General features: G+C 37.9%; 7 protein-coding genes across 19 annotated transcripts; 3 read left to right on the top strand and 4 right to left on the bottom strand.

The window, feature by feature from the left end:
- Positions 1-1676: 1676 nt before the first annotated feature.
- LOC143846984 (uncharacterized) lies at positions 1677-5791 on the bottom strand. 3 transcript variants are annotated; one of them, XM_077355624.1, is made up of 5 exons: positions 5651-5791; positions 5353-5492; positions 3966-4124; positions 3625-3772; positions 1677-1862 (listed from the first exon to the last, which is right to left on the bottom strand). In XM_077355624.1, exons 1-5 carry the CDS (start codon positions 5655-5657, stop codon positions 1840-1842), a joined length of 477 nt encoding a protein of 158 aa, XP_077211739.1. In that variant the 5' UTR covers positions 5658-5791; the 3' UTR covers positions 1677-1839. The 3 variants fall into 3 exon arrangements, with proteins under 3 accessions (XP_077211739.1, XP_077211740.1, XP_077211738.1); XM_077355625.1 differs by having other exon boundaries at positions 5655-5782; XM_077355623.1 differs by lacking the exon at positions 5651-5791 and having other exon boundaries at positions 5353-5617.
- Positions 5792-12514: 6723 nt separating this feature from the next.
- Positions 12515-30133, bottom strand: LOC143846332 (casein kinase 1-like protein 3). 7 transcript variants are annotated; one of them, XR_013234749.1, is made up of 17 exons: positions 29884-30131; positions 29769-29809; positions 29174-29380; positions 28602-28671; positions 28347-28495; positions 27870-27965; positions 27703-27773; positions 26557-26618; positions 26411-26474; positions 24323-24407; positions 24091-24217; positions 23360-23442; positions 23199-23256; positions 21473-21588; positions 14208-14408; positions 13346-13406; positions 12515-12905 (listed from the first exon to the last, which is right to left on the bottom strand). XR_013234749.1 is itself a non-coding variant. In XM_077354760.1 (16 exons), the coding sequence occupies exons 1-15, from the start codon at positions 29957-29959 to the stop codon at positions 14211-14213; spliced, it is 1503 nt and encodes a 500-aa protein (XP_077210875.1). In that variant the 5' UTR covers positions 29960-30131; the 3' UTR covers positions 12515-12905; positions 14208-14210. The 7 variants fall into 7 exon arrangements, 4 of the variants coding, with proteins under 4 accessions (XP_077210875.1, XP_077210876.1, XP_077210874.1 ...); XR_013234750.1 differs by having other exon boundaries at positions 12515-12993; XR_013234751.1 differs by having other exon boundaries at positions 12515-12993; positions 13260-13406.
- A 2752-nt stretch (positions 30134-32885) lies between these two features.
- On the top strand, positions 32886-43985 carry LOC143846335 (polyprotein of EF-Ts, chloroplastic-like). Of its 2 annotated transcripts, none has more exons than XM_077354765.1 (4): positions 32886-32980; positions 36901-38677; positions 39872-40583; positions 43022-43985. In XM_077354765.1, exons 2-4 carry the CDS (start codon positions 36958-36960, stop codon positions 43656-43658), a joined length of 3069 nt encoding a protein of 1022 aa, XP_077210880.1. In that variant the 5' UTR covers positions 32886-32980; positions 36901-36957; the 3' UTR covers positions 43659-43985. The 2 variants fall into 2 exon arrangements, with proteins under 2 accessions (XP_077210880.1, XP_077210881.1); XM_077354766.1 differs by having other exon boundaries at positions 36901-38665.
- Positions 43986-44274: 289 nt separating this feature from the next.
- On the bottom strand, positions 44275-45909 carry LOC143845669 (ARM repeat superfamily protein). Its single transcript, XM_077354067.1, has one exon. The coding sequence runs from the start codon at positions 45757-45759 to the stop codon at positions 44791-44793; it is 969 nt and encodes a 322-aa protein (XP_077210182.1). The 5' UTR covers positions 45760-45909; the 3' UTR covers positions 44275-44790.
- A 2254-nt stretch (positions 45910-48163) lies between these two features.
- LOC143846345 (catalytics) lies at positions 48164-84400 on the bottom strand. The gene is made up of 12 exons (XM_077354776.1): positions 84166-84400; positions 72542-72669; positions 71697-71759; positions 69522-69643; positions 69253-69368; positions 68069-68876; positions 66254-66985; positions 55935-56156; positions 55449-55544; positions 55156-55350; positions 54617-54730; positions 48164-48663 (listed from the first exon to the last, which is right to left on the bottom strand). Exons 1-12 carry the CDS (start codon positions 84264-84266, stop codon positions 48403-48405), a joined length of 2958 nt encoding a protein of 985 aa, XP_077210891.1. The 5' UTR covers positions 84267-84400; the 3' UTR covers positions 48164-48402.
- Positions 84401-88355: 3955 nt separating this feature from the next.
- LOC143846351 (putative beta-1,4-xylosyltransferase IRX9H) lies at positions 88356-109480 on the top strand. 2 transcript variants are annotated; one of them, XM_077354780.1, is made up of 4 exons: positions 88356-90532; positions 107207-107456; positions 107587-107850; positions 109063-109480. In XM_077354780.1, the coding sequence occupies exons 1-3, from the start codon at positions 89649-89651 to the stop codon at positions 107812-107814; spliced, it is 1362 nt and encodes a 453-aa protein (XP_077210895.1). In that variant the 5' UTR covers positions 88356-89648; the 3' UTR covers positions 107815-107850; positions 109063-109480. The 2 variants fall into 2 exon arrangements, with proteins under 2 accessions (XP_077210895.1, XP_077210896.1); XM_077354781.1 differs by having other exon boundaries at positions 88358-90532; positions 107649-107850.
- An 11642-nt stretch (positions 109481-121122) lies between these two features.
- LOC143846352 (eukaryotic translation initiation factor 2 subunit alpha homolog) lies at positions 121123-126455 on the top strand. Of its 3 annotated transcripts, none has more exons than XM_077354783.1 (7): positions 121123-121727; positions 121988-122327; positions 124891-124947; positions 125030-125116; positions 125214-125360; positions 125482-125586; positions 125934-126455. In XM_077354783.1, the coding sequence occupies exons 1-7, from the start codon at positions 121621-121623 to the stop codon at positions 126213-126215; spliced, it is 1125 nt and encodes a 374-aa protein (XP_077210898.1). In that variant the 5' UTR covers positions 121123-121620; the 3' UTR covers positions 126216-126455. The 3 variants fall into 3 exon arrangements, with proteins under 3 accessions (XP_077210898.1, XP_077210897.1, XP_077210899.1); XM_077354782.1 differs by having other exon boundaries at positions 121131-121727; positions 125928-126455; XM_077354784.1 differs by having other exon boundaries at positions 121134-122327; positions 125928-126455.
- Positions 126456-128475: the final 2020 nt, after the last annotated feature.

Genomic DNA, 128475 nt, shown 5'->3' on the forward strand with positions numbered 1-128475 from the left:
ATGGTTATAATATTTCTGGGCTTCTTTGGGGTACCCTTAAAAAAGTTATTTGCATATAATCTTATATGCAGATAGCATATAATGGTTGAGGATAGTTTTATTTTATTATTATTATTATTTATTTTTATCTGGCGGCTTCCAAAGTGCCCTTATTCGCCCATTTGAAACTAAGTTTAACTTAAAATAAATTTATTTACAAATAAGGACTGATTTGGGGTCTCCAAAATAGACCTATTTAATTAACAGTTTCTAAATAGACCTTAAACTCCTATTCACAAATAAGAGAAAACTAAAAATAATCTTATATCTGAATAACAAATTCTAGTAACCATCTAAAGCAAAATCACCCCATCCTGACACAAACACGTTTCATGAAAAACAAAATTTCAGTGTTCATGTTCTCATAAAATTAGTAACTTTTATTGAAAGCAAAATCAGCCCCCATCCAAATGGCCTCTTTATATCTTGTCTGCAAATAAGAGCAAATTAAAATAATCTTAAATGCAAGGACTAATTTTGGTGGCATCAAAACACACGCTGATTAGACGGTGCATTAGTGATGCATTAGAACGTAATGTGATTGACTACCCTAACTATCATTGTTTGGATTTGATCTTAGTTATTGAGGTTTTGTCTTATTTTCATAGCCATTAGGTTTCTAACAGGTTGAGGGACCCGCTTGTTATCCTATTTTAACTAGGAGTTTAGTTAGTTTTAGCCTTTTAGGATACAACTCTTTGAGAGAGAGTTGCTCTCTTTACAACAGGAAATAGAGGGAAAAGGGACTAGGGGTGCAACTCAGAGAGAGAGAGAGAGAGAGAGAGAGAGAGAGAGAGAGAGAGAGAGAGAGAGAGAGATGATCTCTTTACAACAAAAAATAGAGGGAAAAGAGACTAGGGGTGCAACTCAAATTTTTGGGAATTTCGGTTTAGTGCTTACCGCCCGACCCGACCCCTTCCCCCGGGGAAAAAAAAACCCAAAAAACTATAGAAGTACATATGTAACAAACGTTGCCATTAGGGCAGTGATAAATCGACTCCCCATGTTTCTATCTCTCTCCTCTTTCTCTCTCTAACCCAGAGGAGAGGAGAGAGAAAGACACATGGGGAGTCGATTTATCACTCCCCTGACATTAAGGAGAAATTATATGGTAGCCGCCATTCATGTATAAAGGGCGGAGAGAGAAAATATCAGCTCCCTTAATTTTTGATTACCGGATCAAAAAACAAGAGAGAGTTATGTCAGACGGTCGGCCACCATATAAAAACTCAGACATAAGATGTGACAACTCATGTTAGGGCACACCTGTAAAGATACTATAAAGCATTTTTTTTGTTGCTCACCGCTAATTAGTGTCCAAAAAATCTTACCCGTGGGATTATTTTGCCACTATCAGTTTTTGGAGCTTTCAAAAGGGAAATGACATCCTCCCCCCTCACGTATTTTGTTAGGCTCCATTTCTTTCGAAAGATTCCTATGCCCAGATATGAAAGTTCACAGGAATCATTTGAAAATAACATAATATATAGTATGTGGACCAGATATGAAACATATTGTCATCATCAGCCATGTAACCATTATCGTTCTATCATCATTATCATCGATGGAATCACCCACTTTTTTCTAAGTAGTAACTGATGAAACTGATACGACAAACAAACTTAAAAAGAGCCAAAGCCAGAAAAAGTTTACTGAAATTTTATACACTGCTTGAAAGTAACATAATAGAAGATATGAAACTTTGCGTCTTCAATGAAATAAACAGCTTTTATAAGGTTAAGGTAATAACTCAGAGCTCCTAGCTGCATCCTTGATAAGTTCATGGGACCTCCTCTTCACTCATGCTGATTTTTTTTCCTCACCTGCCCAACCAGTTGAAGTAGAAAAATAAAACTCCAGTTACTTTTGCAAAATATTAATTTAATGACCATAAATTATGGAAAGTGCTCCAATGAGATGTAAGGTAAAGAGTTTGAATTGAATGAGATAATCAGGTATTGATAAATGTCACCTGGGGGAGTGACAATATTTTATTGTTAATCCTTTACTATTGGAAAGAGACTGGGAGTTTATTGAGGGATGTGAATCCATTCATAACTCACTATTAAAGAGAAGAAGGAAACCAAATGGCTCACTCATTACCTAATTTTGCCTGCTTAATTTCATGAGGACAATGGGTTGTTTTATTCTTGGTATCAGCCTCCTAGGGGTGCTGATAGTTATGATGCTTAGGGCATTGATGTATTTGTTTTTGGGATTTGCTAGGGACCATAGCAGAAGGTATTTCGTCCCGTGGGCTATTGCATGAGAGAGCAGCCACCTCAGATGAATTAAATGAATAAGACAAAATATGTTTAAAAGTGAGCATGAAAAAAGTTAAATCTCAAATTTTCCTTCTAACACCCGATCCGATCTTCATAGATTTCTCGAGACACTCGCATAGGAAGTTTCGTTATAGCATCTATAACGGTCTCTGGTTTGCGTGGGAAAAGATGGATGCCCTCGTGTTCTGCATTTCCTGCTCCTTTTGCATGAAAATTTTCCTTTAGCTCAGATGAATTAAATGAATAAGACTATATCTGTTGAAACGTGAGCCTACGAGGCTGCTCTCTCTTGCAACAGCCAGCTTGTAAAATGCCTTCTGCAATGGTCACTAGCAAATCCCTTGTTTTTTATTTGGGTTTGGAGGTAAGCTTGGATACCTCTCTTTTCTATACTGTTCTTGATTAATAGAACTTAAGGTGCCAGCTAGGGTTTGTAGAGAAAATCTGTAATTTGGCATAAAGCCATTTCGCTGCTCACTTTTGCAGGAGAGAACAGCCACACAGAATCACTCTTTAGCAAATTTTGTCTTATCCATTCAATTCATCTGGGGTGGCTGTTTTATCCAGCAAAAGTGAGCAGCAAAATTGCCTAGAAAATTAATCCCTAATAATAATAGGGTGATGATATATTCACACCCCCTGTAGGATGATTCACACCCCTTATAGCGTGATTCGACGTCTAAAGGCGTTGAAAGCATGCCACTTTAGACATTATTTTTTGGGACGAAATTCGGGATTTCAAATTTTGGTAATTTCGTTTGAAATTATTTAACAGAATAAAAAATTATTATTTTAATACAAATTTCAACGTAATTTCGAACGAAATTTGGTAGGTAAATTTCGATAGTTTCGGTTTCGGTACGTTTCCGTTTGGGTACTCACCGAAATCCGAAATTTCGGATTTTGGTTGAAATTTAAAACCATGGTTAGGGTTGAGGCCTTGGCAACCTGAGTGGACCCGAACCCAGCCTCCATCCTCTTATTTTATCAATTTTTTTAGGGTTGTGTTTATTCTTGTATTTTTCTAATTTGCCCTCAGTGAACCCGAACCCAACCAGACTCAATCAGACCCGAATTGGAAAAAATATTGGGTCGGGTTAGGGTTGAGAGATTTAGAGGTGGGTTGGGTTAGGATTGACCATGTCGGATTAGGTTTGAGGGAATGCTATCTCGGGTTAGGCTAGGGTTGTCCTCAACTGGATCCAACCCAGGGAATCCAAAGTTGTTACTGTAATAATCGTCGAATCCATTTATGGAAGGGGGTGCAGAGAATAAAAAAGAAGGTTAGTTTTTTACGTACTTGAACGAAGGTTGTGCTTATCAACAAATCCGGATTCTTTTTGTGGACTAGAGAAGAGGTCATTGTCAAACCCACCATCACGTCCCTTCCCTTCTTTCCAGCTCATCTTTATTACGAACGTACGCTCCGTCGCCTTCTCCGTCTCCACCTATTCAAATCACACGTGCCAATATTAACCGAAACTTTGCACGTGCGAAACACATGATTGGTAAATTCAATCTTCAATTTCTTTGTAACTTCAAAAATTTACCCCTTATACAATCTTCAATTTCAATTAAATTAAAAAATTTACCCCTGATACAATCTCTGATAACAATTTCATGGTAAATTAAAAATTTTACCCCTAATACACGTGATTGTGTGCTCGACTCGCCATCAAATTTTGCAGATGAAATTGGATCTTCTGATCGTTGAGATAATTCCTTCTCAATTTGCTCTGTCTCTTCCTTAATTCTCTGCAAATAATTTCGGGTTTCTTCGAGGATTGATATCTCATCCATCTGAAACAGGAGAGAAAGAAAATGAGAAAAAAAATTCAATGCTTTTGTAACATTATTATAATTATGAGGAAACTGTTCCTGAGCTATAGCTCAGATATAGCTCAGGAACACATGTGGCCCCACATTTTTTGGGGGATCAAAAGCATTCATTTGGAAGGCCATTCCATTGATAGGGTATGTATCAAAAATCAGCCATACAAGCCCGGCCATTTGTGGAGGGAAAAAATGGGCAGAAACATGAACACACATTGTCTGTCCATTTCCCCCTCTAGTTAAGATGATTATACATGGCTGCTTTTTGGTACACACCCTATATGTGGAAAGGCCTTTCAAATGAATGCTTTGGATCCCCAAAAATGTAATGCCACATGTGTTTTTGAGCTAGGAACACTTTCCTCATATGAATTTTTAATGGAAAACAAAACCCCTAAAAGGAAAACAAATAGATACTCATGAAATTCAAGACAAAATATAGTAATAAATCCAACTTTAAAGCTAACAATAAACCAAAAATTTAAACTTAAGATGAACAAGACGAAGAAAATGTTGTATGCTTCATATATTTACAATAAAAGCATTTTATATATTAATGAAAAATAAACTGATATCAATTTAAGAAATCTTTGGATGCAAACAAGATTTTTCCTTATTTGTAAATAGGATTATTTTACTTTAGTGTTAGTCTGTAAATGGATCATGAAGGCCTAGTAATTTGGAAGCCATAACTATTTATTTCAAAAGTATCATAATCATTAATTTCAAGGAACAATATTTAATGTCAAAATAATTTATGATTATAATTTAGAGGGAATTCAAAGAGGATTTAAGACTGCACACATAAATCTACCCTCCCATTCAGAACATAAAATTTTCCTAAGATTTCAATGCAAGAAAAGGTTGTAATTGGACAAACCGTCCGGAAACTAAGGGCATGTTTGGCTACCATAATTTTCTTTTCATGATAAACAAAATCCTGGAAACAAAAATAGGGAAACTAGTGTCTCCAAGTGTTTAAAAATCAAGATTTTAAATTTCCGTCGAGACCTTTTTCCTGATTTTTAGCTATTTCTCACCCCGGTCTCAATGGTACCCCTTAAATCTCCCAACCCTCTCTCACCACTTGGAGATACTAATTTATCATGAAAAAAGTTTCCTGGCTATGAGACATGGCCTAAAAGAAAAAAAAAAAGGGCTAAATCCATGAACTTACACAGCACAGAGTTTCTACCTGCTTAATGTTTGGAACAAGAGACTGGAGAATTTGAAGTTGTTGGATCAGCTTTGTTGTGGCAATCTTATCATCGTCGGAAGAACTATCCGTATCACTTGACTCCATGTTTTCAAAGGGTCTCCGGCCGATGCAATCACCTAAATTTTCACCAGAAAATTTACAATAACAGTCGGTTGTTAGAGATGTGAAGAAGAAATGAGAGGAAAGATATATAGAGACAAGAATAAATGTAGATTTCTTCATTTCTATAACTCTGTATTTATTTGTTTTTTTTTTTAAAGGTTGTCATACATACCTACCATTCTTTATTTTGGATCTTCCTATTTATTTGCTTTGATACGAAAGGGAGTCTCTCTCTCTCGCACGGACTTCTTGCTAAATAGAATGAACTCGGCACGGACTTCTTGCTAGTTGAGGCACTTATACGTAGGAATGTAGATGACTTTTTTAAAGTCACTTTCGAGTTTCGAGTTATTGGATCTTGACGTTGCATGTCTTTGATACCTTTTACGGGGGTTTATACGTTGGTGGACGGCCGTTCGTGCACGTGCAGCTCCAAAAAACAGTGGGGTCCACATTGTTTGGGTGATCGATCTAAACCATTCATTTGTTGGGCCCTGACTTAGATATGCTGCGAACTTAGGTTTAAAAGGACGGCACAGTAAAGAAACCTACACAAATTGAAGGGTTATGATGATCCTATGGGGGGGATTTTCTGGACACACCCTATCTATGTCTCACCCAAACAATGTGGGCCCCGCTGTTTTTCGGGGCTGCACGTGCAACCAGGCCCTCCACCATATAAATTCTCTATCTTTTATTATTTATTTGTAGCTTTTTTTTTTTGCAGAAGCAACACTTTTGCCTGCTTGTTTAAAACTATAAAACTGCAAAAATTGAAAGAGGAAGGTGAAACAAACAACAACTCCAAAAGCTTAAGCTGTTGGAGATTGGGTTATTTAATCATTTATACTTCAATGTGGTGCTCTTGCGCTTGGGTTATTTATAGAGTTGCCTTCAGTTTAGCATTCCTCTTATTATATAGGTAAGAAATATTAGAGTTCCAATCTTTAAAACAGTATGTCAATTTGAGATTTTATATGGTGTAAGCTCTTATAGTCCCGTATTTTTCCGAAAGTACTAAACGGACCACACTATAGGATGATCCAAACCGTCCATGTGATGATGGGCCATATGGAAATGATTTTTTGGGCACAACCTATTTACGTTATGGCCCATCACATGGACAGTTTGGATCATCCTATAGTGTGGTCCGTTCAGTACGTTCAGTACTTGCGGAAAAATACTGGGCTATAAGGGCTGACAACATATTAAATCTCGTCATAATATGTGCCTCTAACTGGGTCAAAATTACCAAGGTGCTTCTCTAGTTTCATGGGTTTTGCCCTGAGGGCACCCGTTATGCTCTGTTTGGTTGCCGGGTTTTTTTTGTTCCTGGGAGTTTTGTGGGAGAGTAAGTTAAATTTTGGCCCCATCCCATGTTTGGTTGCCTTTTAGCACTAGGTTTATTTTAATCCCACTCTTGTAATGATTACTTGTAGGGTGAATTTTTCAATCCCACTTTTGTAATGATTGCCTTTTCATCCTATCCCAAGATAACCCCAGGAACAAAAATAAACTCAGGAACAAAAAATAAGCTTGAGAAGAATTTTTTTTTACCCAACAGTTCAAGCAACCAAACAAAGGTTTTTTTTTTCCCACCATATCTCCCAGGCTATTTTTTTCTCCCACATAACCAAACATGGGATTTTTATTTTACCAGGATACTTCCAGGACTTTTTTTTTACCACCTATCTCCTAGGGTATTTTTTTCTCCCACATAACTCCCGGGAACAAAAAAATCTTGGCAACCATACAGAGCATTAAGGTGCATTGGGAAAGAGATTTTACACATATGTGTAAGAAGAAATCTCAAAATTGGTGTAAAAGTATGGAAGCATGTGTAAAATGATTGGAAAATCTCTTTTCCAATGCACCTTAGGGGGTGCCCTTTAGAGCACTGGTTAGCAAAACCCTACAATATGTCTCAATTTTTTGTTTTATTTACACAACAAAAACGTGACAACTCATGTTAGGGAATCCCTTCCAATGCAGTATGTCAAACAGTATGTCAATTTGAGACTTTATAGCATCCCTTCTGGATACTAGGGGTGGACATGGTTCGGTTCGGTTCGGTTTTGGGCTAAACCCAGAACCGAACCATGTATAATCGGTTCCCTGGAATTGGAACCAGAACCGAACCATATATGTGTGGAACCGAACCGAACCAGAACCATATATAATCGGTTCAGTTCGGTTCGGTTCTGGGTTTACCCAACCAAACTACAAACAGCCAAACAGGTATATATCCCTATCAAACATGCCCTATCAAATTATATGTGAACAATATATATGGACTACAAACAGGTATATACCATTCGTATCAAAGTTTTGGGCAATTCCTAATATACAATACATATCAAAGTTGGGATAACATTTATATATGTGGACTACAAATAGGCCCTATCAAATTATATATGAAGTTATGAACTACAAATCGGTAAAAGGGGGGTGAGTTAAAATTTTAAAGGCAAAGGAAAACGTTACAGAGGAGTGAATTAAATGGGGGAGGACTGATTTTATCAAATCCCTAAGTAAGTAGTGTCGGTTCTCGGTTCCGGGATCCCAAACCCAAAACCGAACCGAATATCCACCGATTCCAAATTTTTAGAACCGGAACCGAACCATATATAGCTGGAACCGAACCGAACCGAACCATATGTGCCGGTTCGGTTCGGTTCCCCGGTTGGAACTGGAACCATGTCCACCCCTACTGGATACTATAAAGCATCTACAAACATTAACATTAAGATGTGACAACTTATTTTAGGGCGCACCTCTCTAGATACTAAGTATAAAGAGAAACGTACGGAATGAGGGGTAATGTTTCGAGAAATTATGGATTTCGGCAGCTTTTAAAACAAGAATGAAACACAGGCCAATCTTCAAAATTGGGTGGTGAAAAAACCCTGATACTCTTCTGACATCGACAGAGTCCTCCTTTTTCATTACTGCCTATTAAATTGGCACGCTTCACGAGGCTTCTTTTGGTTCGTTTGAATGTGTATTTGAACCGACAGAACCTTGAGTTCGTTTCTATCTTGGCCGTCGGAAATAACTAGAGACAGATAGATTCTTGACACGTTTTGAAAAAGTTTTTGGAACGCTGACGTTATTGAATACTTTTTGGAACGCTGCCGTTATCTTTTCTCACTTCTCTTAGTAACGTTATTGAATACGTCTCTTTTGGCTTAGAATCTTTTCCCTTCTCTTTTGCTCCTCATTATTTACGCCGCCGGCGTACCCACTTTTGGCTTAGAATCTTTTCTTTTCTCTTTTGTTCCTCATTATTTCCGCCGGCGTACCCACTTTTTGCTTATACTATTTTCCCTTCTCTTTTGGTCCTCATTATTTACGCCGTCGGCATATCCATTATTTCCACCGCCGTACCCACTTTTGGCTTAGAATCTTTTTCCTTATCTTTTGGTTCTCATTATTTACACCGCCGGCATACCCAAAAGTGAGTACGCCGGCGTACCCACTTTTGGCTTAGAATCTTTTCCCTTCTCTTTTGATCCTCATTATTTACACCGCCGGCGGCGTTCCCACTTTTGGCTTAGAATATTTTCCCTTCTCTTTTGGTCCTCATTATTTACGCTGCCGGCATACCCACTTTTGGCTTAGAATCTTTTCTTGGTCCTCATAATTTACGCCGCCGGCATACTCATTATTTCCGCCAGCGTACCCACTTTTGGCTTAGAATCTTTTTCCTTATCTTTTGGTCCTCATTATTTACGCTGGCATACCTATTATTTCCGCCGGCGTACACCCTATTTCCGTCGGCGCACCTCATTATTTACGCCATCATACCTATTATTTCTGCCGGCATACCCCTTAATATTCCAGCAGCGTTATCAGTCAAAAGAGACGTGAGAAATAATAAAATATTCAATAGCGTCGCCGTTCTAAACCAAAAGAGACGTATTCAATAACGTTACCATTATAACCCAAAAGAGAAGTGAGGGCCAAAAGAGAAGTGAAAAGTTTCTAAGCCAAAAGAGAAGTATTCAATAACCTTACTGAGTTACCGTTCTAAGCCAAAAGAGAAGTGAGAAAAGATAATGATTGACTTTGAGTTGTCAGCGTTCCAAAAAGTTTTCCTGTCAAGCATCCATCCATCTTTAGTTATTTCCGACGGCCAAGATAGAAATGAACCCAAGGTTCTGTCGGTTCAAATACACGTTCAGACGAACCAAAAGAAGCCTCGTGTAACGTGCCAATTTAATGGGCAGTAATGAAAAAGGAAGCTGAATGACGTTTCTGTTGATGTCAGAAGGGTATTAGGGTCTTTTTCCCACCCGATTTTGAAGATTAGCCCATTTTTTGTTCTTGTTTTAAAAGGTGCACGCAATCCATAATTTCTCCAAACATCAGCCTACATTCCGTACTTTTCTCAAGTATAAACCATTTATGTGATGAAAAGGGGCCCATTTATCATTTCCCTTATTTCTTGCTCTCCACTAACAAGTGTCCCAAAAATCTTGGGAAATGATACCCCAAAACAGTTTCTGTGAGAATGGTTCACTTTTGAGGATAATTCACCCCCTGTAACGTTTTTCTTTTACCATTTCATCCGGAGGGGGTATCATTTCCAAAAATCTTTCTCATAGGATTATTTTGACCATTTCATTTTGGGCGATATTTTTTCACCTCCTGTAGTAGGGATGCGCCCCCCTCTTAGCATGATTTGACATCAAAAAACGTTAAAGTTGCCCACAAGTCACGTTCAAGGGGGGTGAAAAAATCATCTCTATTCAGTTTTTGGAGCTTCCAAATTTGAAGTTTTTGAGCCCTCCATTTCACACCCAAATATATAGGGGGTTCCAATCCAGAAGATTTATTGGCCCCAACCCATCTACAATATGTACCAACGAAAAAATGTTATACTCAACTCAACTCAACTAAGCCTTTGTCCCAAACTAGTTGGGGTCGGCAACGAAAAAATGATTTAGATCTCCAAAATTCGTCCTCTACACTAGGGCTGTGCATTATTCGGTTCGGTTTGTAAGTGTTTCGGTTCGGTTTTTATTATCAAAATGACAAAATTTCGGGTATCGGTTTCGGCTTCGGTTAGTGTTATAAAAAATTCGGTTTATCCGAAAAAACCGAAGTGGCGAGTTGAATTGTATGAGATTTGGGTTCCACATTTGGTGGGTCCCTTTGCTGATAAAAAACAAGACACATCTTTTGAGGACTGGAAAGAAAAGTCCAAAAAATGCCTCATGCTTTCTGCTTGTGGGTCAGAAATCATGTGAAGTGCCTTACACGTTACACCCACCAACAAAAAGGTGATAAAGACTACCTCCTAATTCTCGATTCCACCGCCAATTCATGGGAATTCTTGTATTGTTCAAGGCTGAAGTCTCTTCCCCTTCTCTTGTATTGGATTCCACGTTGAATTCCTCTCTTCTAAAGAAGCTGAAATCTCTCTCCTCCTCTCCACTCTCTTCTATTTATACTTTTTTATCCTTTAGTTTTTTGGTATGGCTTTTAGCCTTTCAGAGCAAAGAACCAAAGAGGGTTTTAATGTATTTATACTTTTTTATCATAAATGCTGACAGGAAACTCCACTAAAGAAAATAAATAAGAACCTCACCATGGTTCACACCATTCATAAATTTCTGAGATTTGTGAGGGATTTGCTCTCATATTATGGATGTGGAAAAATTATGTTTATGAACGAAGAAAAAAGAGAAACCTATATCAACTACCAATAAACCCAAATTACAAATCAAAATTACAGAAACATTGACTGTTGGTTACAAAAGGGACAGAAAGAGGATGTGATATAAGAACAAGAGCAGCAACATGAAGAAAAATAAGATATTGTATGACCACAGATGCCAAGGAATCATGAGATTTTAAGGCAGGAGCCTAGGTAGAAAAGTTGTACAAACAAGAAAGACTTGATTATGCAGTGACATATTAAGGACATGGTAATTTATTTATTTTTTGAACTAAGGAAAAGTCAGAAAAAGGGCTTTCTCTTGGATTAAAAATCAAGGGAGAGATGGTTGTCTCTCTCCGCCATTTATAATCTCACGGTCGGGCATCATATAAGTTCTCATTTAAGAATAGGTTATAAACTATTTGTAAAATGTTTATAAATCCTAATTTACCTTCAAGATCACTTACGATCAATTATTTTATAGTACAATACCTACTACGGACTAGAAGTATGCTATATGCCAGCGTAGAACACCCCAAGACACACACTGTTTCAACATGAAACTTCCACGTAATTGAGACCAAACAGGATATTTCTTGTTGGCATCGTGATTTTTATGGGGGTAATGTGTCTGAACATATCTCCTTCTATGAAATAATATTGTATCATGATTTATGAAACTGCATGGGCCTGTTGGTGACTATGGATTTTGAGGGATTCTATGAGTGCCACTCGTGTCCTTGTCCAAGTAACATAGATGCAATGTGCACTGTTTTCTAAGTCATTACCATTATTATTCTTATGATAGGAAAGCTGCTTTATCCCACAACCACCTATTTTTATAGTTCTACTGACCCTTTTCCTAAACACGCAGATTTTTCTACTTAACCTCCTTCCTACATAAGCTAGGTCAAAATGTCGAATAAAAATGCAACAACAACGTAGTTGAATGATAATAGCTATAGTTCTACTATACAAGATTCATATGGTAAACTAAAATTTGCATTAGATGTCCCCATTTATAACTTTCACGGATGCAGTTTTGAAGCAATGGAAACATAGATTATCAGTATTGCTAAACTAGTAAATCTACATAAGATATCTAAATCTTAAACTCAAATTAGACAAAGCTGCAGCTTAAACTCTGAATGAACAACCAATAAATGGCAAAATTGAGAAACTAGTATTCTTAAAGTCATATGTTACCAAGATGGCTAAGTTAGCACAATCAGAGAAAAAGACAGTAACCAAGAAAAGTAACAGAGAGTTTTTTGTAACCGATGAGTACCATTGATCTCATTGCTACTACAGAGATAGTTATGTCAAATTGTGGAGCATATATAAAAAGTAAAGCACTTAATGATAGCTTGGTTGAAAACATAACTCAGAACCCTTTTCTTTTTAATCTTACTTTTTCTTAAAATTACAAACCTTTACAACTGTGAGATGAGATTGGAAGAAAAGAATGAGTCTAAAGGCAAGGAATAACTGCCATTGTCATTTTGTAGTTTCCAATATAATGAAACAAGAACAAAATTTCATGAAAGATGTTTTAGCAGCAATCCCCACTCTCCTATCTCGATCTAAACATCAAAAACATGAACTTCTTTATGCACACGTAACCTTGGATGACTGATCAGAGGAGGCAACATGCCAACATCCATTAAACAGGCAACTTCCATACCCCATGCCACAACATGCACCAAGGCCTACATTTGTGTGAAAAACTTTGATATGGAATGCTTTCTGCCTTTGAACCGACCTGAGCATCCATCATGTATGGAGAGTAAGAATCATGCACAGATCAAGGTTTTAAATGCCAGTTTCTGTGGTGGCCAAAACCGAAATATCTGTGGAAATTTCAACCGAAAACATGTAAAAATTGATAATAAAAAAAATTCGTTTTTTTTTTTTCTAAAAATCCACCAAAATGTATCAAACTTCCGTGGAAATTTTGGTCGAAATTTTAGATTTCGGAAATTTTGGGGAAAACATGTCCGATTCAATGTAATTTCGGTTTCGGTCCAAACCGAAACCGAAATATTTTGGCCAAAATCCAAAATTTTGGCCGAAATTTAAAACTATGGCGCAGATGAGATACATGGTGAAATATTACCTCGCAAATGATATCAGTAAGATAAAATGAACAACCATAACCTCCATCAAAATAATAGTAACTTCTCGGAAATGATGTATCGGTACCTTCAGGAAGTCTGAAACACTAGATTAACTGTCTTTAATTCAGATCCTAGAGTTTGAGTACCTAAGGTTAAAAAAAAATGCTTGAGGGGAATATATATGGGTTTGATCCAAAGAATATAACAACAAATAAATCATTTAAAATAAATTTTGCATCATGGAATACACAAAAATGGACTGTAACAACAAATAAATCATTTAAAATAAATTTTGCATCATGGAATACACAAAAGTGGACTGTTAAGAAACAACCATATAGCACAATGGAAACCATATGATATATTAACAGAAGAATGGAATAAAACACTTGGCATATAATTCATGTTACACGGAACCACGAAACAGGAAAATGGTGAGTTATTTACAGCAACTATGAATGCAACAGCAACCAAGCTCTGAATACATTGAGTTTTAGCGTCATCCAATGTGCCCAGAGTCACCAAAATAGAATTACAGTGCAGGCTAATATCCAGGAAGTGACTCCATCAATGATAATTGTACACTTCCACAGCATTGGAGAGTCTTCACAGTACTTGTCCAGACTCATTCCTGAGGAAACAATTTTTTTTTTAACTAAAACGAAACACTTAAAAAGAACGTACTAACATGCTACATATCATGGATTTAAATTTTGGTTTCGGTTTCGGTTGAATTTTTTATTTTTATTTTGAAATTTCAGTCAAAATGACCAAATTTCGGCCGAAATCCGAAATTTTCAGATTTCGGTCCCAAATTTCGGATTTCGGCCTAAATTTAAAACCATGTTATATATCATATTCTTAAAGCCTACATATGTGCAGATATATGTAAGGGAAATTTTTTTGGAATGGAGAATAAAAATGCAATGGAAACCCATCAAACATACCCATTATTTGGCAGACGAATTGCGTTGTAATGATGAAATCCAACTTTTTGAAGGACCAACGCTTCTTCCATGGCCATGACTAAATTGTGCAGCTTCAGTTGCCAACGCTGGTTTTGTGCTTACAGTATTTCTTTTTGATGCACCCGCAAGAGCAGATGAAGTAGATGGAATGGGTACTTTATCCACAAGAGTCCCGACTTTCTGTAACAATCAAAATCCAATCAGCTAGGATTCTATGTACTAAACTTAAAAACAAATCCATCTAGTCATACTTGAGTAACATAACGGAACTATGAATTTATTAGTTGAAGCATCTTTTTATTTATATAACATCCAAAGAGAATAAACGTCGTCTGAATCATCATGTAAGAAAATTGAATTTTTCAAATAAAAAATAATAATCATTTCATAGGCAAAAAATCAAGGGCTGCATAGCCCAATGGAGATAAAGACATGGACTTTATTCACTGTATGGCCAATGCTAGATGGAGGCATAAGATGGGTGAGACATTGAAGATAAGGATAAGGTAAAGGAGATATTATAAGCTAGGTTGGGAAACTTACTCCAAGAAGGAATGGAGACCAAATCTAGATAGATTGAAAATTTAAGCAATTACAAATGAGAGAACAAGATGGTTGGAAAGAAGACTCAAAGAAGAAGAGATTCATTAAGTCATGAAGAAATTTACCGAAATACCTTTTAGAGGAAATCCAAAAATTAAATTTTCCTTCTGGGGCGCTGCCCCAGAAACCCGGCCGGGGCGCACTGCCCCCGATACCCTAGTGAGCTAACCACATGGCTTGACCGGTGTGTGCGCCGCGCACATTAGTCCTTCAAGCTCCTCTATAATGCCAGAATACAAGACATTTGCACAACATAATTGGGACAGCAAATAGGAACCTTTGGAGAAGCCCTAAGATCACAATGGTTAGAGGTTTCTTGATTACGTGATGAGGATGGGCTTTTAGCACTTCATGGAGAAGATGGGGATGGGTTTTTAGCACTTCATGGAGAAGATGGGGATGCATTTCAATCACATGCTTTTATATTCATATTAATAGCATCTCAGTTAGTTTTCTTGGAGATCGAGCAAATCTATCCACTCTCTCTGTTCCTTTTCATCTTGGTATTAGAAGAATTAAGCCTTGTCCCTAGGTGAGCAAAGGGGGCGGGCTAATAGAAGGGTTTATAGCAAGTATAAACATATCTTAAGTCACATCATCAAATAAATAAATAAACATATCTTAAGTCACATACCTTCTATTTGCAAATGACCTACTAGCTTTTTGGCAATGATAATGAGTAGGAAATCTGGAATCTTCAACTTAAATTGACATAGTTTGATGCAATAGCAAGACTTACAATGTATTTGAGGAAGAGACCAATATTGGGAATAAATATTAACGAGATATACATCTTTTCTTGCAGGAATATTGCAGTGCAAAGCTGACTGCCATTAAGTTATCTGTTTAATATTATGAAAATGGCCAAATCCAACAACCTATGGACAGATTAGGAAATAACAAAGGAATTGCAAGCAGATTAGGAAATAACAAAGGAATTTTAGAAAGAAATGGATAGAGAAAGAAAAAGGCTAAAATAATTCATTGATTGAGAGGTTATACGTAAACTAAATAGGAACGAGTTGCTAAGAAGCGGTAATGTAAAACTAATGCACAAGGCATTTTAGGTGAATGGTAGTGGAGGTTTCGTGATGATAAAGAAACCCTTTCGCATAAAATTACTAGGAGCAAATATGAAATGGAATAAGGGTATAGGCTCAGGGTCTAGTTTGGGGAACCAAGGGCCGGCGGGAGTTGGAAGTGTCCTTAGAGACAAAAAGGGTGTGACCTTTTATGGGTGTTCTCAGGACCCATCGGGATCTTTGATTCCAATGAGACGGAGGTTAAAGCAGCTTTGCAGGGTATCAGACTTTTGGAGAGGAACCTTATGTTGTGGTGGTGGAGGGCGATTCCCTGGATGTCAGGACGTGACTCAAGGGATCTATAGCCCCTCCTTGGAGATTTGAGTCCTTGGACGAGATTCAGGATCGTGTTGTGGGTTCCTCTATCTCTTTTAGTCATGTGAGGACGTCGGCAAATATTGTCGCCGATGGGTTGGCAAGGGATGAAGCCTCTAGGGAAAGTCTAGAGTTCTTTGATTATCTCCCCAGTGACCTTGTTGTAGCTTCAGGATCTGTCGGGTTTCTCCTTGTCAGATTAGTGTGATTTGTTTGTCCTTCTCTCTCGGTTATGTATTAACCTTCTCGGTCGCGGTCTCCTGCTTTTTTCTTAATAAAATCGCCAGCCATTCAAAAAAATAAAAGAGGGTAGAGGCTCAGGATGTGGCGGTTCATTTGTACTTCTTGAACCAATTTAAATTCAAGGACCACATATAGCAAGGGCAAGGAGAAAAGGATTAGATTATGTGAAGATTTATAGGTGGGGGGGTTCTCCTTTTTTACATGCTTTCCTGAGCTTGTATAAATTAAAATTGATATAAGCTAAGTATTAAAAAGTGTTTTTAAGGAGGACAAGATGACATGGCAGTTAAAAGGAGATCTTCAATAGTGATATTTAGAAGAAGATCTTGAGCGCTACCTTGTTCTTCTTAGATTGTCAAAGAGTGTTTATGTGTCTTATAAACTCGAGAGGGATTTGAGCCTTGAACCTTGAAGGACACTTCACCGTAAAAGCAAACTTATTTTCTCTTGCCCTGACCTCACCGTCTAGTTGCGTTTGTAGCATGGCTTAAAATCCCCACTGAAACTGACACGAAACGACCGAAATGTATGTGTTTCCATCCCCGCCGAAACGAAATGTCAATGGATTCATTTCACTTCATTATTTCAGTCGAAATTTCTACCAAAATTTGACCGAAATGGTCGAAACAACAAAAAAAATGGAAAAATTTTCTGATTTACAACGCGTAAAAATGTTTTTTCTCAAAACAAAAAAAAACCATGTCCTAATATGATGCAAATCGAAAAAACCCTGCAAATCGATGAAACACATTTCTTTCTTGCTTTTCCATGGATTTTTCTGGAAAACCTTGTTTTGGTAAATACTAAAATGTTTGAATTTTTTTCTAGAAAACTCTGTTTTGGAAAACCCTAAAAAAGTTTCCAATTAATTTCTTAAAACGTGTTTGTTTGATTGGTTTTAACTAAAGCCATGTTTTTCAAGTTGAAACTTTTCCAGCTTTTACTAAGGCCCTGTTGAATCCTAGTTTAATATTTGCACTATTTACATCCCAATGACAATTTATCTATAAATGCTACAAATTAAAGGTTAAGCTGGAAAAGTGACGTTAATACCAATTGCAAAGGTAGAAAAACATTTAAGATATTTTTTATTGTTGTCAACATGCTTTGTAGACCCATCCTAGTTGAATTGAAGATGAGCTCACTTTTCATTTAACTGTGAAGAGTCACATGAATTTCAAATTTCAAAACCTAAGCATCATACAAATGATGACTCTCTAACTAAGCACGGAAAGGGAAATGTTTTTTTAGACATTGTACTTCGCATTTCATTTCATTTCATTAATATAAAGAATGATATTTGATAGGCAACACCATCGGACTACACATCAAAGTAATTGTATCTTATGCAAGGGGTGTCTGATCGACATGGGACGGGACCAATACCACCTCGTAACTCTATGTGGTATTAACATAGAGTTTGGGGTCCTTAGAGGGATGACTGGTTATTGTAATTACTTATACTTCATTACACTATACTTCTTTACTGACTTTATTGTTCTAGACATGTGCGGCAATGCACATCACTATGTGTTCGATGTGATTAAGCCATTATGCATGGCTTTCTTGCTTATGTGATTATTTCTAAGTATGTATTTGTGCTTATTCTAACATTTCCTGAAGTTTCCTCTTAAGATTTCATCATTTGCATATGTTTCCATACGTTTTCATGATTTTCCAAAATTTCTACTAAAATTCCTAGCCAATACAGAAATGTTTCTGTTTCCGTTTCCGTGTCGACCGAAACCAAAACCGAAATTTAGAACCTTGGTTTGTAGTGCATTGATACCCCATCATTAGTTAAGGCGTTTTGCCTAATGATAGTCTACACGATCAACAGTCTTGATTGCACTTGCATGTCCTCATGTGGGACCATTAAAAATAATCACCACCATTGATACTGACGGTCTTCTCTACCTATTCGCCTGCATCTTTAAAGTGGGTCACATTTATTGAATTCATGGGAAGAATATAAACGGTCCCATTAATTAGCACATCGGTTGAAGTTTCTTCATGTAAGTTTGAGCACAAGCCTATTTACGAATGGTCATAAACCTTGCATTGGCTTCAAAGTGGGCTCATCGGCATGCTTGATCTATAAACCATATAAAAATTCAATCATATCCGTCCATCTTACCACAAAATTAAAACAAGTTCTTTTGTGGGCACATTATCTTTATTTAAATATGATATGGCCCACTAAGAGGAATTTAATCAAATTTCGAGGTCAACATGCGTAGATGGGCATACAATATTAATGATCATCCAGACGGTACAATTGAGTGATTTAAGGCTTGTCTAGTAGCTGGATGTGCAGACTTTTTTTTTGAACAGTCACTTGATGTAGACTATTTTGAGACATTCCCTCTAATAGCTCACCTAAACTCTTTTTGAGTGATTATCTCCATTGTTGGATGGAAAATATTGGCCCCTTTTAACTTGATATCAAGAATAATTTTCTCCACGATTATTTGTATAGAGGCATATGGAGCAACCTCCATCATTGCTTTAGATTGGGGGTGGGGACACTGTTTGAGAAAATCAGTAAGGTGGTTTTCATGTATGGATTTAAACAAGCTTACTCAGAACTTTCAGTTTTTTTTTTAATGGTTTTCATGCAATGGCAACGACAGGGCACAATTATTTTGGCACAATTATTTTGGCTGTATAAATAGATGACAAAATTGTAATTGAAAGTGATAGAAATGGGGTTCTTGATGTAAAGATGCACTTGCACAATTATTTTCTAAACAAAGACCATGGCTATGAGGTACTTTCTAGGCATTGACGTAGAGCACGTTCTAAGAGTGGAATTAGTTACTTTCTACGCAAGGAAGCACGGGTACTCTCCAGAGGCCCACGCACCCATATCGGGTGCGTATTGGGTGCGGGTGCGCCCAGGTAGTCCCTGGGTGCGTACCGGGTACGCACCCAAACAACAAACAGTTCAAAACTATTTGGGGCTCACAATTGGGCTCAAAATTACATTTAGGTCATGTTCATTTGAGATTTTGACAGCTGATTGAGAGCCCAAAACTGATAACTAATCTGTTTGGGGCTCACATTTGGGCTCAAAATTACATTTAGGCCCTGTTCATGAGATTGTGACACTGACAGCCGATTGAGAGCCCAAAACTGATTATTGGAGTCGAAATTATGTTTAATTTTGGGTCCAATAGTCTGTTTGGGGCTCACATTCGGTTGGGAGTTGGGACAATCCCAAACGAACAGGGCCTTTAATTTTTTAATTTTTATAAATATATAATAAAAGGGCGGCTCAGTGCACGAGGCTCCCACCATTGCGGGGTCTGGGGAGGGGTAGATGTACGCAGCCTTACCCCTGCTTTGCAGAGAGGCTGTTTCCATGACTTGAACCCGTGTGTTGAGTTTCGACATGTGTACGAAGTGTCTGTATGGCAAACCCTAAAAATCTAGAAATGGTGACATACCCATACTGCTGGGTCAAGAACCCGCCGCTAGAAATCCGATCACAGCTAATCACTCAAAGAAAACAATAACAAATGGCCATCGGAAACCCACAAAATTAGCCCAAACGAGTGTGCGCATCAAATCAAGAGTGTAGTGAAATAAAGAAAGAAAACAAGAAATCAGGAGCCACAAGAGATTTACGTGGTTTAGCACTTGGCCTACTCCATGGGCAATCCGGCAAGTAGAAATTTACTAACAATGATGGGAAATTACAAACAAGGATGAAAACCCCCTACCTCTCCAACAATGGTGAAAAAAACCCCACCAACACCCTCAATTTTCAACCCAAGCAAAAAACCCAATACCTTCTTCCCAATGTCTTCACAACTCAGAAAACACCATAAAAGAAGCCCAATAGCCTTGGATCAAAGCCCTTGCAAGAGGAGAAGAAGAAGAAACCCTTGGAGAGAGAAAACCCCTTTTCTTGTAGAGAAAAGCTCTTAACCTCACCAAAGAAACAAGTCACACCAACCAAAGATAAAAGCCCACTTTAGTTAACTTATAAAAAACACATTCCAAGAATGCCCCTACTTAAGGAAGTTAATCCAAGTGATTTTATATCACAAATCCAACACATTCACTCAACAAACTACTAAATCTTAGGATTAATCAAATAGGTAGGGGCAAACCAAAAACAACTTGGGTAGAAACAGTGAGGAAAGACTTGATAGCTAGGAACATAACAGAGAATATGACCTTGGATAGGATAGAATGGAAGAAAATGATCCACATAGACAAACCCAACTAAAGCTAGGATTAGAGTCGGGTAGATTCCTTTCACCTTCTTCATGAATTTTTTCTAAGGGATTCATTTAGCCGACCCCAACTAGTTTGGGAAAAAAGCTTTGTTGAGTTGAGTTGAGTTGAGTTGAGAATCAAATATAATCTAAAACAAACATAAGATTATCAAATAACAACGCATTTTAATCTAGTTCTCTTAAGTCACCAATATGCAGCGAGAAAGGGAGACCAATAAGATACAATGAATATAACATTATAATAAGAGTTTGTTTACGGTTTTAGGTTTAGGGGAGGGATATAACAATAAATATTAGTTAATAATGAGCTAAAAGAAGAGTTTATAATAAAATAAGAGTTAATAATAAAGAGATAAAATGATAAATACAATATTCAATAGTAAAACATAGTGTACATCTGACATGGTACAAAAACGTGTAGACATGCCCACGTTAAGTCTGACACTTCTAGCAGTACATTTAAAAGTGTTGAAAGGAGTGTCTATACGTGTTGACACACGTGTCGTGTCGGGTCGTGTCGGACACGGCACGACATGTGTGTCATCAATAAATTCGAAGTGTCGGCTAAATCATAGGTTGGATCAAACAAAATATTTGAAATTTGATGTTCGGTAAAATCATTAGATGCGCTATTGTACAGCTACTGGTACGATGAGAAACATACAAGAAGCTCAGTGACATGCAAGAACATGTTCACTTGTCAAATACGCAAAATTATAAGTGGGATACTACATGACATCATTAAAACACTTACAGCCTTCTCGCCATGAGGATTGTCAGCACTCAAATTCTTATCAGCAGCTGATTTAAATTGCATGCGAACTCCTGGGCGGACATCATTACTCAATACTATACGATCTGTGGTCTCAGCTGAAAGGGAAAAATCAATTCCATGATATGGGAGGGGGTAATAACAGCAAGTTGTTAGAAAGAAGTGAATATTAATGAAGCGACAACCAATAAAGTGAATGTGATGCAGTCCAACCTAATACATAAGTAAGAAAAGGGAAAGAGGAAGGGTTGAGAGTGATCTTATTGTTGTTATGAAGATGCCAGCACAGCACCTTGCTGATGTCAGCATGAAAGAGGTTGATTCTTATTTTATTTGAATTTTTGGATGGATTTTATACGGGTTATAGAAAGTCAGTTTGACTTCTTTAAGTGATGTTATCGATTAAGTGTAGTTAGAATCCGAGTTAAAATAGAAGTCTTTTGGGACTGTTTTATAATTGGGAAGTGTGTCTAGGATTAGGAGTCTTTACTTTGGCAAGGTTTTGAAGTCATAATAGGGTAAGTAAGTGGTCTGTACAAGGGTCTTTGGAGTGGCTTATGGAGGATGCCGAAATATTTAAGTTCATGAAAAGAGTTTACCCTTTTCTCTCCCATTTTCTCTTTGAGGCAGCAGAATGTTTTACTCTCGTTAATAATGCTCTCCTTGTCCTTAATTGATGTATGCATTTGATTTTATTTTGGGTTTGGATTTAAGTTTGAACTTGTTATTCTATTTCTGCTGCAACATAATTGGTATCATAGCAAGTTAGATCTCACAAATTGTATTTTTGTAAATTGATTATGAGCATCCATAGTCATGCAAAGTTTGTCGGCTATTGAAGGAATATCAATAAACAAAGGGCGGCCCAATGCACGAGGCTCCCGCCGTTGTGGGGTCTGGGGAGGGCTAGATGTACGCAGCCTTAACCCCGCTTTGCAGAGAGGCTGTTTCCGTGACTCGAACCCGTGACCACCTGGTGGTCACAATGGAGCAACCTTACCGTTGCGCCAAGGCTCGCCCTCCCCGGACAAGATAAAATTGTCAATACCCTAACAAGATAAATAAATACTTTGACGAGATAAAATGAACCAAGTTATGAGTGATATTCAACTATTGTAACAAAGCTTAGTTGGGGCTACACCGAGGGAGTAAAAGTGGAAACTGGAAACAGGGTTCAATTTAGTGGAAATCAGCATGGAGAAATTTTGGAAAACCAAACCCATAATGTTTAAGAAGAAGAAAAAGCCTTTGATAAAGAACTCGAACTCAACCAAAATATTACCCATGTTACACGGATTCTTCCGAACGAGATAAGTATCCGTATGGAATCCAATACTTAAGGATTCATTGTGATACTTAAGGATTAATATCAGACTCCAATAATTTTAAATAGTTATTTCTTTATACCGTAAACAATAAAGACGCCTGTTCAGTAAGATATTGGAACTAAAATAATTTAGTTGATAATGATCATATGGCTGTCGGAATCTAAATTTTAAAGAATTCCACAATTTTCTTTATAAAATTCCATCTTCAACTAAGAGTTTTAGCAGTAAACATATAAGGGCTTGGCCCGACACAGGGCGCTTCCATCTGCCTTTGTGGTAAATGCTAGCATGCTAAAAAAGGATCCCTTTTTCACTTCGAAACCAGAATTGAACATTCAGAGTAATATTTAGCACACGGTATGCAAGCAATTAGATGTTACCTTTATGCTTGTCAAAATCCCCTGCCATTGCTCGGCTGCTTGTCCCTCCAGATATTGGCTACAAATTTAGACACAAGTCTCGTCAGTAAATATGAAAATAAAACTGTATCTATTAATACAAACAAAAATGTAATTGAGTAAGTTTTCGGTAGAATACAAACAGAATATTGAGGCTGAGTCTTTGTCCTTTGGGCTTGCTGGTATTTTAAGATGGTCCAGTCAAATATATAGTCAAACTCATATCCTGTAATTCATGGTAAAGACAATGTAAGGACTAAGAATACAATTTCGTAACAGATTTAGGGCAGAGAATGCTCTTCAGGGGAATACAATGATGTAACAGATTTAAGGCAGAGAACGCTATTCAGGTTGGGTCACAGATTTCACTTTGAGACAATCCTGACAATAACCGATAATATGGATAACAAATTCTACAGAGAAATCTATAGTAATTCAACAATATCAAAAAAAAATATAAAATAAAAATTTGTTATCCATGTTATCATTTTTATCAGAAAATATCGCGATAATATACCGATATTTTTACGATATTTTTATTTTCTATTTTTTCTTAAAATTTATTTTTATCGTTTTTTCCCGATATAAACCCAAGAAAAAAAATATAAAATAAAAATATCGTAAAAATATCGGGATAATATCGTGATATTATCGCGATATTTTCTGATAAAAATGAAAATATCGCTATATTGTTTAAATCTGGGGATTATTTCGGGATTTTGTCATTTTATCAAAATGTCGCGATAAAAACACGATATTTTGAAAATATGGGAGATATTTGTGACAAAGTTATCAACAACAAATATACAGGGGACAAGAATTGGTGTTTCAATAAACAAAAACATAACTTAAAGAATCAAAACTCTGTCCAAACCTTCACGGGTAAACAAGTCACGAAACAGACGCTTCAAGAATCCATAATCGGGACGCTGATCAAATGTCAAAGAGTGGCAGTAATGGAAGTATGATGCAAACTCCACCGGATGAGACTTGCATAAAACCTTTTAAAAAGGATCGCATCATTAGAGTCAGCCCAGCCATTATAATTTAGAAATTCATGATTTAGAGGATTAGGAAGACATGTATCCCCAGTCAAAGTTACATACTTCAATAGGAGTTGACAACTTCTTCTCACATATCTTGTCATATTTTTGCTTCTTTGTAGCAGCTTTTAAACCCTGCCATGGAAGGCTACATGCAGTACCATCCATATAAGTTAAATGGACATAGCAGTGAATGCAAGCAACAAATGTTTAACATGTACGCAGAACTATCTGTTAGAGAGCTATCATTATTTTTCAAGCCTAACAGTACACAGATACATCATGCACCCGTAAAAATATATGACAACATTGAAAATCATGACAACAAATTTTGTAGGTTTACTTAACTGGGCAGATCGTCCCATTTTGATACTCAATACTCTATACGGTAGAAACAAAAACCATCCAACAGCGGTGATTAGATTATAAACATGGTTTTAAAATTCTCTGAAACAACCAAAATGTTTTTGTTTCCATCCTCACTGAAACAAATCTCAATGAATTCCTTCCACGTCATTATTTCCAACAAAAATTCCCGAAATTCGACCGAAATAGTCGGAACGACAAAAAAACGAAAAGGTATTTACTTCGTATAAAGCTATCAGCATGTATTGACATGGAGTTGGGGTCCTTGGAGGGGAGACGGGTCATTGTACATTTTTATACTACATTACATTGTACTTCTTTATTGACTTTACTATTCCAGACATATGTGACAACGCATATCACTAGGAATTCAATGTGATTAAGCCATTATGGATGGCTTTATGTGACGGTTTCTAAGTATGCATTTGTTCTTATTCTAGCATTTCCCATAGTTTCATCATAAAATGATATCATTTGCATACGTTTCCGTAATTTTACAAGATTTTCACCAAAACTGAACAGGTTTCGTTTCGGTGCCGACCGAAACCGAAACTGAAATTTAAAACCTTGATTGTAAATAGTCAGTAGTCACTAAATAGTCTAACTCCCATGCTACAATCTTCACATTGCTTGCATAGATAGACTGAGTAGAGAGTCAGACTTGTTAGGAATTTCAAATCGCTGAGCTCTAGCTCACAAACCATATATATATATATGTGAGAAAACGGTTCCTACACACATGTGTAGATAAGTTATCCACACACTAGCTTAAAATACAGTGGGGGCCACATTATTTGGGTGATCCAAACCATTCATTTTTAAGGCCCTCACATATATAGGGTGTCCACAAAAAATCAGATCCAGAGGATCATCCTAACCATTCGAACTGTGGAGGCAAAAATTGGACTAATTTATGAAGGTTTAAAGACATCCATTTTACCTCCACAAATCGTAGGGTTGGGATGATCCTATGGATCTGTTTTTTTGTAGACACCCTATCTATGTGAGGGCCTTTAAAATGGATGGCTTGGATCACCCAAACAATGTGGGCCCCCACTGTATTTTAAGCTAGTGTGTAGAGAACTCTCTACACATATGTGTAGGAACCGTTTTCTCTCTATATATATATATGAGGAAAATGATTGTGAGCTTGAAGCTCATATGAGCTTGAGGGCCCAAACACATGTGGGCCCACATTATTAGGATGATCCAAAGCATTCATTTGAAAGGCCCTTACATAGATAGGGTGTGTACAAAAAAATCAGCTCCATAGGATCATCCTAACCCATCCAAAAGTGGAGGGCAAAATGGACAGACATTGTTTGCCACAAATCTGCCCATTTTTTCCCTCCGCTTTTGAAGGGGTTAGGATGATCCAATGGAGCTGATCTTTGTTACACACTCTATCTATGATGGGGCCTTGCAAATGAATGGTTTGGATCACCACAAAAAATGTGGGACCCATGTGTTTGGGCCCTCAAGCTCATATAAGCTATATGAGCTTCAAGCTCACAATCATTTTCCTCTATCTATATATATATATATATATATATATATATATATATATATATATAACGTGAATTTTAATCGACCATTTGAGAACATAGAGAACATGCAGATGCAAGAAGCAGATTCCTAGGGAGTATTGAAAACAAAAAAAGAGCAAGCTTTTAATCAACCTATTGAGAAATAAAAGAACATTGGATAAAACAACCATGTTCCTAGGGATCAGAGTTAAAAAAAAAAAAAAAAAAAAGAATAAAAAATTGAAGGGGGAACGCATACCTTCCTCTCAAAAAATACAAGAGAACATAGCCAAGAGATTCCAAGTCATCCCGCCGGCTTTGCTCTAAAGATTTGTAACCAGAATGAGCTACAATGTATTGGATAACTTCATCTTTAAATAATTACACAAATCACTTTTTACTCACCAATGCCCAGATGAGTGTTGCAACTCGCATAACGTGCAGTACCGGTTAAATTTTTGTTCTCCCTGCATGAAAGAAATATAAAAGTGAAATAAGAAAAATAAGAGATCAGAGTAGTCACTTTATTACCTTATATAAGACCCCAAGCACGATAATGAATCTTATTTTGTCAATAATATATAACATACTAAATTTTTAATTTATACACGAGGAACGAATGCATAAGAACCGATTAATTTAACATTCAATTCATAGGTGGAAGGAGATTTTAACACTAGCAAAATATAAATGATTGTGAGACTGAGATTCAAAGTTATAAAAGAAGTACATTCGTAAACAAACAACTGATTAACTAGGCACATATTGAAAACAAAGCATTACGTCAAAATTTATACATGGCCATTCTTAAACAAAGAATTGATTAACTAGGCACATTGGCCGTGTATAAATGTCTAAAGTCTAAACATTGCTTGAAAGCACCATACATCTTCTCAATGACATAAAAAAAATCCAATCAAAATAAAAGTCCTATATATCTATACTCGGGCAGATAAGAGCATGTCAAATAATGAACTTCCAAGCATGAGCCGAATTGACCCACTAATCATGACGATACGATGTTTTATTTTAGACCACAACTAGATATATCAGATTGCCAAATATAAAAAGGCCTGGCTGTCACAAAGCTTACCATGAGAGTAGGGGTGTAAACGAGACGAGCCGAGCTTGGCCAAGCTCGGCTCGGGCTCGGCTCGAACCAGGCTCGAGCTCGGTCAGGCTCGCGAGCCTTATCGAGCTCGGGTTATATTAAGTTCACACCCCTCATCTTCCCTGGACAGCCCTATCTAGTGTAATTTGACTACTCTTTTTACACTACGGGGGGTGGTCCAAGTAACAAATGGGGTTCCAAAAAAGAAGTGACATATTTTGCCTCCGCCTTTCACTCCCTGGACAACCCTTTTAGTGTATATATTAATATATAATATATATATTTAAATATATTAAATTCTTAACGATCCTTAACGAGCCCGGCCAGCCGGCTCGGCTCGGCTCGTTAAGGATTCGAGCCTAGCTTTTTCCGAGCCGGGCTCGAGCGAGCTTCCGAGCCCGAGCCAAAATTGACATCATTACATGAGAGAGAAACAATACCTGTAAGGAATGTGGCGATTGGTCGTAGAATCCCGATATCTTTTTGCAAGTCCAAAGTCGATGATATAGACCTGGAGAAGTTCATAAATATAAGACAATGGAAGGATCAAATATAGTATCAATATAGTCAACCCACAATAAAATAAGGACCTTGTGATTACCATTACCTGGTTTGCTTTCCGGCCAAGACCCATTAGAAAGTTGTCTGGTTTGATATCTCTGTGCAAGAACCCTTTCGAATGAACATACTCTATTCTTGCAATCTGGAAGCATAATGAAACAACGACAAGACAGTCATTCTTTATGCAGGTCATTGGCGTGTATGAGTGGAGTAAAGAGATACCCTCTAAATCAATGCAGAAACAGAGAACGTTTTCTTATACAAAGATACACAAAATTGTAATCCCACAAGCATCAACAGAAAAAGTCGCAGTAATTTGTTGGTTTCTATGTGGAAAGGTAACTGAGTTCTGTTGTTATAAACATAAAGTGCTAATTCCTAAACATTAATGAACACCTATCATTAAATGGTAAATTCTCAATACATGGCATAATAGCATTCTTCTGAAGGAATAATCATAATTACACTGACAGAGACATGGGATACAAAGTAAAATAAAATAAAGGAATATTAATCTGTTTACCATCTGATCAGCCAACATTAACACAGTCTTCAATGAAAACTTCCTCCCACAGTAGACAAAAAGATCTTCAAGGCTAGGTCCCAGCAAGTCAAGAACAAGAACATTGTCCTCCCCATCTACCCCACACCATTTGGTGTTGGGAATACCACCTATAAGCAAAGTGAGTTTTAAAAATGCTATTAGACAAGAACATGAACAGAAAAAAAGAAAAGAGAAAAGAGAGAAACAAAATAAGGCGTGTCACTTTATACATACTTCCTCCTTGAAGATTATTATATAGCTTGGCCTCATAGAGCAATTGTGGATGTTTCGTCTTCCTGTTTTCCTGTAAACCAACAACGTAAGATGACCCATTGTCATGTTAACTGTGTGATACCTTGTTTTCTTCTATCAGTGTTGCAACTGAACTTCCCAGCGTCCTTACAGTAATATGGAAGAATGAGAACAGTGTCATAAAGCAATAATCAAGTTCAGATTTTTTTTCGTAATACCCATTTGACATGTGTCCACTAAGCAACATAACCATATTTGCTCCATAACAAGTCACACTGCGCAGAACGAAACATTAGAAATCGATTTGATCTAAATTTAAAGTTTTTATTCTCTAAGGCTCTTTTCACTTGTACGTAATTTACCTTGTAGATTAGTGGTGTAAGCATACAATACGGAACAGACAAGCATTAGATTTATCTGGAACTTACTTCGTAGAATAGTGGTAATTAGTGTTTGGCTGTCAACCTCATATAGTGGTAGAGGTTCTCAATACCAATATAGAGAAAGAAAGAGAGAAAAAACATCATTCACAAGAAATTCAAGCAAAATTCCACCTTTTTTGTGGCTTTTGGCTTGGATTTCATAGGCAGGGGACAAGGATGACACATCAGCAGGCATGCAATGATTAACCATGAGACATCCTTAGTAGTCTCCAGGGATTTCAATCCTGTATTGGCAACCAAACAAGGAGTGTTGCTGAAGTGGCACCCAAATGCCAAGCAAAAGAAACATGGAGATAGAACCCATGTGCTGTTTTTCAACTACAAAGACATTAATTCGACATCAGAACAGATTTATTCATAAACCCTAATTGGAAAAGTGAAGGTTCTGCAGCAAATGCAAGGTTAAAATGATTCAACCAGAATCAACAAAAGAGAGAGAAAAAAAAAAGTACGTTTTTTTTCGTACTCCATTTTGCGAAACAACCAATTACTCTAAAAGCTTAAGCTGTTAGAGTTGGTGTTATTTAATCATTTACAAGTCAACACATTTTTCCACGATTTTTTAAAGAGTTACATAAGAAGAAAAAGAGAAACAGGATAAAGAACTCAAGATCATTTCGTTTCCAATTCAAACAAGTCACAGATAAACGAATTATAAGAACATGCAAATGCCATAAAAAAGATTGGGATGATCAAATCAACTTACAATCTTCACTGCAACGATCTCATACGTGTCAACATGTGTAGCTACATGGACACAAATTGGCGTGAATCAGACACACGATCTAGAACTGAATTTCAAAAAAAAAAAAAAAACTTACCGAGATAGATTTCTCCGAAGGATCCACTGCCGATCTTGCGACCTAGCCTGTATTTCTCTCCGATAATCCGTTCCATGCCCAAGATCTCACTCTAAGTTCTCAAAATCATTAAGAGCTAGGGTTTTCTCAAATTTTGTTTTTGGACGAGAAAAGGGGAAAAACAGATTTTTTTTTCCCCTTTTCTGGCAGATTAAGTTTACAGGGAATCTTGAAAGAGATGAAAATGTGGAAAAGTCGTATCTTGATGGCGGTAGTTTCGGATTTTTTGTATTTTCGTGCAGTGTTCAATGACGGGATTATCCCTGAGCTGAAAGCTAGTTATATAAGTTCGGCCGAAGCTGAGTTAGTCGTTTTTAAGGCGTGGGAAGTTTGGGAAAGAAGTGTGGGTAATTTAGTAAATATAAGTCAGTGTGGGCCCACCCCCGGCTAATGCTGTTTTTCCTAAAGTAGCCTATCCGGTCTGTGACTGTGATTTCTGATTTGGGCAAACGCGTGAAGCTTAGCTGAAATTGCACCGTCATCATTGTCGTGATGCACGTGCCATTGGACAGGTGTAAAGCGTATTTTAGTTCATCCGTTGCATAGACCGGTAGGATTTGCGTGTTTGCTAGGGAATTTCGCGGAGAGGCATTTTACGGCTGACTTTTGCATGACAGAACAGCCAACTCAGATGAATTAAATGAATAAGACAAAATTTGCTGAGAAGCGAGCCTGTGTGATGCAAAAGTCAGCTGGGAAATGCATTTTCATGAATTTTCCTAGCAAATTGAAAAAAAACTTTTGCTCGAATAGTGGATTTCTTGATGTTAGATGAAATATTCACGGGAGATGATATTTTTACTCCCCCTGCATTACGTGCACGCTCCTCTTATAGCGTAATTTGACGTGAAAAGTTGGCAACTTTAACGCTTTTTGACGTCAAATCAAGTTGTAAGAGGGGTGCATGCTTAATTGGGGTGGGGGGTGAAAATATCATTGCCCTTTCTGGATTCATGGATTTTCAAATTGTTCAAAGGCAGGTGATGATATGATGGATTATAGGTGATGGATATCTTTGGTTTTGTGCCCACAAAGACCTTTATTCTATACGTTCAGAAGTTCCATAGGAGTCATCGTGGTGGCAAACTATCTATAGTCCTGGCTAAGAATATTAAGGTGTCTAAACAAGTGTAGGAGCTAATCAGATGATGGAGACAAGTGTCGCGTGGGAGGATACATCTGCAATTAAGTGTAAGGACAGATGAGCAAAGCTCTAATGATGGGTTGCTGTGTAAGCCGATAATTGCAGGCAATGGTTGCACCCACGTTGCCACAAGATGCATAACGCTACAGACTAGAAAACTGCCCACGGAGTCTGAAGAGTAGTAATGGAATGTTGCGTGTTCCATTAGAAAGTCTATGAATACCAGGACTTTCTACAGGCTTTGGATCCTTAGATCAACACCCAAATCTTTTTAATTTTTTCTTGTACCTCAGCAACCCCAGGATTTAGTTTATCATTTACATTTACTCGCACTTTTTATTTACTTTCCGGCTGCCCGCTTGTTTGTTGTCTACATTTTCTCGCACATTAATTTACTTTCAATGCAATTTACATTTCTAGCATTCATTTAGTTTTCAACCATCGAGTGTTATTTAGACTTCCTTGCAATTTACTATCTAGTAATCTCTATATTTTCGTTGCAATTTACATTTTTTTGTACTCGTTACCTTTTTATAGTATCTTCCTCGTACCCGATCATCTGTCGAGTATATCTATCTCAGCTGCCCAAACTTACATACCCCTTCGGCAACCATACTCCAAAAGGGAGCTCGTAGGAAAGGAAAACCCAGACCTCCGTAATCACTTGATTTGAACAAGTGATGAACCGACAACTAACGAACCTCAACTGTAAGCAATTACATGGCTAGGTTGGTGATTCAAATTGAAATTGGCCAAAGACATTAAACTCTGACTGGTTTTTGCACCTGCACACGCACACACACCATCGACCAATGCAAGATATTTTGCCTGTATGCGGTCGATTGTTGGTTTTTTTTTTCTTTTGGGAATAGATACCACTATTAAGGGAAATGATATTTACGCCCTTTTTATCAACAGGGACACCCATTTGCCGCAATCAAAGCCTCTGGATTTTTCTGACATAAAGTACATGAGCCCCCTTTTTGCCATTGATACACTGACGCTGGGTGTCCCTGGTGATGAAAAGGGGCGTAAATATCACTTCCCCACTATTAAATATCATTATTAAAAATGAGGAATCAACACTATTGATCTTATAGAATATGAGGCAACCCGCCCATCCCATCTATAGTATGAGGGACTACAAAATATCAACCATTTAGCTTTTCCTTGGTTGAACCCTAAACGAGACTTGATCTATCAAGGGCTTAGGACCCACCGTGTTCTCCATGATATTTTGCAGGACCCATGATTTCCTTTTTTTAATCGGCAAGCTGGGGTTAGGCGGACCCTTACCAATATATTAATTAAAGAAAGATATTACAATAAAATAACCAAGACCCATGATTTCCATTGGGAGCAATGGGATAATCACGTATACGAGGCAGAAGTGGGGCTCTACAAGCGTCGTTTAGTAACGAGCGTAATAACACTTTCTTTTTTATCATTTCCCTTGAGACATAACCTCGCGTGGAACATGGAAAATCAACCTTCTATGAAAACTATACATTTGCAATGGAACACATTTCATTTCAATGATTTCATCGCTGAGAGTAAGTCACAAAACCAGTGGAGCATCAAAGGGAAGTGATATATTTGTCCCCTTTTTTACTTGGGACAGCCCCTCTAGTGTATTTATGACTGCTCATTTACACTAGTGGGGCTATCCTAACTCTAAGTTTTTAAAAAGAAAAAAAAGAGCGAATATATCGTTTCCCGGCATGGAATTGATTTGTCTGACGCGGGACCCGCCACAACACTCGAATAAATCGTAGAAAACTCTGGGCACGGATAAGGGTTTAAAGCCCCCCCCCCCCCCCCCCCCCCCAATCTTTTCTTAAAGCTGTTTGAAAAAACCCATCTCGAACAAAGAGGAGTGAGTCTTGAATTTCAAATCCCACTGAAACTAGGCAGGTGTGGTTTCTCTTACCAAATTCTCAACTGGGTCTGTTGGGTTTTGGATATTGCTGCTTGAATACTGTTCTCCTCTCTTTGGTTTTACTAAATTGTTGTTATTTTCGTCAATTAGTTATTTAAATACCATTTCCCGATTTCTGTGGTTCTCTATTTCTGTGTTCTGGTGCTTGGGAGTAGTGTTGTGATGGGCATTTATTAGTTTTCTTTTGCGTTGGGAGGTCCTAGTCGACTATTTTTTTTTTTGGTTAGTCAAAGCTGGGAAATGCTTGTTAATGGAATTTCCTTAAGTACCCAGATAAAAAATCCATGTAAATGAACAGTAGAAACAGAGAATAGGGAACGACTGCTAGCTGTTTCTGCATCTTTTCTGTTATTTAGGATAGAATTTGTGCAGTGGCATTAGATGGAAAACACCAAGCAAGTCTAGAAGCACTCTGATAAAATTTTCGCAAATAGGGAGGCTGTTTTCTGTTAAAGAGTAAAAGATAAATAATGCCTTTCTCCAACAGCTAAAGCTTTTGGGAAAAGTTGGTAAGTTAACATAGTATCAGAGCCAAAGGTCTCGAGTTCAAACCTCCCGGATAGCAAAAATCCACATGCGATGTCGGCCCAAAGCGGGGAGCACATGTGCCACGTGTTTGCCAAGTGGGCCACACATGTGGGAGAGTGTTAAAGTACAAAAGATAAATAACGCCTTTCTCCAACTGCTTAAGCTTTTGGAGAAGTTGGTAACTTAACATACAAAGAATTGGAATTAATTACTATCTGTTGGGGTTCCACTCAAAAAGCAAAGATCCCACATCGGAAAAGTGTATGGATATGGAAGGGCTTATAAGGACTTGGGCACCCTCCCCTTAATGACTATCTTATAAGGGTGAGTTCTACCTGGGTCCCTACAACTGGTTCAGACCGAGGCTAGCTTTTAAGGGTGAGTTCTACTCAAGTAACAAAAATTGTAATGATTGATTAAATATTCAATATGCTTGCGTATTTATTCTCTTGTTTAAAATCAAGTTTCATGTACCTATAATCATATCATTTCACAATTATTAAAATGCTCAGATCGAGAAGTTCATGTAGACAGCAACAGAGAATTGGTGAATTGGTGATAATTAGAAGTTGTGTTCATATGTTTCCTCCCCTGCGGTCAAATGCAGTGCCCTAGCTTTTAGGACCAAAGGGTTGGAATTTCATGGTCAACAGTTGATCCCACCTTAAGTCTCCTCTGTGCACAAATTTCTTGCTACTCTGCACCCACATTTCAAACTTTTCCATATTCCTGATAAAGTTCAACTTTTGGCACTTTCTGTTGTGCCATTTGCCAATAATAGATTCCCAGAAGTGTGAATTTAATGCTTATTAGAATTCACAGAACACCTGATATCTATTATCATTTTTATTCAATGATTATTTTTTCTATTGATAGAGATTCAAGCATTCCAGCTCTTGTGGGTCAGAAGATGGAATTAGTTTTAACTGTTTCAATTATTCAATTTTATGATGGCGTTAGTATTCCAGAGGTTCGGTGCCATTAAGAATTCTCGCTAGGAAAGCATTTGGTAGATCTATATATCATGCTTTAGTTTTTTCTATGTTGGAGATAAAAAACTGTTTTTTGTGTGGCTCCAAATGAAGGTGGTCTAGCACTAATAGAAGCGAAAACACAATATGCATTTGTTAAACAGAAGATTTCTAGCTGAAGATGCAAGCTCTGCAGACGCATTCCAAATAGGCCAACACATCGTCACCATTTTTAGCTGTAGTTCTTGGTTATATGATGTCCATCTGCTACTCTTATCTAGGTCAGTGATGTTGTGTTTAAGTGACCTATGCCAACTTTTTTTTTTAATGGCCTATGCCAAGCTTAAGACAATTTTTTCATAGAAAATGTTGGACTAAGTTTCACGTAAGGCAGCAAGTTGTGCTACGAATATAATGTTAATGTACAATCATACTTTCACACCTCTAAGCCCGACACTCGAAAAAAAAATCTTATTATCGTCAAAAGAACCTGAAAAAAAATAACCTTTGCTTTTCTTGTCCTGCGTGGTGCTCCCATCCCCTCTCTGACCAAATTTTATCAGTCTTTCTTCTCCTAATCATTCTTGTTTCCTATTTTTTCTCACCCTTTTCTTTTATTTTCGATTTTTTATTTTTCATCAATTCGGCCAAGTCATTCCTCAATCTGGTCATGGAAAATTGGAACTTGAAAAAGAAAAAAAAACAATTTTATTTATCTGTTGAACATTTGAAAGTAAGTTTTATGTCCAAAATGAGTCAACTCACGCTCCTGCTGCAATCATATCAGCAACCAAATATTTTGAGAAATTGGTGGAAAATCATTTGGGAAAAAGAATATAAGATCAAAGCTATATGCCAAAATGGATGATTCGTCCTGTCGGATGGATAAAACTAAATTTTGATTGGAGTGCTATGGGCAAGTTGGGGCTGGCACTAGGTTCATGATTCTAGTGGAAGAATTATCAATGCTTATTTGCAGGGGCGGAGCCACATATAGTGTGGGGGTAGCCAAGGCCCCTCCACCACCCACTCCCACACCACCCAAATGACCAATGCAGGCAAAGTGTAGATTATTATTTGGGGCCAGTGGTGATATGTGATTCGAATGAGGTGAAACCAAAGGCACTGCTTTGGGTCCTGCAAAGTTAACCATTGTGTCTCAATGGCAGTAGTGGACCATGCTCTGGGAGGGTTAATCCATCTTTATTACTCACTATTCCACCAAAGGGACTGTGTTGAAGTGATCCTTCTTGACCATATAGGTTGAGCGTAACTGGACTGCCTAAGAAAGGATTTAGTGGAGGAGCATAGTTCCTACATGCATTAATCCAATCCTGAATGAGCTAGTCCCTTTAAACCACCCATAATAAATTGGGTATCTGGGGGACACCAAGAATAATTTCACTGATCGTCATCCCTCCAACTGGGATGATAAATGCCATGGAACACTTTCATTCATCTCTTGCTAAATGCTCCAAATTGTTGATGGGAAGAAGGTACACCAAATTTATTCCATTCTGTTTTTTCTCACAAGATAACACCAGCTTCTCCAAAACTTGGTCAAAGGGTTATAAATAGCTTAAAAGAATTCATGGAAATTAACTGAAATACAGAAGCAATATCTCGTGTCAACTACCATGGGATCTGCATGGAATCATCAGAGAGATATCACATTTGACGTATTTGTCTCCAATTAAATCTTATCATCTAGTTGGCTGCATAAGGTCATTGCTCCTATTGAGGGTTTCAATTTCCAAAATGGTACATCGAATGGGACTCTTATTATTTAAATACATGCTAATGAAGTAATTGAAGGAATTCACTAAGACTTGTCCACTAGGCTCCAAAGCTCATGTCCTATATTTTTAATACTAGATTGCCGCACAGATGAGTCCATATCATAATGGAGTTAGAATTTTGGAGTTCTATTTTCATAGAAAACGGTTAGTACTTTTGCACTCAAAATAGGTTGCTTTTGGGCATGAGAAAGAAAAGATATGAGAGTACTGTTGAGCAAATTATGTTATTATATTTTCACCTAGAAAATCGATTATTCTCATATTCATCTGTTTGTTAGTTCATGTATTTCTGTTACCTTCTTGTCTTCTTGTTTTTTCCATATTTATTTCTACTGAGTTCAGAATTTTTTCTGGTGTTATACTGTATATTAATAAATTGTGCCCTGGGTGGTTGTATTGTGCTTTGTGTTCCATATCGATGTTTATAATTTGCAAGTCTGGTTGTGAAATGTAGCTCACTTCATTTTTTAGGGTTTCGGCACTTATTCAAATGCATACATGGTTGATGCATCTTTTGTTTATAAAAATCATTTATAGCATCACCCCCCTAAAGAAAATCTGTAATATAATGTGGCTAATAAACTCTCTTTTGCGCAGGTAAAAGGAGGAGGAACGTTTAGCTGCAGGTTAGACCTACTGAGCACTTAGTTCATCATGACACCCGTAACTCCTTGTTCTATAGACAATATCCATCTATTCCACATAACAAACTTCACCTCAACGAAAGAGAATCGACTAACAAAATGCAATTTTCCTACAACCACAAAACCAAAATTACACTCACAAATGTTTCTACTACCTCAGTCAATATCTGTGAGATTGTTCTCAAAATACAGAAGTGGCAGTGTTATACATCGTGGATCAACAAGCCAAATCTTAGCATCTATAAGGACCAATGTAGCCGTAGAGGAGCCAAATTCTTCCATTGAAGATATAGATACTGAAAAAACTTCGAAAGTCCCAACCTCCACAGCTGAAACAAGTGAAGCATCCTCAGCAGGAGATGACAATGTTAATACTATTGCTAAATCCAAGCGCACAAGACCTGTCAGGAAGAGTGACATGCCACCAGTGCAGACCGAGGAACTTCTCCCAGGTGCTACTTTTACGGGGAAAGTGAGATCTGTCCAACCATTTGGAGCTTTTGTTGACTTTGGGGCTTTCACGGACGGCTTAGTACATGTTTCAAGGATGAGTGATAGCTTTGTCAAGGATGTGAATGACGTAGTTTCTGTTGGGCAAGAAGTGAAAGTAAGGCTAGTGGAAGCAAATATTGAAACCCGAAGGATTTCACTAACAATGCGTGAAAGTGATGATATCAGTGGTACTGGGGATAAGCCAAGACCAGCCCGAAAAAATGCTACAAAGCCCGATCAAAAGCGAGATGAAATACAGAAAGCCTCGAAGTTCGTCCAGGGCCAGGTTCTGGATGGAACTGTAAAGAACACAATGAGATCGGGTGCTTTTATATCACTTCCCGATGGTGAGGAAGGATTTCTTCCCACATCTGAGGAATCCGAGGGGTTTGGTGGTATTATGGGAAGCTCTGCATTACAGATTGGTCAAGAAGTTAATGTCCGAGTGTTGCGTGTAACAAGAGGAAAGGCAACTTTGACTATGAAAAAGGAAGAAGATGTTGACAAGTTGAACTCGAGACTCAACCAGGGGGTAGTTCATGTAGCAACTAACCCATTTATGTTGGCTTTCTGTCAGAACGAGGCTATTTCTTCATTTTTGGAAGAGAGGGAGAAATCGCAGGAATCGGCCGAAACTTTGAGCGCATCCAAAACTTCAGAGAAGATGAGTTCTCAAACTTTGATATCAGAGGACAATGTATCCTCTACAAATATGCTAATAGATGAGGCTCATGTGAAAGATGGAATAAAGGAAGGTATGAATAAAAATGCCTCAGTTAGTGAAACAGGTGATCAGATCTCATCAGAAAGGATGGTCGCTGAGGAATTTGTAGTGAGTCAAGCTGATGATACTTTAGTAATTGATAAAGTGGAGGCAGAAGTGTCTACACATACAGAGGAAAAAGTATCATCCACTGGTGTAACTACTATAGATGAGTCTCCTATAAGTGATGGAATGGAGGGAGATAGAAAAGGATCTGACTCGCTCAGTGAAATGGGCGATCAAATCTCAACTTCAGAAAGTGTGACGAGTGAGGGAGTTATGGTCAGTCAAGTCGATGATACTTTAATTAATGATAAAGTGGAGATAGAAGTGCCACTAGTTGTAGAGAATGAAATATCTTCCAATGTGTCAAAAGATGATGCAAGGGCAACACCTTCTATCCCTAAACAAAATGGGAGTGTTGCCTCCAATGGACAAACAGAAATTCCAATACTCCAGGAAGGTATAGTTAAAGGTTCTCTACTTTCCTATACATTCATTTTTCTTGTCGCTCGTCTTATCACAAAAATCAGATCTACTGATTTATAACTGCTTTGCACACTAAATGAGTGATACCTTCGATAGTCAAGAGATCATTTAGTTACATGATCATTCGTTACAGTCTATGATTTGTGAACTAGCCATGATTCAATGGTTTATTGGTTGTTTGCAGAGCATATTAGAAAAGTATCTCCTGCCATGCACTGTTTATTAGTAAAAGAACCTGTACTATTATTCTGTGTTGTATATATAAAGAAATAATGGATGGTGGCGTCTATTATACTGTTTACATAGATTTGAAGTTCTCCAAGACAGGAATCTCTGAAATGACCATGCATGTTTTGTGACTTGTGGGGTACTGACGTTGATACATCCATATGGACGATGTTTCAATGCTAAAACAATTCTGTAATGACAATGCATGTTTTGTGACTCGTGGGGTCTTTGGCTAAGTCAACTCCTTTTTACCTTGGCCTCATTCTTGTCCAAGTCTGTGTTTTCCCCAACAAAGTCATGTAAAAACTCCTTTGAGGCTTTGACCCTCCCGTGTTATGACCACGCCAACTGAGTACTTAGCCGCGTCAACCGAGTATTCAGTCACATCTCACCGAGTTAACTAGGATTTGTTTTGGCCGCATTTTGACCCGCATCCACATTTTAAAACACTGCTCGAGAGCCTGTTAGCACGTAATGCCAAATTGAAAACTAGCCCATATCGATTCATATCCATAATACCAACATAAGCTCTATCAGCTTCTGTTTAGTTTCATGTGACTGTTGAAAGTAAATTTACTGTCACGCTCTAAATGTAACTTAAGAACTCATGTTGGTATCAGTCAACAATCCAGATTTGTTGACTGTCACTTATATTCATTCCATCAACATAGATTTCTTTCCAAGATACAGTGCCATTTCATTTTTCCCATCTCTAAGCTTTTCCAAGAAAACTACTTAGGAGTTGATGCCTGAGACCTGCAGTCCTATTGTATCCTAACCAGTTTATTTGATTATCCATGATCATTTCTTTGAAGTATATCTTGAAATGATAAACTGTGGCAGGAATCATTATTTGAGCTCAATAAGGCCAATGAATTATGTAATGTTCACTCATATAGTCAATATTTACTCTACTGATTGGGTGTGATTTGAATTGACGTGCGAAATGCAGCCACAACTGTATCAGCAGCTCTTGTAAAGCATCTACGTGACGAAACCGGAGCAGGGATGATGGACTGCAAAAAAGCTCTTGCAGAAACTAAAGGTGACCTTGTTAAAGCTCAGGAGCTTCTCAGAAAGAAAGGCTTAGCAATTGCAGAGAAAAAATCCAGCAGAGCTAAGGCAGAAGGAAGAATTGGTTCATATATTCACGATAACAGAATAGGTGTCTTGATCGAGGTGAACTGTGAGACGGATTTTGTTTCTCGTGGTGACTTTTTCAAACAATTAGTTGACGACCTTGCCATGCAAGTGGCTGCTTGTCCACAAGTGCAATATTTGGTTACTGAAAATGTCCCAAAGGAGATTGTAGACAGGGAAAGGGAGATTGAAATGCAAAAGGAAGATCTTATGAAAAAACCCGAGCAAATCAGATCGAAAATTGTTGAAGGTCGTGTTAGGAAGAGGCTTGAAGAGTTTGCACTGCTTGAGCAAACATACATTAAAAATGATAAATTAGTGGTGAAGGATTGGATCAAACAGACAATTTCAACACTTGGAGAAAATATAAAAGTGAAAAGATTCGTCCGTTACAATCTCGGTGAAGGTTTGGAGAAGAAAAGTCAGAACTTGGCTTCGGAAGTGGCCGCCCAAACTATGTCAAAGCCATCCCATGCAGTATCTAAAGATCAATCTGTTGTGGAAGCCAAGGATATTATTGGCAAGTAAGTTTTTCTCACAATGAAATTTGTTTATTATGCAAGTTGTTTTAATTAAGCAAGTACCAGTAAACTTTTGAGAGATAAAGTGATAAACACGACAACCTAGTTTTATAAACCGCAGATACTGTGTCCATGCATTCACGAATTCTGGATAATCAAGTCTTATTTCGAAAGAGATGAGAATGCCCACTTTAAAAATCACCTGAATGGTTTCTTAAGACATGAAGGCCATGTATGGCAACCATAATTTTTTTTTCATGGAATATTAGCTTACCGAGTGTTGAGAGAGAGCTAGGGAGAGTGGGAGAGGTAGAGAATTGAGAGGGCATGAGTAAGGAGATGATGCGAAGTGGCAAAAAAAAAAAGAAGGGAAAAATAAAACTCTATTCAAATGAGAGTTTTTCTTTTCCGTATTTTTCAGAAACTTCTCACCCTCTCCTCACTCGTTCACTCTCAATTCTCTGTCTCCTGCCCCCCTTGCTCCTCTCCCACCACTTGATAAACCAATATTCCATGGAAAAAATTTCATGGCTTAAAAAGTAATAGGAACTTACGAAAATAGACTTTTGATGCAGTTCAGCATCTTTAGAGAGTTGTTATATGATAATGTGCATATATCGCAGGCAAAACTACAATTGGGGACCACTTGTTCAATGATTCAACCATTTATCTCCTAGGCCTAGCTATGGATGGACCATGCACCAAAATCCATCCCTATCTGATTCCATGACATCATAAAATAAGAAAAGGAATGGTTTATACTTTATATTCATCAAGAAAGCCTCTACAAATTGGAGGTTTAGATTCATGTGATGTTTTTTTATTTTGCTGCATGGCCCGTCCATAGAAATGCCAACCAAAGAAGTTGTTTAGATCATTGAACAAGCAGGCTCCACTTGTTTTTCTGCGTGCTTGAATCATATATATGCGATCAACAGACTTCATCACAGGGAATTGATATCACTCCCTTATTTTGTTAATAACAACCCTTTCTTTATTTTGAATTTCTCCTTTTCTTTTTTATTTTGCACTTCTTTAATTAGCTATTAACAGATGTTATAATTCCTAACAAGCAGCCAACAACCAATAAAAAAACTGTTTAATAAAATGACGAGTGTCGTTCTCAAAACCAGGGAGTACAGACTATAGATATCATTTCCATTGATTCTATTCCATTGATTTCAGGGTATTTCAGGTCCAATAAGGCTGAGTTTTATTCAATGCCCCTTATCATTTCCCTTTATCTCACAGTCTAAACATCACACTGATCAGTGAGATCCTAGCTCTATGATCGATGTCCAACAATTGTCAGAATTGATGTTCAATGCTCAGATCTTGTAACTCGTGTCGTTGATCGGATAGTCTATGCCCTTGATTATACTCATGTCTGTAGCACCATTCCTTGAGATGTTTGGGTCATGGTCCATCTTTGATGGTTCCCACCTAGTGATGTGGGTCCCACGTGCCAAATATGTGTCATGTGTACTATGGTAGAGCAGTTCCAATTGGACCGTCAACCATACACAATTTTTTGTAATTTTAATCATGGTTTCAAAACTCCCACAATTCAACTATTTTCTCACCTTGGCTGCATTTTTGTCCAAGTCCGTGTTTTGCCCTATAAAGTCAATCAAAACTCCTTTGACTCTCATGATTTATGACTGAGTCAACCAAGTACTCAACCGCGTCGTGCCGAGTCGATTAGGATTTTCTTTGGCAACGATTAGGAATACAACGGGCGTGTACACATGAGCCCTTTGGATTGAAGTAATTGTGATTGACTTATCTGTCCCTCATTCACTTGACATAAAGAAATTAAGCTCAGCGAAACCCAAAAAATGTATATATGTTGGTTGAGTAGGTATGCTTTTGCATTTATGTAAAAATATGTGTGTATGTATGTGCACATATGCTCATCTATTTTTCTATGATCACAAGTTTCTGCTTTTGTATTTGTATGTTCAAACGTGTTCATGTACCCCGAGCTTCATGCCTATATGTATATTCATTTGCATTTATGTGTGTATACTTCTATTGGGGGCATATGGGGCCGTCTGGATACGCGGATTTTAGAATCTTGGATTTCCTCAAAAATGGGAGACGAGAGAAGGAGACGGACCGTCGTTTTCTGATTGCTCGCCCTTCTTTCTGCCGAGCGAGGGAGTAGGAAATCGTCTTGTGTTTCCAGGTTTTAGAAATCCCAGGATAGGAGCGAGATTTCTAAAACCTGGATTTCTTACTTAAAATCCAGGATAATGGATTGTAAAATCCAGAATTTTACACTGCTTTCAAACTAAAACCTGGATTCTAAAATCCACATATCCAAACATTCCCAAATGTGTCTGTGTTTCATGTAAGCTCATTTTATATGTATGCTTCTATTGCAGAAATACATTTTTCTGTAAGCAATTATGTCTGAGATACTCAAATATTTGTTGCAGACCACCAACAGTAGCCATCTCCGCGGCACTTGTTAAGCAACTCCGGGAAGAAACCGGTGCCGGCATGATGGACTGCAAAAAAGCTCTGTCGGAAACAAGTGGTGACCTCGAGAAAGCCCAGGAATACCTCCGAAAGAAGGGCCTATCAGTGGCCGACAAGAAATTCAGCCGGTTAGCAGCAGAGGGTCGGATAGGATCATACATTCATGGCTCCCGAATTGGGGTCCTAATTGAGGTCAATTGTGAGACTGACTTTGTGGGCCGAAGCAAAAAGTTCAAGGAGTTGGTTGATGATCTCGCAATGCAAGTTGTGGGTTGTCCTCAAGTACAATATGTCTCAGTTGAAGAGATTCCAGAGAGCATAGAAAGAAAGGAGAGAGAGTTGGAGATGCAAAGGGAGGATTTACAGTCGAAGCCGGAGAATATTAGGGCTAAGATTGTTGATGGGCGAATTTCGAAGAGGCTGGGAGAGCTCACACTCTTGGAGCAGCCCTTCATCAAAGATGATAGTGTGTTGGTGAAGGACTTGGTCAAACAGATGGTTGCAGCTCTTGGAGAGAATATAAGAGTTCGGAGATTCGCTCGTTTCACTCTTGGGGAGGCAATGGAGGATGCAAAAATGGCAGCCAATTCGTAGGCAGAGAAACAAGATAGATCTCGGAGAAAAACATCGGTAAATGTCGATCTTGGCTGTGGAATCAGATCACTTTACAGTGCTAAGAAGCCCCTATGACAGAAGGTATTTAAGGGAAGGAAATGTTGAAGAGTATGTGATTCTTTTTGCTGTGAATGGGAGTGAGATTTTAGGCTGAGCTGGGAGAATTTTTATGTTTGCTTTCGTACTACCATTTGAATAAACTTTTGGCATATATTTTAGAGAAATGTTGTATCATAAACATATCTCAGATTGTTTTTTCCTTACTGATAGAAGGCCCTTGCTATTGAATTTGATACTAATTGTGCACAGGGTGGCAAGTTTGCAATCAACTAAGTGGGTGTGCTTTGGAACTAGTAAATGAAATCAACTTTTAATTAGGTTGCTAATCTGCAGGCTACTTGGTGGGTTATTTTTTGTATGCGTCTCTTGTGTCAATCACGCAATCCTAACATCCAATAATGTGTATTTTTGTAGTTAAATGAACTGCCTCCTATATGTAATTTTAGTTTCAGACTGTACTTTTTAATGATTAAAAAAGAAAATTTTGGCATGATTTCTGATAGGATATCCAAAGCAAGGATTATCATTTGGATGGTTCAAATCATTCAGTGGGACCTTGTATGTAATTTTAAGAAGAGTAATACAGAAATGTAAATGAGCCAGACCTTCATACTTATCACATTGTAACTAGAAAGAGACCTAAAGAGGTAGAAAAATGTGCAGTCCCGGACAAAACATGTTAAGAGTCAAGCAAGATTGCTTGAAGCATTACACCCTAGGTATCTAGTTTCGAATACTAAGTTTGTTGCCTCCAGCCCTTATATATATATATATATATATATATATATATATATAGCGAGAGAGATACATTAGGGTTAATGACTAGTTAATGGACTCTAGCCCACCCACTGCACCGGTCCATTATCTTATTGGGACATATATGGGTTTATACTATAAAACAAAGGCACCTCAACTGACACACTACCTTACTAATTTTGTTTGACCCATTCAAAAACTGACACAAATTCCCTCTCCACAATACCTCTCCAAACCTTACACAATACCCACCAATAATTCTCTCCATCAGCCAAAATCCACCGTCCATTTCCCCTCACCTTCCCTCCTCACTCAAATCCATCCGTCCATTATCATGAACCAACTTCAACAACTGAGCTCCCTTCCTCCTCCCTCTAGCACTACACTCCCCTTGCAACGCCACCACCACCGCCCCCGCCACCACCGGCGGCACCACCTCCAACCTCCCATTCCCGCCGGAAAAAATCGCGGCCAAAACACTAATTGCACATTCCTTCCCCCTCCCTTCCATCTTCCCCAACATCTCCACCAACATAGGCACAACCAATGCGTGGGCCCGCAATTCCTCCGCCCCCTCCTCCACCATATATAACAATTCCAACACCGCCAAACCCCGCTCCGCCGCCGGTCCATCCAGCTCCGGCACCGCCTCCACCACCGCTGGCACAGCTCCGGCTGCCACCGCCACGTGTCGGTTCTCCTCCGCCAGGCATAAAGCTAACAACACCTTAGTCGCCGCCCTCGCAGCCGGTGCAACTTTTAAAAATCCTACCACTCCGGCCATCACCGCCGGCGGGCATCCGGTGCCGGAATCCGGGTCCGGCACTAGAGATTGTTCAAGAAGGTTGAGAGCAGAGAGGCGGGTGGGGGATGACGTGGAGCTGAGCTGGAGCTCTGCCACGTGGAAGAGCTCGGCGAGATTGGTGGAAGGAGGTAGTTTTGGTGGGTTCGATTGGGTAGGGTTTGGGTCCGATGAAGGGTTTGGAATTGGGTCCGATTGGGATGGGGGCTGGTGGTGGTGGAAAGGGGGGAATCGCCATTGGGTGAAGCTTTGGGAGGTGGAGGATGAGGAGGAAGAGGAGGAAGGGGGTTGTGGGTTGGGTCCGGGATGGAGTGGGTTAGGGTCCGGTTGTGGTGGGTTGGGTCCGGGAAGGGTTGGGGTTTGTGGGGTTGTTGGGCTGAGGACGGATTGGGTGCAGTTACCAAAAATGCCACATGAGAAAAGAGGCCTAGGAGGGGTTTTCAGCTTGGGATGAGTTTTCATGGTGGAGAGAGAGAGAGAGAGAGAGAGAGAGAGAGATTGTTTTTGAATTTCTCTTGTTTTGATTGTTTGTTTGTTTTTATGGGGAGAGTAATAGCTGGCATGTACTGTAAGAGCGTGCAAAATCAGAGGGGTCTGGGCACTGCAATTCTGAAACAAAGAAAAAGCCAAATGAAGAGGACGGTGTAGTTTACGTGGATGAGGGGTATTTTTGTCAATTTAAAAGATCACCGTGTATCAGATGATCTGGACCATCAATCTTTAGATCATACGGGGCCACAAGATGGATGGTCCAGATCACTTGACACTATGGTGATCAAGGCCTAGGATCATCTGATCAAGGTTTCTTTGCTACATAAAAGGGGTACTGGTTTTAATTCACTCGCGGGCCCCAGATAAACGGGTTAGGATACAATTGAATACATGGTCCCCACCTGCTATTTTTGTTTTACAATTAACTATTTTTTAATTTAAGTTACAAAGAATAGTTAATCATTTTTAAGGGTTTTGCTAGGCAATTTCGCGGAAAGCCATTTCACGGCTGACTTTTGTGAGAAGCTACTTCACCTGACAAGTATTTACTATTTAATGTTGGGCATTTGCTATCACATACGCCCAACAACAACTGTTCCATGAAATTTCTTGAATCCCAAATTATTCACAAAACACTGGGCATTGTCAACATGCTTGGTGAGTTAGTAGCATTATTTGAAGCCCTGCTTTGAAGTATTCATATGAGCTTTGCAATTCTTCAGGATCATTTTTCCTTGATGATGCTTTGCAATACCCTTCTAATGGGTGGTTTTAGATTAGCTCTTGCATCTTCATATGAGCTTCTTGCTTGTTTACAATTCAAGTTGCCAGTTTTGGGTCCTGTTGAAGTGTTTGTACCCTTTTAATGGGTGGTTTTAGATAGCTCTTATTAGTTGTTATTGCTGGTGATTCCATTGCAGCATTGTCTCGATGGTACCAAATTCTAGAATTGGAATCATGATTGATTCCCTTGACAAATTTTAGTGCTTACACAAACACTAGAATTGGAATTGTTATCCGTTTACAGTGGGAATTGGAATTGGAATTGCAATTGGATTGGAATGTGATACCGATCCCCGATTCCAGCAATCCAGACGCACCCTCATTAGTCATTAGAGAGGAATTCAGGGGCCTAGTAGGTTTGCAACTTTCTTGGAAACTTAGAATTTTTTTATAGGAAACATTTTCTATAAAAGATAAGTTTATCAATCACTACAAAATTTATACCCCATTGGATTGCCAGAAAAAAGTTTCTGACGGAAAACCTTTTCTCATGAAATTTTTTCTTTCCGCAATTTAGCGAAAAATGGTATTATTATTCTTAATTTAGAGGGATATCAGTGATCACCATAAGTTGAAGGCCCCTTTTTTTCTCAGATGGGACAGCCCCATCTAGTGTATTTATAAACTCTAATAAAAAAGGGTGAATATATCATTTCCCATAATTAATTGTTCAAGAAGAGCCTAGTATCATCGATTGAGAGAGATACCACTACAATACAGCTGTGTCTTCTCTTCTCACTTATCTTATGTGGGCCCACAGGCAGCACAAATTAGGGTGTTGTTTGTGCTTTGAAATCTAATTAGAAATGTGAATTAAAATTAGAAAACGATCAGTAAATTGGGTGAAAAACTGACAAGAGAAGACTTGTGTTTGATGATTTAACATTTCCAATCTATCAATACATATTACTCTGTATCAGTTCGAAAATTCAACTTAGGTATCTAAGGCCCTGTTTGGATTGCAAGAAATTATATGATTATGCTTAATTTAGAGCGATATTATCATCAACTGAAGGTCACTACAAGTAAAAATTGAATATAGGGTTGGTTCAGTCTAAAAAAAGTAAGAAATTTTAGAACTATTTTTCCTTTTCGAACTTTTTCAGAAAATCCCTTCAATCCTAACAGGGCTTCTGTTTGGATGTAGGGAAATTACTTTTCCACGGGAAAGTTGGTCCTGAGACAATAATGTTGGCTCGAGTTGATAAATCGATGGACGATGATATTTTCACTCCCCCTGCAGTACGCATGCGCCCCCCCCCTTTTAACGTGATTTGACGTCAAAAAGCGTTAAAGTTGCCCACTGTTCACATCCATCACTTTATTATAAGGGGGGCGCATGCGTACTGAAGAGGGGTGAAAATATCATCTCCCTAAATCGATCCCCTATGTGTCTTTCTCTCTCCTCTTTCTCTCTCTAACCCTGAGGAGAGAAAGATACATAGGGTGTTGATTTAAGATATTTGGGAGTCGATTTATCACTGCCCAAAAAATATTCCCCCAAAAAAGTTTTTCTTACAATCCAAACAGGGCTTAAAAGGAAATATGTATCTGAGAACTTTCTAGTAGCTAGAGGTTTTTGAGAGATGTCTTTCTTTACCACCTTCAATACTTTCCTTTGTTCGTATAAAACACCAATCACCACAGGCAAGTAGAGATTTTACAAAGGCATAACAAATAGCCAGACATCACCAATAGAAAACAGAGGTTGTTGCAAAATAAGAGCACAAATATCAGTTTTGAACCCTCACAAAATTTAGAGAAAAAAAATGTGCTACATGACAGAGAAAAGAGAATTTTGTGGGAAAAAGAAAGAAAAGTAGAGATGACTCACCTCCATTTCTCTCGCAATTCCTTTTTCTCTGACCATACCCATGTTACAAAGATCGCAGCGACAAGGACAACGATTGTGAGGAGAAGCAGTGCATAATTGAAATCTTCCGTAAGGGAGTCATAAGTTCGAGAGGGCGATATCCTAGTGAAGAAGAGGTCCACTCCATATGCGAAAATAAGGCTGGTCGACTCCAGCTTCGCAGGGATAGTTACAATATCTCTCAGCCCTTCCACTTGAAGAGAGTGTGTTGCATATGACTGCAAATTCAATTGCCATATCAGTATAACCTAAACTACTATAAAGCAAAAACAGTGATACAAAGATTATGGGCTCACAAATAATATCCCTTCAAATAAAAACGCCTCGACACCCGGACGACATGACAGAAATCACTCCCTAGAACTAGCGTCCTATTTTTTAAATTTTCTCTTTTTTCATGAAAATGAGTCCCTCTTTTTTTCTTTTTTTTTGTGAGAATAGGTAATTTGATTAATAACACAATAAATTCATGAGATGGATGAGATGTCTAGAGAAAAAAAAAACATCTAGAATAGAAGAATAATTAAATGATTGGATACAAGTCACAAATAACTACGACGTCACAATTAATTAATTCCTTTGAATATTTGATGAAAGTTGCCATGGACCCTCCGAATATTTTTTTGCCCAGAACCGCCAAAGTATTCTTTGAATATTCGCAGACCCATGAGTAATGCCTTTGCTTCTGCCTCGTTTGCATACTTACGCCCAGAGAAGCAACTCCTAAATGGTGGTTTTTTAAAATACCCCCCATACCGGCTGGACCAGGATTACCTTTGGAACTACCATCAAAATTGAACTTAATTGCAATCAGAGGAGCAGTCCACTTGAGGAGAGAGGGAGGGAGAGAGGGTTATCGTTTTTTTTTTTTCACAAACGATAGTCACCCAATTAAGTGGTGAAATGAAGATTTGGAAAATTCCCCAGTTCTAATTTCAGTATAAGCTTCCCTGTTGACTTGCTTCTGTAATTTAATATGAGGCTATTACATTCCATCCATATAAAGGGCGGCCCAGTGCACGAGGCTCCCGTCATTGCGGGGTCTGGGGAGGGCTAGATGTACGCAGCCTTACGCCTGCGGAAGAAGTCTCCAAAGTGCTTTCCCATTTCCACCAAAAGGGCACAAGTCCCAACCAAATATGTTGAAGATATGGATTTTTGGAAAAGCCGCGCCATGCCAACATGTGGTAGAATGAATCATAGGGTGGTTCAAAGATTCCTTCGCCTTTTTGCAAAGGATACATCTGCTAGCAAGACGGAATTCTTTCCTCTCGAGAGGCAATCCCATGAGTTTACCGACATAGTCCAAATTAAAGACCTCACTCTGGGTGGGGCTAAAGAGGACAAGATCTTGGTCCACAGCTTAGATGAGGAGGCCTTGCCTATCGAGCAATGAAAAAAAAAGATTTGACTGAGATATTTCATTTTCGGTCACGGGTGCAGATCCTTCTATCACATTCTTGATAAGGGACGTAATCATATCAAAGCCTCCCAAGAAGGGATAAGTAGCCATCAATTTCACTTTGCTTTAGGTTTCTTCTTAGATTTACATTCCATAGTATAATATCTTCTCATACCCCATTCTCCCCTCTGGTTCGCTAGAATATATATAGTCCAAAATGGGATGGCAGAACAAAGATTCTCCTAACCAAATATCCTCCAAGAATTGTCTATCAATAGGCAGACACCTACTCTCCCAATTCCCCCATCCTACCTCCTATTTCACCCCAACAATATTATACCATAGGGCATCCTTTTCCAGATCAAATCTCCATAGCCACTTTCACTATAAAGTCTCATTCCTATGTTTGGGGATTCCAATTCCATGTGTACCCTTTCTTTTCAGTTTAAATAGGTTTCCAATTCCAAGTCTACTCTTTCTTTCAGTTTACATACAATTTCCATATCATATGATGCATTATTTTCTCTTGCTGACAAGAAATCCTTCGAATCTTTTCAAGTCTTATTGCCATCTTTGTAGGTATTTTGAATAGGACATGAAATAAACTGGTAGGTTAGATAGGCCCACTTAGTAATAGTTATTCTACCCCAAAACGATAGATAGGACTTCTTCCAAGATGCCAAAATTTTCCCGACTCTTTCAATATTAGATCCCATAGATATGGGACGATATCCCAAAGCCCAAAGGAAGACCAAGATATGTAATTGGAAGATTGCCTTGCATATATCCAAAAAACCTCAGCAAATCTAGTAACTTCACCTTCTTGAAGATTTATACCAGTGACCATGCTTTTATCAGGTTTCTCATTTACATTTCCTTAGCATTAAGGAATATTAAAATGCCACCTGTGAACTGTAAATGGGATATAATTTGTTCATTTCTTTTCACTAGAAATCCGGAAATCAGTCTCATATCCTCTCCCCTTTTGAGTAGTAAGCATAAGGCTTCTGATACCATGATAAATAGGTATGGGGAGACAGTGTCTCCTTTCCTTACGCATCTCAAGCACCCAAAATATCCAAGCAATGATCCGCTAATAAGGATTATGTTGGGGTTCCACGCAAAAGCAATTAATCCCACATCGGAAAAGTGATGAGGATGTGGATGGCTTATAAAGATTCACGCATCTTCCCCTTAACAGCTAGCTTTTAAGGGTGAGTTCTACCCAGGTCCCAACAAGTGGTTTCAGAGCCGGAGTGTGGTAACCCTGGGGTGCCGAGCACGGAAAAATCCCCCGGGGAAGATCTCGGTAACCCCAGTATGCTTCCAAAGATGGAAAAATCCCTCATGGAAGATCTCATAGTTCCCACGTTGCACCCGCGTAGCGTGGGTGTGTTGGGGGGGGGGGGGGGGGGGGGGGGGGGGGGGTGAGGTTGTCCATGCTGCTTCCACGCGGAGGGGGAGATTATTGGGGGTTCCACGTCAAAACAAGATCCCACATCGGAAAAGTGTAGAGATGTGGATGGGCTTATAAGGGAATGGGCATCCTCCCCTTAACGGCTACATCAAGTGAGGTAGTGGGTTATGTTGACTCAGATTTCACAGGTGATTTAGACAAGAGAAGGTCTACTACTAGGTATATATTTACACTTGCAGGTGGAACTATCAGTGATTGTTTTATCGACTACTGAGCAGAATATATGGCAGCCATAGAAGCTGCAAAGGAAGCTATTTGGCTAAATGGTTTCGTTAATGAGCTGGGGTTGAAACAAGAGAAGGCATTGGTATATATTGTGACAGCCAAAGTGCCATACACTTAGCAAAGAACCAAGTGTACCATGCAAGAACCAAACACATACATATGAAGTATCATAAGATACGGGAGTACATCGAAGGAGATGAGATCCATCTTCATAAGGTGGATACGAAAGAGAATGTTGCAGATATGTTAACTACGCCGATTACAATGACTAAGTCAAGCATTGCTTGGACTTGGCCAATATCACCAAGTGGAGGTTGTCCATGTTGCTTCCACGCGGAGGGGGAGATTGTTGGGGGTTCAACGTGAAAACAAGATCCCACATCGGAAAAGTGTAGAGATGTGGATGGGCTTATAAGGGAATGGGCATCCTCCCCTTAAGGGCTACATCAAGTGAGGCAGTGGGTTATGTTGACTCAGATTTCACAGGTGATTTAGACAAGAGAAGGTCTACTACTAGGTATATATTCACACTTGCAGGTGGAACTATCAGTGATTGTTTTATCGACTACTGAACAGAATATATGGCAGCCATAGAAGCTGCAAAGGAAGCTATTTGGCTAAATGGTTTCGTTAACGAGCTGGGGTTGAAACAAGAGAAGGCATTGGTATATATTGTGACAGCCAAAGTGCCATACACTTAGCAAAGAACCAACTGTACCATGCAAGAACCAAACACATACATATGAAGTATCATAAGATACGCGAGTACATCGAAGGAGATGAGATCCATCTTCATAAGGTGGATACGAAAGAGAATGTTGCAGATATGTTAACTACGCCGATTACAATGACTAAGTCAAGCATTGCTTGGACTTGGCCAATATCACCAAGTGTTGATGTTTAGTGGAGCACCCCATGTGTTGGGGTGGGGCACCTCATGTGCAGGAGGTGCGGAGCTGTGCCCCAGGACGGACACGGTATATTTGATCTTCAAGTGGTTGTGAAACAAGTCAAGGTGAAGATTGTTGGTATTAGTGGCTTGTTTCCCAAAACAGTTGGGAAACAGTTTTAAAACCGTATTGCATGTACGGTGATGTGCAAAGAGATGTGGTATGACAAAACTACATGGATGCACAATTATTCTCTTATGAGATAGTGAGAGAAGGAAAAAGGTGTAAATACTCATACCTTGAAAAGAAGAAGAATACTATTTTGGTTTGGTTTTCTCTTGTATCAAGACAAGAAGGTGAGTGGCTTTCTCTCTTGTACTTCCCTTCTGTAGTAGGAAAAAAGGGGGTTTCTTTCTTGTTTAGAGGAAGGGGTTTGGGAGAGAAGGGTATCCATGGAAGAGCAAAAGAAAGGTTGCGGGTGTATGGGATTTTATTCCTTTTGTAATCTTGTTGTCTTTTCTCTAATAGTGGAAGAAGTAAACTCACCCGTGGAGTAGGCCATTGAGCCGAACCACGTAAAATTCGTGTATTCTTTGTGGATTGTTGTTCTCTAGTGATTCTCTTGTGGTTGTTTCATTTTGCCTTTGATTGTGTTACTTGATTGGATTTTCTATTCGACAGGGTTTTTCCGCTCAGATTGAGAATGTAGCCATTGATATGCAACCATTTATCCAATTTCTCTATCGCAAGCCAAAGCTCATATTTTTTTGAACAAAATCCACAAATTCCCATTCCATGTGGTCATATGCCTTCTCCATATTAATTTTACATACAATACCAGTTAAACCTTTGTCACTTTCTAGAATCCAAGTATTTGTTAGCAATTAATACTCCATCAAGCAGTTGTTTTCATTTTTACGAACATAACTTGATAAGAGAAATAATACTCCCCTTATGTATTACGCCCTAAACTCATGCAGATAAGTTGGGATCAAATAAGGACCTCTAACCATGGAACCCATATGAACTAGACCCCAAATTCAGTTTGCTTTCAGCCATGGTTATCAAACTGAAGCCATTCTTCTGCTCATCCAATATAATCTTCAATGTTGCAGCTGTTAATAAAGTAGTAGTAGTGGGCATGGGAATGGGAATGGTACGCACATGGTCTACAATACAAATTTCCTGTATCTATCATACCACTCAAAATCCGACACTTATCAACCATAGTGTCTGTTCCTAACATTGTATCGTACGATACAATGCATTTTCCTGGATGACTAGTTTTGTATCAAATAACACACTTTGTTTTTATATAGTCTATGCATCGAGCAACGTACATCTGTAATGGCAAATTATTTAATCCAGGACACAGAGAACCAAGATACCCCAACAATGAAATTTATCTGGCAATTGTCAACTATGCCATTCGGACATTTAAAGCATCCCATGTAGGAAAAAGACAATATACTTGATAGCAGTTGGGTCGGATATTGCTATTCAAATGTGTTAGGGCGCATTTAGGCAGCATCACCTTAAAGCAATGATAGGCACCACAGATGCTGATAATCACCCAATTATCATGATATGACAATGCTAGGTACTTGCAAAAAGACCCAACTATCAAGATATAATAACCTAGTTCAGAGTTCATAGCAGGGCAAAATCTGCAATGTAATTAAAATGGATAGTTCCCACAACTTTATTGAAACAGGGTAATTTGCTGAAATTTCAAAATCATGGAGGTGAGGAGCACACAAAAGGTAGAACTTTGGTGTCACCTTGGGGGAAGCCCACCAAAGCTGGATGCCTATTAGGTATTGAAAAACAGTGATTCACTTATATCCCAGCCAAATGCCTACAATTTCTTGTTATTTTTCTTTTTTCTGAATGTAAACATGTTAATAATTTAAAAAATGTGAGGGTATTATTTTTCTGAAACAAAGATTAAGAATGCCTTTTTTCCCTTTTTCAAAACATCCTCATATCCAGGTAATTGTCGGCAGTTAACTACAAGAGTAAGGTTGTTAAGATACACAACTCAGATAGTAATGTTTATGTTCATATAAATGATGAAAATGGAAACCAGAGACCACAGTATATCTCTCCCATGTTTATTAAAGCGGACAACCACCTAAAGTAGCACACCAAGAAAATAAGAAAAAAGGCAAAGGTACCTGAGGAATGATCGGCAATGAATCTGTCAGCGGCATAACCCCCTCTTCTTTTTCTGCTTGTGTTGGATTGGCTGACCGACGAGGATCTAAATAACGTTTATCAAGTGCCAGTACCTGTAAAATTTCCATTCCATTCAATTAGTGCCATGGTTTTAAATTTTGGCAGACACCAAAATTTCAGCTGAAATTTCATGTCGGTCTGGATCGACACCGAAAGTACCAATTTCGGTGTCAGTCCAGATTTAGGCCGAAATTTCGGGAAAATGAATTTATTTTTTTAAAAATCCAAAATTTATTTTTTTTTTCCGAAATTTCAGCCAAAATTTTGGCACAATAACGAAATTTGTTTTTTAACCAAATTTTGGTTTCCGATACCAAAACCAAAATTTCAAAGGTTGATTAGCGCATATACAGAAGCACAGCTGTATGAAAGCAATGAGCAGCTTTAATAAATTTGCAAAGTCAAATGAAGCTACTAAAGCAGAACCAAACCAAATGATCACTCTGAAATCTGGAGTGAAGTTTAAACTTTAACTGACCTGGTCACCAATGGTACCAATCAGAAGCTGCTTAGAAGTAATACCCTTGGCCGTTGATGTCACTGCCATTGTTTTGACAGAATGTGTAAAAAAGTATGTCTGGGACTTAACCATCACCTCTGGCCGAGAATATGAAGAAATGGGTGAAGTAAGATTATGTTTTCCAAGTAGGAGCTTCCATATATCTTTGTTATCCTAAGACATGAAAGAAAGATTGGCTCAGAATAAAAATCTGCCAAAAATATTGAACAGTACAAGAGGAATAAAAAGAAATATGTTAAAAAGGTGCTTACTGCACGAGACTGATCGTAGATCTCAACAACTGACATTTGATATCTGTGAGTCCTGAGATTGAAGTAATGGTAGACAACCCAGTTCTCACTAAGCACCTTCACAAAGATAATTCCAAACGCAAATCAATTCTTATACGTGTAACAATATTGATGTAGGCCAGGGAAGAGAAATAAAAAGAGAGAAGATTAGAGGGGAAGAATAGAAATTAAGGGTGAAGAGAAGAGAAATCTGTATATATATAGGCAATGGAAATAAAATTCCATGAAAAATAAAAGCCCTAAAATAAAAACATGGAAATCAAATCCTAGAAACTAAATAACATGTAAATAAGAATCCTAGAAACTAAATAATACAGAAATAAGAATCCTAGAAACTAATAACATGGAAAAAAATCATAATGGGCAAACATGCCTCTTATTGGGCCTACAATCCGCATCAAATATCAGTTGAGTTGTGACACTAATGGAAATGAAGACAATACTTACAGCATGTACGGGACCTTGTGCACCAGCGTGGGTCACGCGGTGGATTATTCGACCATTTATAGTATCAATCAGATATACAACTAGCCAAGCTTCCTCTGGGGTAGCCGATCCAATTTCACCAGCAGCTTTAGGTGCAACAGTAGCCACAAAAAGCATATTTTTTGAGATGTACTTATACATGACATCTTGATCTGCTACTGCTTTTGCTTGGGTATGAACGACCTACAAAACAGATTCTCAATCGCTATATATAAAGACAGATAATAGCATTTAGCAAACTAGCTAGTAACCCCAATATTAGGAATAAAATATCAGTAAATATTGGTTTTGTGTGATTGAATGCATCCATGATCTTTGGGTGTAGATTACAGATTATACCAAATAACAATACAGGAATAGTGATAATGAAGTTTGTATCACTCAGCACAACTTTTCAAAAAAATAATAGCAAAAGAACATTAGTTGGATTTCTGGGTAAAAAGTTGAAGGTCAAAGACCAGGGATAAACAATAGAAAAGTGAAAGAAGGGAAGATTAATCACAAGCCAAAGGAGATTGGAGTTTGTTGAGGTATAGGGTTTACCAAGGTTATTTTATAAGTATAATTTTCTCATTCACCAAGGTTGTTTTATAAGTATAATTTTCTCTTTTTTTCCACTTACTAGTGGCATAATTGTAAATAGCTTATATTTATAATACACAGGGAAGAGATAAAGTGGTTGACCACAACCCTCTAATTCTCCCACGTTTTTTCCCAACTCTTCCCCGTATTCCTCAACTTCTTACATCTTCTTTCTATTTTCATTCATCAATCTCACAATTTCTACTTGGCATTTTCAGCAAAAACTCAAGTTCTCACTCCATCTCGTATGTCCCTGGTCACAACCCACTAAGATTTGGTAGATCTCTTGTTCTTCTTCATGGTTTGACACCACCATATAAGTTGCCGATCCACTGATTGTTACATAAAGCAGTTGGTTGAACGACAAATTTTGAAGACCCCATGCCTTATCGTACGAATCAAACCGGTATGTTTTTATGAAGTTTGGTGTTTCCTTTCAGTGTATATTTAGGGCTTTCTATTTTTCCTACTAAGAGTTGTCCATTGCTGATGAGTTTTTTACCAACGGTTCCCTTAGCATGTATAACAAAACCCTAAAGTTAGATTTAGATCCAAAGAGGGTGGTAACTTTTGCATTGATTTTTTACTCTCTATTTCTATTTACCATATCAACTTTTTTGTTGAAATGTAACCATGGATAGCTCATACCATGAGTAGAAAACCCCTAACCATGGATACCTCATACCATGAGTAGAAAACCCCTAGAGTTTTGGTGCTAGATATTAACACTAGAGAGAGATGTGTGCGTGGCGAGTGGGTGTTGGAGGCCGGGGGGGGGGGGGGGGGGGGGGGGGTGCGACTTTTTGATTGAGCTTTTTCCAGTCAGAAATCCAATCTTAACCATCCTTTGTGTAAATATACACAAGATAAAAAATTTCCTTGGATTGTTTAGTGTGTAAGCAATCAAGTTTTGTGTTTTATCGGTCACTTAGTGCGTGTTAGGATCTTATATTATCACTGTCATTTCAAAATATTATATGATTATTGTTGCTGGTCCGAAGAGAAATGTCGGACAACAGCATCAATACCAGTTCCACCATCCCCGAAAGTTTCACAATGGGTATGACTGAAGAGACGCCCCCAGATAACATGTTAGTGCCAACCTCCCTAGTTATATTCAATGGACCAAATTGTTTACAATGGTCACAGTCGGTAAATTGTTTGTCGGAAAACGTGGCAAACTAGAGTATCATACAGAGAGAACCATTGAGCCAGTGAAAGATGATCGAGCTCATGACCTTTGAGACAGAATCTCTCTGTGACGTCATTTCTTATCAGCACTATGGAACAAGAATTCAATCGAGGGTTTGTGTTCCTGCAGACAACGAAGGATATTTGGGACAGGACAGCCTAGGCGTATTCTCAAGTACAAAGGTTTACGAGGACCTATCAGGAGCGGATAGACACTTTCGACCTTTGACAGGGGGAGAAGTCCCTTTCTAGGTATTATTCCACACTCGGGAGCATGTGGAAGGAGCTCAACTTTTATGATCTGTTTGAGCCGGTGTGAAATTCTGATGCAGTTGTTTTCAGGAAACAGGCTGAGCAGAACCGTTTTATTGATTTTCTGGCTCGCCTTAATATAGAATATTGAGTTTATTCGGTTTCAATTTCCAAGTTGTGACAAATTACCGAATCTTTAGCAAGTCCATGCTCATATGTTCAGTGTGAGGAGAGCCGCTTGGTCAAACATTATCACCCTCCTCAGATCGAGAAGTTGGCCCTTACCCCTACCTACAATTTCTAAGAGGGTGTTAAAGGAGGTGACAAGAAATTCTCCAAGGATCGCAACAAGTTGAAGTACACCTACTATGGTAAGATTGAGACATGATAGTGACTGATGGAAGGACTAATAGTTTCTCTGATACTAAACTAAAGTAGGATGAATCTATATAAGGGATTATGTCTGCTAATTTTAATCACAGATTGAGAAGTTTAGGGCTGGTTCTTGAAGGTATTTTAGCTTCAAAAAAATTGAGAAATCCGGATGATTTAGGATTATGAGAAAATATGTTTGAGAATGGGGGAGAAAAGGATGGGTGAAATTAGGGTTTTGGATCCTAAAATATATGATTATATTGGAAAAATATTTCTAGAAGGTTTCGAGTAGGATTAAAAGGGTGCAAGCGTATTTCGAGAAGGTGTAGACATATGCCTGGAAGCTGCATGAATATGTTAGGAAAGTGTAGCTAAGGGTTTTGGGAAAGAATAAAGGACAGAGTTTAGGCTGAGATGTGACGGGTAAAACAAGAAGAAGAAAAAATAGAAATTTGAAGTTTTAGGTAAGGGAAAGGAATATTTTTTATTCCTAGGTAGGTTGTTTGTATTGAAGAAACCCAAAAAAAGAAAAAGAAGAGAAAAAAGAAAAAGAAGAGAAAAAAGACGAGAAATATAGACTTCAAGGAAAACAAGATATTTATCTTAAGACATCCCACCAACGATCTTTCTAGGCATCGCACAAAAGATGAAGAAAATTATGCAAGAATCATACCAGCAATCCCGAGGCTTCTCACATTAGGAAAAAGCATCACACCTTTGCAAGGAGTAGATATCCATACAAGAGAGAAAAACAACTTTTTTAACAAATTAGAAAAAGAAATCATGTATTTTGTTTCAATATGAAGATTGCATACAGTTCTACTTCCCGTCCATCATACCCATCAGAACAAAAACAAGACAAAATTTACTTACAAGAATGCAAAACACAGAAAACCCTAAGGCTAAAACCCTAGATGTCTCATTTTTTTTCCTTGACGGCAAGACTTTGATGAAAAAACCCCTCTACAAAGCAGGGGTAAGGCTGCGCACATCTAGGCCTCCCCAGACCCCGCAATCGCGGGAACCTCGTGCACTGGGTCGGCCTTCAAGACTCTGATGAAAAAGCCCCATGCCTTTTGAGGGAGTAGTCGACATCCATGGTGGTAATCATCTTCTAGCGAGTGTACTCTGTATAGGTGACATCACCACGAATGATGCTCTCCAAGAAAATCTTAAGAACACCCAGGGTCTCCTAGTAGATGAGATCGTTATCCTCTTTACACCTCCCCCTTCTTGCCAATCAGCAGGTCGTCGGCTTGGTGATGTCCTAGATGTTATCACGAAGAACCTTACGATGACACTTCGCCCCACTTTTGCCCAAACAGTTGGCTCCCTTTCCACGCCCAGACATTGCTAAAAAAACAGAGATGATTCTTCTTCTTCATCATTCCATAGCATAGTATAGCATAGCATCATCCATCATCATTATTAAAACAAAAGTGCCTTGAGGCTTACAATATATCAAAAATAATAGAAGTAGAAAGTTATAAATAACCCAAACAAAAACTTAAACACTTTTAAATTAAATACCCTCTAAAGACTTAAAAACTTGCCCCTCACGTGAAATTCCAGTATTACATGTGTGGGCTTATTTGAAACACTCGTACCTCAAAAAACTAAAGTTATTTTGATGGGAAAAGACGGGTACGCCTACTATAACTTAAGGACTTTGAACACACCTAAAAAATAAAATTTGGACCTTCGCAAGGTCCCCATCATATTCCCGCTTAAAAGACTTGGTCCTGTCAGGTATAATGGTCATGATTAGTAGTGGGAGTTCGTCAAATGTGATCCTCACGCATGCCGCAATGGATGTCCTTTCCAACGAATTAGGTACTTCTAACACATAAGTAGCTCTAGGCATTCATTTTGTCGATCCGAAGTAATATAATGATAAGACGTACTCTTTGTACTATTGGTCATCACAGCAGATAAAAAATATATTCGTCTCTCGCAGTAGCTTCCTTTGTCATAGTCCCCTTTGTCATAGTCCTAATACCTTCTCATAACGGATGATCTTTCCACTAGACTAAATATTTCCACTATAGTATGTTAGACAGTCGCATCCCCAAATGAGCCTAATTTGAATCTCGAATTCATTTCAATGTACTCCACAGATATTGTATTTGAGAATGATTTGTTGTGGTTATGGTAGAAGAACATTTGGTTTTAGTTTTGCAATTTTGAATTCTAAAACACATATTTAAAAAAGTTTCTTTGTGATCATACCCATTAGGAGATGATTTAGAAATACGCAAATTCATGCATTTGATTTATGGTATATATGAATTATGTAACTTACACGTTGGATATGTATATATACCACCCGATTTATCTTGGTCAGGTGGGTTAGAAGTGCTCAAACTCAAATTGAATGATGATGGACGATATCAACAACAATATTCCTGTAAGATTTGTTTTTTATTTGCTCATTATAACGATGCATTTATCTCATTTCTGTAAGATTTAATTTTTATTTTATTTCCACCGAACTTAACAAATAGTTATTTTTGCATATTTGTTTAGGTCTTAAACTCTTCTGAAAATACTGCTAATATTGTTAGCACTCCTGGAGATTCGTCAACACATACATTTAGAGAGAAAAAAGGCATATCCAGCCAAATCTAATGTATGGAATCAATTTACAAAGGGCATAGCAACTGATGAGGTAAATTTGAGGACTAAGTGTAATTATTGCAAGAAATACTTATCATGCCCAACTAGAAATGACACTAGTAGTCTTATAAGACATTTGGAGAAGAGATGTATCCCTTATATTGTATGAGATAAGAACAAAAAATTATTGTCTTTTGAAACCAGTTGGAGATGGCGATGATGTTGAGGAAGGGGTAGATCTCACTCGAATGTTTGACAAGGATCGAGCTCGAAGAGAGTTGACAATTATGTTAATTAAGCTCGAACTTCCATTTAAGATAGTTGATAAGCATGCTTTTAGAGATTTTATGATGGCTATCAAATCTAGGCTCAAAATTATATCACGCACAATTGTAAGAAAAGAGCTATTGAAAATATATGGAGAAGAGAAACTTAAAATGAAAAGATTGAATGATATATGTCATCGAGTTTGTTTAACTGACGATATATAGACATCTAACCAAACTTTGGGTTATTTATGTCTTACTGCAGATTTTGTTGAAGATACTTGGAAATTATAGAAGAAAATTCTAAATTTTTGTATAAATCCAGCTCTACATGGACGAGATGTTATTGTGGGCGAAATTAAATTATGTTTGATCTATTGGAACATTAGTAAATTAAGTACCATTACCCTAAATAATACTTCAAATAACAATGTTGATGTTAAAACACTTGTTCTAATTCTTTCTCGGAAATGAATGTTACTACAAGAATGTTGATTTTTTCATGTTTGTTGTGTTGCACATGTAATTAATCTTATAGTGCAACATAAGCTAAATAAGAAAAAAGAATTGGTCGATACTATTAGAGTTGGTGTTAAATATGTTCGGAGTTTACAAGCTAGAAAACAGTTCTTTGAAGAATATATTTTGCAAGAGAGGCTTTCAAGTAAGAAAGGCTTATGCATAGATGTTTGTACAAGATAGAACTTCATATTTCTTACGTTAGAGTCGGCGTTACAGTTTGAAAGTGTCTTCACTCGCTTAAAGGCACAAGATACAAACTCTGTAAGAGAAGCTCTTACTATTGATGATTTGAAAAAGGCTGAAGTTATTTATCGTTTTTCAAAAGTCTTTTATGATGCTACAAAACTTTTCTTTTGGCATAAATATACAACTGCCAATCTATATTTTCATGAGGTTTTTAAGATTTAAGCACACTTACTTGAGATGGCAGTGCATCATGATGTATCTACTAGAAGTGCAAAATAAGATGCAAAATAAGTTTAATAAGTAATAGAAGTGCAATGTGATGCTTGCTATTGCGTTAGTCCTTGATCCTACGTAAAAGATTAAATATTTGAGTTTTATGTACCATCAAATTTTTGCCAATGATGAAGCCGAATCACAAGTTTTACATATTAAGTGAGACCTTTTGCAACTTATGATGAGTATGTATCTACTTATAGTTCAAGGTAAAGGCGTGTTATAAAGTCGGTGAGAAAATTGTCAGAGGTAGACAGTGGAACTTCTTCTAGTTGTGAGATGAGGATTTCTAATTTACAAAAAAAAAGATTTTTCAAGATGAGTGTTGAGAAGTGGGTCGGCATCAGAGTTGGAACAATATTTAGAAAAAACAAATCATCCAAATGATACTAACTTCGACATTTTGAGATTGTGGAAAATTAACAGCTCAAAATATCCTACAATTTCTCAAATGGCTCGTGATATCTTATTAATTCTGGTATCTACAGTTGCTTCAGAGTCAGCTTTCAGTACGGTAGGTAGAGTTCTTGACAAATAACAAAGTACAATGAGTCATGTGTATCCATGTCAAAAATGTCGAAGAACTCTACATATAAATATAAATAATGATTCAATGATTTTAGTATCATTATCATGTTGATAAACTTTGATTTTATTCACATCACATGTAACGTCTCGTAGCCAATCTTGAATGCAAACTAATGCTTTGCACAACCCCAGGATTCATTAAACTTCGTAGTATCATCTGGATGATTTTCTTCTTCTAAATATTGTTCAAGCTCCGATGTCGACCCAACATCATTCTTTTCAGCACTCATATTGAAAAATTATTTTTGTAAATTAGGAATCCTCCTCTCACCACTAAAACTCCCACTGTCTACCTCTGCTTATTTCTCCACTGACTGTATAACACGTCTTTGCCTTGAATTATAAGTAGATACATGTCATAAATCTCAAAGGTCTCCTACTTAATAAGTGAAACTTTTGATTCGGCTTTATTCTTAGTAAAAGTTTGACGGTACATAAAACTCAAATATTTAATCTTATACCTAGGATCAAAGACCACCGCAATAACAAGCATCACATTGCACTGCTACCAATATTTGTGAAACTTAATTTGTATTATATTAGCCATTTGGTTAGTAGAAACATCATGCATTGCCATCTCAAGCAAGTGTACTTGAATCTCAGAAACCTCATGAAAATACAAATTGATAGTTGTATATTTATGCCCAGAGAAAAGTTTTGTAGCATCATAAAAGACTTAAAAAACAACAAATAACTTCCGTCTTCTTCCAATCATCAATAATAAGGGCTTCTCTTGCAAAGTTTGCATCTCGTGCCTTTACGCGGGTGAAGGTCCTCTCGAACTGTAACACGGACATTAATATAAGAAAGGTGGAGTTCTATCTTGTACAAACATCTATGCATAAGCATTTCTTACTTGAAAGCCTCTTTTGCAAAATACATTATTTAAATAACTGTTTTCTAGCTTGTGAACTCCGAACATATTTAATATTTTCTCAAATAACATCAATTTATTCTTTTATCTCATTTAGCCCATCTTGCACTATGAGATTAATTACATGTACAGCACAACGAACATAAAAAATCGATCTTCTTGTAACATTCCTTTCCGAGAAAAAATTGGAACAAGTGTTCTAACAGCAACATTGTTGTTTGAAGCATTATCTAGGGTGATGGTACTTAATTTGCTAATGTTCCAATAGATCAAACATAATTTAATTACGTTCGCAAAAATATCTCGTCCATGTAGAGCTGGGAACCATACAAAAATTCAGAATTTTCTTATATAACTTCCAAGTATCATCAATAAAATATGCAGTATGACATAAATAACTCAAAGTCTGGTTAGATGTCTACATATCGGCAGTTAAACAAGCCTGATGACATATACCAATCAATCTTTTCATTTTAAGTTTCTCCTCTCCATATATTTTCAACAGCTCTTTTCTCACAGTTGTACGTGATATAATTTTGAGCCGAGGTTGGATAGCCATCATAAAATATCTAAAAGCATGCTTATCAACTATCTTAAATGGAAGCTCGAGCTTAATTAACATAATTGTCAACTCTCATCGAGCTCCATCCTGGTCAAACATCTAAGGAGTATGATATGCCCCCCGTCCTCAACATCATCGCCCTATGTAACCGGTTTAAAATACAATAATTTTTTGGTCTTATCTCATGTCAAATAAGGAATACATGTCTTCTCCAAATGTCTTCTAAGACTATTAGTGCATTACTAGTTGGGCATGATAAGTATTTCTTGCAATAATTGCACTTAGCCCTCAAATTTAGCCCATCGGTTGTTGTGTCCTTAATAAAATGAATACAAACATTAGAATTGGCTGGATATGTTCTTTTTCTAAATGAATGTGTTGAAGGAAAAAAACGAATCACCAGGAGTGCTAACATTATTAGTAATTTTTTCAAAAGAATTGAAGCCCTAAATAAATATGCAAAAATAACCATTTGTTAAGTTTGGAAGAAATAAAATAAAAAATAAATCTTACAAGAATGAGATAAATGCATAGTTATAATAAACAAATAAAAAGCAAATCTTACAAGAATATTATTGTTAATATCATCCATAATCATTCAATTTGGGCAGAAGCACATCTAACCCACCTAACCAAGATAAGTCGGGTGGTATATAAATCCAACGCGTAAGTTACATAATTCATATGTATCATAAATCAAATGCATGAAGTTGCATAATTCTAAAACATCTCCTAACGCGTATAATCATAAAGAAATTGTTTCGAATATGTATTTTAGAATTCAAAATTGCAAAACCAAAACCAAATGTTCTCCTACCATCTACTATTAGATGCAAGTATGGTTGATCCTAGTTCTTCTTCTCATGTTCTAAAATCTACTAACCCTATTTCTATTCGTGTATCTCTTCCTGATCTTGATCACCCTTATTTTAGCCTTTAAACCCTCGTAGGAACTTTACCCTTAATCTACCTTAAGCTACCTTAGAGTTATTTTTACAATTTGGTGTAGTTTTGGGCCCTAGATATTTATTCCCTTTAATGGACATCAATTAGACATCGTTTATTTTAATAAAGTTGAACCATTTATCTCCATCTTTTGCCTTATTCAAGTTGTTACATGCAATAACTGCTTAACATAGAATTTTTTTTCATTGTTGGTTTATCTTTTAAGGGTAATCAACATAATTCCCTACGTTGAAATTTATCATCAACTCTTGTATATCTGTTTTATGGTTTGGTCCGACTGTGAATGTGAGGATTTGGCCCCATTGAGCTTCTGAGTTCTCTAGTAATTTAATCACAAGTTTCCGGGTTTGCACCAACATCTTGTTGACGTCCTTCCAAAAGTCATTGGTTTAGATTGTTTGTATCATATTGTTGGCAAGTTGGGCATAGAGTGATATCGTTCCACCAACTTGAGGGTTAGTGTTGAGATACATGTGTTTATTGAGGTTACTCTATGTTTACTATGGTATAAGAGCAATTTTCCCTTTTTTCACTTGTTAGTGACATAATTTTAAATTCCTTATATTTATAATACATGACAGGGAGTGTGGTAGACTACAACTCTCTAATTTTATCCCATGTTTTCTCCCAAGTCTTCCCTTTCTTCTCCCACTTTCTTTTGTCTTCTTTCTCTTTCCATTCATCATCCTCAAAATTTCTACTATGTTCGAAGATTAAACACATGATACAGCTGATGAGATTTTACTTCGGCAATAATGCAATTTTCATGTTAACTATCAGAGAAACGGTGTGTATTCCACGCATCCTTGTTTTGAAGTGGAGAAAGGAGGACTATGGTATGCACGGCCATGTAAATATGAACAAAATCAGATCTTAAATGCATTCCATTTTGTTTCTAAATCATTAATGAAGGAAAGGAATAAAGGAGAAGGGAAAGAGTACAAGAGAAATTGGCGATTTGCTATTCTCACAAAGAAAAATAAACACAAAATAAAAAAATTAAGGATAATTTAAAAAGAGAACCAACCTCATTCAACTTTCGCGTTGCAGTTGTTAAAATCTTCTCCGACTCCGAAGGGAATACAACAGACCACAACTCTCTGGTCTTAAAACAGTATTCGTCGTCATCATCAAGGATGCAGTTGGTATGCAATGCATGCCCCCTAATAATGCCGTTTTCAGCTTCAACGGAATACCAATATATGTTTGGAAGGTTACGTTTCAAAAGATTTATAGAGTCAGGAGATCTTGGGTATAAATGTGCACGTTTTTCATAATCTAGAAGAAGATGAAGCCGCTGCTCTGTTGAATCAGTAAATGGCAGGGGAATAACATGCAATATTGAATGAGTAGGCCCCACAGATTTGAGTTCCTTCCCGGTGTAAGAATCAACAAACGAGAGGATACCCAGTGAATCGGGCCCACATCCACAACTACCGACTACCATAACAGATGGGTTCTCATCCATCGCATGATGATGAGGAACCTGCCATTGATATATCTTTAGAGCCGTCGGATTAAGACATGTTTCTGATCTGCGAAGTGAAGATAATAAAAGAGACCACACAACCCGTCCATCTCCCGTGTGGAGAGCCAATACTTTTCCTGCTCTAGTGAGTACTATGAGGAGCTTCCGGAAACCATTGTGATCTCGTGTCATTTTATTTTTCTCTGAGTTCTTTAACCTCATTCCTTGTATAGTTGCTATGTCTTCGGAGCTTGCAAGCATCAGAGTTCCTTTAAGTTTCAGCAGATGTCCCTTATTGAAAGAAAAAAACACAAAACAATGAGAAAAGATTGTCAGAAAAGCAAAAGATGGAGTCTCTAGTTTAATTTACTGAATACATAAAGATAAAATTAATATTGGCAATCCAATTATCAGGAAATCGCCTACAGCCAACAGCATCCTTGGTCTACTCATGTGCCTAACATACCCATGGCTTGTTAAAGTGGACAAAATATTCCATGAAATAGCAAATAAATGAATAGTTAAGATTTTCGGGGATGGGGAGAAAAGTTCTTCGCTTCCCGACAATGTGCATCCATTCAACAAAATAAAGTGAAAAATATGCAAAAATAAAATCATAGAACTTTCCTGAAATACCAATAGTATGATTAACCGTTCAAAAAAGAACATTAACTTGCAAATTTGTGAAAATATTTCCGGTGAACTCAAAAGGGAAAGCACCAACGGATTATTAGAGTATTTGTTGTTCCTTGAGAGGTACGCAGTAGAATGTTTGACCAGATGCAAACTCCAGGCCATGAAAAAGTTAGGGGTAAAAGTACCGTAAAACCCACTCGATTGAGAAACAGTAAGACTGCTGCACAGCATCACTGGTCTCAGTTTTACCCAGCCACAACCTGTTTTGAGCTCCGCATGTAACATTTGCTTCAGAAAGAGTTAAATATCACTAGGCAAGTGGCACTTTTTTTTTTTGAATGGTATAGGCAAGTGCACTTAATGACTCCCAAAATTACTGTTGTGTGCTCCTTATCAACCATCTTAGGAACTTCTAGAAGGGTACATGGGTAGTAAACCCAACCAGAAGGGATCATATCGCCATTTACCCGTATCCAACCTATGAAAATGTTCATTTCAAATCAAAGTTCTCTTGTATATTTGTAATATTCTAAGCCATTCTACCCGGACGGGGTTGGCACGTCGGGTAGCATAGTGGGTTTGCTCCCCATAGATGAGAGTTTGAGTCCCCTCGGAGTTACCCGATGCACGTGGTTTATGAGTGATTGCGTGCATCCATAGGTATTAGTCCAGCCCTAAAATGGCGTGGGGATATGCTATGTCATCAAAAAAAAATACTCCCATTCTGAAGAATCGTACCTTGAGCCATTCAAAGAGGTTATGCTCCACCTTAGCAACTGATACACCTTCCCTCTCCACAGGTAGTTCTGATGTCGTCATATCTACAACCGACGCCAGCCCATCCTCCCTACTCCACACAACCTCACCCTGTTGTATCAACAACAGTGAGTGATCCTCCATGACAAGCAAGGCCCTAAATCCATTGGACTTGTCTGTTCGCACATAATTGTTTATAAAAACCTTCTGCACAGACCCCCTTTGATTAGCCATCTTCATACTTTCCTTAAGAAGCTCACTCCTTAAGTCATCATCACTCTTTACAGTGAGAGAAATCTTGGTTTCTTCATGTTGCACCATCGCGAAAGCTTGTACTCCCTCTGACAATGAAAGGGCATTGCTAATTGCAACTGGATCATTAACTTTCTCCATTACCTCGAGCTTGTTCTCACCTCCCACTCTTATTAATGCCACACAAGAACTAATTCTTATGGCAAACATGCCCGTAAACTTTAGAGGCAAGATAGTTGCTATCCCAGAAAAATCATGGACAATATCAGAGATATACGTCTGATGAAAGCTAATCTCTCCATGTTGGAATCTTGCTGAGACAATGATTGACCTGGTGGCATCCAATGCCACTAGCATGTTATCAGAAATAAATAATGCGTCCCCAGAAAACCCACCAGGGAAGTCTTCCGAAATTTGGTTTATTATATCCCCACTTTTAGCATCAATGTGAAATGCAACGAACTGTGAGGAACCAACAAATCCTACGGCATAGATGAATTCACTGTCAAGAGGCTGAAAAACTTGCTGAATCTCTAAGCTGCAAGCATAGTAGAAACCAGATGTAAACAATAGATAACAAGACTAGAGCAACTTTCAGGAAAGCAAGAACTAAGGCCCTGTTTGGATTGCAGGAATTTTCTGGAGAAGGTTGGAAATGAAAATATTTCTAAAAATTTACTACTTTTTATACACATGAAAAAATATAACTTGAACCAACCCTATTCAATTTTTATTTAGAGGGACCTTCAAATTGTGATGATATCCCTGTAAATTAACCATAAACATGTCATTTCCATCTAAATTGTGAGGAGAAAAAAAATTCTGAGAAAATTTTTTTCCCTCAGAAAATTTTTTCTTGCAATCCAAACAAGGCCTATATGGAACTTGTTCACATTTATACTTCTGATACCAACCTGTCAATGGAAAATTCTTTCCTCCAAAGAATTTCACCATCTAAGCTTGAAACGGCATGAAGCCACCCTCTACCATAAACAAGAATTATGTTGTCCTTTTCCATTTTAATGTTTGTCTGCAAGGAAAATAATTTTGTTAACATTATATTGTCTAAAGCAATACAATGGAGCTAGCACAAAAATAAGAACTTCGGGCCAACAGAAAGGACGTTCGACAAAAGCAGCAAAAAAAAAGGTTTCACGATATATGGATATCTGAGTATACTAACCGGTACGGATAACAAAGACTTTGAAGGCATTGAACCTTGAAGGAAAGACTCCCACACCATCTGCCCGTCAGGAAGGCTCCATGCTCTTAAAATACTACCCTTCGATGAAAGCGCCACAATATCTGAAAGTAGTAAGAATTCATTTAAGCAATTAATGAGTTATCCAAATTGAAAATAAACTCGATAACAACTTAACAATCTGCAATGAAGGCGCCATTCACGAGGCAATTGAATACAGCAGAAAAGTAACCGGGGTATGAGAAGTAAAAACTGTCACCTCTCAAATTCAACGAGTATAAATTACTTGGAATCATCAGCAATATTTCACGGTAAGGGATGGTACACAAATAAGAAATAGTTCTAGTTTATAATTTACATTTTTCCCGTTTCCTTTTTTTTCTGATGAAAACTATGAGTCAGGGAAAATTAAACACTGTCAAAAAAGAAGAGACAATATGAATGTAGAGAAAATGTGTATAAAATTATAAGTTAGAAAATTTATCCTCCTTTGGATATGCTTCAAGATCACTGACGCAATTGAGGAGGGCAAAGCTTTGGTTAAGTCCTTTAACTCGGAGAACTCATGATCAGAACTCCACATAGGAGGCCACAATTTCTTTGAACCGAAGTAACTTACAACATTAGCTGCATAGCCTTCAACAAAGTTTAATCCGTTAATCCATAAAATGCATAATTGATGGGGACCATCCTAGGGCCCATATTATAATTTTTATGTGTCCTTTAGGTGTCTTTAAGTACCTGAAGTTATAGGAGGGGTACCACGGTCTTTTCCATCAATATCACTTGGTTTCTTCAATTTAAGGTGCTTCAAATAGGTTCCGCATGTTTATTACGAAAATATTAAGTGATAGGGGCATTTTATGGCATTTGAAATTAATCATTTATGTTGTTAAGTGACCACAAGAGCAGACATGGCAACATTAGAGAGTATTTGTATTTGTGAGACTTGAAATGGTTAGTTTCCATGATGGGTTTGAAGAGACATAGTTTATTTGTAGTAGGCTTAGAAAGAGTTTTTCGGTCTTTTTTGTTACTATCCATTCTTGATGATTCCAGCCCATCTGCAATGACGGAATGATCTTATTCCTGCTCTCCAACTTCACTCAAACCAAGCATAGACTGAAATTTTCTCTCTTCTTCGAGCCCATCTATAATGGCAAAATTCTCTTTTGTGGTTTTCCTAATTTTCCACCATTCTACTAGGAGACTACATACAACCAAACAACACTTTACCTGAAGTTTGTGAGGAGACTAATTGGCTTGTCTCCTCCTTGTTGAGTACTTTCACCGTACTCAACGAGCCAACTACATGCAACCAAACAGAGCCATAGAGGTTGAATGTCACTTTGTTAGGAAAAAAGTAGATGAGGATGTTATTATTGTTATCTACGTAAGAGCAAAAGATTAGCTCGTTGACATTCTCACAAAAGTCGCTCTTCGGAATTGTTTTCAAAACATTATTAGCAAGTTAAATATGTTCGACATTTACACACCGACTTAAGGGAGAGAAGTTGGCAGGTATGTACATTAGCTACATGTTTATGTATCATTAACACTTAAGTTATATGATTATACTCTTCTATTTATGTCACTTAAGTCATGAGGCATTGCTGTAATTTTATATCTTTCACTTACGCAAATAAATAGAGTACGTTCTCCTCACCTTTCCTTCTTCCTCTTTTCTTCTTTTTCTTCCTTATTCATCTCAATTAGTTTCCACAATAATAACTTAAAGAAGCCTCAAATGCAAGTTGACAATGCTTTGAGAAACATACACAAAACAAATCCAGCAGAAACTTGCAATAGCGATAAACAAACTCTATACCAAATAAAGTGGTGAAAGATCCAGAACTAACAGTCGCCATATGAAACAGAAATAGCAGATGAGGTTGCCAAATCAGCAAGTGCAGAAAAAAAATTGAACAGTGCATGGCTAAGTTATAAATGGAATATGTAGTAGCATCCAGCAGACTTTAGCATGCCCAAAAATATTCTTATACTCCTAAGGATTATAAGAATATGTGCAATAAACAAATGTAAGCTTTCCCTATAGAAGCAAAACAATCGATGTAATGTGCCTCTACAAAATATGAGAAATTGGCATTATTAATAACACTTCAGAATCAAGAAATAGATCACGAATAGGATATTTACATTTTCCGAGGGCAATATCAATTTCATCCACAGCATCTTTGTTCCCCAGGACATGTCTCCAAACTGCACTCATGCAGAACCAATTTCGGTAAGACTTAGCTTGTTAAAATCAAGACAAAAGGACAACTAAGAGTTGTTTTTGAAGTTATATGAAGAACTTGGACACTGAAACATATGCAACGAGCATCACGGCATAAATCATGTAAACAAAAAGACTAAATTAGATTTTTTTTGTCATACAAAAAAAAAAGAAGAGGAAGGCCACGTTTGGCTGCCAGGAATTGTTTTTCATGATAAAATTAGGCGTCTCCAAGTGGAGATGAGGGTGAAGTCGACTAAAAAACTGGAATCAAAATCCATGAACTAGTGGAGAAGTTGCGAAAAAACCGGGAAAGGTTGATCCGGTTTTGAGTAGATTTTTTGGTTTTCCCGTTTTTTAGCAACTTCTCCTCGCCGGAGACACTAGTTCTGGCATTTTGTTTCCGGATTTTTAGCCAACTTCACCCACATCTCCACTTGGAGACGCCCAATTTATCATGAAAAACAATTCTTGGCAACCCGTACAGGTGTGGCTCTTTGGCTTAGATCTTGGGTATGTTCCCCAGTGAAAAGAGTTCAAATCCCCCTGGGCTTGCCCGATGTGCGTGGTTTACGGGTGATTGCACGCATCCGGAGGGAATAAGTCCCGCTCTACAAAGTGGGGTGAGGGACACCCTACGTCATCCAAAACAAAAACAAAAAAACAATTCCTGGCAGCCAAACGTGCCCTAAAGTAAACAAAAAGACTAAACTAGATTTTTTTTATCATTCAAAAAAAAAAAGACTAAACAAGGAGGAAAACATACAGACGTCTCCTCTGCGGAGATCAAGACAGGCAATAGCATTCTCCTCTGTGGAGACTACCACACGCTTTCTCCCAGCCTTTTGAGTATGAAACACAGCATGTTTTACTTTGCCGATGTACTGCTGATGCCTGAAAGGAAAAGCAATGAAATAAGTTATTCTACTCAACTCAACTAAGCCTTTGTCCCAAACTAGTTGGGGTCGGCAATGAAATAATTTATTCAAATAATTTAATTTACTGATTGGGAGTTAAAGTAGACAAACAAAACCATTACTATCCCAAAAGTTAGCCTTGCTTTAAGTTTAAACATGTAAATTAGCATGGTAGCCGATCCATCTTTTTAAACATAAAATAAGCAGGAAAAAAAACCCAAAAAAAGATATCCAAGTGAGAAAATAGAATACGGTACGGAATGCTCAGAGGGTTGGAAGGCATGGATCTTGGATTCAAATAGTGAACTAGAAGAAATCCAATCCAAGAATTTCAAGAAAAACAACTTTTGAATCTTTGGGTTCAGAAAAATAGCTATATTTAGCAACTGGCCCAGAAGATTGGAAAAGATTCTACCGCTGGATCTCTTCAAAAATTTACTTTTTTTTTTAATGGTGTCTTCAAAAATTTACTATGTGGTAGGAAAGCACTAATCACAGATAATATCGAAGTTAGAGATCAACTGGATCATCGAAATGACAAATCTGGAAGATTCTTCAAATCTGCAGGATTTGACAACAGCACTAATCACAGATAATATCGAAGTTAGAGATCAACCGGATCATCGAAAAGACAAATCTGGAAGATTCTTCAAATCTGCAGATTTGACAACAGCCAGATCTAAACCTAAACAAAGATAGGATCCAGACATTGGATCATGCAGAAACTTTAGTATGAGGTGTTGGTTACGGAATAGAGGAAAACCCTTAAGTTTACACCAAATCCATCCGTTAGATTAAAGGATAGGATCTCTCTATTAGAACTAGTTGCAACATGGTAGCAGTTCCAAAATAGAAAGATACAGAAATTAAGAGCAAGAAGCAAAGAGAAGATCAAAGTGTAGAGAAGAATGAAAGAATTGAACAAAAAGAAGAGGAAGATTGAAGATAGAAGATTGAAGATGAAGAAGGGATGAATACTTAACTTAGAAATAGGATATGTTAGGGCATTACACCACTAAATGGCATCACACCAAAGAAATCAGAGACATCACACAAATGGCTAGACCTTCAATATCACACCCACATCAAACGGCAATGGAAGTCACATCCACGCACAAGCAAAGAGCATCATTTTCATATCCAGCCTTTGGGCATTACAATATATAGGAATTAAAGCCACACAAAATTGGCAAGGACTCTTTTCTACTAATGACATTCTAAAAGACATTGATTGCAAATATGAATCTAACTTAAAAGACTCCACTTACTAAGGCTCAAATTTCCAAATTAGAAACTTTGACTAACACTAAAAGTAATTAAAACATTAATAAAATTCATATTGAAGAATGTTGACGACCAAGTTAGTCCCATTGAACCTCACAAAAATGCCAAAGGGATTTTTTTTTTCGAATGCTGAAGTGCCAAAGGGAAGCAAATTCCCATGTGGACTAGTTTGATCATAATCAACTGTCCAAATAACCAAAATGCCCATCATGGCAATTTTCAAGAGAATAGAATCAAGCTCAAATACTGATAGACCCCACCTCTATCGATATCTTTCTAAAGTTTGGATGATTTCCTTTGTTGTCTTCGGTCGAGGATGGTCCCATCAAAAACAAAATATAAAAAAACTTAAAAATAAAAGATAAAAGATACGGATAACACTCATGCGGTATCTTTTTCCTTAATCTTAAATTATGTGAACTTACAGACGTAGCTTCAACTATAGTGTCACCATTGGCTCAGAACAATTCACCGGTTAGTGGCATAAGAGTCCAAACAGGAGAAGACAGTTTACTTTGTGCTGACAAAATATTTTATTAGAGCAAGGAAACTGCGGGAGTTTTGATTAAGTTGGGTTTAAGAATTACTTTTTACTATAATAAACTTCTGAGTTGGGGTTCAATTTGTGGAAAAAAAAGGAAATAATAGGTTTGGAGAAAGAGCACAAGTAGAGAATTGGGTTAGAAAAGTTATGTATAATTATTAACAGTCTTTTATATTGAAAAAATCCATTCTCCAATTTTTTACTTATGCACAACATACTATAGTTCATGCATTCTCATATTCACAATATGTTAGTCCTGTGCTTGTTTTGGCTTTCCAATGTGTATGTACATGTTGATTCTGTTCCATTCCAAATAAAATTTTCGGAAAATTTCATTCCTGAATGGAATTCGAAATAAATTTTTCAATGAAACTTTCTAGCCGATATTCTGATAAAAAAAAATCTGACCGGACATTTCCAGAATCCAAAAAAAAATGCAGTGTAGCTTGCAGTCAAGGCATCTTTTAATTGTCCTAGATTTTGACCAATTTTGTTAGATTTTTCAAATGAAACCTAGAAGAAACATCTAGAGCAATTCTTTTCTTGTAAAAACATTACCAAGCCTAGCCTAAAGAATGAGATATGTTCGAAAACGAAAGGCAGCAAAAACAGCTAGATCCTCTATGACAAAGAGTCTCATGCAGTGTGGTAACGACTAGAATCATAGTTTTAAATTTCCACTAAAACCGACATGAAAGAACTGACATTGTTCTGTTTCCATCCCCATCGAAACACATACCGAAACCAAAATGCAAAACTAAACCAAAACCATAAGTGTATTAGTAGTAATGTAGTATACTATACCAGTAAGAAAGGAAACCTAGAAGAAACATCTAGAGCAATTCTTTTCTTGTAAAAACATTACCAAGCCTAGCCTAAAGAATGAGATATGTTTGAAAGCGAAAGGCAGCAAAAGCAGCTAGATCCTCTATGACAAAGAGTCTCATGCAGTGTGGTAACGACTAGAATCATAGTTTTAAATTTCCACCGAAACCGACATGAAAGAACTGACATTGTTCTGGTTCCATCCCCATCGAAACACATACCGAAACCAAAATGCAAAACGAAACCAAAACCATAAGTGTATTAGCAGTATACTATACCAGTAAGTGTTACATAATTATATTTATATGAATTGCACGTGGAATGTGGCGCATGTATTATGTACAAATATTTATATGAATTACATGTGAAATGCAGTATGTACTGAATTATCAGAGATGTGTGACATCGCATGTCACTAGGTTTTTTTTTATGTTGGCAAAACCATTATGGGTGAGTTTCTTTACTGATGTGATGATTTTTTAATATGTATTTGAGCTTATTCTAAAACTTCCTAGAGTTTAGTCTTAAATATCCATCATTTGCATATATTGCCGTCTGTACCATAATTATACAAGATTTGCACCAAAATTTTCAACCAAAACTGATACGTTTCAGTTTTTATACCAACCGAAATCGAAACCAAAACTGAAATTTAAGACCTTTTCTACAATTGAATCCAACATTAGTTGTTGAGTTCCATCTTCTAAAGACTTGTTTAGCTTTTTAACAGAAACCATAGTGTGAAATAGGAAGGACATGGCATGGAATTTTATTGGAAAAGAGAAATGTGTTGCTCGGTGCTTGTCGTTGCCCCAGCCACCCATTTCGGTAAGCTTAATTTAGTTAGTTGTTCTAGAGGTAACTCAGGCTCTGCCGGGATCAAAGGTCTGACCAGAAATGACTACGACTCAGTTATTAAAGACTTCTCTGGTCCTATTGGTTTCGTTGATTGTAATGAAACAGAAATCAGGGCTCTCTTTGAAAGGTTGCAGGTCTGCACGGTGAATTCAGTTAACACCCTCTAGATCAAAGGTGAGGCACCAGATGTTATTGCTTTGGCATCAAGTAAAAGACCCGGAACATGGACTTGTCAATTTCGTTAATCAAATTAAGGATCTGAGTAGGAACTTTACCTTTATTTTTTTGACATCCAAAGAAGTGCTAACAATATAGTGGACGAGCAAAATTCCATTTAAAATAAAAAACATTATCGTGGATGAGCAAGCCAGGGAACCATGGATAAATAAGCTTTAATTGTTGGCAATTTGCTTATTCTATTGTAGCCTGGATGGATAGTAACTGTTTCTCTTCGTTTGTAACTTTTATTCTAGGTTGAGATCATTTCGATCCCTTTTTGTCTTCTCGTTTTCTCCTTTCTAATAAATCTTTTTTTAATGAATTCCGTTCTTATAAATATCTCATTATCTTTCAAACAAAAGGCATAAAAACAGCAACAACCATGTTGCTCATATAGAAAGGGAAATAAATATCTAGATCAACAATTCACGCGCTATATGAAAATGATTGGTCACTACTAGCTCCAAGCTCCCGACACCTCCTTTTGCTAAACAATATTTTCTATTGGATTTGCTTCGCAAAGAAGAAAAAGAAATGTGCCTACCTAAAAAGATTGCCCCATCGGTGCATTATAGTTGGTCAATCGGCCAAGAAGAGGCAACGAGGCTACTTCCCATTTTTTTGCTTGGCAGTTGGTGAACAGATGACAGTCGGAAGAGTGACAAGAAAAGTGATATTCATGATTTGTGTGTTTTGGAGTTTTGAGTGATCCGTCTGCGTGTCTGATGGTTGAAGTACAAGGAATAGTTAGGTGACTTCCAACAGGAGATCAAACCGGACAAGTGGAAAATCTTCAGCAAGGGTAAGTAAGTCTCTTCAGTGCAGAGATAGTAGGCATGCCATGGCTGGTGACTTAAACAAATCAACATGCAAACGAAGATGAAGTACGTCTGCTTAAATTTGTTTCAACTAGATCTACAGCCTGTTCGTTTGAGATTATGACAACCGATTATAACCCTGAAACCTATTATTAGACTCAAAATCACACTAATTTTGAGTCCAATAATCTGATTGGGTGCTCACAATCTGTAGTCACAATCGCAAACGAACAGAGAGCTAGAATAGAAATCATGCAGTAGAGAATTAGAGATTGTTGACTTGCAGGTTGCAAACAGCGTTTGATGGATTCATAAAATATGTGATCAGTTGGAGCACAAAATTACAATAACAGTGCTCACGAGTCGAGCAATTGCTAAACCACGTAACAAAGATTCTCAAAGAGACAAAAGAGACCTTGGTCGTAAGAGATAGTGAGGGGCAGACGAATTCAACCCCGATAAAAAGCAATAACCAGCAGAAGAAATGGGAAAATGCTGCTGACAGGGATAAAAAAAATTGAAATACAATAAAAGAAACACAAACTTGATAGGACCGATTACGATAGAAGCCCGTCACTTGGCATTACACTAGAAAGTGCAAAGTGGAGATGGGGAGTGCCCAATGAAAAAGAGGAACCGATGGATCTAAAAAATTTGTCAACAATGATGATGAGTATGTGCTGGATGTTGAAGAGGTTGAACCTCAAGACAAGAAAAAGACACTATGTACTCTCCGCTGTCTATAGAGGTAACTAGGTAACTAGGTTAGAAATAAGAACAAAGGCTTAAGATTCACTGGTGACAATTTCATCAATAGTGTGCTGACTATGAGAGGGCGAGCCATGGTGCAATGGCAAGGTTGCTCCATTGTGACCTGGTGGTCATAGGTTCGAGTCACGGAAACAGCCTCTTTGCAAAGCCCATAAGGCTGCGTACATCTAGCCCTCCCCAGACCCCACATTGGCGGGAGCCTCGTGCACTGGGCCGCTTTTTTTAGTGTGCTGACTATGATGCTTTCAAAGCTCTCTTAATATTTCTCGTGTCTGCCAAGTGAAAGTTCATCTGGTTACCAACACTATGGTAATAGGAATATAGGACGGCCGTAACAGATGATAACAATCATATACTAGAAACTGAGGGTGACATGACAAGCTAAACTAAATGAGGCAATAGCTCTGTTGAAGGAAGTGCATATCCTCGCTGTTGATAAGGAAATGAGATCTGCAAGCCACAGAGAACGGAAAAAACAAAAATGGAGCACGGGATAAGAAAGCAAGGTTTAAAATTTTGGTTTTGGTATCAGTTTCAGAGTCACCCGAAAACGAAATTTTGGTCAAAATTCGGTAAAAAACAGAAAATCCGAATTTTTAACCGAAATTTTGGTAATTTCGGCTAAATTTTGGAATTATGGGAAAAAATTTAAAAATAAAATGTGGCCATAATTTCGGCCGAAATTACCGAAATTTCAGAACTTCGGCCGAAATCTTGGACTGACACCAATTCAAGGTACTTTCAGTGTCAGTCCCAGACAAAATTTCAAACCATGTATGAAAGTACAAAACTATAAATTAACAACTATATGACAGAAAAAACTAAACAGATGGTGCGAAGATGAATGTAGGAGCCTAATACAGGAAATTATTTATTACCACGTTGGTATATGATGTTTTGAAATAAATAAATGATGATGATCCATGAGTACCAAGAGAGAAAGTGCAAGGACATTCTTGGATATAAGTTGTGTTTCCACTTTTCATATTTCTTATATTCACCACGTCTGATTGTCAGAGGATGAAAACAGTGTCTCATGCTACACATGAATTACTGACTGATGTTATGAGAAGTTGACAGTTGTACCCCCAAAGTAGTTGTCTGCTATTGTCATAAATATTGCCGACATTTTGTTGAGGACCATCCTAGGGCCCATATTCTAATTTTGAAGCGTCTTTTAGACGTATTTTAAGTCCCTTAAGTTATATGAGGGGTACCACGGTCTTTTTCATCCAATTCACTTGGTTTCTTAAAGTTGTCTGTGCTTAAAATGGAGCACACATTGTTATTACAAAAATCCTAAGGCAATGTTCGGTTGTGCGGGGGTGGCTCAGAGAGTAGTGAAATCAGAAGTCAAAAGGGAGGAGACAAGCATAGAAGATGTCTAGAATTACCACTCAGATAATAGTGGAATAGTGGTAAGTAGTGTTTGGTTGCACGTCGGTCCTCTCGGAGAGTAGTAGAAAAAGTAGAGGTGTCATTACAAACATAGAGAGAGATGAGAGAGAGAGAGATAGGACAAAACCTTTTCCACTATTCTTTTTCTTTTTTGAATGGTTCCTTTTCAACTATTATTCTACCAAAATTTTACCATTTTGGTAGAATTTGGTTGGAAGATAGGGGTCCAACTTGGGTCGGGTTGAGGCCAACCCGAACCCAAACCGAGGAACCATTTACTCAACCCGAACCCGAGTTCCAACCCGACCTGACCCGAGGAACCACTTTTTTCAACCTGAACTCGACCCGAGTTTTTAAGCTTTAAATGTACAAACTAAAAAAAAATGATAAACAAATGTCAGGTTTCACTCGGGTTGGGTTGCCCGAGCCCTCAACCCAAACTCAACTCACGTTAGTAAAACTCAACCCGTTGCACCCCTATTGGAAGATGAGTAGCGAGGGCATTAGTGCCACATGGGTGCCATGAGATAAAAAGCAATAATGAAGTCCCAAACATGTGGGGGAGTCAAGTGGAGTTTCACTGCAATTTTGGCAACCAAACAAGGAGTCGACATTCATTGGCATTTGAAATTCCAAGGAAAGAAGAGCGTTTGTGCAAAAGTGATAAAGGCAGTAATTTGTTATTTATCACTTAAGTTGTTAAGTTACCACAAGAGCCCACATTGCAACACAAGGGAGTCCTTGTATTTGTAGGACTACAAGTGGGTTAGTTTCCATGATGAATTAGGCGTCCTTGTGGGGTTTGAAGCGTCCTAGTTTACTTGTAGTAGGGAAAGTCCAAGTATTAGGGGTTTTATTTCAACGAGAAACTAGTAGTTGAGTATAATAGGTGTTCTAATTAGGCTAGGAGTTGTTTTGCAACAAGGATTAGGATTCTTTTTTTTTTTAACTTTTTGTATGGCTTGCATGGCCTATAAATACGAAAGGTCTATTGACCATGAAAGCAATTGAATATAAACGAAAGCTTAGGGTGTGTTCGGCAACTATTCTTTTACGGGATTTTCCCCTTTTTTAGCGGTGGAGAATGACGAAAGCCAAACAAATCTCAAAAATCATGTTCGGCTGCGTGACCCGCTAAGGTCCATTTCAAAATTTTCTGCTACTTTTTTTACTAAAAAATAGGATTCCTCGAAGCGATAAATAACAGTTTCTAAAATTTCTCATCACTCCGTTTCCGCCCGATTCTTTAGGCGAGAATGAGAAGTGTTGCCGAACATGCCCTTATGCTTTTTTATATTGAATGTGTGAGATGTCTTTTTTTAAGTGGTATGCTTCGTATCAGATGAGTTTTCTAGCCCTAGACTATTTTCTTTCTTTCTTTCATCTTCTCCTCTCCTGAATTTCCTCGCCCCTGTCCCTATTCTTCTCCCTTCTCAAATCATTTTCACTTTTTTTAGAATGATGGAAGGTCTTCTTAAAAAGAGAGGAAAAATCTACATGACCGAGATGGTCACAAGGGGAAAAGGGAGAAAAGGCTAAAAAGAAGAAAGCATAGCAAAACAAGGTCATGGGGACGGAATTCAAAGAACTCTAGCTTGTCTCTGTCCAACGGTCCAACCCCATGCAGGTCAACCGGTCAGCCTTGCTATTAGCCGATCTCCTAAAATAACGGAAGCAAAACTAGCGCCCCTCCAAACAATCCTGAATCTCTTCAATAAAATCCGCAAACCCCAATGTAAAAGGGTTGCTCCCTTCTGGCCACCTGATGACATTGAGGGAGTCCCCTTCAAATATGAGGATGCTGGGGTTGGGCCTGTAGCTCAATGGTTGAGGCTTTGTTTCTCAACCTAGAGGTCACAGGTTTGACTCCAGCTTACCTACTAAAAAAAACTATGAGGATGCTCAGGTCATCAATCTGAGTTAATCTGATCCCCTCCAACACGGCCCAAACCTCTGCTTCATTGGAGTCTTTAATCTCGATAGGACCGAAATAGACCATATAGCATTACCACCCTCGTTCCTTTGGAGGCCCACAATACCGAAAGTGCTGGGATTTCCAATATTCGTTCTGTCAAAATTTAGTTTTAATGTACCTGGGTCTCAAGGGCTCAAACAAAGAGAGACCATCTCCCCTCTTTCCTTTGCACTGCAAATTTCCTTCCAGCAATGCCCGAGATCCGTAATATAAGGGAACATGAAACAGGGCAAGGCCTTGGCCCAAGAAATAATAAGAGGGATGATCTTCATGAACATATGGATCGAACCTTTATATAATTTTTAAAAATTCAAGCATTCAACTCCTTCTAGAGCACCCATCCAGGCCAGCATCTCCAGCCTCTATAGAATGCTCCATTTTTAGGTCAAGGCACAAATGGCCAACCCTCAAGGAGCTCAAATATCCGAAAAAGGGAAAACGCAAACGAAGTTGAATCTCCTCAAGATCCAGCTCCAAACATCTCTAGCGATCCTGCAGTGAATGAACAAATGATATAGTCTCCCCCACAAAGAGCACAGTGGTCTACACTCAATACGCTGTGGTTTCGCAAGTGCTCCACCGTAAGGATCTTATCTCGGCATGCAGACCAAACAAAAGCATGAAATCTGGGCAGTGTCGGAGGGCTCCAAACTCTGGCCAGGTGTGATGGGGTGAGCTAGGAATATAATGGCGATAGAAAGATTTGATACTAAAGACTTAAGATGATTCTCAGATCCAAACCCTCTTGTCACTACTTACCTTTTTATGCAGACAGAATACAGATTATTCAAAAAAACAAAACAACCCCCATCCAACTCTGTCGAAGAAATGAGACCTGAAATTAAACTTCCATGAGACCTGTCTATCTTCCCAATCCACATACTCTTGAACCATTGCTTCTTTATCGACCGCCACTCCAAAAAGAAATGGAAATTTTTCCATTAAAACCCCTCCTTGCACCATTTATCTCATCAAAAGCTAATCTTGTCCCTTTCATAGACTCTAAATCTAATACCTTCTGAAAACATGTGCTCATGCCCTAAGATATCCCACCATAAAGGTATCCCATTACATTTGTACATGTCATCAGAGATCCAGTTGCCCCTGCTATCACCATACTTGCTCTCAATGACTTTCCCATAGCCAGTGACTTTCCTCTCCATACCGCCACAACCATTTTCCAAGCAGAGCTTTGTTATTCTGATAGAGATTTCTGATATCAAAGCCTCCTTGATCGGTTTGCACACCTCTTCCCATGTAACAAAATGGAACTTTCAGTTCTCCTTCTCCTCTTCTCTCCTCTTTCTCTCACCCTCCTCCCCACAGCTGGGTTCATAAGACTCCCTATTATACTTATCTCTCTCTCTCTCTCTCTCTCTCTCTCTCTCTCTCTCTCTCTCTCTCTCTCTCTCTCTCTCTCTCTCTCTCTACAATTGGGTTCATATGTCGCTCCCTTCTACCCCTATCTTCCTCCTTCATGATCTTGATCTCTTTCTTGTTATTGGACTCTCTCTTGATCTCAACTTCGATTCTCTTTTTTTTTCTCTCTTTCTCTTGGTTGTCATGGAATCACATCAATTTGGTATCCTAGGTTCGAATGGCTACTTGGGATAGCAGAAAAATGACGGGAAGATCCCAACCCATGGCTCGTAATCAACAAAGATTATGGAGTTAATGAACAAGAAAATTTTGATTGGATAGAAGCGTTGGAGACGTGCTTATGGAAACATAATTCGAATGAAGATCAAATGATTTGCATTGTCATGACAACTTTGATCGGACGTGCCCTTATGTGGTGGCTAACATTGAAGCATAAACGAAGCGCACTAAAAAAATCATCTGTCATTTAGTGGTCTGACATTATGGATTAGTTTTTGGAAAAGTTTGATCCGAAGATTTTTCAATAATGTAAAACACTACGAGCTAGAATGATTTGAGAGGAGAAATCCAAAGTTCGTGAGATGAAATTATTTGCTTGTCTAAGGATCAAGAAACTTGGCAGATGTAACCAGCCAAGGAAGTGTGTAAGAGACAAGTAACTTCAGTCATCCAGATCCAACAAACGATAGATGAGAGTGGCAATTGTCATCAAGAGTCAATTACGAAAATACATGGCCCACTCGTGTTACTTACGGATTCGGAAATTTTCCATCATCCTTTAGCATTGGTTCTGTCATAAGTTATACTATATATATATATATATAATCTCGCTTTTATTTTTCTCCATCGCATGTCCTATCTTCTGCGATTGATGTGTTCACACTTCAGCCACGTTCATTATCATTGCACTTGTAATTTTGTCTTCTTCACTATGTGCAATCTCAATATAAACTATCTACAGAATTCACAAATAAAATTATATAACTTTTTCTAAATTGCCTAAGTAGAAGTCATCATAGATTTGCTAAAATAAAACAGAAATCTAAATGAAGCTAAAACAAACAGAGTAATAACCATAAAGACCCATTTGATAAAAAGCAGAGCCTGGATCGCAGAATTAGAAACGAAATCCGAAAAAGTTTCTGGACATCACTCCAGGCTTCTTTTTCAGCATAAAAACCTCAGAGAATTTCCAACATCATTTCCTTGAACACTCTTCATAATTAAAATAATAATAATAATAAAAACTCGTTGAATTTCTGATGTAGTAACCATCAAAACCTTGTTCTAAAGAATCAAGTTTAGCAGTACAAAGCTAGAAATATAACCCTAACCTAGTAGAAACCAAAATCAACATGAATAGAATAAAAAAAAAATAGTAGAAAGTGAGAGGAGGCACACCAGTCCATGAGTCCAACTTGATCTTCGTACAGGGCGATACTAGGGTTCGCGAACAATAAGGGTAAGATAAGGGCCAGAAAAACCCTAACCCTAATCGCCATGGCCGTATCGTTAGCTGTCTTCAAAGGAGAACAAGGGAGAGCAACAGATCTGAGCCAGTAAAATTTGGAATATAAATAAGGGAGAGGGATTTCGACTCTACACAAGGCCGGCTGAGTCCTCCTCCCTTGCCGCACCACCATGGTACCGCTTTGCTTTGTAGTTGCGGGCCCCACCAACACCAAAATGTACACGTGGCAATAAATGATTGGTTCAGGTAGTTGATGCTGTGGACCACCATAAGAGTTGTTCAGCAATGTGTGATCTGTGCCTAAAAGACAATCCTAACCATTGGATCAAAAAGAGTATGTTAAATCATCGGCTCGGTTTGGTTTGGCTTTTCTTCGGAATCGGGTTGGGTTAGGATTGGGAAAGCCAACCTAATTTAATTTCAAGTTGAGTTAGGGTTCAGGCCCTGGCAACCTGACCTGACTCGAGACCGACATCCGTCCTCTTATTATATCATGATTTTCTCTGCGATATGTTTTTTTCTGGTATTTTTCTGTTTGGCCCTAGGTGAACCCGAACCAACTAGACTCAATCCAACCTGATTTCGGGTTAGATGGGTTGGATTAGCGTAGAGAGATTTAGAAGGCGGGTTGAGTTAGGGTTGACCATCCTCAACCCAAGGCTTGGGTTGGGTTTGGTAGGGTTATGCTCGAGGGAATGCTATCTCGGGTTATGCTAGGGTTGGTCTCAACCGACCCGAGTTGCACCCGTATATGATACCTACTCGAAAAAGAAGATGGCTGAAAAATAATAGAAAATTATATTAGTCTTGGATGATTTACAATGACAATCAATTAGTACTTTTATAGAGTACTTACATGATAAACATAGAAATACATCAAGATAACTTGGAAAGATATATGTAGAGAATATTCTAATCTAACCTAATTACTAATTCAATCTACCTACCTAATCTAGCTTGGTTACCTCTCTTAACCTACTTGCCCAATCTATCTCCAAGATGATCCAACGGTGAGATATTAATCAAATCCAACCGTTGGATCTCACATATTCTAACATGCCCCCCTCGAACGTATATGGGTTGAAAATTGATGTACGTTTGACAATAATAATAAAAATTCCCCAATACAATATAATTTCCCAAATTACAAATGTAATCAAAATCAACCGATTTGATGCGCAACTTCCAAAAGTAGATGAAGACTGATGTTGCTGCCAATTATCATTGATGATGGCTGCCGAAAAAGATGCCGCTTGTTGATGTGTCACGAAGAGGACTTAAAAGCCAATAAATCATAACCTCAATGGGACTAGATGATACTAAAGCCTCAATGAGAGTAGAAATGGGTCACTAAGGGCCGATGCCGGAATGGGCAAAAATGGGCCTCGATAGGCAAGAAAGGGCCACAATGGGCAAGACAACATGGGTCGGTTTTAGAATACCGATCCTCATGCGAATTTGAAACTACTCTCTCGGGCACACACCTCAAACCGAGGCACCTCAACCGAGTAGAGCACTATTTCAGGCACGTACCTTAAGAAAATGTACCTCAACTGAAACAAAAAAATGAAGAATTGAGAATTTGGAGAAAAATAAAATAAGATGAGCGGCAATGAAAGGCTCGCGACTAGGACAACAAAATATCATCTCAAATGGCAACAAAAGAGGAGAACATATGGTTTATTCCCAATAGAAATCTGGAAATGACTGACGGAAAATGTGGGTCTTTTAGCTTGGACCGTCCATGTCGACGACCGCGGCATCTCTCTCTTCATCAATTAGTTTTGGAGAGATGTAACGACAGGCGTTTGTAGCAGGAAAGAATAAGATTTATAGAAGATTTGAGATGGGATGGTTGAACTTGTATAGGATGATTAAAAACAGCAAGCCAGAGAACAAGGTTAGATGAGATAAAACCAAACAAGGAAGAAGAACTAACGATTTACTTACTATGGCCGGGTAGAATTGAAGAAGATGATGAAAATGTTATGTTTGCAATGGCAATCGATTGGGGCCCGGCGGACGGCTAGATCGACCGTCCGCCGGAGGACGAGCTTAGCAAGGTTGTGATCAGCGCATGGGCGGATCGACCCGCTTTGATACCATGAAAAACAATAGAAAATTTTATTAATCTTGGATGATTTACAATGACAATCAATTAGTGCTTTTATAGAGTACTTACATGATAAAAATAGAAATACATCAAGATAACTTGGAAAGAGATATGTAGAGAATATTCTAATCTAACATAATTACTAATTCAATCTACCTACCTAATCTAGCTAGGTTACCTCTCTTAACCTACTTGCCCAATCTATCTCCAAGATGATCCAACGGTGAGATCTTAATCCAATCCAACAGTTGGATCTCACATATTCTAACAGGCGAACCATTGCAGATTGCCGTCGTCAGAGTAGGCTCTTGGCTTAGTGTTTTTGCAACTGCATTGTAAGATAGATATGGGCATCTTTAGAAAAAATTCAGATCAGTATTTGGAGTAGGGGATGGCACTTTAGTCGATAGAGCCACAACCACACATCTGTGTAAACGATCAATTCGAGGGAGGACATATTGACGCATCTAATCAATGCTCCTATCATAATATCTTTGGCAAAGGGTATAGAAGCCGCTTTGGAGCATATTTAAGGCCTTCACATGCTGAATATGAAAAAGCTTATCTGAAATGAGCAGGAAATGAATAACCATTCACAACCATCTAAATCATCTTGTAGATAGACTAGTAAAAGGTAGTCATCATCTCCGGTGAAATGTCTATCTTGGGTTTTAAGAAATCATGTAAAAAGTCTGTTTTTCTGGCCTTTCCGAGAACAGATTGGCTGATCTCAAAGAGAAACCCATCTCTGTGTATGAGAGAAAGCAGCTTTCAAGCAATGAAGGTATGGGATTAGTTGAAAGGGATGGTACCAAACTGTGGAGATTAAAATTCTAGAAAATTGATGAATGTGAACCCAACTCTTGAAAAAGAAAATCCAGAAAAAAATAAAAACCAATGAAGAAGTTTTTAGGAGAATATTATTTTCCGTTGCCCATAAATCCAAAAAGCCTTCTACTTTGCTTCGTTTGCAAATAAGAGTCATCCAGCTTGACAATTTGCAAATAGAGTTGCCACATTTGAGCGGATTTTGCAAATCAGGTCATGCTATATTTTTTGTGACCAAAATACAGTGACTGTTTAAAAGACCAAAATGTTCATATTACGCGATAAAACGAAAATTATCGTATAAAAAGATCAGAATACTCATGACACTGTTATGTTTTGATATGGTGGGTCCCACTAACTCAACTCAAACCCATGCACCATGCACACCATTTTTTTATCTAATGTTTTGATGGGGGAGTAGGTTCCATGATATCTACTCCAGTGTATGACCTTATCTTTTGATGGGGTAGGGCCTTTAATGTTTTGATCAGGTGGGTCCCACCAACTCAACTCAAACCCATGCACCGGGTGGGGCTACTATTTACATCATGTTTTGACGGGGTAGGTCCCATGATGTGTAGATGTTATTAGAGTAACCCGGGCCCACGTTGAAAAAGCCGAATATTTTTTGGGGGAGAGGAACGGATGATATGTGACGAAAATACCTTAAACCTGTGAGGGTATTTTCATCAGATCATTAAAATCCTACTTCCCCAAGTTGAGCTGTCATTGTCATGGCAGTAATGATTCCTTAGTACCCAAACTGCCCTTCTCTTAGTTGATAAGTGATTAAATTCTTTCATAGTGGGTCGAGAACAATTTGGTCACCTCAAATTTTCCTTTACTTTTTTTGTTGAAAAAATGTGTCTACCGTCACATGTCTGACGCATGTCTTAGCATTAGGCATGTGGCAGAGAAGTTTTTGAAAAACAAAACAAACATTCGTTATAATAAAGCGGGTGACCCGCGGGTCGACCCTGCCCGTAAATTTTGCAGGTCATTTTTTGCCCGGCCCGTTTGACCTGGACCCGTACAGGTCGGGCCCGGCTGTTTTGCCCGGTCTAGATGTTTTTGTCTTTTGATGACCAAACAAATCAACCACGGGTAATTTCGTCACAAATTTATGGCATGTGCAAAATTCCCTCAAATGTGATAACTATGTCAAAATTAGAGAAGACTCATTTTGCAAATAAAGGAAAGTGAATGATGAAAAACAGAACAAAAAGGAGCGTTTGTCTGATTTTCTTTCCGAGTCCGTGTCCCAATTAGGAGCTTTTCTTTCCCAATCTGCTTGCTTGATTGGGTCATTTTCCAATTCCTCTACTCCCTACTGAATTCCCCCCAAAACCTTTTTCTTTCTTATCTTTCATCTTCTTTTCATAGAAAAACTCTTTGACCCAACCTCATCGGTGAAGTATTGAAAACCCTCTCAACAGATCCCAGACCTCGGAGCTTTGAAAAGGACAAACGAGCAATAGGCAGTCTATCCCTCCTCGATCCGGTAAAGGGCATTTTCTACTCTCTTGAAAAAGGATATCTGTCTCACTTACACTCACGAGATCTCTCTGTATTCTGTTCAGGGTTTGGTTGGTCCAATGTTAGATTTAGAATGACGGGTTTTGTTAGTGGGCATTTGTTTTTGTTTTGTTTTTGTAATTTTTACTCGTGCAGATCAGAAAATCCAAATCAGAGTTATCTGCAGATTTTTAGGAGTGGGAAAGGAAGTTCTTGACATGGGTCTTGATTTGTGGAGTTTTTGATGAATGTTTGGGTGGAGGTAGTTTTTCTAGGACTGGTAAACAAAGTTTCTGATATGGGTTTTGTTTTTTGGAGTGTTTGATGAGTGTTCAGGTGAAACTAGTTTTAGTCCCTAGTGTTGGAGTCGAAAGAAACTTCGAATGAGGGTCGATGCGAAGCTTGATATGATTTGGGAATTCGATTAGATTTGTCTATCTTGTAGTGGGTTTTCAATTGTTTTGTTGCATTAGGTGGATGTTGTTTTTATTGAGTGCTCTTCATAAGGACTAAGTAGAGATTGGATTGGATATTTTCTCTTAAGATTCAGGACTTTAGTTTTCCTTGCTCTCTGCTCGGGGAAGGTATCGAGATGAAGTTCGATGTCTTGTGTCTCCTTTTCATTTACGTGATCATATTTTTTTTTATGTGCATTACTTTGGAACGAGTTTAGTTTCAGTTGATGTTGTTTTAAGGAGAAACTGACTATTTTATCTGGAGGACAAGGAATTCGCTTTGTGTTGTTTACATGATTTAATTCAGGAAGTGATCAGCATGAAGTACACTTTGATGTCTTAATTTTGTGATGATGGAATGTTCGATGGGGTTATCCTTGATCTGGGTGTTTGGCTTTTATGGTTTATTTGATTAGCTTTTCTCTAGATTTGGAGAATGTATTTCATTTTTCAAGGATAGCAGATTGACTTCTGAGAAGTTCTTCCATGTGCTCTTGTAAAAATGGCATCGTTTAGAAGAACAATGTCCGTAGTGCCGCGAGATGGAGCTGTATCAAACGGTGAAACATTTTCGGTCTCTTCTCCCTCTCATAAATTACCTTACACTCAGAATTACTCGCCGTCTGGAGGGTTAGTTGCATTGTTTAGTTCAGTGGATTTCCTTGAGGTGTTGCATAGAATTCGAGCTATTGTTCTCAATATTTTCTCACGGAGATCGTCCCGACATTTGGAGAGGTCAAAATCAAAGGCACAGTTCTGGAAGAGGGCTTTCTTCCACTTCTTTGTTTGTTTTATGGTTGGGATGTTCATCGGTTTCACTCCATTCATCTCTATGGATTTCTCCACAGACCTTGTATCCAAACACCAAGCATTTTCCTTCAAGGATACTGATATTGTGGGAAATAGGGCTTCTTTCCTCGAGAATAAGGACTTAAAGGTCAATGTTAGCTCCGAAAAGGAGGACATACACGAGCCAAGAAGCGAGATTTCTGATACCTTTTCTGCTCCATATCCTGTTCAGTATTCAAATTTCATGGATAAGAAGCTTTTGATAATTGTGACTCCGACGCACCCTCGACCGTTTCAAGCATATTATTTGAGCCGTTTGGCTCACACATTAAGACTCATCCCACCTCATTTGCTATGGATAGTTGTGGAGATGTCTTCTCAATCGGTTGAAACTGCGGAAATCTTGAGAAAATCTGGGATTATGTACAGGCATCTTGTATGTGAGGCTAATTTGACCAGCATAAAAGATAAATGCGCTCACCAAAGAAATGCAGCTCTTTCTCACATTGAAAAGCACCGTCTCGATGGAATCGTATACTTTGCAGATGATCATAATGTCTATTCAGTTGATATTTTTGAGCAAATGAGAAAGATCAGGTATTCCTCTTCTGTTTGAAATTTATCCTTTTTTTTTAATGGTAAAAAATTCATTAATCGGACCGAGATGGTCAAAGATACAAAGAATGTGCTAGAGCACAAATAAATACAATACATCAAGATAACCAATCAAGGTGGAAGGAAATCATATTGCTTTAAGGCTGCCGAATGAAAACCCCTTCTAGCAAGATGGTCTGCCACCCCATTGGCCGATCTCTTAACATGGCGAAAGGAAATAGTAGAGGACCCGACAATGTCTCTAACCACATTGAAATAATCCACAAAGCCCCAAGGAAACGAATGTGAGCCAAAAAGCCATCAAATCATATTGATGGAGTCTCCTTCAACCACTATATGATCGAAATCCCTCCCCCCCCCCCCCCCCCCCCCCCCCACACACACACACCCACACCCACACAATAGTTTAATCCCTTGGTGAACTGCCCTAACTTCCACCTTATTAGAATCGGTAATACCCAAAGGACATGCGAAAGACCATTTAATCTCGCCCTTCTCATCCCGAAGCACTCCTCCAATGGCGACCGACAGGCCCCGGATTACCAAGACTAGAGCCATCGAAGTTAAATTTGACAAAACCACTCTCCGGCGGTTCCCAAGGCTGAGATATGGCGGAAATTTATTCTTAGCTGTTCTATTATTTTCGGAGCTTTATGCTTTTCTTTTTACACCACAAAATTGTGACTGTGATTCAAGGAATTTTGCCTGTGGAACCTTCAACACATATTTTCTTCTATTGCATAACTTCTCCTTCACTACTATTTTCATCTACATTGTTTTGGTTAGGAAACCTTACTGCATTTTTTTAGTGAGAACAGAAAGAAGTACAGAAAAAATCTTCTAACAAAATAGAAAAACACAACACAAAAGATTTATTGCAAGGTAGCAATTCGCTAATCACCAAAGTGTCCCTTTCTACTCCCTCTTTGGCAACTCCGTCTACCATTTCTTTTACTGTTCTTCGAATATGTATGTTAGAAAAGGAGTTAGGGTTGGAAGTGAGGAAGAAGAAGAGGTGTATAGAGATGGAGAGTCTCCACTAGAGAGCTCCCATGTAAAATGATGTATATATAAGGCCCAACTAGGGCAACCAATGTACAAAGACTACAATACCCCTAACTACTACAAGTAATGTCTAAACTACCATAATTCATGTTATTCAACACTCTCCCTCAACATGGATTGTATATACTATGTACTCTAGCTTGCTACAAAGAACTACTACAACTAAAAAATATAACAAAAAGGACTATAAATAAAAAAAGTACTATAAGCCCATACACACATCCAGCTTGGTATAACACTCCTCAAGCTGGTGTGATGAATACATAATACTAAAAAGGACAACAACGGCCATAGTAAACATCATCGAGATCAATGGCCATAACAAATAACAGCTCCCTGAAGTAGCACAACAGTGAGAGCGATCAAACATGGCCTCTCCTTGAATGAGAGCACGACGAACAGATCCGCATATCACAAGCAATGGAGGCACCATGGCAGGAACAACTACGATCCAACATGCAAAAAAAGGCACACCAAAGGTGCGCACAGTGAACATTGGCGAAGCAACACAGCGCCAAGTGAAGAGGATAACAACCGATAGGAAAACCATCGGGACAAGGTCGATGGGGAAACCGTCACATGGAGAGAAGGGATTGAGAGAGAGAAAAATGATAATCAATCAACGATGAGGAAACCATTGTCTGGAGACTAGGTCGACAGCATGGACATCGTCGCTTGAAAAGAGCCTACCAATGATAGGGAAACCATCGCCTAGAAAAGAGAGGTTGACGGAAAAAGACCGTTGTCTGTGACAGAGCCGAACAACGATGGATATGGAAGCTATCACTCAAAAAAGGAGAAAGGATAACTAACCAACGATGGGGGAAACCATTGTCTGGAGACTAGGTCAACGGCATGAACATTGTCGCCTGAAAAAGAGCCGATTAACGGTGGGGAAACTATCGTCTGGAAAAGAGAGATCGACGGGAAAAGACTGTCACCTTTAAGAGAGCCGACCAACGATGGATATGGAAGCCATCGCCCAGAAAAGGAGGGAGAAGATAACCAACCAACAATGGGGAAACCATCGTATGGAGACAAGGTCGACTGCATGAATATCGTCACCTGAAATGAGCTGACCAACGATGGGGACACCATCGCCCAGAAAAGAGAGGATAAGGCATAAAGCCGAGAAGACATCAAGACTGACTGGGGAGCAAAACAACACTCCCTCTGGGGCGAAACTACATGAGCCTGAAGATGACAAGACAAGGGGGACAATATCAAGACAACACGAAGAGATAAGGCATAAAGCCGGACAACACGAAGAGACATGAAAACAAGACAAGACTCCCTTGGGAAGACGATACTAAGACAACACTAACAAGAAAACAACACTAACACTCCCCCTCAAGAGAAGACAACGAAGAGAGCTTTGGAATGGAGGAAAACCCAAAATGGGTCTACGCAAGTAACACATACATGACTTTTTTTTTGTTTTGAGATATACGACAGAGGGAAAATGGGTTAAACACGAAATGGGTTTGACGAAATGAGAGAGAAAGAGTGCGATTTTAGGGAGATTTTGTGGTCTCGGCAAAAAGGAAATGAGAGAGAGAGAGAGAGAGAGAGAGAGAGAGAGAGAGAGAGAGAGAGAGAGAGAGATCTTAAAAAAATGGGTTTAACAGACAAGGAAATAGGGAGATTACGAGAGAGATGTTTGAGATATTTGAGATTTGAGGGAGAAAAACAAGGGATTTGGTTTGCACAACACATAAATTTAGAGATAGAGGATGCGAGACATCAAGAAAACAAAAAAAATGTTGTGAAGGCGTGAATGGCGCGGAGGGAGATAGACTCTTCTTCTTTCCTTCTTAAGGATCAGCCCATTGGCTTTGATATCATGTTAGAAATGGAGTTAGGGTTGGGAGTGAGGAGGAAGAAGAGTAGAGAGATGGAAGTCTCCACTAGGGAGCTCCCATGTAAAATGATGTATATATAAGGCCCAACTAGGGCAACGAATGTACAAAGACTACAATACTCCTAACTACTACAAGTATTGTCTAAACTAGCCTAATACATGTTATTCAACAATGTACATAAGAAAACAATGACAGACCTTTGCTATTCAGGAAAAATTGATAGACCATTAGAATCTCCATGATATATCTCACTTGTCGACATGGGCTCGGAGATAATTCTTTAGCCCAACACACTACATTCTTTTAATCTCCTTCCACAATTAGCAAGTAGGATAATTACTCATTGAAGATGAGCAAGCCCCCCTACTGGAGCTCTCACCTCCGACTTATTAGTGTCTATTCTCCCCAAAGGACCGGAGAAAGATTTTAATGTCTATAATAAATCTTCCTATTGAATTGGATTTTCTTTAAAAATTCTCATGTTTCTTTTTTTCCCAAATATGACAGAATTGTTTTAAGGGGTCACCCCCAAAAGGTCCTGATCACCAATTAAGTTTCCACCCTTGAACACCCATGACATACTGAATCGTGACCACCTGTGAAAAAAATCACGATGAAATTCTCCCTCCCTTCTCCCAAATTCTAAACGCCACTTCACAATGCAGATATAAATGATTCAATGTTTCCTCCCCCTTTTCACAAAGGGCACGTCTCCTCACCAGGAAGGATCGTTTCTCTTAAGCATGTTGCTATATTGATCTTTTCTGTCTTGCTGCATCATTTTGGTAATTTTTTGGAGTCTGTGAACATCCGTAATGTGGATGATGGATTCTTATTGTCAAATCTATGATAAATTCTTATTGTTAAATCTGTTTTCCCATTGAATGTCTTCATCTTATTGTTTGATAAATTCGTTTAGGCATTATTTTTAGTAGGATTTACTATTTGGTAAAGCTACAGATCTGTCTAGATGAATACAGTTATCTCTTGTGGGAGTTTTCTTTTTTCCTTTTGAATGATCTCGTGTTGGTTATTAGATTTTACATAATATCATTTTCCTGATACTATTTTCTACATAATTAAAATGTGGATGTTGCATTGGATTTTTCTGTTCAAGCAGTGCTAGGATTTAATTGTTGGTGTATAGTATGGTTGTTAAATAATGTGTATTTAGAGTGCTAATGTTTAAATTTTAAAACATCATGTGACTTGTGAGTTAACCCTTACTTTATACTGATTACCCCTTCAAATAATTATCGTAAAAGAGATGGTGACAGATCTTTTCATGACCATATGACGGTATGTAGCTGCCATAGTTTTTATCCTTTTTTCTTGTCGTTCCTCATAGTCAAGACTCAAGAGTTTCACATGTTGGCTTGCTTAGAAATTTGATGATTCTTGCAAGTTGCTACTCACCTGATGTCTGTATTCTTGAACCACGGTTTGGAGAAACTGAAACTCATTTGAGACTCGATAAGAACCTAGGTCCAAGTCCCTTTGGGACTCAATTGATATTAAAAATGCGTATGCAGTCTGTTCTTTTGAGCGTTTTTTTAGTAAGCTTATATTTTGGCTCCCTTTTTATGGCACTCACCCCTCCGTTTTTTTTTTTTTTTGTGATAGGCCCAAGTCCCTTGGGCCCTAATGAAGATTGAAAGGCTTATGCAGTCCGTTCTTTTGAGCTTTTTTTTTATTAGGGAGCTTATATTTTGGCTCCCTTTTAATTGCTCCCACGCTGTGTTATATTTTTGTTTAGATTTTCTTACAATGGCGAAATTGCCCCTTTACTTTATAAAATTCGCCCCGATACAAAATTTTAATTTTTGAATCTGTACCAACTTTTCTCTTCTTACCCTTCTACCCCCACCCTCATTGTGGCTCGCTGTGCAACACGTCTACTTCACCAATCCTGAACCTCCGCCATTATCACCCTCTATCATACCACCCCATTCCGTCTCCATCACCATCACTTTCCGTATGCACCTTACCAGCTACCGATTGCCATCCCCACCCTCTCAATCACTGTCACGATAGCCCTCCCTGCTATTAGAGTTCACTATCACTCCTGACACCCCACCATTCTTGTCGCGACTATCATGGGATTCATTGCTCAATTACAACAAGAATCCCACTGCGTTATGCTATCGCCATCTCATCTTGATCACAACATGGTCGTTCACTGACTGTTAAGCCCACTGTTTTGGAGTTTGCTATCAATTTTTCATAGGCTATTTTAGTACTCAGAAAGCCTATATTTTTCTCAAAGCATCACACATTAATGAAGACGTCGAGGATCATTGAAGGTGAAGTTGGTTTGCTACCAATTTCTCCACATATTCTCTAAGTGGTGGGACAATCTGCAATTAAGGGAAGGAGAAGATCTCTATATGGAAATTATTGAAGTGCTGTGACAAAAAAAATGATCAATTATGTTTGAGATCTCGATCTCCATTGTCAAAATTTAGGACACTGAGATAAGAATTACCAACTATGCCGAGGAATTCTATAAACTTTCACTCAGAGTATATTCCCATGAACTGGAAGGCCAATAATCACTTAAGACATCAACTAACTTAGAAGTCACTTCCAACATGAGCTTGCTTTTAAGAATATCCACAGGCCTAGTGATCTACATCGATTAGCTCTAGAGGTAGAGAAACTTGCAAGAAACAATTTCGATCAAGGAAAGGGGTTCCTCAAGATTCCTATGCCATCTTTGGCGCAGCTACTTCCAAAGTTTGAAAGTAAGGTGGTCGTGACTGTGGACCTACAATGAATCAAACCTATCAAAGTTCATATCTTATTGTTGTTGCGGGACCTGTCATTGTTTGAACAGTGCCTAAAGTGCAATCGAGCTGACCTTGTAGAAAATGAGGATAAAGAAGAGATACAAATTATGATGCCCTAAATAATCAAGATTGACCATATTATGATATTAGTCAAAAGAGACAAATGACATAATGAGACTAAATCAAGGCCCAACCCTCATGCAATGCATTATGATCATATCACTAGAAGAGACCAATCTAATGATAAGGATTAATAACATTGTAGAACTACCATTTAAAAAAAAACATTGTAGAACTCATTGGGTCCAAGTTTTTAAATTTTGGTTTCAGTTTCGGTTTTGGTCATCAGTAAAACATAATTTTTTTGCTTTCAATACGAAATTTCGGCCGAAATCTTGTAAAATTATGGAAACATATCGGTACGAAATCACGGCGAAATCCAGATAAGATTCTTTGTCATTGGTTTTTATTTTTATTATTTTCATTTTTTTTTCGAAATATCTCTAAGGAATCTCGTTGTTCTTCTCTTTTCTACGAGTGGAGTTGATTTTTGTCAGGTTTCTCTCAAAATGTCAACATTTTGACATAAACCTTGCTTCTTTTTTTTTTTAATATGAATTGTTGCATGTTTCACATAATTCGACCGAAACATTAACGAAATCTCAAAATTTCGAGAGAAATCTTATAATTTTCCAAATCCACGTGGATTTCGTTTCCGTAGCATCTGAAATTTAGAATCATGATTGACTCTCAAAGAGGAGAAATGAAAATGTAGTAAACCAACAATGGCGACAATTGTTGATTTCAGCTCGAGGACGAGTTCTTCTCATCATGGGGAGATTTTTATAGCTGGTGGGCCCATGCTAACCCAAGTTCCTCCCAAAAAGGACGCAAAAGGCTAAGTTAGCAAGTCGGACAGCTATGGTTTTTTGGCTTAAATATCCTACAATTATTTTCATCTTTTTTTGGTATTGGTTTTGGCTATTTTGGCCAAAATTTAAAAATTGTATTCTTAGATGTGGGAGTGATGCAAGACCAAAAGGGTAGAAAACTGGGAAAAAGGAAATCCAGGGTTTGATGAAAAGTTGATGGATGAAATATAACAGGAAGAAATGGGATTCGGCCAACAGATTTGATGTGTACCGGGTCAAACTAGGGTTTCCCGTGAAATTCAAATGCAAAGAATAAGCGAACAGTCTTGATCTAAAAGATTGCTGTTTTGGAGATGAAACCCTAAACATTATACATGCATTTGAGATTCAAGAGGATGAAACTATGGGAAACTAAAACACAGGTGGAAAACAATGACTATAGGAAAATAGATTCCTGGTGGAAGTCTAAAACAAAAATATGAAAGAAGAACTAGAAATAAAAATGTTGATCTAAATACCGTTGATAGAAGAAGAAGGATAAATGCCAAGGCATCACACTATAGGGTCGCAAGGAATCATATAGGTCTCTCCTACAACTTTTTGACTCTTTTCTTAACTCAAAACCCTTACATGTGGTGACCACTAGAAAGTTCTCATTTAAAATTCGTGAAAATAAAAACTGATAATATGCGGGTGAATATTGTCACATAGATAATAAAACGTTACTAAAAAAAACTACTAACCCATCCCAATTACATTAAAATTCCCAATAAGACCAAAATGCCCCTATGAAAAATATAAGACAAATCCGTAAAGAGTTTTGATGGGTCCCATCATCATTTGTAGCCCCTTTTCTAATTTATGTGAAGGATGATCCCCATCATTCTCCCCTGTTTGAAAAGAATGTGACCCCTTCGAGTAAATGGTATGGTAGTGCTCGTAGGGATCTAGATTTGGTATGTTGAAACTCTTCGACAGTGATGCATGTATGACTAGAAAATAGTTGTCATTTCCATCAAACAAGATATTTCCATTGAGCAAGATACTTCTGTTAGTCCTTTCCTCTAGTAGACTTAATCACCATCATGCACACCTTCTATGTCGACTTTAAGCTTTTATGAAGTGGTTGTAGACCAAAACCTTGCTCATCACTTTCTATTGCATGATTAGATCCATCATTTTTTCCTTGATTGTGAGTAGGAATAAAAATTTTGTTGTATCAATATTGAATATGAAAACTCTGTATCAATAATCTTCCTAATGATAGGTGATTTTCACACACTCTTTGGCCACATTTGATTCCTTGTAAATTATTAACACCGACAATTGACTAGTCCATTTGCAAACCATTGATCATGCTTTGTTCAATAAATAGTTGTATCTGGGACCTGCTCTGCTGCCCCTTTTGCGACCTCTTGATCCGTTATCAAGAGTGCTTTAATTTTCTGGAATTGAAGTTGCATATCATATATGGCAGATTGCAATTTTTTTTTCATTTTCTTATGTGTTAGCTTCCTCCATATCAACCCTCATGCATTTCTTTGGTTGTATTTGCCAGGTAAGTTCTTCAACTTGCTTTTCCAAATTATTTTTGGTAGCTTGGAGAGCACCAATTTCCTTTGTCTCCATCTTAAGTTTCCATAGTTTTCTTCTAACAACTTTTCCTCTCTGGGCATACTTATTAGTTATTGCAGTTACTTTATCCTCAAACAATGTAAGTGAGCCAAATATTGGCAGAATCGACATTAGATAACAATTTCAACATTTGACTGTCACTTGAAGTTATTCTCTTTAAGAGTAACTATTCCACGCAAGCCAGATTGAACGTAATTATCAAAGAAAACAATTTTTTTTTAACTTTTTTTTTTGCCAGATACAACTGCAAATTATTCTATATCCTAAAACATGCTCTTCTTTTCAGAGTTGTCATAAAGTTCTATGCTATGGACCTTCGCTTTGATGTTCACAGACTTAGGAGTTTCCTATAGTATTCTTCTGCCAAGAATACTATCTTTGGTAGCTAGATATTCTTACAAGTATATCTGAAATAGTAAGTATTTGCCTTTCCACTAGATACACCTTTATAACATACATCCAAGGTCTACCAAGAAATATAATTGTCACAGTCATAGCCTCATAGGGATAACATCACACCATGCAGAATCATGATAATTATCGATACTGAAAAAAATTAAACGTTGTTGAGTTACTAGGATAGTGGTCTTATCCAAGGTTTTAAGTTTCGGTTTCAAGATTACCTTGATACGGAGTTGAGTTAGTTAAAGCATAGGGGCTGCCCGTCATTTTTTTTTGAAAAGTCTGGTGTTGAGAGTGGGATTTGAACCCACACCCTTTCGGACCAGAACCTTAATCTGGGGGACTGCCCATCATTTTACCGCTATTACCATGAAAATGGAACAGTTTGGTTTCGGTTGGAAAGTTTGGTGGAAATATATGCAAATGATGGAATCTTCAGATGGAACATCAAGAAATGCTAGAATAAGCATAAATACCCCCTTAGGAACCATCTCATGAGCAAGACAATCATCTATAGTGGCTATGATTTGTGGACACGGACACGAGTGTCGCGTGTCGACACGGCAAACCCCCAAACTTTAGAAACGGGGACACGGCTAAAATAGAAAGTCTATGTAATCATGATTTGTGGATATGGATTCGTGTGTCCAGTTTCGACATGGATACGAGTTGTCTAAATGAGGTAAACACAATATTCAATAAAAAACAGAATGTCACACTTGACACAGTACAAAAATATGTCCACACACCCACATTAAGTCTAACACTTCCAGCAATACAAGTAAAAGTGTCCAAAGGAGTGTCGACATGCGTGTCGTGTCGGACACGGCATGACACATGAGTCGGCAATAAATTCAAAGTATCGGCCAAATCAAGATAGTGGTTTAATAACATTGAACACCCGGTGACATGTGCTGTCGCACATGTCTTATAATTCAGTTAATACCATATTTCACATGCAGTTCGTATATAATTATAATTTTATATATAACCACATTTCACATGCAATTCACATAACAATTCTTATATAATACCACATTTCACTTGCAATTTATATAAATATTTATGTATAATATATAAACTATAATTCACATGAAATTCATATAATTATAATTATGTAAAATGTACCGATATAGTATATCAGTAATGCAGCTACGATTTTGCTTTCGGTATGCTCTTCAATTTCGGTATCATTTCAGTGGGGATGAAAACAGAAATATTCCGATCGTTTCATCTCGGTTTTGGTGGAAATTTAAAACCACAGTCTTATCAACCCATTCTACTTATATGGATTTCGATGATTTTTTTTGTATCCAAATGTAAACAATCGATAGTTAGTTGACATTCTTTATCCCTACATAGAACAATAGTGTTGAAGATAGCCATTCGTAGCCAATCTTTCTTCTCTTTTACTTTAGGGATGCCAGAATATGTCTTACTAAGCTAATCTGTGAGGTGTCAGCTTCTTGATCAAGGTCTTCATCAGCCATCGTATTCCCTTAAAATCCCACTACTGCGAACCTCGTTCTGATACCAAAATTGATGCAAAGGCTAAAAGGGAAGAAAGCTAGGAAAAGTGAATCTAGGGTTTGATGAAAGTGGATGGAGGATACACTATGACAAGAAGAAATTGGGTTCAAGTAGTAAATCTAACATGCTTTGGGTAAACCTAAGGCTTCCGTTGAAATTCAAATGCAAAAAATGAGTGAACAGTCTAGATCTAAAAGATTGCAGGGTTGGAGATGAAACCTTAAACCCTAGACACAAGCAGGATTCAAGACAATGAAACTATGAGAAAACTAAAAGATGGTCACGAGATGAAAGAGATTTATGATGGAAACAATAAAGAACTTACTAGAAGAAAGGGAGAAAGAACTAGAAGCAAACTGATAAATACAAAAAAGTAGATCTAAATACTTTGTTAGAAGGATAAATACCAAGGGCATGGCATGAGGCATCACACTGTAGGGTTGTCAAGGCATCACACTCATAGGTTGTAAATAAAATACTGAAATTTTATTCATAATCATCATCATCAAGTTTGTACTATACTAAATTATAAATTCCGTTCCAGCCGGAATGGACCGGAATCCGGAACGGAACGGCCATATATTCTACTCCGGTCCATTCCGGTCGGAATTCCGGACGAAACAAGCAGAATGCCTTGTTTCATCCTGAATTCCCAAATTTTGTTTTTTTGTTTTTCATTTCTTCCTGTTTCTGCTTCTTGGTTCTCTTTTCTTCTTCCATTTTCTTCCTAATATTTACATGTAAAGTTAATGTCTTTACTATTTTTACTGTCCATTTTCTTAAGATTTACATTTACTTAAGATTTGCATGTAAATAAGGTAATACCCCTATTTGGATCTATTAAAAATAGTTTAAGACCCAAATCTAAAAGGGCAAATAGTCAACTTTCCAGTTCTAGTATAAAATTCGAAAAAATGGGTCGGGTCAAAATCCTTACTTCCAAACGATGGGGTATTTTTCTAATTTTAAAAGTTCATAAATTCTATCATGTCAAAACATTATTAAATCCCAAAAGTCCGGTAAAAAAATCTTATAATTTGGTCTCTAAATTTTTTTCATCTTGTTAGGCACTAGTCAAGGCACTGGTCAACACGTTGGTCAACACATGCATTTCAGTTGATAGTGATTTTCCTTTAAGTAAATGTTGGATCGTTTACATATTTTGTTCAATTAATTATTTCTTATATTTTTCTAACAATTTCTGATTTTTTTTTGGACTTTTTCATATTTTTAACTATTAAAAAAATTCCCCTCGTCCTAGCGGAACGAAAATTTTCAAAAGAAACGTTGAACGAAATGGACGAAACACCGAAACGTTCCGTTCCGGTCGCCAAAACGAAATGGTGAACGAAACGAAATTTATAACTTAGGCACTACGGCACACACATGTACAAATATATCTCTCCTATAACTTCTAGACTCTTCTCCTATCTCAAAACTCTAACATGTGGGCTTCCTTACGATTAAGTCCTTATTCTAGATCGTTCCCTTTCCAGTCTACCTACTACGGTACCATAGTGAATATGATCTTCACCAGACATACGTAACGCTTTAGCTAGTACACGAAAGTGTATACCATGATTTTTCTGTCAATAACTGCATGCATTGTGCAATGAATGTGAAAAAGTAGACCGTTGTTGTCTCGGCAATAATGAGCCAAGGTAGTATTTGCTGTGAATCCCCCTGTTAAGTGGGAAATGAAAACTAAAAATGTTTGTGAATGAATAATGACATGTGAATAGTAAATCCTAACTTAAAGAAACTATTAACCCATCCCAATCATGTTAAAATCCCCAGTAAGTCCGATATACTCTGATAAAAATAAAAGAAAGATCCTAATGCATTTCTGATGGGCCCCATTATCATATTTAGCTTCTTTTCTGATTTTCATGAAGGCTGATCCCCATCAGGGAGAACTCATAGGCCTAGATGTATAGTATTTTATGTTCTGATTCTAGTTGAATCCTAGTGTGATTAGGGTGTAGTTGTGAAGAGATTTATTATAACATTTTCAAGAAAATAGAGGGAGAGATAATTTTGATTGGATTGCTATTGATAGGTCGTGTGTGTGTGTGTGTGTGTTGGGGGGGGGGGGGGGTGGGGGGGGGTTAAGTGATTTTCTAGTTGATTGATCGATTTTCATTTCTTATCCTGATATAAAGACCACTATCTGTATTTAAGGCTTATGGCCTAAACCAAATTCCAGACGCTCTTCATGGCTGTTTATAGTAACTTGCCTTCCGAAAGTAATATCTATATAACCTTATCTATGTTGTTAGTAACTTAGTATCTTATCAAGAGAGCTCTTAAATTTCATGAAATGACCAAAATAATGAGACAGTGCAAAAAACAACTCTATTGAGATATCCTACACCAAATGTTATTTGTGTATATAAGAAAATATCTTTGGGAGCTTGAAGACCCAAACATCATATAAATGAAATACAGACATTCATTCGAGCATGCTCTTGCCACAACCCATGATAAAAGATCAATCTGATATTGCCTTGGTGGTGTTGTAACTAGACCTGGATTGATATTTGTCACATATGATTGGGAAGTGTTGCACCTGACAACCTTGCGAAGTCCAATGCATTTCTACAAGTATGTGATGATAGTGGAGAATATATTCTTTATATAAACATAAAATAGAATGTATCTAGATAAATACAAAAAAGTATGGCTCAGGCATAGGGAACACATTCCCATTCCAGGTGATATTAGTGGAATCCTTTGTGGGCCTTACGGAGAGGTTCAATGGGTGTTCCTGGGTCCCATTGGAGTGAAGATTCAAATGAGGCAGAAGTGCCTGCCCTTTGGAAGGGCATCCTTCTCATCGACCCACCCTGAGGATGGAAAGGGCTTTCCTTAGAGATTCTCTGACTCTCGTGAGGAAGTTGTAGATCATATTGAAACGACTTCTTTTCAGCACATGCACAGGTCACCTAAGACCAATGCGGATTCCTAGGCTCAGAGTGCTGCGTCCAGGGATTTCTTGGTTGTCAGTACCTTTTCCCACTTGAGTAGCTCATCAAAGTGGACTGCAATTTTCTTTTCTCTGTATTTTTGATTGATCATCTTGGTTGTGGTGTGTTTTCCTTCTCTCTTTCTTTTATAAATTTTTGCACCAATAAGAAAGAAAATACAAATATGTTTAAAACCATATCAATTATGTATAAGTAATACTAAAAACAATCTGTTTATGTGAATCTGCCTTGTTGCCCTAATTTAGTAAGTTTAAAAATTGGAGTTTCTTGTAAAACTAGTTGCAGTCCCGTGCGATGCACGGGGCGATTCCGTTGAGATAGAGAGAAAGAGAAGTGTCGTTTGGGTTTTGACTCTTGCTTAGGAATATGAAACGTGTTTGAGACGGGAACGGAGAAAAATAAGATGGGTCGTCTAACCAAATCAGTCAAAGATAAATTATCAACAATATAAATATCGATAACTTATTGATTAAGGCATTAGGAAACGTGCCATGTAATTTGGAAAGAGTAACTTTTGGAATTCCTTGCGGTATTATCCTTAAAAAGACATTTTGTAAATAAGGGAATGCAAGCATTTTTAAATTTCGGGTGCCACGTGGGGGTGCCACGTGGTGACACCCCAGCTTACCACATTCAACTTTATAGATATTTGGAAAGAGTAACTTTTGGAATTCCTTGCGGTATTATCCTTGAAAAAAAGCCGTTTTTTAAATAAGGGAATGCAAGCGTTTTTAAATTTCGGGGTACCACGTGGGGGTGCCATGTGGTGACACCCCAGCTTACCACATTCAGCTTTATAGATATAGATAGATTGCATATGGGAGGAGGGCAAGCTTTCTGATAAGCAGAAGGTCCGTGTTGTCACTTGACACTAACTTACCCATTCCAATGAGTTATTATCATGAATTAAAGATACCATGCCACACTATACACCGAATTTGTTCGGTAAAAAGGTATAATACTTGAGGTGATGGAATAAGATTTAATTCTACCATGTTTTTAGTTGTGTTGCTTTGGGGATTTTAGAAACCTGAATCGTTTGACATAATTTACAACATCAAATAAACTTATTGAGAATTCCATGTTCAAACAAACCAGGATCAAGTAGTGATAGTTCCTCTCTGAATCTTAGATAAGTCAATTTTCTTTCCAAATCACAAGTATCAAAGTCATTATCTATACTTATTAACTTGTTCAGTATTGTTTGTCCATAGTTTAATTAAAAGTGGAACCGATGCTTTCTGGCAGTTGACCTAAAACTGATGTTGAAACATCTAGCAATCAAACTCAGTAGTTTCTAATCTCAATCCTCTAAGAAAATTCAATCAATAACCCATTGAACTCCTGATGTACCTAAAATCTTATCTGAAGGTGATTTCGAGAAGTGTGTAATTGAAGAAAAGAGAGGAACATGATTAAAGTAGATTCAAAAGTTTCTTGTCGTTTAAGTTGTTTTCTTTTTCTTTTTCAAGTCTCCATGACGTGCACAACTTAATTGCAAGAAATTTTAGCTAGTCTGGTTGCTGGAGTGGAGAAACATCAGTAAAAAATTCAGAAAATGGGAGCATTTTGGGTGCTGCTTTCTAAATTAATATTGAATATTTATGATCTTTATTTATATTCAATATAACCTAAAGTTTGATTTATCAGATTTATTGAAGAAATAATTAAATTTAGTGATTTAAAAAAGTTATAGAATTTACAATTAGTAGGTGATCTTGATGGGATCATGCCAAGAAGGTTTTAAATTTCGATTTTGGCTTTGGTTTTTGTCATCACATAAACAGAAACCTTTTGATTTTGGTTGGAAAGTTTGGTGGAAATCCTGTAAAATTATGGAAACATCTAAAAGTGATGGACTTTTAAGACGAAACTTTAGGAAATCATAGAATAAATACAAATACTCTTAAAAACTATCACATAAGCAAGGCAACATCCATAATGGTTTAGTAACATCGACCACCTAGTGACTTGTGTTGTCATGCATGTCTGATAGTTCCGTACATGTCACGTTTCACGTGTAATACATATAAATATGTATACACAGTACACACATTACATTATACATGCAATTCATATAAATATAATTATATGACACATACTGATATAGTATACCACTAATGCATTTACAGATTTGGTTTCCATATGCATTTCAGTTTAAATCGTTTCATGTCAGTATCGGTGGAAATTTAAAACCATGAATGCCAGTAGTAGTTTCCAGTAGGAGCAACATGAGATATTGTAGCATTAGCTAGATTCTAAAGTAAGAGTTGCATTTTGGGTAGAAGTTTTTTGCTACCAACTTACGCATATGAGAGCGAGGGAGAAGAAACCAAAGAAAGCAAAAATAAAATGGTTGTAGGTATCCAATTTAGAACTTCCTTTCTATTTCGATAATAAGATGGGAAATCTAATTACAAACCAATAACTTGAAAGCAGAACGAGAGCAACGGCTGAAGCAAAGAAATAAAAAGAAAACGAGAAGGATGCATTCTCATCAAATAGTTGGGTTGTTTTGCTAATACTATAAAGTCACCTTAGTTGCTTATTGCTTGGAGTTGCAAATCTCTTTCATAATTTTTTCATAGTGGATAGGGTTACTTATAACTGATCTGTCTACTATTTTTAAACAAATAATGTAAGATGTTCCTTTTTGTTTCTAACTCCCTTATCTTTGCATATGGAGGAAGTTTGATTAGCACTTGTGTTTGTTAATCCTTTCTTTATTCTCTTGCTATAGTAATAACTAATAATTATAAATGCATGATCTCCTTTCTCTTTTAGTGAGAGATAACATTTTAACTTTTCTTTTGGATAACAAGTTTGGTGTAAATGGTCATGAATGCTTAGTCAGACAACTTTTTGTGGTCTCTCTCATCCTTTATTTAGAAAAACCGAGAAATACCTTCTCGACAAGGATCAACCACGATGTGCAACAAAAACACCAAAAGAACGATGCAAAGAAACACAATCACAGAAGAAACACAAGATTTACGTGGCTCGACGCTGCCTACGTCCACGGGGGGAGATTTTCCACTATTTCGGTCTAGGGTTACAAACTCTCTTCTTCTTGGCCAAGAAAACATAAAAGAAAAAAACCTGATCATGTAACCCTAACATGTGGCTTATATATCAACGCTGACATGGAGAGATTTACCGAAATACCTTTAGATGAAGAATCCGAAAATTAAAATCTTGTGTTTATATATCGATGTGGCTTATATATCAACGCCACTACATGTGGCTTATATTTCGCTGCCCCCCACTGCTTTATGCTACCAGCTCGACCCGCGTGTGCGTCGCACACATTAGTCCATCAGGCCCTGTATAATGCCAGAATACAAGACATCCCCACAACACTTTGATCATTCATAGTATAAACACTAAAGAGAAGTACCCTGTGTTTTCTAATTTTTCTATTTTCTCTATTAGTTCTGTGCTTTGTCCATCAGGTTCTTTCTTGTGTTATTGCCTTGACTAGTTTTTTTGTTTTGTTTTTGTTTTTGACTTGCAGTCGTTTTGGAACATGGCCAGTTGCCATGCTTATGGGAAGCAAGAACAAAGCAATATTGGACGGTCCCGTGTGCAACAACAGCCAAGTTGTTGGATGGCACACAAATGAAAGAACTAAGAGAATCAGGAGATTCCATTCCGACATGTCGGGATTTGCCTTCAATAGCACTATACTTTGGGACCCTAAGAGATGGCATCGGCCCACTCCCGAATCTATTAGGCAGCTAGACAAAGTCAATGAAGGACTCCAAGTAAGTTTTCTCACATCAAATATGTAAACACTAGTGTTGCTTGCATTTCTTTGCTTTTATTCAATAATCTCATTCGTCCTAGAACCATGGTTTTAAATTTTGGCCGAAATCCGAAATTTTGGTTTGAAAGGTCCGGAATTTCGGATTTCCATTGGGACTGAAACCGAAATTTCCCGAAATTCGAAATTGCAGGCGAGTACATTCATTGAGCAAGTTGTGGAAGATGAAAGCCAAATGGAAGGGTTGCCAATGGACTGCTCGAGAATCATGGTTTGGCATCTACATTTGGAAGCTCCTCAACTTTCCTACCCTCAAGGCTGGTCAATGCAAAAGAATCTGGATATTGTTGCCCCCTTGATGTAAAACCTGCTCTTGCCAAGCCATTTGATTGAACGTAAGAATGTTTTAGTTCATCTTTCACGTTTTGCTTTATATGAATTTTTAAAAAGACTTTTTCTAACTAGATCAGTTTATTTGTTTAGTAATCTCTTCTGTCTTATAGAAATCTCATTTTTTATCTTAAGCCTTGATAAGAAGAGTGGTTCATAAACCAGAAGGTTATATATATATGGAGGAAAGTGTTGGTGAGCTTAAGCGCCCCAATCACATGGGTCCCACATTTTCTGTGGTGATCCAAACCATTCATTTGCAAGGCCCTATCATAGATAGGGTGTGTACCAAAAATCAGCTCCATAGGATCATCCTAACCCCTCCATTTGTGGAGGACAAAAATGGGCAGATTTGTGGACAAATAATGTCTGTCCATTTTGACCTCCACAAATGGATGGGTTAGGATGATCCTATGGAGCTGATTTTTGGTACACACCCCATCTATGTAAGGGCCTTTCAAATGAATGCTTTGGATCATCCTAACAAAGTAGGCCCCAATGTGATTGGGCGCTTAAGCTCACCATAAGTTTGGTGAGCTTAAGCTCACCAACACTTTCCTCATATGTATAAATGTTTGAAAAGGTAATGATTTTATTAAAGTAAAAGAAGATCAGGAGACAAGATGTCCCCATACGTGGATCCAAAAAAAGTCCCAGCAAGAAGAAATCCAGTCATTATGGCATTACAACATTCACCAAAGGTTTTAAATATTTTTATGAAACCAATAAAAAACACGAAACACTTATTTGGAATTTTAATATCTAACAGTAGAAAAGTTTAGAGAAAATAAGACATCCAAATCAACCAATTTCAAACATTCCACACAAAGTTCTACTCATGACATTTCTTAGCACTTTTAAATAGTATCGAACTATTTGTAGCACCCAAATCTATCGGACATGGAGAAGAAGTCAGTCTTGTTATGGTGCAATCCCATTACATTTTAGTGTTTCTTATCATTTATATACAATTTTCTTTTTCTAATTGAATCCAACTTTACTTGTGAATCATCAATTTCAATGGCACTCGAATAGAAACCTAGGATTCGAACCAGTAATCATACTTCCATACCAATGATTCAGCTCTTTTAATATTATTATTTACATGTTTTACATCTGTAATCCCTCGGAAAAGTTTGCGTCACTGTTTGCTATCATTTGGTCTGTCTTCTCTATCTTTTCCATGACCTGAATTTGTGTATCTTTTCATGTTATAGGATGAAATTTCATCAAGAAATGCAGCCTTTCCGCTAATGCTGCCTCTTGCTGCCTAGGTCCTGACCACTATCTGCACTTATTCATCAACTTTTCGGTGAAGGAAAGGGATGTGTATGTGAAGGGTTTTTTGTCAGATTCTTTTATTTCAACCATTTTATTTTCTGCGTTATACATTATCATGTACAGTTATTTGAGTCTGCTGTTCAATCTCCTCTGGATGCTCTGTAAACGTACATACTTGCATCCAACTATCATGTAGAGGTGAAAACCAGTGCCACCCAATGTACGGGCGTCTAAGTTCAGTTTCTTTTTTCTTGGATTAAAAGGACATGATTTGGGAGAACGCGAAAAATCCCAAAATTGTATTTTGTTGCTCAATTTAGTCTTACAGTTAAAATAAATGTCCTCTTATTTATAGTTTTCCAATGTCTTTGGAGGTTGAGTATTTTCTTGTCTGAAAGTTGGTATCACTGCATGCGTTGGGTATGTTTAATTGTTGGGTGGATTCGAGTCCACGTTTCGTAGAACACCCTGGTAGGTACACCGTATTCTTCCCTGTTTTTTGCCACCACAAGAAGGAAACAGTAGAGAGAAGAAAAGGTGAAGATATTTCACTAGATTGATTAGAGAAAATCGAAACCAAGAGTCGCAATGTGGCTTGTTTCTTGTTTGTCTCCCTTTCTCGCCTCATTTTCTTCCCCATACAAAACCAATTCGAAGAAAGGAAGAGACCATAAGAAAAACTCCTGCATGATATTTGTGCTGGAGTATTTGCACCAAACTTATTGATAGTCCCGTTAATACACTGGCTTTATTGTCCTCCCCCTCCTGTCTACAAGATCAACGGTCTCAATCACAAAATAAGTCTCCCCGTGTGGGTCCCATGGTCTTGGTCCCATGCTGATTCGGATTAAGGGCTAGGATTGTCCGATCAAGGTGAGGTTAAAACCAATGAGTCAGAACCGAGTTGGCCTGCACTATTGCGATTTACAAATGCATTTTAAACTAGCCTTAGACAACTAATTACAAAAGAATAAAATAAGAGGGAACCAAAGAATATATGCTTATATGAATAATGTTTTTATTGGACACAATAATCAGTTAAACGTAAATTTGAGTACAACAATCAGTTTTGGACTCAAAATCGGTTCTCAAAATCCAAAACAAGTAGAGGCTATAAAGAAAGTTTCTCATCCACAGCACGATCGTACATCGGTTTTGAGGTTTCGATAGACATGGTTTTTGTTAGTAGTATCACTTTGGACGAGTGGAGTGATTATTTTTCCTAGCAATGAAATTTTGATGATTACCTCCAACTTGATCGAACTCCCAACAGAGACAACAAGGCATGGAAGGAGAGCCCTTGAAAATCACGCTTGCTTGCAACATCCCCATATTTTCTTTTCCTATATCACCAATTCCGTATTGTCCATTGGTAAGGACTACCTCTCGAGTTGGAGTGTATATAACTTGAATTTTGCCAATCGTTTGGTGAATACATCAGCCAACTGATCTACAAAGCTAGTGAAGATGGTACTAATCTCTCCAATCTGAAGATTCTCACGGACAAAGTGACAGTCAACCACAATATGCTTCGTCCTCTCATGAAACACTGGACTAGAAGCGATAAGAATTGTTGCCCTATTGTCACAATGCGACGGCACTGGAGATGAAGAATGAATACCAATCTGCTATAGAAGAGACCTCAACCATGCCAACTCTCCACACGTGTGATCCATAGCTCAATACTCAGCCTCTGCGCTCGATCTAGATACAACATCTCATTTCTTACTACGCCAAGAGACAAGATTTCCTCCCACAAACGTCCAGTAGCCTGTAGTTGCTCTCCTATCTGCTGAAGATCCTGCACAGTCTGCATCTTTGAAGCACTTCAGTCTCATATGATTTATGCTTCCTAAAAAATAAACCTTTTCCAGGAGCACTCTTCAAGTATCTAACTCTCTGAAAGGCAGCTACCAAATATGAAGTACAAGGAGAACTAATGAACTGGCTCACTGCTCCCACTGCACATGATATGTCAGGGCGAGTCACAGTTAAGTATATTAACTTACCAACCAATCACCTGTTCCCGTCGGGGTCCTCCAACAACTCCCTTTGATCTAGAAGAAGCTTCACATTGGGATCCATAGGAACCTCAGCTGGCTTTATTCCTATGAATCTCATCTCCTCTAATATATCAAGAATGTACGTATTTCCTCTGTGACAAGGAAATACCACCATGGGAGCTATACCCATAAAGTAAGTCAGACGTCCCAAGTCTTCAGTACAAAACTCTGTTTGAAGAAACTTGTTTAGTTTTTGAATACCTGACTCATCATCCCCAGTAATCACACTATCATCCGCATACATGATCCAAAGGATATAGCCATCACCAAAGTGAGCACTGAATATGGAGTGAAAAATTAAACCAAAAAAATGAATTCCTCAAAATGAATTCCTCGTAAAACATTATATGAAGTCCTCTTACTGTACTTGAAATGATACTAGAAAAATGTGAAAATTAAAGAAAAAAAAAAAAAAGGAGAAATTTTTTTACCCGTATCTATGGAAAAATGAACAAAATGTCATTCTATGATATGAAATGACCAAAACACCCATATCTCCTCAAAAATAGAATCAAAGAAAGGTATTTGGACATTTTGGTCATTTTATATTAAAAGGGTATTTTTATTATTTTCTAAGACATGTCTTTTAGGAGTTTTTTCTCTTTTATATTTTTTCTTGTGCTTAAAAAATTTTCACATTTTGAGAGTAATGAGTAAAATTATAAAAATTATCAGAATTTGGTTGGGCCTACATAATAGGGCTAGTCAAAACAAGATCAAGTAACACTAACAAGCATGTTCAATGTGTGATTCAAGTGGACTTGTGTGAGTTGGTACCAATCCAGCTAAATTTGATTATGGGGTTGAAAGTGTTTTTTGGTTGTCTTGGGTGAGTTGAATGAGTTGGTATTAACTCAGCGAAGTAGTAATTCGAGTAGACTCAAGCGAGTCAATATTGTCCTAATGAGTTCAATATTAGACATGATAGTTGTACTGTCAATTAAAATTCTAAATAATAGTAAATAATAGGGCAGGCAGTCAACGGATCTAATTCCGATTGGATTCACCTATATCTAGGCCATGATCCTGTTGGGACTCGGGTAGAACTTTTAAGACCCGGGTAGAACTCACTTTTAAAAGCTAGCCATTAACGGGATGGTTCCCAAGTTTTTTTGAGGCCATCTATATCTCTCTCACTTTTACTTTGATTTTGCATGGAACCCCCAACAATCTCCCCCTCCACACGGAACCAACACGGGGAATCTCACCCCTCCACATGATAGCAGTGTGGGAACTGTGAGATCTTCTCGAGGGTTTTTTTCCATCCCCAGAGGCACATCGTGGTTATCGAGATCTTCCCCGAGGAATTTTCTTGTCCTCAGAGGCACACCGGGGTTACCACAACCTAGATCTCATACCGCTTATTGTGACCCGCGTAGAACTCACTCTTAAAAGCTAGTCATTAAGGGGAGGGTGCCCAAGTCCTTATAGGCCCATCCACATCTCTCTCACTTTTCTGATGTGGGATATATGATTATGCGTGGAACCCCCAACAATTTCACCCTCCATGCGGAAGAAAAGTGGATAATTTCGGCCATCCACGTGGCTGAAACGTGAGAACTACGACATCTTCTCAGAGGGAATTTCACCATCCTCAAATGTACACTAGGGCTACCAAGATCTTCCCCTAGGGATTTTCTCCATCCTCAAGGGTACACCAGGGTTACCACTCCCTAGCTCTGATACCACTTGGTGGAATCCAGGTGGAACACACCCTTGAAAGCTAGCCGTTAAGGGGACGGTGCCCAAGTCCTTATAAGCCAATCCACATTTCTCACACTTTTCCGATGTGTGATCTTCGCTTTTGCGTGGAACCCTCAACAGATCTGTCCCTCATCACTCGGATTATCGTCCGAACATTCTTCGAGTCCTACTTTTTTATTCCCTTGGTCATCACCTATTTCGAATCGGAACATCCATCGGAGTGCCCTAGTCTCTACTTATGTTGTACATAGTTAGAATTTTGGGAAACGTTGATTTTGTATGAGACTTCTGTTCCCTAAGCATCCCTTCTCTTTTAGAAAGTCATAGTTCGGCGTGCTTACCTATTGTTGTGATTGATCCAACTGATTGGCACAATAAAGAACGCATCTATAGAGATATAAAATAACATGCATAAGAGATAGATTCAATGATGGTATATCCTAACCTTAGTAAATCTGATCCTCAGTCAGCGTTCTTGATTATGATCCGACATTCATGGAACATACTTAGTCCTTATTTGTGGCAATGTCAAGTATTTTAATTAAATTGTTTCTAAGATAAATATAATTATTTTGAAAATAAGATTTTATGAAACAATCCATTTACGTGATTAATTGATGAGCTTGTTTTGGGGTTAATATTGGGGGCTTTGAGCTATCAGAGTGCTTGGGATCAGACCATATTCAGTAAAGAGTAGAGATATTGTTGTGCTATTATGTGTGACTAATTTAAACTTCTAAGAAGTAAAAATATATAATCATGTAAACAGAGAGATTGATATGAAATGCATACAAGCATCTAGCCTTTAGGATTAGGTTAATGTTATTATTTAGGGGTTTGGGTTAGGGGAAGTTAAATTAATGAATCAAAATGAGAAAATGAGAGAGAGTCAACATGAGACTTTGTTCCTTCCAAATGATGGAAAATGATTTTGATCTAGAATTTTATATGATAAAACGCAATTCACAAATACTCTTTTTTTTCATAATATGAAGGATATTTTCACACTCACAAAGATTTATATGTGTGTGAGTGTGTGATATTGGTCCAAATTAGACCTCACTGATCCAACTATTGTGCCCAAGTCTTTGCAATGAACTTCGGACCTTTTGGAGCCATAGGACCGTTTGGTACACCGACACCCTTACTAAATATGTGAAAATAGCATCCTAGAAGATAAGGCCATACAAAGTATATCACCACGTTTCAATGCATGCCAACAACTTTGCCAGATATTGTTTGGTTGTTAGATTTATTCGTTTCGACCGTTTGGTCCACAGACACCCTTACTAAATATGTCAAAATAGCATCCTAGAAGATAAGACCATACATAGTATATCACCACGTTTCAACGCACACCAACATCTTTGCAAGATATTGTTTGGTTGTCGGATTTATTAGTTTCGAACGTTTGGTCTACAGACACCCTTACTAAATATGTCAAAATATCATCCTAGAAGATAAGGCCATACATAGTATATCACCACGTTTCAACGCACGCCAACATCTTTGCCAGATATTGTTTGGCTGTCGGATTTATTAGTTTCGGCCGTCTGGTCCACATACACCCTTTCTAAATATGTCAAAATAACATCCTAGAAGATAAGGCCATACAGAGTATATCACCACGTTTCAACGCAAGCCAACATCTTTGCCAGATATTGTTTGGTTGTCGGATTTATTAGTTTCGAACATCTGGTCCACAGACACCCTTACTAAATATGTCAAAATATCATCCTAGAAGATAAGGCCATACATAGTATATCACCACGTTTCAACGCACGCCAACATCTTTGCCAGATATTGTTTGGTTGTCGGATTTATTAGTTTTGGCCATCTGGTCCACAGACACCCTTTCTAAATATGTCAAAATAGCATCCTAGAAGATAAGGCCATACAGAGTATATCATCACGTTTCAACGCACGCCAACATCTTTGCCAAATATTGTTAGGTTGTCGGACTTATTAGTTTCGAACGTCTGGTCCACAGACACTCTTACTAAATATGTCAAAATATCATCCTAGAAGATAAAGCCACACATAGTATATCATCACGTTTCAACGCACGCCAACATCTTTGCCAGATATTGTTTGGTTGTCGGATTTATTAGTTTCGGCCATCTGGTCCACAGACACCCTTTCTAAATATGTCAAAATAGCATCCTAGAAGATAAGGCCATACAGAGTATATCACCACGTTTCAACGCACGCCAACATCTTTGCCAGATATTGTTTGGTTGTCGGATTTATTAGTTTCGAACATCTGGTCCACAGACACCCTTACTAAATATGTCAAAATATCATCCTAGAAGATAAGGCCATACATAGTATATCACCACGTTTCAACGCACGCCAACATCTTTGCCAGATATTGTTTGGTTGTCGGATTTATTAGTTTCGGCCGTCTGGTCCACATACACCCTTTCTAAATATGTCAAAATAGCATCCTAGAAGATAAGGCCATACAGAGTATATCACCACGTTTCAACGCAAGCCAACATCTTTGCCAAATATTGTTTGGTTGTCGGATTTATTAGTTTCGAACGTCTGGTCCACAGACACTCTTACTAAATATGTCAAAATATCATCCTAGAAGATAAGGCCATACATAGTATATCACCACGTTTCAACGCATGCCAACATCTTTGCCAGATATTGTTTGGTTGTCGGATTTATTAGTTTCGGCCATTTGGTCCACAGACACCCTTTCTAAATATGTCAAAATAGCATCCTAGAAGATAAGGCCATACAGAGTATATCACCACGTTTCAACATACGCCAACATCTTTGCCAGATATTGTTTGGTTGTCGGATTTATTAGTTTCGAACATCTGGTCCACAAACACCCTTACTAAATATGTCAAAATATCATCCTAGAAGATAAGGCCATACATAGTATATCACCACGTTTCAACGCACGCCAACATCTTTGCCAGATATTGTTTGGTTGTCGGATTTATTAGTTTCGGCCGTCTGGTCCACAGACACCCTTTCTAAATATGTCAAAATAGCATCCTAGAAGATAAGGCCATACAGAGTATATCACCACGTTTCAACGCAAGCCAACATCTTTGCCAAATATTGTTTGGTTGTCGGATTTATTAGTTTCGAACGTCTGGTCCACAGACACTCTTACTAAATATGTCAAAATATCATCCTAGAAGATAAGGCCATACATAGTATATCACCACGTTTCAACGCACGCCGACATCTTTGCCAGATATTGTTTGGTTGTCGGATTTATTAGTTTCGGCCATCTGGTCCACAGACACCCTTTCTAAATATGTCAAAATAGCATCCTAGAAGATAAGGCCATACATAGTATATCACCACGTTTCAACGCACGCCAACATCTTTGCCAGATATTGTTTGGTTGTCGGATTTATTAGTTTCGACCGTCTGGTCCACAAACACCCTTTCTAAATATGTCAAATGTAATAGCATCCTAGAAGATAAGGCCATACAGAGTATATCACCACGTTTCAACGCACGCCAACATCTTTGCCAAATATTGTTTGGTTGTCGGATTTATTAGTTTCGAACGTCTGGTCCACAGACACTCTTACTAAATATGTCAAAATATCATCTTAGAAGATAAGGCCATACATAGTATATCACCACGTTTCAACGCACGCCAATATCTTTGCCAGATATTGTTTGGTTGTCAGATTTATTAGTTTGACTGATTATATCATCAATTTTGAGGTCATTTGCCCTATAAAACGAGCCCCCTTTCCCTACCTCTACCTATGCCTTTTCTACTTTGTTTGGATAGCCGCCATGACAAGGCTCCAAACCAAGCCTTTTTTTGTATCATGGTCCATAGCCATCAATGCCATAGAAGTTGAGAAGCTGTGGCAGGGCCGTTCCATACGAGGTTCTCGTAATTATCCCAATCGAAAGATAGTCCTTACCAAACTACATCATGGAATGGGTGATATAGGAAAAGAAAACATGGGGATGGTGCAAGCAGGCCTGATTTCTGATGGTCTATTCCCATGCATGGTTATCTCAACTGGCAACTTGGTCAAATTGGAGGTAATCGCAAAATATTCATCCATTATATGCTAGTGTCTTATGTGCGCACATGTGTATGCCATAAATTTATGTGTGCATGTATGAAGAATTTTAGAAGGGGATTTTTATCTAGAAGCAGAAGACTACGCTATTGGTAATTAAGAAAATTTTGGGGAGATTCTTTTAGATACATTTTGATGTAGCGGGTTTTCCTTATTTTTTCCTTATAAAGGGCAATGATCTATTATAAAAACCTGACCTAATATAAAACCTTTATTTAGGAAAATCGTAAACTTAAAAGTCTTACATGCATAAGTTAATGTATTAACAAATTTTAATAGAAATCTCTTGCTTTATTTTTCGTAAGGAAATATTTTTTATGATGAGCATCATTTTTCCTTAGGAAAATAACCATATGTATGACTTGAACCCATTGTCTCATGTATACGGATCATGTCCATGAATATTATTGGCAATTATATACAAGTCTTTCTTATTACCTTTGATCACACGTCATCGTATGATTCTAGACCTTTAAGACGTTGATCTGTTTACATTTTTCACTTGGCCTTGTTTGTATTGCAAGAAAATCATTTCTTGGAATTTTTTTAGTTCCACATTTTAATGGCAAATGATAGATTTTATTGTTATTATTGCAAATTAGTTCTCCCGGTATTTTCATATTTAATCAAGGTAAAGGCATGAAATTTTGGGAAAAAAAAAATCTTTTCCAATTGAATGGAAAAATATTTCTAGAATTCCTTACTTTTAAAAAAGATAACTTGAACCAACTCATTCGTAAATTAATCCCATTTTTTTGTCACTAATATGAAACATGTCTTTCATTCATTGCTTTATGTTTTTAGCAAACCTACCCTTCAGACTCTTGTTGTTTTATTTGCAATAGTAGGTTCAGTAGTTGAAGCTCAAAACAACAGGTATTCTATCTCAAAAATAAAATACCTGGTTTGCCATGATAGAGCTTCAACGATTGAGTTGGTTGTAAATGAAAAGAAATGCGTATCTTTTTCAGGTTCATGTTAACTGAGGCAGCAAAAGAAGGAACAATCAAAGATGCCTATCTTTTTCAGGTTGCTTTACATGGAGTGACAAAGGATAACTTTGAATTCAGTTGTGAGGTCCAAAGTGAATGGAGGGTTGAACCTCGGGGGTGGACAACAACTGGCGAAAGAGTCCTTCGTGTTTATTAATAGGCTGAAGTGTCCGAGATGAAAACATAGCATCTCTGCACAGTTTCTTTCAGCATACCAGGACCAGTAGGCTTATTAGAGCAAACATATATGAAGATGGCATCCTTCAGGTCATTGTTATCAAATGCCATGAAACCTCCTTGCTAAGGTACGCTCCATATACAAGGTAGAATGGGAACTGTTGACCTTGATTGCAGCTAATATCTCCCTAAAAGAGAAAAAATTCAAACTTGTCTTCTCTATGGTGTACTGATGGGTTCACAGGCGAAAGAAATTTCCAAGAGAATGTTTATGGAATGGGCTTTTGTACATGCCAAGAAGTTCACTCTGGTAATGGCAAGGGATTTTGTAAATGCCAATTATTTCTCAGAACTTTGTAAATGGCAAGAAGTTCACTCCTGTGTTCCTATTTCCCAAATCGCGTGCCTTTCTACAGAGAATAAATAAATGGGGAAACAGATTTTACGCAGCTGAGATCCATCTAGTGCTACCTCAGCTGATGTTGCAAAAGGGAGATTACATACAAATAATTCTGTCAAAACCTTCATACGATCATCCTGGATGAGAACTTTCGCTAAAGCTCTAGATTTTGAGAACCGATTGTGAGACCAAAACTGAGTATTGGACTCAAATTTACGTTTAATTGACTATTGTTTCCAATTAAAACATTAGCCATACAGGCATATATATTTTTCTAATTAGTTCATAGCACATTGGCTTCTTACATTTGAGTCCTTTTTTTTTTTAAGGTTCTTTATCATTTAGTACGTCATACAGCAGACATGCACGCATCCAAATTGTTCATCTACTGGGGACCCCACGGCAGATGGACCTTAACCAAATGATTACTCCACTCATCCAATTGTAACCATGCAATTTAACGAAAGAAAAATTGATCAGTAGAAAGTACGAAATCTGACCCATTACTTTTAGCCGCCGGACAATCCTAAACGTTTAATCAATTGAGCATTTTTAGGATTGAAAAGGAAAACCTATGATTTTTGTAGGCCTTAATCTTAATCGGAATCGTACTTAATATAGCAGAAGCCATTGGTTAGTTAGACCAAAATCATATACCAACCTTTCTTGATATAATAAGTTTTCCATATAAGGTTGAGGGATTTGCTAGGGTCCATCGCAAAAGGCATTTCGCGGCTGGTCTGTCGCATGCTAGACCACCCACCTCATGAATGGAGACAAAAGCTTTTGTCTCCATTCATGAGGTGGGTGGTCTAGCTTTGTCTCGATTCATGAGGTGGGTGGTCTGGCATGCGACAGATCAGCTGCGAAATGCCTTTTGCGATGGATGCTAGCAATTCCCTAAGGTTGAACCCCAATCGATGCTCCAACACAAATAACATCCCCATGAGAAGGGACATTGGGAGCATCACAATTAACATTAGGGCTGCAACTCGGGTCGGGCGGGTCGGGTTTTGGAGAACCCAACCCTACCCGAGAAATATCTCGGGTCGAGTCGGGTCGGGTTTTTTTCCGGAAAACCCACGATTCCCAAACCCGGCCCTACCCATGATAAATCTCGGGTCGGGTCGGGTCGGTTCGGGTTTTTTCACGTTGACGCAATTTTTTTAAGGAAAAATCTTGTTTGGCAAGGCAACTCAACTCATAGAAGCAGAAATTACACTTGAATCAAACAATGATGTAATTACACTCACATTACACTTGAATCAAACAATGTTGTAATTACAATCAAATAATGCTGAATCAAACACTTGAATCAACTCAACTCATAGAAGCAGAAATTACACTCACACGCAATAACAGTGGGTGCGTGGGTTCTCACTTTTAACTTTTAACTAACAATAGAAAAAAATGTACATACTATAACTTATGTAACTCGGGTCGGGTCGGGTCGGGCACCTTCAAACCCGGCTCGACCCGAGATTCATGCGGGCTTTTGAATGCTGAACCCGGCTTGACCTGAAACCCATGAAACCTGAACCCAACCCAGGCTATTTTCGGGTCGGGTCGATGCGGGTCGGGTAAAACCCGGCTCGAGTTGCAGCCCTAATTAACATCCCCCAGGAGACGGGACATGATATTCTCGCACCCTTGATTCACTAACGGCCTTTTTAAAAATGAGAATTAAAGAGTAGCATGCCCTTATTGAGACAAATGGTTGGGAATATCATTTCCACACGAGAAAGGTCCATATATTTCAGCAACAAATTGACAAATTTCCTATAGATAAAAAAAAGAAAAGGATAGAGGAAACCGGCGAGGGGGGGAAATATAGAGACACCCCAACAAACAAAACACAAATGAAAAGTGGAAAACTTATGGTATCTTTTATTTTTCTTGTAAATGATGAGAGATATATTAAAGGAAAAAGCAAACCCCAGACCGAGGAGGCCAATACATATACATGTGGCACTAGATTAATAAAGGAGGTCAATACATTGATATGTAGCACATTAATTAGAACGGCCAGTTTGAATTCAGGTCAGGTTAGGCTTTCCTCCATAAAACTAAAACCCGAATAAAGATTTATTAGCATTTGTTGCACACTTCTGCTTAATCTAAACGATTGAAACAAACTGATTTATCCCACAAAACAGAGCCTAGCCGAGGAAGATGAAGACTTAGATGGGGAATATTGATCCATCTTCCATCAAATCACAACTTTCTCTCTTTTACAGACACCACCCCTAATGGGTATCCAAAAAACGCCAAACAGAAAATATCCTCTTGCCTGCAGCAACTCCATTCTCATAGACTGCTAAAAAAAAAAAAAAAAACTCTCAGAAATCTATCGTCTTGCCTGCAGGATACGATTTCTGATTTGGAGAACTGATTACTAGTACAAAACTGATTCTTGGACTCAAGTTTATGTTTAATTGTGAATAAAATAATTATTTGAAAAGAATCGATTCTCAATATCTAGAATGGGATTAGAAGACTAGATAGAATCACTAATAATTGTTGAAATGATGACGGGCGTGTTCGGAAACACTTCTCATTCTCGCCTAAAAAATCGGGCGGAAACGGAGTGATGAGAAACTTTAGAAACGGTTATTTATCGCTTCAAGGAATCTTATTTTTTAGTCGAAAAAGTAGCAGAAATTTTGAAAACGGACCTTAGCGGTCACGCAGTCGAATAAGATTTTTGAGAGTTTTTTGGCTTTCGTCATTCTCCACCCCTAAAAAAGTGGAAAATCAAGTAAAAGAATAGTTGCCGAACACGCCACTAGTGTCGGAGAGTATTGAAGATTCAAAAAGAAGACATCAAGAAAAAGGGAATAGCTTTGAAAACAAGACTAGATTGTAAAGATGAAGTCAAAGATGAAGATCTAGCCCTAGTCACTAAAAGATTTTAGAAATTTCTCAAATTCAAGAAAGGAGAAAGTGAAATAGAAAGACCTACCAAAGAGGAAGATAAAGAAGAAAGGCGGTGCTAGCCACAAGTGTAGAAAAGTTGGGCACATAAGGCCCAATTGCCCCTTGAACAAGACCGAAGAAGGATCCAAGAAGAAAAGAAAGGATGGTAAGAAAGCAATGTGCACAACATGAGAGTATATTGGAAGCGACTCATCAGATGGTGAGGATCTCTGCTTCATGGGACTTGTCGAGAAAAGCAACACATACCAGGTAATTGGTTTTGATGACCCTGATGAATTATTCTAATGATGAGCTATTAATTGCATGTGAAACTTTATGAAAACTTGTATGTACAAATATCTTGAAAAGCTCCACCAGAGAAACCCTAAAAACCCCAGTTCTCCTCGATTTGCAACACCCGCCTCAGAATCGTTGAATTCTCGATAAAAAAACCCCTAACAAAACCCTAAATTCTTTCAATCAATGGAGTCGAACAAGCCAAACTTAGAGTGTCGAATGTACGAATCTAGGTATCCGCAAGAAAACACGTTGGTGATGATTCAAGTGAATGAAATTGCCGATATGGGAGGAGCCCATGTTTCATTGCTGGAGTATAACAACATTGAAGGTATGATTTTGTTCTCTGAGTTATCACATAGACGAACTCGGACTGTTAATAGTCTGATAAAGATAGGCCGTCAAGAGCCCGTTATGGTGCTTAAGGTTGAGAAAACAAAAGGTTATATTGATCTTGGAAAGAGAGGGATTTCTGAGGAAGATAGACATGCCTGTATAGATAGGTTTAATAAGAGCAAGCTAGTTCACTCTATCATGGGTTATGTTTCAGAGACAATGCAGTTGGATTTTGAGGTATGGAATGCAATCTCTCTCTCTCTCTCTCTCTCTCTCTCTCTATGTTTTGATTATTTTTATGGGTATTTGTTTCTTTTTATTTTGTGTTGATGGGATATTGAAGTTGGGTTTTGTTTCTATTGGTTGCTATTGCTTGTTACTGTTTAGGCCCTGTTTGTTTAAGATTATGCAGACTGATTGTGAGTTCTAAACCTATTATTGGACTCAAATTTAAATGTAATTTTGAATCCAGTGATTGGTTTGGCACTCATAATTGGTTGACATAATCTTATACAAACAGGTCCTTATCATGCGAACGAGTTGCTTTGCTGTGTGATTGCCTGTAAGAATCTTTGCTTGTGAATGCTATGTCCTTAAGATGCATTGGATGTATTGGCATTAACTTGTGGTGGAAACGAAATTCATCTAACTCTATTGAACAACTCATGATTACCAAGACCCTGTATGTTTTGGATTTTGAGAACCGATTGTGAGTCCGAAACTGATTATTGGACTCAAATTTACGCTACCCACACATTTTTTATTTTTTTGAAAGTTAAACTTTTATTGATAATAAGATCAAAACAGGTAGCTGCAGAGCGGGGACAAGATGTTCCCGAAACATGAGTACAAAAAATAGCATAGAGCAATCCCCTTAAGAGGATGAGATGCCAATTTCAGTGTGATAGACAAATCGAATGGCCGATAGATGGACCCCCTCTTTTCCAACACATCTGCATCAGAATTAGCAGTCCTCCGACAATGCGCAAGGAGGGTTGAATATCCTGAACAAGATCTCGAATTTCATCTATAATTGTGTGAATTCGCCAAGGACTGCCCCCTTCGTTCCTTGCCCAGCTGACGACATTGGTGGAGTCTCCTTCGATCATTAGAGGACCAATTCTGTTGTTTGCGTACCATTTTAATCCCGCCAAGAGAGCTTTCGCCTCAGCCTCGTTTGCGTCACACCAACCAGCTGGTCCTGAATAGGTCATGATGGTAATGCCATCGCAGTTCCGAAGAATCCCACCAATTCCAGCCAAACCCGGAATCCCTTGAGTGCTTCCATCAAAATTCAACTTCAACCACCCCACTGGCGGCGGGTCCCATCTCGTAGTAATTAAAACTGGCTTCCTCTTCTCACGCACTACAGTGCCTCATTGTCGAATTATTGATCCAACAGGATAAGGTATCTCACCATTTCTTCGTGCCCATGCAATAATAGATAATTTACGTTACCCACAATTGGTTCTCAAAATCCAAAACATACAGGGTCTAATCTTTTAACGGATTGCTATAGTGCATACACATTCTATTGCAAGGGAGTGTTTGTGCTGGATATCGGTTGGGTGATGACATTTGATGAACATGTTTGTCATGTCCCTTATGTATACCTATGTACACACATGCACATATTTGCATACATTGTTTATGCATGATTTGGTTTCGCTAGAGAAGATGAAGTGAATGAGACAGGGAGTCTAAAAGAGAAGTATGACATGCTTTTGTTGCAGGAAGAAATATTTTGAAGACAAAGGTCTATATCACAATGGTTGATGGAGGGGGATAAAAATACTGCGTACTTTCATGGGATAGCAAGTGCCAGAAGAAGAGAAAACAGGATCACAACTTTGCAAGCGGAAGTACTCAGGGATGAAAAGGATATTATTGAAAAGGAAGTAGTGGATTTCTACATTGGAAGTCCTGATGAGATGGAATTTAGCTTGTTATCTGAATCAGATCAAGCCGTCATTGAGAAAACCCTTTGGTGAGGAGTAGGTCTTTTTGCTTTAGGTAGAGATAACTCCTAGACCGGATGGCTTTCTTCCAGAGCTGTTGGCAAGAGGTGGAGGGAGATATTCTTCGCTTCTTCAGGGAGTTCTCTGAGGGATTGGCATTGAACAGAAGCACGGGTGCCACGTTTTTTGCCCTTATCCCAGAAGTTCATGTTGCAGTTAACATAGCAAATTTCTGACTAATTTAGTGTCGTGCTTATAGAAAGTTTTGGCTAAAGTTCTAGTGGATTTTTAATATGAAGGAGGTTTGAACCCAGGCAATTGCTTTGGTACCATGTCAAACAACCAATTACTCCAAAAGCTTAAGCTGTTGGAGAAGGTGTTATTTAATCTTTTTATACTTTAACAATAACTATTATGCTTTTAAATTGTCAAAGTTGCATATCTGATACCTGCAATTATAAGTTTTAACTAGTATATGTCTCATCGATGGTTTAATCAATATATTAATTATCCCATCTTCAAGTTAATTTATATTATTTAATCTATCTTCCATCTTAAATCTAGTTAACGTTTGTAATGTTTTTGTCATATAGATTTTCTGTCTTATTTCATGGCGTTGGATACCTTTATTTGTGCCATGTTCTACACTATAGAAAAATGATGAGTTATATCTCTGCTTCCATTTATGTGTCCTTATTTGTTTTTGTAACTGGGTATCAGAGGTTACTTGATCAGTGAGATTTTTATAAAATCTAAATGTATACTCTTAACTCAATGATGAATGTTGGAGTGTCCAGTTCTGTTCTCCTCACTGGTTACGTTTTGACACGAGTTCTTGACAGGATCTGAATATCCATGTCGGTTGGCCATTATACCGAAAATATGGGCATGCTTTTGAGGTGAAATTACAGACCAACTTTTACAATGACATTCTTGTTCTTAATTTTTCTATTGGATTTAAAAACATTCTACTATGAACAGGCATTCAAGTTGGTTTTTAAAGATCCAGATTCAGTTTTAAATCCTCTTACCCGTGAGGTTAAGGAAGTTGGTCCTGATGGAAAGCAGGTAATGCTGCTTTGTATATGTTTTTATGCTGCTATGGAACTTATATTTGAGGTTACTTTGTGTGTTTTCCTATTCTCACATGCATTGCCTTAAGCAGGTGACTAAGGTCGTTCCCGCTATGTCAGAGGACGTCAAATATGCTTTGATTAAAAACATTAGGAGGCGAATGCCCCCACAGCCGCAGAAGATACGTGCATACATCAAAATGAAAGGCTTTCAGTTTGATGGGGTTCTTCACATCAAGGTTTTCAATTGCATATTGCCTGCAATGACATGGTTTCTTCTTTGAATTTTGAACAGTTTTAAGTATTGCTCCGGTTGCTGGAATATCCTAGTTATTTACTTTTTGATCTTTGATTTTGCAGGAAGCTATGAGGAGAGCTGAAGCTTCTGGCAATAATGATTATCCAGTGAAAATTAAACTGGTTACCCCTCCCCTTTATGCTCTTACCACGCAGGCGATTCGCAAGGTTGGTGACAATTTTCAGAATAATTTAAAGTCTTTCAATTGCTAACATGTATCCTCTTCTGCAATGGAAAGTAGCCAAGTGAATTTCTTAATTCAGCCTTAAAAGTAAAAATTCCTAATACATAGATAGGAAGCTAACTGGTTGCTTTTCCTACAGTCTCCTATCACATTTTTTTTTATTCGTGTAGATATTTTAATTCTAACACTTAAATCACGGATCATTATGGAAAGTAACCTCTCAAATGTGCTATATTTTGAGCTTGAGAGAATTGTTATGAGGTCTTTAACGTTTTTGACCTTGTCTTTTTCGATATTGTTATGCTATCTTTTTCTCATGGGCAGGAACAGGGCATATTGGTTCTAAATAATGCAATCAAAGCTTGCACTGAATATATAGACCAGCATAAAGGGGTACTTGTGGTGAAGGAGGCACCTAGAGCTGTGAGTTTATGGGCGCAGGTGAGTGAACATGATGATAAGCTACTCCCTGACCACATGGAAAAATTGTGGACTGCAAATGAGGAGGTCAGTGGCAATGAAGGATTCAAAGAGGAAGAAGAAACGAAAATGGGTGAAATAGATTTAGACAATTCACCCATCAGCAGAGTAAAAATACAGAAGGTAAACTGACTTCGCACTATATTTTACCATGTTCCAGATTAGTTGTATAGAACTGGTTTACAAGTGTTGTGTCACTAATCCCTTTCCAAATCTAGTATTTCATCTAGCAGGTTTTGTGAGCAGGAGATGGCTATATTTTTCTGTATATTTGGAGGATATTTCATCTAATTTTTAACAATTTTGTGGTTGCGTTAAAATCAGAAGTTTTTTTTTTTTGCTACCAATAAATAGGAAAACCACAAGGCATCATTTCTATTTGCAATGATTGGGTTCTTCTGCTTGTTTTGTTCATTTCATAATTTTATCCAAGGGGGACTCCACTAATTTAATAGCTTGACCATGGCATCTCTTTATTACCTTGTTTTTAAGCTTCACCATGCGTTGACAGACAGAGGGTTGTGACTATCTGAACATGACAACATGCATATAGATCCCTGAAACCTGAACTAGCATCAACTTTCAGTAGATTGATATGATCTTGTCGTTATTACTATATTCTAAAAGAGACAGGCTTTTTATTAATTCTTTCTAATGAGAACTCTGTGTTGCTGATTCAATTTTGCTAGGGTCCATCCATTTATGGGAGATAATTTTTTCAGTTAGAACCCAAAGATTGGATTAAAGGTGTTTATAACGATAAAAAAAACAACCAGAGTCAGGTCAAATGGTTCTTGTGGATTGCCAAACATGAATGTGCTTCCCCATACCATACCATTCAAGCAAAGTGCGGCTTCCTTACAAGTAAAAGTTCCCTAGTAACAACAAATTTTCTTCCTTGCTCTGATACCATTACAAAAAGAAGCAAACATGAAGAAAATGGTTAAAATCTTGGAGCCTTTTGCTTTGTACGATGGGAGTGAGAATGATCCTCAAGAAACCCTCTTACTATTCGACATGGAGAAGAAACAAAGTGGGTTCATCTTTAGAAAATAGGAAGCTGGACCATGATTAAAGACTGAAATACGTATATTCAAAGGCGACGATTAACTGCTATTTAGTCTAATTCATGTATGCTATGTAGATCAAATTCTCATGAGAGAGATAGACAGAGGTACTAGGTGGTGTAAAAATTGGTCGAATTGTCTCTATGCATGCATACATGCGTAGAAGGATGGTAGTATCATTGATGGTATATGGGAATGCAATGACTAATTGTAAGCCTAAAGTTTCTGTTTGGTTAAGTAGGACCCAGTGAGGAGTAGAATTGAAATGGAGTGGTAAAGTTTAGTTGTAAAAAATCAAAGAAAAATGAATTAGAGTAAGGGTATCATTTTCAAAACAAGGGTTTGAAAGTTGTGACATTATCAAAATAAGACTTTAAAGGAAGATTAGAGAATTATACTTGATTAGACAACTAAGCTATATGCAGTGATTATGTAAGATTAGAATGCTTCTTTCTTTAGGGGCCGTTTGGATATGCGGATTTTAGATTTCAGGATTTCTTAAAATTGTAGCGTAGAGACAAGAGAAGAAACGGACCAGCTCATTTTTTACTTCTAGCCCTTCTTTCCGTCAGCATGAGAGTAGCAGATCCTCTCATATTTGTAGGTTTTAGAAATCTCAGGTTGCTTGAGAGATTTTTAAAACCTTGTCAGGACAGCATACAACAGCTTGATCATGAACCCTCTTTTACACTGTTTTCAAACTAAAAATTGGATTCTAAAATCCGCATATCCAAACGGCCCCTTAATGTTAGCAAAAGTCTCAAATATTTCCCACCAATAGGATCTCCCCATTCAATGCTCCTCTCATTGGCCGAAAATCAAAAGACTCCAAGACGAGTGTGGGAATTTAGATTCCATTTTGATAACAGCACACTAGAAGTTTTCTTAAAAACATAAGGTTAAATTTTGATAATGGCACTCCCTACAAGATTTAAAATTTTTATACCCAATTTTTAGCAAAGACACCCATTTAGATAAAAAGGGTTTCTTATGATAGGGCCGGGTAATGCAAATTGAGAAAACCGCCATGGATAAGGAGCACTCCCCCTCAACCACCTAATAACATTACGTTAGTCTCACTCCATCACTACTTGATCCAGCATTCTTGGATCTATCATCTTAAAGCCTTGATGAACCACCTTGATCTCTGCGTTGTTAGAAAATGTTGGCCCGATTAGACCTGAGAAAGCCCATATTGTTTTCTATGCTCGTCTTGCAGAAGCCTTCTATCCCATCCGGACTTGGGTTCTCTAGGCTAGAACTATCAAAGTTCAACTTCAGATACCCACGGCAAGGAAGCTCCCATGCGTCCAGCCCTACCACAT

The sequence above is a fragment of the Tasmannia lanceolata genome, unplaced genomic scaffold (genome assembly GCF_043159265.1).
Source record: "Tasmannia lanceolata isolate RefF3 unplaced genomic scaffold, GAP_Taslan_0.1 ptg000015l, whole genome shotgun sequence".
NCBI lineage: Eukaryota > Viridiplantae > Streptophyta > Magnoliopsida > Canellales > Winteraceae > Tasmannia > Tasmannia lanceolata.

What these genes read in the sequence shown, in the direction of transcription:
- LOC143846984 (XM_077355623.1), bottom strand. Translation starts at nt 5,598, where the DNA reads ATGAAGAAATCTACATTTATTCTTGTCTCTATATATCTTTCCTCTCAT. An exon ending in CACAATCACGTGTATTAGGG is followed by an intron (nt 3,773 to 3,965) that starts GTAAAATTTTTA and finishes TGATTTGAATAG; the next exon opens with GTGGAGACGGAGAAGGCGAC. An exon ending in TAAGCACAACCTTCGTTCAA is followed by an intron (nt 1,863 to 3,624) that starts GTACGTAAAAAA and finishes CTGGTTGGGCAG; the next exon opens with GTGAGGAAAAAAAATCAGCA.
- LOC143846332 (XM_077354760.1), bottom strand. Translation starts at nt 29,959, where the DNA reads ATGGAACGGATTATCGGAGAGAAATACAGGCTAGGTCGCAAGATCGGC. An exon ending in TAATGTTGGCTGATCAGATG is followed by an intron (nt 27,966 to 28,346) that starts GTAAACAGATTA and finishes TTATGCTTCCAG; the next exon opens with ATTGCAAGAATAGAGTATGT. An exon ending in GGATTTTGACAAGCATAAAG is followed by an intron (nt 21,589 to 23,198) that starts GTAACATCTAAT and finishes TTTCCCTTTCAG; the next exon opens with CTGAGACCACAGATCGTATA.
- LOC143846335 (XM_077354765.1), top strand. Translation starts at nt 36,958, where the DNA reads ATGACACCCGTAACTCCTTGTTCTATAGACAATATCCATCTATTCCAC. An exon ending in CCAGGAAGGTATAGTTAAAG is followed by an intron (nt 38,678 to 39,871) that starts GTTCTCTACTTT and finishes TGCGAAATGCAG; the next exon opens with CCACAACTGTATCAGCAGCT. An exon ending in GCCAAGGATATTATTGGCAA is followed by an intron (nt 40,584 to 43,021) that starts GTAAGTTTTTCT and finishes TATTTGTTGCAG; the next exon opens with ACCACCAACAGTAGCCATCT.
- LOC143845669 (XM_077354067.1), bottom strand. Translation starts at nt 45,759, where the DNA reads ATGAAAACTCATCCCAAGCTGAAAACCCCTCCTAGGCCTCTTTTCTCA.
- LOC143846345 (XM_077354776.1), bottom strand. Translation starts at nt 84,266, where the DNA reads ATGGCGATTAGGGTTAGGGTTTTTCTGGCCCTTATCTTACCCTTATTG. An exon ending in CAAGTTGGACTCATGGACTG is followed by an intron (nt 72,670 to 84,165) that starts GTGTGCCTCCTC and finishes TTTTCCTTTCAG; the next exon opens with GCATCAGCAGTACATCGGCA. An exon ending in TCTACGATCAGTCTCGTGCA is followed by an intron (nt 55,351 to 55,448) that starts GTAAGCACCTTT and finishes TTCATGTCTTAG; the next exon opens with GATAACAAAGATATATGGAA.
- LOC143846351 (XM_077354780.1), top strand. Translation starts at nt 89,649, where the DNA reads ATGGCATCGTTTAGAAGAACAATGTCCGTAGTGCCGCGAGATGGAGCT. An exon ending in GAGCAAATGAGAAAGATCAG is followed by an intron (nt 90,533 to 107,206) that starts GTATTCCTCTTC and finishes TTTGACTTGCAG; the next exon opens with TCGTTTTGGAACATGGCCAG. An exon ending in AAGTCAATGAAGGACTCCAA is followed by an intron (nt 107,457 to 107,586) that starts GTAAGTTTTCTC and finishes TTGGTTTGAAAG; the next exon opens with GTCCGGAATTTCGGATTTCC.
- LOC143846352 (XM_077354782.1), top strand. Translation starts at nt 121,621, where the DNA reads ATGGTAAGAAAGCAATGTGCACAACATGAGAGTATATTGGAAGCGACT. An exon ending in CAATGCAGTTGGATTTTGAG is followed by an intron (nt 122,328 to 124,890) that starts GTATGGAATGCA and finishes AGTTCTTGACAG; the next exon opens with GATCTGAATATCCATGTCGG. An exon ending in TTGGTCCTGATGGAAAGCAG is followed by an intron (nt 125,117 to 125,213) that starts GTAATGCTGCTT and finishes TGCCTTAAGCAG; the next exon opens with GTGACTAAGGTCGTTCCCGC.